Source organism: Phacochoerus africanus, chromosome 4 (genome assembly GCF_016906955.1).
Source record: "Phacochoerus africanus isolate WHEZ1 chromosome 4, ROS_Pafr_v1, whole genome shotgun sequence".
NCBI classification, from domain to species: domain Eukaryota; kingdom Metazoa; phylum Chordata; class Mammalia; order Artiodactyla; family Suidae; genus Phacochoerus; species Phacochoerus africanus.
Genome location: NC_062547.1, coordinates 82,448,531 through 82,592,709, shown reverse-complemented (window position 1 = coordinate 82,592,709; position 144,179 = coordinate 82,448,531). Strand labels below are relative to the sequence as shown.

The 144,179-nt window shown below is 45.1% G+C and overlaps 1 long non-coding RNA gene across 1 annotated transcript; it reads left to right on the top strand.

Moving 5' to 3' along the window:
• The first annotated feature begins 81,101 nt into the window (after positions 1-81,101).
• LOC125126082 (uncharacterized) lies at positions 81,102-143,544 on the top strand. Its single transcript, XR_007134503.1, has 3 exons — positions 81,102-81,302; positions 83,684-83,840; positions 142,923-143,544. It is a non-coding gene; the product is annotated as an uncharacterized LOC125126082 (long non-coding RNA).
• Positions 143,545-144,179: the final 635 nt, after the last annotated feature.

The following is a 144,179-nucleotide window of genomic DNA, read 5'->3' as shown; positions in this document are numbered from 1 at the left end:
AATTACACACAGAGGGAAGAGGTAATTCTCCCCAAAGATATCGTATTTAGGAAGTGGGAGCAGATGCTTGGTGGACCAAAACCAATCATTGCTTCTTTTATTTGAAGTATAGGACCTCACTTGAAACAAACAAAGATAGCCTCTCTCTGAAGGAGGGTGTCCATTTAGCTGTAGGGAAGTGTTTACCATGAGACCCTCACTTTATGGGAATTCTGGTGAAGGTGATATATGAGTATGAGCCAAAGGAATATCTGAAACTCTTTCTAACTCTCCTGCTCAACTGGTTGTGCAGACTTGACTGATTCAGTGGAGAAAGTGAGGTAATATTTATACATAGACAGGTAGAGCATTTATACAGTGAGTCTGAATTAAATTAGGTAAAGGTGAGCTGAATAAACCTCCTTTGTGAGGGTCTTCAGATGTTTTTTCCTATCAAAACTTTAATAGGTGATTAGCTCTTTAGCCACCAAGAGGTATGGCATAAAGAGACTCACGATGCACATAGAACCATCAACATCCACAGCATGTGGAGATATATATATATCCACATGTGCTTTTAGCCAGTGACAGCAGCATGGCACCCAAGGAATGGCAGCCTCCCATCCTGCACGGGCAGTCAGCCCAGAAGGGCCCTGCTGGATAATCCTGGGTAGAGCGTGTTAGGCAGTGCTGTTAAGTGGGCTATTTACTTTGCTGTGGTCTCTCCTGCCATTTACATTTTGTTCAGGCAAACGTGTTAAACATTGGTGGCTGAAAAAGGTCTACTGTGCTGGTGCTGGACCCGTTCCAAAGAAACAGGCGAGGTTCATGCTGGACCACATTGTAAGTTTTACAGCAACTCATGCCCCCTGAAGGATACGGTTGAGCAAACACCGGGTAAAGTTCAGCAGGCGATTAGGAACTGGTGGAAGTCCTTTGACATTGTGGAAGAGCACACATGTATCATAGCAAGCTGGGGAGATTTAGCGAAAGTTATATGAACGAGAGTGGAAGAGCTGTGTCCAGAGACATGTCATGACTTCGGGGAACTGGAGAGAATGGTCGTGTGCTCCCCAAGGCACAGTCTTCACCATGTCCAGAGGGAGTGGCCAGGCAGTGCCCCCTCTCCTGGAAATGCCTCCTCCTCACTCCAGGCAGCCTGTTTGTCTCAAGGATTTGCTCTTTCCCCACTGGTTTCCCAGGGAATTGACTCAGCTTTTCACGCTTGCAGAGCAAGTCAGTATTCAGCATGGTTTTGTGGTTGCAATAGGTATTCCTTTAGGATTCATGATGGCTAAACCACAGATAACATTCTCCTTGCCTCTTTGTGTAATCTTAGTAATAAAGTGCTTGGCCAATATTTTATTGATTATTGAGAATTATGAATAATAATGGTTGTGTTTGCTGGAGAGCTTCTGGGGAAAGATAATTAGAAGCACATTTTTGTCAAGCAATGAAACAATTGTCATATATTAGTTTTTAAGGAATTCTTCTAAGAGAATTAGGATTGCTTCTTTATTAAGAAAAGCTTCTAAAATAAAGACCATGATGCAATGCTAAAGATTAATGTTTTGCTTGAGCAACTTAGACATAAGTTTGTTAGAAGTATTATTAGTAATGAAGAACTAAAACATAAGATTAGTTGCTATGGTTATACAGCCTCCCCCTCTAGAAAATTTTTTTGGCTTCAAAGACTGGGCACATTGAATAGAATCCAGTGATGTAGGTTTCTCTCATATTCTTGGGCTTCTTAATATAAGAATCATGCACTTTAATATGTTTATAAAACATTCTAAAAATACTTAAGTGTGTGTCAATATGAAGACTGAAATGGCAGTGGCTAAATTATTTGTTTCACATATAGTACAGCTAAAGAAATGGAGAAATGTGTGAGGAGTATTTCACAGACTGAGACAAATCACTTTTTAAATTGTAGATCTCTAGATCCAGCCGAGGAAGAATTCTTTTTGAAATCAAACATTAAAATAGAATCAATATTATGTCTATGACCTCATATATTCCTCTTGGGTAGACCCATAGGAAAAACACTTTCAAGTCTCTGTTAATACATGATTCTTACCATTTCTCAAGCTTTTAAATGAGGACGTAAAAATGATAACATTTTAGCATGGTGGAAAGGATTGTTGACTGGGGTAGGGACACTAGTTAGGAGGCTATTGCCGGAATTTTTTTTTTTTAATTTAAAAATTTTTATGGGAATTCCCATCGTGGCACAGTGGTTAACGAATCCAACTGGGAACCACGAGGTTTCGGGTTTGATCCCTGGCCTTACTCAATGGGTTAAGGATCCAGTGTTGCCGTGAGTCCAGTGTTGCTGTGGTCTGCATCACAGACGCGGCTTGGATCCCGAGTTGCTGTGGCTGTGGTGTAGTCCAGCGGCTACAGCTCCGATTAGACCCCTAGCCTGGGAACCTCCATTTGCTGCCAGTGTGGCCATGGAAAAGACAAAAAAAAAAAAATTATGGTCGCACCTACAGCATATGGAAGTTCCTGGGCCAAGGACTGAATCTGAGCCACAGCTGCAACCTATGCCACAGTCATGGCAACCCTGGATCCTTTAACCCACTGTTCCAGGCTGGGGATTGAACCTGTGCCTCCATAGTGACCTGAACCACTGCAGTCTGATTCTTAACCCACTGTGCTACAGTGGGAACTCCTGTTGCAACAATTTGAGCAAAAAAAAAAAAAAATGCTGGCGGAGATAGTAAGAAGTTAATAGTTCTTGTTAATAGTTTTTGTAAGAAGACTCACCAGGATTTGCTGGTGGATTGCTTGCGAGTGTAGGACTCAAACACGACTGCAAGGTGTTTGCTCTGAGCAGACAGAAGAATGAAGTTGCCATTTCCTGGCATAAGAAAGCTGTAAGAAGAGCGGATTTTGGTTGGGGGGTGGATGGTTCCGGAGTTTGGCTTTGGACCGCTAAGTTTGAGATGACTTTACCCCTTCCAAGGGAAGACGCTGAGGAGTTAGCTGGACTAAGACTCTGGTATTCAGGTGAGAGGTCCAGGCTGGAGATGGAAATCAGTACGGCATCCATGCTTATGTGCTATTGAAAGACTTGAGAGGAGGGAAGCTGAGAACAGAGGACAAAGAACCCTGGCATATACCGAGATGCAGAGATCCGGCAGAAGCTATGAATCAGCACAAGAGACTGTGACGCGGCCAGAGAGGGAGGTGGAGAACGCAGAGTGGTGCCCCAGAGGACAAGAGAAGAACGTCGTTTAAGAAAAGAGTAATCACCCTGTCAATTGCTCCTGTAAAGTGGGAAAAGATAACTGAGAAATAGGATGACCAAATGTCCTAGTTTGCTCAGGATTCTTCCAGGTTTTTTTTTTTTTTTTTTAATTTTTTTTTTATGGGCCACACCCATGGCATGTGGACGTTCTCAAGCTAGGGGTCAAATCAGAGCTGCAGCTGCCAGCCTACGCCACAGCGACAGCAATGTGGGATCCGAGCTGCATCTGTGACCTACACCACAGGTCACAGCAAAGCTGGATCCTTAACCCGCTGAGCAAGGCCAGGGATCAAATCCAAGTCCTCATGTTTACCAGTCGGATTTGTTACCGCTGAGCCATGACAGAAAATGCAGGACTCTCCCAGTTTTGACATTAAACCAGATGGGGTGGCTGGTCACCCAACCAGTGAGAAAGGGCCATTCCTTAGCAGCCTATCGGTCAGGAGTGATGTAGGCAAGAAAAGCTTGTTTGGAATAGTGGAGACAAGTGTGGACAAAGCAGAATGGAGTGGGTTGCTTTTAAGAGAGAAAAGATGGAATTATTGTTACATAACACATATTATAATATTGTTATATCATTGTTCTTACATAATAAAGTTATGTAAGAATTATTTTATTTTTTACAGCTGCTTTCTGAAGTATTTAAGAGAAAGATGTCATGTTATCTGAGACTTGCTTTAAAATGCTTCAGCAAGGAAAAACAATAATTAATAATTCCATAATAATTAAATCTAGGTGATGTGATTATGGGGTTCATTAGAACATTCTCTATGTTTATATATGATTGAAATTTTTATGAGAAAAGGTTTTTAAAAATTGAAAGAAAGTGAACGGGAGGAAAGGAATTGGAGGCATCAGGAATACACAAATCTTTTGAGTTCTGCTGTAAAGGAGAGTAAAGCAATGGACAGTATCTAGATTGGTCTCTGGAGAGGTTTTGTTTTGTTGTAAGATGGGAGGGAGTTCCCATCGTGGCTCAGTGGTTAATGACTCCGACTAGGAACCATGAGGTTGCTCAGTGGGTTAACGATCTGGCGTTGCCATGAGCTGTGGTGTAGGTTGCAGACGCGGCTCAGATCCCAGGTTGCTGTGGCTGTGGTGTGGGCCGGTGGCTACAGCTCTGATTCAACCCCTAGCCTCGGAACCTCCATATGCCACGGGAGCAGCCCAAGAAATGGCAAACACACACACACACACACACACACACACACACACACACACACACACACACAAAGATGGGAGAAGTTACAGCATGTGTGCATGCTGATGTGGAAACACAGATGAGGCAGGTAAGGCAGGGCAAATGCAGGTGTGCTCTACTTGAGTCGGGACAAAGGAAGGGGTCAGTTCAGGGCAGGTGGAGGGCTCAGTCTTCGACATGATGGTGCTGAGCTTATCCACAGTCAATAGGAATTTGGCGCATTCCAGAGGGCATCTGGTGGGGGTGTCTAAGGTGGTAGGGTGGGGGATTGGTCAGATTGGGGGAATACACCAAGCTCAGTGGGGGCAAGTCCTAGTGAGAGATTGGGATTCTTGGGATTCTTATGGTGATGGCTAAATACCCAGAGAGTCAGCATAGATGTGGGCATCATGGGATCAGCCACATCTGGCAGATGTGGGGGTGAGACTGAGAATTATGGGGAGGGGTGATACTGCAGAGGGGTGGGTCATCAGGAAACCCAGGGAGCTCTGCAAGTATGTCCTCACCTCACCAAGTCCCAATTCTCCCTGTGAATCAACCTGTGGCATTTGGGACCCACGGATGTTCTTGTCAGAAAGAGGAGGAAAGTCAAAAAACTGAGGGCAAAAGCAAGAGTCATATACTAAGGAGAATTAGAAGGAGAAGTCTTTTAGCTCCCAGACCTGATGAGGCCAAGATGGGGACGTTGTGAAAACAAAAAATGCCAATAACTTTACTAATGGGTCACAAGCCCATGAAGTTCAAGATCAGTTTAAGCTCTTCTTTGGTGGTTCTGTAGACTTTGCAGGGGCAGAAAATTAGTCATGTGAAATGGAATCTTCTGCCTTATGAGTTTAAGGGCTTGCTAACCACAATTTATGAAGACACCGAGCTTTGTCTTTTATCTGTAATCGGAATGGAAAATATAAGGCTTAGTGGCTGTCCAGTAATTTCCCAAAACTTGTGAACATATCACACGGACCTCAAAAATAATCGTATTATATCGTTAAAGAGATTTCTGTACCCACTACTATATATAGAATAGATAATCAACAGGGACTTACTGTATAGCACAGGGAACTCTATTCAATATTCTGTAATAACCTATATGGAAAAAGAATCTGAAGAAGATTGGATATATGTATATGAGCACTGTATCACTTTGCTGTACACCTGAAACAAACACAAGATTGTAAATCAACTGTACTTCAATATAAACTGGAAATTAAATGAAAAATATATAGAGAGAGATGCTGTGCACCGGCATCTTCTGTGCTGTGTCCTGCTGGTACCTGCTGGTACCTGCTCAGGAGGACACAGGAAACCCAGCTCCAGGCCTAGACAAAGTTCTCCCTGATCCACTCATCCCAGACTCCCTGGCCTGGGAAGTTCTGCAGTGGCCCTCACACCACCCAACGTCACTCTTGAATGACCCCTGAAAGCAACCTTTAGTTGTTTGGCTCGGGCCTCACATCTCTGCCTCACATCTCGGGCCTCACATCTCTTTGGTTTCTCATGGTCTTTCAAGGAATCTATTATTTTGCAGCTCACACATTGCCTGGCAGAAAGCAGGTATTTCATGAATATTTGTTGCATGAAGATCAAATGAATAAGTGAGGTTACTTATTTATTGAGCACCTTCTAGTTTGCAAACACTAGGCACTGAGGGAATGGTTGTAAATGAAAGAAATAAAAATCTCTGCCTCATGGGTCTGACCTTGTAGAGGAGGAAATCAATGTGTGGAAGCCTGAGCCCACACAGGTGGGCCAGGTGGGTGGCACCACAGTTCCCAGGTGGGTGGCAAAAACTGAACTTCAAAATGAGGATGTCTTTTTTTTTTTTGTCTTTTGTCTTTTTAGGGCTGCACTCAAGGCATACAGAGGTTCCCAGGCTAGGGGTCCAATCGGAGCTGTAGCTGCTGGCCTATGCCACAGCCACAGCAACACAGGATCCCAGCCTCATCTGTGACCTACAGCTCACGGCAACGCTGTGATTCTTAACCCACTGAGCAAGACCAGGGATTGAACCTGGGTCCTCCTGGATACTGGTGGGGTTTGTCAACCACTGAGCCACGACGGGAACTCCAAAAGTGAGGAAGTCTTTAGTGACTATTCACTAAGAGCCTCTTGTGTGCCAGATGTTTTAAACATGCCATATAACTGTGCACAGCAGTATGCAATAGGTAGCATCGATCCCTATCTGAGAGAGATTCGAATTGGGGCTCAAAAGTGTGAGTCTCCCAAGACAATGGTGCTAAATTTTCAGAGCAGGAATTCGAGGGCAGGTCTCTCTGACTTTAGAGCTGGTATTTCTGACTACTACCCTGCCTTGCTTCTCAGTCTCTGTTGAGCACTAGCAGGTGCGTTTCTGCTGGGAGGGTAGGGGCACCAGTGAATTCTCGTCCTGTATCTTGGGCATTAACTTGAGAGAAGTCACCTCTCTTGAAACCGGCCTTGGACACCGAGGCTACTCGATAGCCTTTAGCTATCTAGCTCTGGGGTAATTTCCCTTTAACTACACATCACTATCTAAAAGCAAGACCCTAAGTATGGGAACTATTTCACAGTTTGATAAATGCCGGTTCCCACCATATGACTAAGGAAAAGAGTGATGCAGCTCAACCATCTGCCCACATCACCTAAAAATCAGCAGCAGTGCCCTCATAATCCCAGTTCCAAGTCATGCTCTGAATCCTAGACAACACTCCTGAATTATTGTTATTATTATTATTATTATTGTCTTTTTTAGGGCCGCACCCGCACCATATGGACTTTCCCAGGCTAGGAGTCGAATAGGAGCTGTAGCCCTAGGCCTATGTCACAACCACAGCAACCTGGGATCCGAGCCACATCTATGACCTACGCCGCAGCTCACAGCAACACAGGATCCTTAGCCCACTGAGCAGGGCTAGGGATCGAACCTGCATCCTCGTGGATACTAGTCAGGTTCATTCCCACTGAACCACAATGGGAACTCCCTATTGTTATTATTTTTTATTGCGGTATAGCTGACATAAAACATTATATTAGCTTCAAGTATACAATGTAATGATTTGATATTTGTGTGTATTGTAAAAGAGTTACCACAATAAGTCTAGTTAACATGCATCCCCATGCATAGTTATAGGATTTTCTTTTTCCTTTGATGACAACTTTTAAGATTTACTCTCTTTAGCAACTTTCAAGTATGCAATATAGTATTAACTATAGTCACCATGCTATGTTTACGTCCTCATGACTTATTCATTTTGTAAGTGGAAGTTTGTACGTTTTGGCTCACTTCACCCGTTTTGCTCACCACCTGCCCCAGTCCCTGCCCACCTCTGGCAACCATCAATCTGTTCTCTGTATCTCTGAACTTGGCTCTTATTTTATTGTTATTATTTTTCAGACTCCATATATTAGTGAGTTTATATGCTGTTTGTATTTCTCTGACTTATATCACTTAGTGTAGTGCACTCAAGGTCCATCTATGTTTGTCACAAATGGCAAGATTTCCTTCTTTTTTACAGCTGAGTAGTATTTCATTTTATATGTGTGTATGTTACATTTTCTTTATCCATTCATCCATCAATGAACACTTCAGTTCTTTCTATATCTTGGCTATTATAAATAATATGGGGGTTCGTATATCTTTTTGACATAGGAATGTGGGATACGTGAATATGGGGATTCATACACCTTTTTGTTTTCTTCAGCTAAATACCCAGGAGTGGAATTACTGAATTATATGGTAGTTCTATTTTCAACTTTTTGAGGAACTTCCATACAATTTTCCATCGTGGCTGGAAAAATAACTAGTTTGCATTCCGACAAATAGTACACCGGGGTTCTGTTTTCTCCACATTCTCGACAACACTTGTTATTTCTTGTCTTTTTGATAATAGACATTCTGATGGGTGTAAGGTGATATCTCACTGTGGCTGTGATTTTTTTTTTCCTGATGCCTGGTGTTGCTGAACACCTTTTCATGTGTCTATTGGACATCTGTGTGTCTTCTCTGGTAAATGCCTATTTAGGTCTGCTCATCCGTTGGATTATTTGATGGTGTTTTTTGTTTCTTCCTCATTTTTGTTTTGTTTTGTTTTCTTTTCTTTTCTTTTTAGGGCTGCTCCCGTGGCATATGGAGGTTCCCAGGCTAGGGGTCTAATTGGAGCCGTAGCCACCGGCCTATGCCAGAGCCACAGCAACCCAGGATCTGAGCTGCATCTGTAACCTACACCACAGCTCATGGCAATGCTGGATCCTTAACCCACTGAGCAAGGCCAGGGATCAAACCCAAAACTTCATGGTTCCTGGTTGGATTTGTTTCTGCTGCGCCATAATGGGAACTCCTGCTGTGTGAGTTCATTATTTATTTTGGATTTTAATCCCTTAGCAGATATGTGATTTGCAAATATTTTCTCCCATTTGGTAGGTTGTCTTTTCTTTCTGTTCCTTGGTGTGTAGAAGCCTTTTAATATGATGTAGTCTCACTCATTTATTTTTGCTTTTCTTGCTTTTGTGTTTGGTGTTGAATCAAAAAATCACCTCCAAGAGTGATGCCAAGGAGATTACCACCTATTTTTTCTACTAGGGATTTTATGGTTTCAGGTCCTGCGCTCAAGTCTTTACTCCATTTGAGTTAATTTTTGTGTATAGTGAAAAGAGTGATCCAGTTTTATTCTTTTGCACATGACTGTCCAGGTTTCATAACACCATTTATTGAAGAGTCTGTCCTTTCCACATTGTATGTATATCCTTGGTTCCTTTGTCATAAATTCATTGACCATTTATGTATGGGTTTTTTCTGGGCTTTCCTTTCTGTTTCATTGATATGTGTCTGTTTTAAGACCATTACCATATTAGTTTGATTACTCTAGCTTTGTAATATAATTCAAAATCAGAAAGCATGATGCTTCTAGCTGTGTTATTTTTTCTCAAGTTTGCTTTAGCTATCTGGGTCTTTTGTGATTCCATGCAATTTTAGAACTACTTGTTTTATTTGAATGAAAAAATGCCATTGTAATTTTGATAGGTATTGCATTGAATCTGTAGATGGCTTTGGGTAGTATGGACATTTTAACAATTTTAATTCTTTCAATTCATGAGCAAAGAATGTTTTTCATTTACTTGTGCCTCCAATTTCCTTTGTCACTGTCTTATGCTTTTTAGTATAAAGTCTTTCACTTCCTGGTTAAATTTATTCCTAAGTATTTTATTCTTTTGTTGCAGTTGTAAGCAGGATTATTTTCTTAATTTATTTTTCTGTTAGTTCATTATTAGTATATAGAAATGCAACAGGTTTCTGTATATTGATTTTGTGTCTTGTCACTGTTTTTGTTTATTATTTCTAATAGTTTTGTTGGCGGAGACTTTAGGGTTTTCTATATATAAAGCCATGTCTTCCACAAATAGTGACAGTTTTACTTCTTCCTTTCCAGTTTGGGTGCCTTTTATTTCTCTTCTGTAATTACTCTGGCTAGACTACATTTAATAGAAGTGTTAATAATGGGCATCCTTACCTTATTCCTTATTTTATTTTATTTTTTAAGTTTTCTTTTGGGCACCATATCCATGGCATATGGAAGTTCCCAGGCTAGGGGTCGAATCAGAGCTGCAGTTGCCAACCTATGCCACAGCAATGCTGGATCTGAGCCACATCTGTGACCTACTCTGCAGCTTGCAGCAATGCCAGATCCTTAACCCACTGAGTGAGGCCAGAGATTGAACAAGCATCCTCATGGATACTAGTCGGGTTCTTAACCCACTGAGCCACAGTGGGAATTCCTTATTCTCAATTTTAGAGGAATAGCTTTTAATTTTTCACCATTAAGTATAATGTTAGCTGTGGGTTGTCATACATAGCCTTTATTATGTTAGGGTATGTTCCTTCTCTACACATTTTATTGAGAGTTGTAAAATAAGTGAATGTTGAATTTTGTCAAATGCTTTTTTGTCAAATGCTTTTTTCAATATGACCATTGAGATGGTCATATTATTTTTTAGCCTTCATTTGGTTAGTGTGGTGTATCACATTGATTGATTTGTGGATGTGGAAGCATCCTGGCACCCTTGGAACAAATCCCACATGATTACTTGTATGATCCTTTTAATGTACTGTTGAATCAGGTCTGCTTATATTTTGTGGAGGATTTTTGCATCTATATTCATCAGGGATATCAGCCTGTAATTTTCTTTTTTGTGTGTGTGGTATCATTATCTGGTTTTGGTAACAGGGTAATCCTGACCTTGTAAAACAAGTTTGAAGTGTTCCTTCCTCTTCTACCTTTTGGAAGAGTTTAAGAAGGATTGGTATTTTACTCTTTAAATGTTTGATAGAATGCACTAGTGAAGGCCATCTGGTCCTAGACTTTTGTTCTGGGGGAATTTTAAAATTACTGATTCGGTGTCTTTACTAGCAATCCTCTGTTCAGATTTTATGTTTCTTCATGATTCAGTCTTGGAAGGTTATATGTTTTTAAGAATTTATCTATTTCTTCTAGGCTTTCAGATTTGTTGGTGTATAATTGTTTGTGTAATCTCTTATGATCCATTGTATTTCTGTGATATTGGGTATAATATCTCTTTCATTTCCGATTTTATTTATTTGAGTGCTTTCTCTTTTTTTCCTGATTAGTCCAGCTAAAGCATTGTCTATTTTGTTGATATTTTTCAAATAAGCTCTTGATTTCATTGACCTCTTCTATCATCTTGCTAGCCACTACTTTATTTATTTCTGCTTTGACCTTTGATATTTCTTTCCTTCTAACTTTGGGATTTGTTTTTTTCTAGATACTGAGGTAAATTTAATTTGTTTATTTGAGATTTTTCTGGTTTCTTGAGGTATATGTTTATCACTATGAACTTCTGTCTTAGAACTGCTTTTGTAGCATTCTATACATTTTAGTACATTGTATTTCCATTTCCATTTGTATCAAGATTTTTTTTTAATTTCACTTTTTGATTTCTTCATTGGCCCATTGGTTGTTCAGTAGCATGTTGTTTAGTCTTCATACATGTGTGCATTTTCTAGCTTTTTTTTCTTATAATTGATTTCTAGTTTCCTTGTGGTTGGAAAACATTTTTGATATTATTTCATTCTTAAATTCATTGTCTTGTTTTGTGGCCTAACATATGACTGATCCTAGAGAATGTTCCACATGCATCGAGAAGTGTGTGTATTCTACTGCTCTTGGATGGAATGTGCCAAGAACAGTCAGTGTCCCAAAAGGGAGGATCTCAGTTAACATCTAGATTCAGGATAATTGGAAGTCAGACCCTCAGGCAACAGCTTTTAAAGAATGCAAATATGTGTAGTTCTGTGGCACCACAAACTTAAGCCCTGTTGACTCTCAGAGTCAAGAGATCTGGAGGTGTCCCTTGGACAGCAGTCACAAAAATCAGGGCTCCAGATGATGATATAAGCTCTTTTCTGGGAGATACTGCTGCGTGTAGTGAGGCAGAGGGAGAGCACAAAGATGCCATTCCCCAGCCTATATTCCCTGATAGCACCTTCACAGCCTCTAGATGTGTGCCAAACCTGAAGTCTGCCCTTCAGCCTACTGCTCTGGGACCAACAAGTAGGCCCCTTTCATGGAAATGCTGGGGGTGTGTTTCAGTCTGCTGTCTGTGCATTGCCCTTGTCTGTGACAAGGATTGTCTCTCTGTTTGTTGCAGTCCCATGGGAACCAGTAATCCAAGCACTCTGGCCTCCAGAGCCAGGCAATCAAAGGGGTATCCCCTTGGGCAACAGCTGCAAAAACCAGGACACAAGACATAAAAACTGGGGTACAAAACACATATAAGAGCTCCCCTCTGAGAGATGCTGGCACTGTGGAGCATGGCAGAGGGAGGGGCTGAAGACAGCACTCACCCTTTGAGGCCTCAGGAAAGGATTAATGTCAGTTCTTAAATGTGTGTTTAATTAGAAGCCTGCACCTCAGGCTGCAACCATGATGGTAAGCTAATTGGCCTCTTTCCAGAAAGATTGAGCTTCTGGGTCTATTGCCTCTTGCTGTGTCCTGGTGAGGGAGCTGTTTAAGAACTCTTTCTTTGGTTACAGTCCTGTAGGACCTCAGAGCATAAGCCTCACTGGCCACCAGTGCCTAGAAGCAGCTGCAAAGATCAGGGCACCAGAGAAAGATACAAGTGCCTTTCTGTAAGATACCAGCAAGCTGGAGTGAGGCAGAGGGCGATTGCCGAGATTGCAGGTACCACCCTCTGTTCCCAGAGATTCCCTCTATAGGCCTCTAGGAGTGTGCCAGACCTGAAGTCTGCCCTCAGGCAAGAGCTCCTGAAGAAACAAATAGACCTCTTTCTCAGAAAAATGGGGGTGTGTTTCAGTTTTCTGTCTGTGCAGTGCCCCAGGAATAATTGTCTACCTAAAACTGTCTCTTCTAATTTTTAGCATCTCATGGGACCCAGGAACTCAAGCCTCTCTGGCCTCCAGAGCCAGGTGATCAAGAGGTATCTTCTGGGTGGCAGCCCTAAAACCAGGTCATTAGATGTAGAAATCAGGGCAGCAGACACGTGTAGACACTGCCTTCTGGGAGATAATGGCACTCCAGTGTGGCGGAGATAGCACAAAGATGGCACCCACGGTTGGGACAAGGCAGAAGGAGAATGCAAAGATGGCACTAGTTGGCAAAGGAGGGGAAGAGAAAATGAAAACGAGAGAAAAAGAAGAAGAAAAAGGAAAAAAAGAGAAATAACAAGGGGAAAAAAAAGATGGTGCCAGCTGACTTTAGCAAGGAGAGGGAGAACAGGAAGATGGCACCTCCTTGCCCCCTGCCACCAGCCTCCATGCCAGTATTCCAGCAAGTCCCTGCCCCTCAGACCAAGGATTTAAAATTAGGACATGAGTGTCTCATATAAAGTCTGGGTGCTTTTCAAAGGGTTGCTTCTGCACTGGGCCCTGGACTGGGGGAGTCTACGTGTAAGCCATCTAAGAGAGGTTCCTCTGTTCACCACAGCCCTGTGGGTCTTGAGGGCACAAGACACACTGGATTCAAAATTTGATGTTTTGGGGCCTCATATCTCAGGTGCCGTTCTTAAAAGCTGGGGTGCCTGATGTGGGTTACAAACCCTTCACTCCTCAGGAAGAAGCTCTGGGTTTTGAGTTCCCTCCCAGTTTGGGGGATGCCACGCTGGGTGTGGGGTTCAGGAGAGACTGTGTTTTTGCCTTTGTATCCACTGCAGTGTGGTCTCCTTGCATGTCCAATGTGAAGGGGTTGCTCTGCCAGCTTTTAGGGGTTTTTTTCAGATGAAACTGTTCCATATACATCTGCAGATTCAGTGTGTCTGTTGGGAGGAGGTGAGTTCAGAATCTTCCTACATCACCATCTTAAGTGGGACCCTTCTGTATTATTATTTTCTTTTTTAAGATTAATTTTAAAATTTATCGATTAGTGACTCCTTGATTTTTATTTTTTTCCATTATAGCTGGTTTACAGTGTTCTGTCAGTTTTCTACCTGCATTATTATTTTAAAAGTATATTCCTACATGACTCTGAGCACAGGGAAAAGTAGAAACAGAAAAGGAAATTATGCAGCCAAGGAGGGTTATGGGACCCAAACTGTGTAGGTGTGTGGTAATTGCTTCCACACCAATAGTGGGTCACACTGCCTAGTATGTCCTCTGGAGCCATGCCACAGTGAAGGGGGTGGGGGCTGCCTGCAAGTATCCAGGAGCTGCCCCCATGAGGTGGGTCCAGGAGAACAGCTCCCCCGCAAGACGTCCCCCAGAACTCCATGCACAATAAGGCCTGCAGTGCCTGCTGCTCTCCTAGGATCCAGCCTCTGCCTCCCCCCTTTCTTTCACCCGCAATAATATGTTTCCCACTGTGCCCAGGGGAAGCTGCAACTTGGGACTTAGGGGGAGGCTTGCCAGCCCCGGGGGTGCCAGCATGCTGTAGGATGGCCCCACGACCTCCAGTTTGGTCCACAGTGGGGTAGGGATGTGGTCAGTGAGCGCCGACACAGCTTCTCTCTTCACCCACCTCCAAGAAGGCTGGCTCTGGTCACCACATGCAGAGGACTTAAGGAAAAAGGAGCATTTTTAAAATGTCGAGTTTCCCTCTGGAAGTTAAAACAAGAAGTGAAGCTGCAGGGGTCTGCTCCATTCAGTTGCCTGAGAGCAGCTGCTGACCGGGTCTCGAGCCCCAGCGAGGGGAAAGCAGAGCTTGCCCCGGGAAGGTACTGCTTCCATCCAAACCAAACTTCCCCTAAATGACTTCATTGAAAGCTGGTTTACATCATGAAGAGAAACTCCATTTATTTATTTGTAATAACTTCGGGATTTTTATGGACCCACAAGAGGATGTAATTTAAGAAAACTTTAGCAGGCTATTCCAAATACCAAGGTTTTGAAACTTGCTAGGCCAAATAATCATCAATGGAAATATTTCAATATTAAGAATGAAAAGCTGCAGCAGAGACTTCTTTTGAGCAGGGCTTCGGAGGTGGAGAGGTTTTGAAATGTATATTTTTGGTCATGACATCCTGGGGCCCTAAGAAAAGACAACTGGATTTCCAGGAACCCATTACGAACAACATATGATCTAATAGAATTGGATGCATCTAATGCCTCCCTTGTGGGACTTGAGCCCCGTAAATAACTTAGAAACTTCATGGGCTGATCCACTCTCTGTTGCTTCACTTTGAACATGGTGTTGGAGGGAATTACATGATGTTTTTATTAGGGTTTTAAAGACAAAATAATTGAAAGGTTACCAGGAAAGAGGGTGAGCAAAGAATGGCCCCTCGCTGCAAAAATAGGATACTTTTCGAGTTACCATTTGATTAGCAATTGTATGTTAGTGGTGCATTTATTTCCTTAAAGAGCCCAAATCATAAATCTTTAGATATCTTTTTGAACTATGTTCAACCCTGTCTTCCATTAGAAGCATGCAAGATCCAACGCTGGGGGATACGAATTCCCCACCTATCAGATCTTCCTCTTTTTTTTTTTTGTCTTTTTGTCTTTTCTAGGGCCGCACCCGTGGCATATGGAGGTTGCCAGGCTAGGGGTCTAATTGGAGCTGTAGCCGCCAGCCTTCACCAGAGGCACAGCAACGCAGGATCTGAGCAGCGTCTGCGACCTACACCACAGCTCACGGCAACACCAGATCCTTAACCCACTGAGCGAGGCCAGGGATCAAACCCAAAACCTCATGGTTCCTAGTCGGATTTGTTAACCACTGAGCCTCGAAGGGAATTCCCATATGCACCTACTTTTGTTATTCCATAACAGCTTTATTGAGATATAATTCACATATCACAAAGTTCACCTTTTGAAAGATATAATTCAGTGGTTCTTCGTATACCACAAAGTTGAGGAATCATTATCTCCGTGAGATTCCAGAACATTTCATTATCCCTCAAAAGAAACCTCATACCCATTATTAGTCACTCCACAGTCCCCTTGCCCTTAGCCCCTTGCAATCACTGCTTTACTTTCTGTCTCTGTGGATTTGCCTATTGTGAATGTTTCATATAAATGGAGTCATGCAACACATGACCTTTTGTATCTGGCTTATTTCACTTTGCACAATTTTCTCAGGGTTCATCCATGTGATATATGTAGCATGCATCAGAACTTCGTTCCTTTTCATGGTAGAACAATATTCCATTATGTGGCTATACCACAGTTTGTTTATCCACTCATCAATTGTTGGATATTTGCATTATTCCATTTTTTTTAGATCTACCTACCATGAACATTTGTGTATAACTTTTTATGCGAAGCTATGTTTTCAGTTTTCTTGGGTATATACTTAGGAGTGAGAATTGAGTCATATGGTAACTCTATGCTTAACATTTGGAGGAACTTCCATACTATTTTCCAAAGTGACTGTACCCTTGTACATTCCTGCCAGGGATGTTTGAGGACTGCAATTTCTCTGTATCTTCACCAACACTTGTTATTTTCTTTTTTTTTTTTTTTATAGCCATCCTGGGAGATGGGAAGTGATATCTCATTATAGTTTTGACTTGCATTTCTCTGATGACTAACAATGTTGTTACATGTGCTAGCTGGTCATTTGGCTACCTTCTTTAAAGAAATGTTGGGAGTTTCCGCTGTGGTACAGTGGGTTAATGATCTGGCTTGTCTCTGTGGAGATGCTGGTTCTATTCCCAGGCTGGTGCAGTGGGTTAAGGATCTGGCATTACTGCAACTGTGGCATAGGTTGCAGCTCTGGCTTGGATTCAGTCCCTGGCCTGAGAACTTCCAGATGCTGTGGAGGTGGCCAAAAAAGAAAAAAAAAAAAAGGTTTATTCAAATCCTATGTCCACCTTTTAATTTTTTTTTATTGTGTTTTTTGACTACCACAGAGCGGTGTAGAAGGATATAGGATTAGAGCAAGTTAAAACACTGAGCTAAGGAGTTCTCATTGTGGCTCAGTGGGTTACAAACCTGACTAGTATCTATGAGGATGCAGGTTCAATCCCTGGCCTCGGTCAGTGGGTTAAGGATCCAATGTTTCCATGAGCTGTAGTGTAGGTCAAAGATGGGAAATGGACATATATCGAACATCCCAGAGAGAAAACGTTTTCACCTGTTCTGATTATATATTATGTGCACGGCACGTGTTTTCTCTGGGCGTGGGTTTTGATGGGGGCTACTTTGCAGTACGAAGCGCTGAGAAGATGTTGAGACCAGCCTGGCTTTCCCTCTCTGTGAAGGTAGGTAGAGTGAACCTAACACTTAGGCTTTACCCATATGTTACCATCTTGAACTTTCCCCTGAAGCCAGATTAGGATTTCTGATGACCCCCTGCTCATGGAGCAAGTTTAGGAAAAGAAATCCTTGGGAGACAGCAGCGGATGGAGAAGTGGTGGGATTCCTGAGCCTTCCAAAGCTGCTTCCCCCTGCTTGCTTGGTTTATTCTGTGAGGAGTGCAGGCCACCAGGGAAGGAAAATTGGCTTCTAGTTGTGAGGGATTTGGAACCTGCTCATACCTCCTACCCCAAGCACAGGGAAGCTACTTTGAGCCTGGGTATTCGGCAGCACTGCAGTTCTTAAACGCCCTCTGGGCTCTTGTCGGGTGTGTAGGAGCCTGTGGGTCCTGTGTAGTGAAAAATGTAACAGAAGCAGACAGCTGTGGGTATTTTTGGATGGCTAGCAGGAGCTTTGGTGGGAGACCTACTGGCAGTGTGCGCCATTTTGGAGGCTGCCAGGGGTGGGGGCCAGTCAGAGAGGAGACAAGACCTTTTAACATGGATCTTAAAAATGGATCTTAAATGGACGTTTTGAAATGGATCACAGTATGATTGTGCTGCCTGCTAACAGCAGCAATGTTTTGTGGAAAGTCAGCAAGTCCATGGTGTTGGGAGATTGGTGCCAAACTTTGACCTCAAGGAATTCTTCCTGTAATACTTGCTGGTGGAAGAGAAATTTTACAAAAGCATCATGAAATCTTTAAAAGGCCCCTAGATCCTACAAGCTTTTGTTTCGGATGGTTCTTAAAGTAGCTTTTCTACTTTCAAAGAATGAAAGTAGCCCCTTTCATTCTTTGGCTCATCCTACTTAGCCAAGTGAATGATACTGAAACAGATTAGCAGTGAGACTAGCAGGCTGGGGGTGGCTCCTGTTGAGGGTCTCCAGGATGCTGTGGAGGTAGGCTCCTTGGAGACCACCTAACTCTGAGGCCAGGGAGAAGAGCTCTGTGCAGGTCCCTGAAATTGCTTCCCAATTGACCTATCACCCACTGCAGTCTAGACCCCTCTCCCAGTGTGGCCCACTCCCCCTACCTCCCAAGCAGGGGCTTCTGGATACCTTTATCCTCTTTGTTTAATTTCAGTCCAGCTCGTAGGTTGCTAATGTTACATTAGCAATATACCTGCTGCATATTTTTTTTGCACATCGTTGTGCAACTATCACTACCATCCATCTCCAAAACCCTTTCCATCTTGCAAAACTGAACCTCTAAACTCATACCACAATAACTCCCAATTCCTCCCTTCCCCTAGCCTCTGGCAACCACCATTCTACTTTCTGTTCCTATTATTTTGACTGCCCTAGGTATTTCATGGAAGTGGAATCATACATTACATCCTTTTGTGACTGGCTTATTTCACTTAGCATAATGTCTTCAAAGTTCATTTATGCTATAGCATGTGTCAGAATTTCCTTCTTTTTGAGGCTGAATAACATTCCATGGTACGTCTATACCACATTTTGCTTATCCGTTCATCCACTGATGGACATTTGGTTGCTTTCATGTTTTGGTTATTATGAATAATGTTTCTGTGAACATGGGTATACAAATGTTGATTTGAGATCCTGTTGCAATTGTTTTGGGTATATACCCAGAAGTGAGATTGCTGGGTCATATGGTAATTTGATTTTTAATTTTTTGGGAATCACCATTTTACATTCATATGAAGAGCACACAAGGGTTCCATCTCTCTACATCCTTGCCAACATTTGCTTATTTTCTGTTGTTTTTATCATAGTCATCCTAATGGGTATGAGGTGGTGTCTCATTGTAGCTGTGATTTGCATTTACCTAATGATTATTGATGTTGAGCATCTTTACATGTGCTTATTGGTAATTCATATGTCTTCCTTGGAGAAATGTCTATTCAATCCTTTTGGCCATTTTTGAGTGATGCTGTTTTTTCTTGTTGAGTTTTTTTGAGTTCTCTGTATATTCTGGGAAACAATCCTTTCTCATATGTGTAATTGCAAGTTATTTACTTAGATAATTTTTTATGATAAACTATTTAAACCCTGCTAACCCAGGAATACTATTGATAACTACCATTGAGCCTTTACCACGTGCCTGGTCCTGCTAAGTGTTTTATATGCATATTCCTTTAAATAAGGCCAAGTGATTAGCCACAATTTGCAGATCAAGAGTCGGTGGTAAACTAAGTAAGTGCTGGGATTTGAACTCAGGTCTCCTGCCTGCAAAACCCTGCAATGACGTTCCATACTAGACTGCTTCATGGGGACATGTGTGATCCAGGGGCCTGATGTGGCAGCAGGCAAGTCCGAAGACCCAGTTCTAGTCCTGACTCTGCCACTGACTGAGGGACTATAGTAGGCTGAATGGCGACCCCCCAGAGGTGGTCCATGTCCTCATCCTTGTAACCTGTGACTATTATATGTGGGAAAAGAATGAATACTACCTTATATAGCCAAAGACATGATTAGCAATTTTGAGAAGAGGATCTTATCTTGGTCTCTCCAGATGGGACCTACTTGCCATTACAAATGTCCTGATAAGAAAGAGACAAAGGGAGATAACACAGACGGCAGATGAAGATACTGAGAGCCTCACAGAGGAGAAGGCAGTGCGAAGACAGAGCAGAGGTGCAGCTGCGAGCCAGGGAATGCTGAGCGAGGCAAGGAAGACTCTTTCTCCAGAGTCTCTGGAGAAAGTGCAGTTGGGCCCCCACCTTGATGTCAGAACTCTAGCCTCCAGAGCTGTGAGCGAATAAATTCTGTTGTTCAAGCCACTCGGTTTGTGGCACGCATTCCAGCCGCCACAGGAAACAAACACGGAAACCTCGGACACATGAGTTCTCCCCCATGAAATTGGCGTGTGGGGTGAGGACACAGTTTGGCTTGGCTGCTTGGTTGCGACACGGGAATCACCCACTGTGGGAGTCCCCCAAACTTCAAAACATTTTGAGGTTTGCACATCACCCGAAGGCACTGAAGCGGAACTACTGGGGTGGGGGCTCAGAGGACAGCAACTCTGAAAGCCCTCCAGGTGATTCTACTGAGGTCCGGGGTGCACCCCTCCCCCGGGGTTCCGTGTCTGCACCCTTAAGGCTCTGTGCCTACGTCTGTAATTCTCACCGAAGAGACTTCAGCGTTGCCTGTCATCACTTTCCTTCCGAATCTCAAGAAACAGCTTGAACTTCTGAGCAGGAGGGAACCAGGACTTGCCAGAATAGAAATGGATGTCAGAGGAAGTCTTTCCAGGACCGCAGAGGGGAATGGAGAGTTTGGGGAGAAAGGGAAGAAGCCAGCAGGCAGCGGGTGGAAACGAAAACGCCTGGGAGGTCTGGGGAACCTTCAATAACATTGGCTTGGACAGCGGAGGGGGCTGTGGGGCCAGGGGGAGGCACCTGTGAAAATAGCAAATACTTGAGCCGGAGTCGGTACACATCCTGCCCTGGCTCCTTCAGGCTCCCCGCAGAGGCAGGGAGCCTGGGGCCAGGGTGATGTGTCTCCCACGATGTCAGGGTCCCCGAGGGCCCCGTCAGGAATTTGACAGGGGAACTAACTCAGGGGCTGCAGAGACATCTGAGAAGCCATGTGAGAGAGATAGAGGGAGGACCGTCAGGTCACCCTTCCCAAAGATATGGCTTTAACCTCTGCCCCCGCCTGCCCGCCAGCTCTGGGAGATCCTGACAAGCCACGAAACTTCTCTACAAAGGGCTGGGTTGGGGCTGCGGGTTGGGGGAGGGCCTCTGCCAGGCGCCATCGTCTCCCCTCCAGCACACAGCTGACAGACACTTGAGAACTTTCCTTCCCAAGCCTGTATCCTGCTGGTTCGGGGCAAAGTGTGCAGCTTTCCCACCAGGATCAGTGAGGAAATGGCCTGGTTTGGACTCAAACAGACTGATTTGTTTTCCCAACCAGGCCTCAGCTCAGTTCAGGGAGCCCCAGCAATGCCCATTTTTTCCAGGGTGCCTCTCCCTCCCCGCCTCCTCTCCTTGCTCTGAGAACACATCACCTAGTGTCCGTAAGGCTTCTGCTTCTTGTTTGACATCCCTTATTTACAAAGCAAACAGAATGTTCCTTTTAACACACATCATGCTAAGTTTATTAATGCAGAAAACAATCCCAGGGGGCCGACCCGGGGGGACCCTTGAAACCTGCCAGCACAAACTCTTCAAACGCTCAGTGCGTCAGATCCTCCAGGACAATATTTCACACAATGGAGTAAAAATAATATTTTTCTTTGGGCCTTTCCAGCCGCTTTTGTGGCGAGCAGACAGAAATTATTTTCTTACTCTGCTCCCAGAGCAGAAATCTGGACGAAGCTGCGTTTATTTGTTTAACACAATGATTTCATCCTAAATGTCTCGACAGCAAATAGTTGGTGGTTTAATAAAGGGCCTTTGAGAGGAGTCTGGAGTGGGGGAGATGGGAGGCCTGTGGCTGTCAGGGGCTACTGCGGCTGGGGCAGAGGAGGGTTGGGTGCCCCCCTCAGGCCATCTGGGCGCTCTGGGACCATGTGTGCTGCTTTCATCCTGGACGAGGAAGGAGACTGACCCTTTGGTCACAAAGGCCAGGTCTTCCCCAAGACCAGCTCTGCCAAATACAGACAGACCCAAACCCAAAAGCAGATCCTCAAACTCGCTGGAAGAAAAGAAGCCTTTTGTATTCATTTCTGTTTTCCCCTGCTGAAAATTATGTCCATGTCAACCAAATGTTGGTTGCTGTTCTGATGCCAGTCCAGAGGTCAGAAGCCGGGGCTCTGATTAGGGGGAGAGGAAGGGTATAGCGCCGGCTCAGGCCCATGGACTCCACCAACAAGCAGAACCTTCACTCCAGCCAACCGGATCTTCGGACTTGCAATTAGAAGTGTCAGCAAAAACTCAGAAAGGCTCATTTGCACTTCACGTCTTCTCCTTGGGAAGAATTGGCAGAGGGAGTACAATGGAACAAATATACACAGAGTAAAGAGCCAACGGAAGGTGTGAATGGTATAAAAATTGCCCAGGTGGTCCCGGATCTTCAGAGTCCAGAGGAGAAGAGAAGCCCAGAGAGGGACAGTGACCTGTCTGAGGGCACACAGCTATTGGAGAGAGCTGTGACTGGAATCCAGGCATCCAACTTCCAGGATAAAAGGGGAAAGAGCCCAAGCTAGCCTCACGGCTGACAAAATCAAAAAGCTGAATTACAGGTCTCATTTTTGCCAGTTGGGACTTGGATGGAACATCTGATCCAGTTCCTGGTGACTGGGTTTTTGGAATAACTGATTTGGATCTGAATCAGTTCCCAGAAGGGATGTAAGAACCAGTGAAGAAGAGAATATGTGTTTACACACAGGGATCCCTTTCCAGCTCTGAAAGTAATACTTATTCATTGAAGAGTATATAGAATGTATACAAGTACACACAAGACAACAGAGATTACTGGTAATTATCACAACCACTTCTAATAATGTATTACTGTTAACTTATTGGTAGATCTCTTCTCTGTCTTTTGTCCTTGCTTCTATATGCTTTTGTTTATTTACAAATTAAGATCCTAATTGCTTTAAAAAAAAAAAAAGATTCAGTTTGTTCTTAATCATATCCTGTGTCACTAACAGTGTCTCTGAAGAATGACCTTAGAAAGGCCTCATGGTATCCATCATATTATATGACTGTCATAATTCCTTTCCCCAGGACCCTGAGTCTGGTTGTAGGATGCAGTATCTTAGAATAGGTCTTAAAAACCAATCACTGAAAGACTGTCAGGCTGCGAAGTTCTTGCAGCAATTGAAATCTATTTCCTCTACCTGAGAGTAGAGTAGGTTTAGCTTGCTCTCAAGTCTAACAGCCTGCCCTGCCCTCAGCTCTCTTTCGTCATTCCCATTTCTCTCTTTTTCCTACTTCCTTTCCAGACCTGGGACAGGCATATATTAATTCCATACATCTGCATAGTATTTTACAACCTCAAAGAGTTTTTATAGCAATGGTCTCATTTGCTCTTCATGTTAAAAAAAAAAAACCTACGACATGGGCAAGGCAGTATGATCTCAATTTTATATTCAATAAATGCTGCTTGAGTGCCCACTATTTGCCTTTTGGTAGTCATCAAAGGAATAAGTGTTTGTTTCAAGGGATTTTTAGTCCAGTGGGCACTTTTAAGAACTTCAGTAGGGGATGGTGGCTGTTCTTATTGGCTTAGATGACTTACCTTCTGTCACTGTGGCTAGTTAATGGCTCCAGGAAGTGACCCAGCACATCTTACACTTTCTGCACACCTAATCCTCTACACCATGTCACTTAGTTAGGAGTCGGATCAGGATTGGAGGGAATGGTCAGGTCACGTCGTTCATAGAAAGCCTCTAACGTTTCCTCTATTCTTTCATCTGAAGCCCTAGTGCAAGGTCCTAACATTTAAGATGCCAAATTTCCCTCAGAGGAGTCCATGAATGGAAGCTTTCTTTGTGTTGGAGGCAGACATGATATAATTTAACCTTTTAATGAACAAGTGGTTGTTTGGGATTAAACTGCTTCTGTAGCCCTCATAGGATAAAGAGGAGAAGGGAATTAATCGCTTCTAAGCATCTCCCATGTGCTAGTCTCTGTATGCTATGCTTTACATGTATTACTTTCTTTAAATCAGAACACACGAGGAGTTTCCTGCATTGCTGTGTTGCTTAGGACCTGGTGTGACATTTGCCACCTCATAAGCCTTGACTACATGCGAATGAATAGACCCATTTTATAGGTCAGAATTGGAGATTCCGAAAGGCTAGGCAATCCGTACTAGGTTACATAACTAGTAAGTAATGGAATTGGGATTCAAACCCAGTCTTCCTGGATCTAGAGACGTACTCTTCCTGCTCCTCCACCGTGCGTCCCTTGGTAAGCTGTGTACGTGCTTTAGGCCATGGAGGAACTGTTCCGTCATCATGGGTGTGGTGGCTTCAAGAATCTGGTTCGCTGTGCACGGACTGCCATTTGGTTCAGTTTTGCCTCTTCCTGCAGTTCCTAGCACTTCACTATGAAAACGGTGCATGCCATTGTGTCTGCTGATGAGCCGTTCTCTTCTCCTAAGTCTCTCTGGATTCTCTTTCCTTACACTCCTTCCTCATCCCTTGCATTGGCAAATTGTCCCCTGAAGGGTGGAAAGTGTGTCGCTGTAAATACTACAGCGTTTTGACATTTTCTTCAGAGATGTGAATAACGTGGGCATCCTTCTGAAGAAGCTAAAGCAAATTAAAAAAAGTCAAGTCTTGCACTTGTGACAACTATATGCAGACCTCTGCCGATCCTAGGGACCCATCGGCAGGGATGGGAGAGCTGCTGGCGGAGCCGCCCTTTTTCTCTGAGGATGTTGGTGTTCTTGTTTGCTTAGAGTGCTGGCCAGGGAGCTAACTGTTAGATCTGGAAGGAAATATTTGCTAGCAAGACTACCTGCCCACGTGCATATCTTTAAATCCATCATGTGTGTCATTGTTTGGATGTCCGAGAGAATTTAGAATTCATTTCAAAGATGTAACATTACATAAGATTTGGAAAATAGAGCCTTATGAACTAAAATCAGTCACCTACTAAGGTTGAACAGCATTTACCTTTTTCTTCTTTCTGAAGAGGGAGAGCTTTGCTGACCACATAGATACTGACATAAGAAAACAATCATCTCTAAAGGGTGACAAGCACTCTCTGGGGACATCTAGTCGATATTAAAAAGCTCTGTTGGGGCTGTTGGGACAGAAAAATGATGTGTGTCAAGGAGAGTTGCTTTCAGCTCTGGCCGAGGACACGAGTTGCCTTTTCCATTGTCCTTGCCCCTCCCCCATCAAGATTCACCCCTTGCTCAAGTATGCAGTGCTCTTGGCCTGAACCCCAGCTGAATAGTTCAACATCTGCAGAATAACTGACTGCCCAACCTCATTTTTTGTCTTCATCACCCAAGTCTGTGTCTCAGCCCAACAGTCTCTGAGAGTTTTTTTTTTTTTTTTTAAGGTGGGGAGGGGGCTTTCCAAAAGGGATGGTTTTATTCTGCAACCAGCAAAAGGTAAATAGGATCCTTTCTGAAATATATTTTTTTTGAATCCCTAAATATGGCCTGACGCTCCAGATCATCACTGTCCCTTTACGGAATTTAGATCAGATCTTGGGGGCCCGGTAAGTTATCTAGTCAGCGCATTTGTTTCCAACGTGAGCCAGACGTAAGTGGTCCCATGTAGAAGTGACCCCAGGCAACTTTTTTCCCACTTTTGAGACTTTCTGTGTGTATTGCTGACATGCACACAAATAAGTGATGTAAGTGATTGGAGATATTAAGCAGACTATTCAGCAGCCTCTGACTTAGAATAATTTACCTTCTGACTCAAAGCAATGGGGCATAGAATATTCCTAAAACCTCGGTGTTCTACTGAATATAATAAAATCTCCTTTATTTATCATCAAATCACTTAAAGCGCAGTGACAGCTTGGTGCTTTTAATATTCTTTTTATGACATGTCATGTCTATCACAGGTCAAAAGCAGTCCTCTCAACAAAGTAATAACATTGAGTGAAAACTTATATAAAGTCTCTCTATTAGCAAAGTTAGTTTTGGCCCCCAAACACCAGCTTTTATGGATTCCTTTAAAGTCATGACTATTTCTTCGCAGTGGGATTTTCCAAGCCTTGCAATGAAATTCTTAGTTATATTAGTTACTTTAACATGAGGAATGAGAGACTTTGACCTCAGGAAAGATGGGTTGGCATAATTTTCCCTATTCATGCCGCTAAATGCAATGAAAACCCTGACCCTATATATGAAACAAGCGTAGGAAGACTCTGAAAGATGGAAAAGAAGAAGGCAGACCAGACAGGGACAGGAGGCCTTAAGGAACAACGTGGAGGTGAGTTCCCTGGGTTCTCTTGTTGCCTCATCTGTCCTAGACTTGGAGCTGAATAAGCTGCCTCAAGAAATGCCAGTGGATGCAGATGTAAAAAGCCCCAACAGAAGCTTGCTCTTTCCGGCCAAAGCATTAGGAAATGTGCAGCCCAGCAAAGCAGAAAACATAAAGAATAATCACTCTACTCCAGCTACCTACCCTAGAAGAGCTATGGCCTTCTCCCACCCATGCCCACAAAGGCCTAGACCCACACCCTTCCAAGCTGGATCGAGGCCCCTACTCCTCCACCATGATGGAGTCAGTGAAGACCAAATGGGGAGCCAGGACTTTTATCCACAGCACTTGGTGGTGAGGCCCACCCCACCCCTGTAATGTCAGTGGAGACCACATGGGGAGCCGTCTCCTCTCGCCCAGAAGTGATAAGGCATCTCTCCTCTGCCCAATGGGGTGCTGTCAGAGGAGGCCTGGAAGAGTCAGAACTTTCACAATTGCCAACGGTAACGAGGCCACCCCCTCCTCGTGTGTCAGTGGAGATTGCACAGGGACGCAGAATTACCACTCCCACGTAGCAGCAAAGAGGAGCTGCCCGCCACCCCCCCGCTCCGCCCCCAACCCCCGGATACCAGCAGAAGCCATGCAACCCCTGGACATCTACCTCCCCCCTGTAACTAGCAAGGAGATGTCCTCCCCACCTCTCCCCACCTGGCTTCTTTACCTGCTGGAGTGGTGTTTTAAAAAGGTGAGGGGATGAAGTTACTGTCATGGCTCAGTGGTTAATGAACCCGACTAGTATCCATGAGGACACAGGTCTGATCCCTGGCCTTGCCGTGAGCTGTGGTGCAGGTTGCAAATGCACCTCGGATTCTGAGTTGCTGTGGCTGTGGTGTAGGCCAGCAGCTACAGCTCCAATTCGACCCCTAGCCTGGGGACCTCTATATGCCACAAGGTGCGGCCCTAAAAAGACAAAAAAAAAAAAGAAAAAGAGTGAGGGGAGCTGGACCTGGAGGTTTAAATAAGACTCAGCTTCAAAATGTAATTGGAAAATATCTAGGTTTCTCTTGAAATCACTTGTCATAGAAAAGCCAGGAAGATCTCAAACTGAATGAAGAAGGACAAGCAATGGGTTCTAACACTGAAATGACAGAAATGTTAGAATAATCTGATAACAATTTTAAAACAGCCATGATAAACATGTTTCAGTGATAGATATTGGAGATTAATTTACCAAAATCTCACAGCTAATGACACACCAAGTTCCAAACCCAGGTCTAAGCTCCTTCTACCACAGTATAGTGATGTCCAAGTCTCCTTAGATTCATGGTTCATGGGTCACCCTGCATTTGAGCATACAGGTCCTGTGCTTGCTTTGTTAGATTTATACCTAAGTTTTGTTTTTTTGTTTGTTTGTTTTGTTTTTTTGTCTTTTCTACGCTGCTCCCACAGCCTATGGAGGTTCCCAGGCTAGGGGTCGAATTAGAGCTGTAGCTGCCGGCCTACACCAGAGCCACAGCAACGCGGGATCCGAGCCATGTCTGTGACCTACACCACAGCTCACGGCAATGCCGGATCCTTAAACCACTGAACAAGGCCAGGGATGGAACCTGCAACCTCATGTTTCCTAGTTGGATTCGTTAACCACTTCACCATGACGGGAACTCCTGTTTTTTTTTTTTTTTTTAATTATTTATTTACTTATTTGTTTGTTTGTTTGTTTATTTATTTATACCTAAATATTTTTTAATATCCAAGAACTCTTGTTGCTGTTCTGTTTGCTTCCTTTTCACAGCAGCCTGTTCTTGTTTTGTGGTCACAATAAATTCTCAAGTTTCTCAAAACACATAAGTATGCAATTATGAAGCTTCTCTTTTATTTCCTGTCTGATATATGTTCCCTCTGTTGTAGACTATTTGTTCTTTTGGGTTCTCTTTTGTGGTGTCAGTTTTCCCCAAATGTCTATTGATTCTTGGTGAGTCTTCCATATTTAAGGGTGAAGGACTAGATTAATAATATGGGAGGATGGTATGAATCTTCTTTGCTGTTGCGTACGTTTGCTGAGAGCTCTTAGTGACCTTTTTTTTAAAAATTTGACATCTTCATTGGTTTATATCCATAGAATTGAAACGTGAGACTTGGCTGTCTCTGTGACTTTGGCAATTCTTTTTTTATTTTATTTTATTTTTTATTATTTTTATTTTATTTTATTTATTTTATTTTATCACTCAAATGAATTTATCACATCTGTATTTGTAGAGGAGACAGTTTGGGGGGTGGGGGGGGCGTGCTTGGGTTGTGGGATGGAAATCCTGCGAAACTGGATTGTGATGATCGTTATACAACTACAGATGGCAATTCTTAAATTTGCTGCTATCCACGAATTTTCAAAGACCCTCACCTTCAAATGGCAAACTGAAGTAGGGAAGATACAAAGAAGATAAAGTAGGGAAGATACAAAAGAAAGAATATTTTTAAAGGATAAAAGGCAAAAGAACATGCTTAGGAAGTGGTGGTGAGAGCAGACCCTGTCCCTGATATCTGAGTTCTTTATTTCTGCTGATTATAATGGAAGCACAATGCCTCACAGCAATAGGTGAGCTGCTCAGAAATATTTTTTGAGTTGAATTACTTCTCCCTAGTTCCTCCTTTCCTTTAAATGAGAAATTTCAGAACATTTGCAAGTACTTTGAAACATTTTTAAGCAAAAGCTTGCTCGGACCTGTTTGGTGTGCATACCATCTGGGAGAGTGATCACTCCATGCCAGGCACCGTTTTCATCATGTTACATATTTACGTTATTCAGTGGTGACAAGAGCCCTGTGAGGTGGTGTAGAAGGAGCTGCTGGTGCTCTCTCCACATCCACGCTCACTCTTCTCTGTGCCACAGGCTGTTTAGCATCTGAATTTCTCTGCTTAAGGAACCCCTTTTTCTCCTGGCTCCTGAAGCACACTCACCCCACATGCAGGGCACTGAGCATTAAGACCCTCAGAGACAGCCCTCGGCCAATGACAGAGGGGGACTTGGTGGTAATGCCCCAGCTTCCTTAGCCCTTGGCAGGGGGTACCTGGGGTGTGTGGGACACACTCCCCTGGAGTCCTTCGTGCAAAGAAGCTCTGGTTGCTCACTGCCGCCTCCCCTCCTCTGTTTCACTTCTCTACTCCCCCAGTGTGTCTTGGAAGCCCCTTCCAGATAAACTCGTTGCTCTCAAATCCCTGTCTCAGAGCCTCTAGGGAACCCAGCTCAGGGTAAGAGTAATCATACCATCCCCATTTGGCAAAGGAAGAAACTGAGGTATTGAGAGTCTGGTTTACATGACTTTTGATAGAAAGTAAGTGGCAGAGCCAGGCTCCTGAGTCCAAGTTTTAACCACCACCTTATAAAGCCGTAGTGCCTCTGAGTGCTCCCTGGATTCTAGGCTTCACCAAATGAAGTGCTTCATACAACATATTTTGCAGGTAATAAAATAAGCTCAGGTAGGTTATGTGAAAAATCCGAGGTTATGAGCAGTAAGTGGCAGAATAAGGATTTAAGTGCAGGTCAATGCTTTAAAGCATCCTGCCATGCTGCCCTCCCTAGGAGCTGCAATATTTAGCTGCTTTTTCAACTAGATGGCTCTCGGGTGGAGGTAAGCAGGGTCTAGGGTTCTCACTGGCAAGTCCAAGGAGACACAAATTATAGTCCTCAAATGAGCTGTAACCCTTGTCCTAAGTCTCAGTGCCATTTTTTGTTTTTTGTTTTGAGGGTTTTTGTGTGTGTGATTCTGATTCATGATTCTGCCAGCCACCCTGGATCAGAGTCTCCAGGCTATTTTTCCTCCAGTAATGCCTTCTAGGGCTCACTTTCCTCTGCCTGGGAGTGTTTCCGGATGCTGGTCTTTTCCCTGAGGAATGGATGGGCAGAGGCCGGGGGTGGGGGTGGGTAAGGTAAGGTGGCCAGCTGTAACTGAGCTTTTTCTCTATGCTAGGGGCTTTGCATAAGTTATATCATTTAATCCTCTTAGAACTTCCTTAGTGTAGTTGCTTAATGTACTTCTTCCTATTTTAAAGACCAGGAAATGAGGTTAAGAGAAACTAAGTAATTTGCCCAAAGAATTCATCCAAGGTTAAATGGTTCAAAACCCAAGTCTCTTGGACTCCGAAGCAGTCCTCTCTCCACTAAGCCTGGCAAATCAAGGACAGGTAGAAAGCTGCCAGCAACTCGCAGGGCCCTCCTTGTCCAGCACCTGCTGAGAGGGGCCAGACCATTTCTGATGATGACCTAGCATAAAATCCCTGCTCAAATCCCAAGTGGCTGGTGTTAATGCCCATTGTGGGGGAAGATCTGTCATGCAAATCTTTTTGTGTGTGTGTCTTTTTAGAGCTGCTCCCATGGCATGTGGAGTTTCCCAGACTAGGGGTCTAATCTGAGCTGTAGCCGCCGGCCTTCACCACAGCCACAGCAACATCAGATCTGAGCCACATCTGCGATCTACACCACAGTTCAAGGCAATGCTGGATGCTCGACCCACTGAGCGAGGCCAGGGATTGAACCCGCAACCTCATGGTTCCTAGTCGGACTTGTTTCTGCTGCGCCATGATGGGAACTCCTGTCATATTTTAAGCAGGTTTCTCTTCCATCCATGAGTGTTCTCTAAGCATTGGGCTCTATGCTGATCATTACAAGATGAGGATGAGGAAACAAGGAAAGATCTGGACCCTAATGCCTGGTTTGGGAAAATGGACCATGTGCAGATGAGGCAGCTAAATACACACATGACACTTGTATCTAAGTCAGGGGGTGGGGAAATAGTTGGGTTGGTCAGTGTGAATTCAAAGCCCCTTTCTGTACACTCTTGACCAATCTGTTCTACCCCATTTGGGATCCGATAGCTTAAATAAGACAGGAAAAATTGGCAAGGAGCCAGAATAAATGTACAATGTGAATTGCTCTGTGACAGTCAAATGGTAAAAAATGTCACATTTAATTTTTTTTTAAGTCAAAATAAACCTGGTACACATACCCGCTCTTCCAATTGCTGAGAATCTGTATCTCCTGCTTAGGTGAGACCTCTTGGGCTTGTGGGGCAGCAGGGTCAGTCCTCATCTGTCAGTCACCACTGTCCATTTGAAGGATGCTGTCTCCCCTAGCATCCTCTCCCTCCATGCCTCAGGGACTATTGGGCAGAGTTTGAGTCACAGGGCCTGGTGCCCATCTCCACAGGCCCTGGGCATCCTTGATGCTGCCACCTCACTGTCCCTGTGTGTGGTGGGCTCAGGCCTCTGTCATTCCTGGAATACCATCTATACAGACTCCTTCCAAATCTTGGAGACCATCCTGAGTTGGTGGGGGTTGCGGGTGGGGGTCTCTTCTCTTAAACCTCAAGCTCACAGCCCCTATTCCGCCCGTACTATTAGGCCACCATCCAAATTCCCTCCCTGGGCCTTCATCTTTGAACTGTAAGGCTTAACTATGGGTGATCTCCCAGGCAAGTTCTCAGAACCACCCTACACAAAACTAAACAGAACAAAACAAAAACAAATAAAACACAAAGCAAGAACTTGTTTATCAACTCCCTCCATTTCTCTGTCTCTGTCTCTGTCTCTGTCTCTGTCTCTCTCTCTCTCACACACACACACACACACACAAAGAGTAAACAAATCAAGTCCTTTGGAAATGAAAAGCTATCCCCTCACCACATGTATAAAGGGCTTTTACACACCAGCATGTTGTAGTGACTAAGAGTATAACTGCTTCAATTTATGTCTCAGCCCTGCCACTTATTGGCTGACTAATCTTGGGCAAACCACTTAACCTCTCTGTTTTTCGATGTACAGACGGGGGGTAATGACCACATCACAGGATGTTGAGTTACGGCTGATAAAGCGTTTATTTAGCACAGCACTGCAAGCACCCATAGAGCGAAAGCAACCCACCTTTTTTTCCAGCTCTGCCAAGTGCAGCCGAGCCCCCTCCTGAGGTCTAAGCAAAGACGGAGCGAGTACTTCTGAGCATTATCAGGTTGTTTTACAATAAAACCCATCTATTATGGGCTGAATGGTACCTCGCCTCCACATTCCTTTGTGGAGGTCCTAACTCCCAGAACCTCAGAATGTGATTGTATTTAGAGAGAAGGCTATTAAAGAGGTGACTCTGTTGAAGCTAAGGAGCGTTCGGGTGGGCCCTCTGCCAGTGTGATTTCCTTATAAGAAGAGGCGCTTAGGACCAGCAGGGAGACATCAGGGACATGCAGGAACATAGGTCAGCCTTATAAGAGGCAGCAAGAGGGTGGCCATCTGCAAGCCAAAGAAAGAAGCCCGGAACAGATCATTCCCTTATGGCCTGCAGAGGACACCAAACCTGCCAGCACTTGATCTTGAACTTCCAGCCTCTAGAACTGTGGGAAAATACATTTCAGTTGTTTAAGCCACAGAGTCTGGTATTTTGCTGTGGCAGCCCTAGCTGACTAATACACCATCTCAGAAATTCATGACTGCCAATGTCTCAAGTGCATCATTGCCAACCTTGACCCTCATTTGGGGGCCAGTGGGGGGCAGGGGAGGCACAGGGCAATGGCTGCAGGAATTGAGAATTTGTCATGCACAGCATAAACCATTCTTCTGTTTTCATCACTAACCTCCCATGGCAACAAGTTGGAAATGTTAAAAGGACACCAAAACAGCAGACCTGGGATCAAAAGTTCCCAGAAGGCACTGAGGTAAAGGATTTAGTGCTCCTTGCCTCAGGAGATAAAATAGTCCTTCTGGAAATTGAATCAAAGATTTATATATTGGTGAGGATGTGGAAATATAGGGAGAGGCTCTCTTCCTCATCCCATGATTAAAAAAAAAAAAAAAAAAGTCACCAAAACCCAGTCCCTAGGGCTTTTTAAGGGCCTACAAAATGTTTCAGAAAGAAAAATTAAATTGATTGCAAGATAATTTCTTATAAAATGGCCAGTTGAAAATAAAAAGGAAAATCGAAATAAAATTACAAATGCTGGAGTTCCGCTTGTGGCACAGCAGAAACGAGTGTGACTAGTAACCATGAGGTTGCAAGTTCTATCCCTGGCCTCACTCAATGGGTTAAGGATCTGGCATTTCCATGAGCTGGTGGTGTAGGTCACAGACCCGGCCAGGATCCTGTGCTGCTGTGGCTGCGGTGTAGGCTGGCAGCTCTAGCTCCAATTGAACCCCTAGCCTGGAACCTCCATATGTTGCAGATTGGGCCCTAAAAAGCAAAAAAAAATATATATATATATATGTGTGTGTGTGTGTGTAATATATATGTGTGTAATATATATGTGTGTGTAATATATATATGTGTGTGTGATATATATGTGTGTGATATATTTGTGTATGATATATGTGTGTGATATATATGTGTGTAATATATGTGTGTGATATATATGTTATATGTGTGTGATATATATGTGATATATATGTGTGTGATATATATGTTATACGTGTGATATATATGTTATATGTTATATATGTGATATGTGTGTAATATATGTTATATATGTTACATAGATGTTATATATGTAATATGCATGTGTTATATGTGTTATACATATTATATGTAATACATATGTTATGTGTGTAATATATATGTTATATATGTGTTATATGTTATATGCGTAATATATATGTTATACATGTGTTATATATGTTATATATGTATAATATATATGTGTTATATATGTGTTATATATATGTTATATATATATAGCCTTTCAAAGAGTTTTCAACCACTTTTACATTAAAAAATTTTTTTATTGTTATTTCCCCAATACCATTTTTTTTCTACTGTATAGCATGGTGACCCAGTTACACATACATGTATACATTCTTTTTTCTCCCATTATCATGCTTCATCATAAGTGACTAGACATAGTTCTCAGTGCTACACAGCAGGATCTCATTGCACTTTTATATTTCAAATAGGCTGCTGAAGCATTTTAATATAGTTGATATCATGGAGGAGGTACCAGTAAAAGTTAGCATGCCTTTGGATCTATGGGAGACTTAAATTGGTTCTGCTCTCTCCACTGCGGCCAAATTCATACCAGACATGCCTGTATTTAGGGGATGATGATGACATGGGGACAAGGTCTGTGATGTAGGATGGGGGTGGGGGAGAAGCCAAGGCTCCCAGTGAAAAACAAGCCGTATAGGAAGGTGGTCAGGACTCCACCTTAAACCTGGGCTCAAGCCTGAATTCTGCTGCTGTGTGACTCTGGGCAACTTAGTAAACCCTCTAAACCTTAGTGTTATCAGTGGCACAAAGGGGATGAGAATGCCTGCCTCATAAAAGCTGCCAGAGAATTGAGAGGAGGCGTATAAGGTGCTTCGTTGCGCTAATGCTTAAATGTTATTGTAGCTATTGTAATTGTCATGGAATTCAGCAGTCTCACCCAGGAGGGAGAGGAAGGGAAAATATTCAGTAAGTGGAAATTGACTGGATGTTGTTCCCACAGTTGAGAAAAACAGCAGTGCAGAGAAATTATGTGACTTGCTGGATCCCAGGTCCCCAGTGAGGCCTGGGAGGAGGTAGGGCCAGGCCTGGGGTGCAGAGCCCAGCAGACCCAGGCCCACAGGCAGCAGGCAGGGCTTGGAAGAATGCTTCACACCACACCGGAGCCCCTGAAGCTATGCGAGGCCCCTGGGGGCTCAGAGCCGGTTCCCAGGCCCCTGTGGGCTCAGGCACCTCTTCTGCAGCTCCAGTGCAGGGGGAGCAGAAACTGCCAGCTAGTATCCTAGGAATGTGGACCACTCTGCCAGGAGCAACAGGCCCACAGCCAGACCCCTGAGAGCTGCAGTCTTCTCACATGGGGCAGTGCCCCGGGGCAGAACTAAGTCCAGGCTGTGAATTCACAGACTGGCCGCCAGGGTCTGTGAATTCTGCGAGGGTTGAAAGGCGTTAGAAAGGTTGAAAGTAGCTTAAGAGAGTAAAAAGGGGAAATGCTGAGGCCATTGCTGATGGGCAAACATTCCACCAAAGTGGGGGTTTGGGAGTGGGAAGACTTTCCAATTGCTCTTTGGGTGCATGTGGCAGTCCTTCAGCAGCTGCAAGGGGGCAAGTGAAACAGTTTGAGGACATTTCCAAAGAAGGTTGTTTCGTGTTAGGGATGGAAGATATCTTGAGGCTGACCATTTCCTGGAACGAGTGGGGGGTGGGAGGGTTGATGGGGTGTTTTTGCTTTCAAGCTGTCATCATGGCCCCTATGGGGGCGGGGGGAGGCCTGCCATCAAGGCAGTTTCTCAGCAGAGATCCAGACCAGAAGGCCCCTGGCCAGGGAGCCAGAAGACCTGGATTCTAGGCCTAGCTGGTCACTCACTGAAAAGGTCTTTTCCGTGGTCCTGTTTATTATCTGTACATTGAAGGGTGGGACCACCCAAGAATGTCCAGTTGCTGACCCTTGAGCCAAATCCAACATGCGATTGTGTTTTCTTTGGCCTCCAAATGACTATTAAGGCTTTTAGTTTGCATGCCATTAGGAAGAGTGTGCCTTCTTCCATCACGGCCCCTCCACTCCCTGCTGTGTTATACCTGCCAAGTTCCTGCCTTCAGGTACCCCTGCGGTCCCTGTAGGCCCTGGGCCTGCTGCCCCTGAACTGGATGACGCCTACCGCCTTCCCGCGCCATCTGCGGTTCCTCAATTCTCAATAGCACCTTCTCACTTTCAGTGCCTCCTGCAGTCACCTTATACCGCCCTCCACAAATATTTGACACTCCAGCTTCTTGAGTCAATTATTCCTTTCAGAAAACTGGAGAGAGAAGTGATATAATTAACTACTTGAGAGAAAGTGAACTGAGCAACAAGCTGTAACTACTGAGACTCACAATGGAGGCTGAAGCCTGGGGCCTCATTTGACCTCTCCCAGCGGATGGTGGTCGGATGCCTCCTTGGGTAGAAGGGGTCGGTCAGGCCAAGCCTACTTCCTGCTCAGAGCCACCGCCTTCCCGCATCAGGGCAAGCAGCGGCCTCGGCCAGCCCCCAGGCTCCAGGCCAGGGCAGTAAGCTACGGGTTCTGTCCTTCTCCACTTAGTAGCAAGGGTCACCATCAACACCCCAGAAAGGCAAATCCTTTCCTCATGCACTGTGCCCGGGAAACAGTTGCTCTGTCCCTAATTTGGGGTCTGGACACTGTTGTGTCGTTGGATCCTTCCATCCCATCCTCAAACCACGGACCAGATAAATCCAGTTGAACTGACTTCAAAGCAAACACTGAGCAGGGCCATCTGTGATTCATTCCTGAGCGGGCCCTTTGCTAGTTATGTAACCAGAGAGATCCAGACATAAAGACACAGATTGGAAGAACTTTTTTTTTTTAACCCCAAATCTTTACAGTATTGGGATAATTATGGCTTTCATAGCGTTGATTACTTTAAGCTGTCAGTAATTCGAGTCTTTCTCAGAGTCAGTGACCAACTTTTTGTAATTGGATTCTCTCTTCCCACTTCCATCCCTAAGTGAGGGGGACAGAATCCTGAGTTCGCAGGGCTTTCTTCGGAGCACCTCACCCTGGGCACCTTGTCCTCAGGATGCTACAAGGCACACATCTCCCTCCAGGCATCCTCCTGGGCTCATCACACACCTGCTTTCCAGTCCAGTCTTTTTAGAGAATCTTCGTTAATCTCCTACCTGAAAGAAAAAGTGTGAAGCTAAATTGACCAAGGTTTTTGATGTGAATCCTTCACAAATCACCCAAAATACATATTGTGGTTTATGGATAAAGGGCAATAGCAAATACTAGAGACTTTAGGAAACAATATTTTCCACACATTTGCATTTTTAAAACATTTTTATGATTATAAAACTAATATCTATCAATAACAAATCAGTGGATATAACAAAACAGAAACAGACTCATAGGTATAGAGAAGAGAACCAGCAGTTACCAGTGTGAATTGTGGGGAGTGGGGGGCAATGGGCAAGACAGAGGAAGAGCATTAAAAGGTACAGACTACTACATATGAAATAAAAAAGATACAAGGAGGTAATGGACAGCACAGGACATATAGCCAGTATTTTATAATAACTTTAAATGGAGCATAATCAATAAAAATTATCGAATGACTCTGTTGTAGCCCTGAAACTAATGTAACACTGCAAATCGACTATACTTCAGTTAAAAAATAGACATATTAAAAATACCTGTTAATGTGAAAATTCTAAAAAGTATAAAGAAAAAAATTAATATTCTTGCCTGGGAGGATTATTCACATGATAAATAATGCTAATATTCCAGCACATTTCTCTCCAGTCTTCGTTTCATCTATGCTTATATTTCTAGAGTTGAAATTATATTGCACTTATCATTTTGTATCCTGAACTTCTACTTAAATATTTGCCCACATAATAAAAAACTTTATAATCTTAGTTTTCAATAGCAACACAACTTCAAATGCAATGGATGTACCATAATTTAAAAAAAAAAATCCTCTATTGGGAGTATCCTTCATGGCTGGCTCAGTGGTTAACGAACCTGACTAGCATCCATGAGGATGCGGGTTCCATCCCTGGCCTTGCTCAATGGACTAAAGATCTGGCATTGCCGTGAGCTGTGGTGTAGGTTGCAGACATGGCTCGGATCCTGAGTTGCTGTGGCTGTGGTGTGGGCCGGCAGCTACAGTTCCAATTCAACCCCTAGCCTGGGAACCTCCATGTGCCATGGGTGCAGCCCTAAAAAGACAAAAAGACCAAAAAAAAAAAAAATCCTCTATTGTAGAACAAAGGTCATGTCCAGTGTTTTGCTGCTATAAATGCTGCAGTGAACATCTTTAGCCATAAATTCCCATCTGCATTTCTGTTTACCATCTCTTCCTAGAAGGGTAACCAACTCTGCATCAGAGAGTATGTAAATTTTTGAACATTCTTAATACATTTCACAAAGATTGAACTACCTTTTCACCATTCTGCATGAGTATTTTTTTAAACCTCACTATTTTGTACAAAGTAAAAACGGAGAGTCTCATGCTTGCATTAACTTATCCTTCTTTGGTTATCCGTTAAAATAGTTATTTTTTTCAAATCTTTCTTAGTAATTTGCATCTTACCCCTCCTTCAAGGAGACAGTGTGCAAGTCCATGGACTGAAGCTAAGGGTAATTGTGAGATTTCTGGTACAAAGATGCTCCCACCTCAATGCAGACCATCCTAAGGCAAGAGCAGCGAGGTCTGAGAAGAAGGTTAGTTGAGCCAGCCTAGCCAGAGGAGGACTAGGTCAGGGGTGGTTTCCATTCCCGGTTATATTGGTTATCTATTGCTGTGTGACAAATTGCCCTCCAGACTTAATGGCTTACAACAACAAAAGGTTATTGTCTCTGCGTCTGTAGGTCAGAAACTTGAGGACAGTTTAGCTGGTACTTCTGTCTTGGGGTCCCTCCTGAAGTTGCAGTCAAGGCCGTGACTAGGGCTGGAGGAGCCCAAAGTGGCCCATTCACATGGCTGTTGGCTGGAGGCCTCAGTCCCTCCCATGTGGGTTTCTCCACAGAGTGTCCTCACAGCATGACAACGGCTTCCCCCCAGAATGAATGATCAGAGAGAGAGAGATGAAAAGGGAAGCTGCTGTAACTTTTATAACCTGGTGGTAAAACTGATATACTGTCACTTATGCCATGTTCTATCGGCTGTATAGAGCAATGGTCTGTTGGTCCCACCGTTACAGTGTGGAAGGGAACAACACAAGACCAGGCAGGAAGGCTCATTGGAGGCCATCCTGAAAGCTGGCGCACCCAGGCTATGAGTTTTCACCAGTTCCTTTTTTGAGTAGAGGCTTAGTAGCAGATAGTAGAAAACTTCTCTGTGATTTTCACAATATGCTTAACCATAATACAAATGTAGTTAACCATATATCGTTAACCATGTATAAATTAACCATATACAATTCTGTTCTTATCATAAGGCTGGTATCAGCCAGTTTGTTTTGTCCCCATAAATCTGTAATTAAAAGGCCCTTTGGAAGTTTCTGCTGTGGTGCAAACAGGATCAGTGGCATCTCTGGAGCCTGGGATGCACGTCTGATCCATGGCCCAGCACAGTGGGTTAAGGGTTGCCACAGCTGCAGCACAGGTCTCAACTGTGGCTCGGATCTGATCCCTGGCCTGGGAATTCCATGTGCCATGGGGTGGTCAAAAAAAAAAAAAGGCCCCTTTGCTTATAGTTATAGATAGAAGGAACCCAGTCCAGGGGCTCAGCTCCCATTACCTCAAGCAGTAAAGAAGGCACTCCCCCTCTGCTAGGGAGTGAGTGGACAGTACGGTAGTGACGCTATGGTCCCCTTGACTGGTGTAATTGTCCATGTGTCTAGCTGTAGCTGGAGAAATGGCTCAAGGTCAAAGGACTGTCCACCTTGCAGTTTGGCACACTCAGCAAAGACGTGCAGGGGCACACGGGGCCCAGGCTGGACCGCCTCTTCCCAACACGGAGCCCCTTCCCCCTCCCCACAGGCGGCCCTCCCAACCTCAGCCCAGCGCCACCAGTGCTGAGAAATGGCCGTGGTTCGCCTAGGAGATGTGCCTTTTCAGGCCCCAGCAAATGCCTCTTTGTTCTCCAGGCGGTGCATTCCAGCTGCCAGGGCGCAAAACGTTCTTGCCCAAGGTTGCGAATTGGGCAGAGGTGTTCCCACTCGGGACTGCACAAATGCCCTCACAGTCTGCAGTGGGCCAAGCAAGGTCAGCGGGCAGCTATAAACGCCTCCCAGAGCCAAGCCTCAATCGGACCTCTGTGCACAGCAGTTTGGTGCCCACGAGAGACCCGGAGGCCAGATTGGCTGGGCCGGCAGCCTCTGGGGAGGGACGGGGGCTCACCCTCTTTTCAGAACACCCCCATGTGTTTCCATGGTGGAGGTGAGGTGTGCAGAAGGGAGATGGCCTTGAGCAATGGCCTCCCAGACAGCTTCCTCATGCCAGTGTTTGCCTTCACTCCACAGAGGAAGCTACCGGGGCCCTTGGCAGTGATCAACTAATGCTGACTTCGGGGTTCTGGGAGTTTAGACTCTAGACCATCCAGGATTTAAGTGCGTGCACACACATGCGCACGTGTGCCCCCCCCCCCCAACCCCTACCATGGACACACGTGAAGCGAGAAAATCGAAGGCATTGATCCTTTTTCTCTAAGACATTATGCCTGAGTGTTCCCATTCCAGAATATTATCTAAGCCAGGCAGCAGTTTCCCTACAGTGTGTGAGAACAGGCTTGCTTCCTGCTGAGGAATGTTTTTTTCTTGTGGTTGGTGGTCTGACTTAGGCATAACTTGGTGGTACGAGGGGGATTCCTAACCCCTCGCTAAACATTAAGGAACTCCAGCTACACTCAGTTACATGTCACTGGTCCTCAAAGGAAACAATGAGAAGACAAAGTATATTCTAGTCTAAACTCAAAGATGGAAATATCTCTTGGTTTCAATGAAGTCGGTAAAAAATGTATGTATGTAATAAATGTAGGTAATAAAGTGCTATTGGGGAATATATTTGGTTGAATTAAATTTTAGAATTCAGTGTAGCCTGTGCCCAAGGACATTTGGCAGTCAGATGCTTCAGCCAGTAACTAAAATGTGTGTTTGCAAAGGTTCCAGGGGTAGGTGACAAGCATTTACAGGGAGATGCTGAGTACCGCTTCCCATGCCCACGGGCTCTATTCCCCATGCCCAGCACAGTGCCAGGCACAGTGAAGCCTCAGTAAATGTTTGTTGCATTGGATGGATTAATGAAAGAGATCTATTTCTTTTTTCTTTTTCTTTTTTTTTCTTTTTGCCTTTTTCTGGGGCCATTCCTGTGGTATATGGAGGTTCCCAGGCTAGGGGTCGAATTGGAGTTGCAGCTGCTGGCCTACGCCACAGCCACAGCAATGTGGGATCCAAGCCGCATCTGTGACCTACACCACAGGTCACAGCAACACAGGATCCTTAACCCACTGAGAAAGGCCAGGGATCGAACCCGCAACCTCATGGTTCCTAGTCGGATTTGTTAACTACTGAGATCTATTTCTTTGAAGGCTGGCCTAGACCCTGTTCTATCACATGAACTTAAAGAAACCTCACTAAGGACAAAGCAAACTGAAAAGCCATATGTATAGTATAATACCTTTTTTTGAGGCTTAAATGAAAAAAAATATATATTTAGAAGAGCATAGAACAAAGCCACTGAAATATTAAAGTCTGCAATGTTTATACTGGTTACCTCTGAGGCCCAAGACTAACTTTATGTAAGATCACCACATTTTTGCACATTACCTGCCTTTTTGGCATTGTTTGACCTGGTAAAGCAAGTTTGTATCTCTTTTCTTGGTTAAAAAATAAGGATGTTTTAAAAAGACCTCATTTAAAATGTTCACAGCACTCTGCTATGTCATTCTATGGGAAAGAATGTTAATCTTTTATCAAAAGAGAAAGCAGGAGTTCCTGTCGTGGCTCAGTGGTTAATGAACCCGACTAGGAACCATGGGGTTTCGGGTTTGATCCCTGGCCTCACTCAGTGGGTTAAGGATCCGACGTTGCCATGAGCTGTGGTGTAGGTCACAGAGGTGGATCAGATCTCCAGTTGCTGTGGCTGTGGTGTAGGCTGGCGGATGTAGCTTCAATTCGACCCCTAGCCTGGGAACCTCCATATGCCGTCGGGGGCAGACCTAAAAAAAGAGAGAGAGAGAGAGAGAGAGAGCAAAAGTTGAGGAAGGTTTATCCGTTCTGAAGGTCATGGCAATTTCCTGACTTTTCATCAGTTGATCTTGAACCACCAGGCCAGTGATAAGAAAGAAAAAAAGAATGCTATAAAACGTTAGGTGAATGTTGAGAACTACATTAGATGCCATGTTTATTTATTCCACAAGTATTTACTGAGTTCTGTGCTTACTTGACAGGTTTGTAAACACAACAGGAACTACAGCACAAAGGGTAAAATCATGGAAAGAAGTCAGAATTCTAGATGGATTTTTTTTTAAAGTCACCTAAAGTTCTAAAGAATGGGAACCTCAGACTGTGACCTTTCCTTCATCAAATTCATTATTGCAGCCTATTCCTCCTCTCGGTGCTTTATTTCTCTTCCTTATCAGGTGGAATGCCCGTTTAACATGATGTGGTCATGTGATGTTTTTCCTGTAAATTTATCATAATTGCAATTGTAGATACATAACAATCCGTATGGTCAAAGAAAATAAACCTTCTAATGAGGACTCAAGCTAACCACCTTAGGGAATTGCTCCCTTTGATTGTATTTTAAGGCCATTAAAATATTTGTTTAGTGATTTATTCGTCTTGGAGACAGATGTAAGGATTGGTCTATTTTTCACGTTACAGTGGAGTTTTCTTTTTAAATATTCTCCTTGGCCTTGTGGTGAAATGTACATTATGATACTTCCTCACCGTGACACATGCAAAAGCGTTATTCATCAAGCGGTATTTTCAAGCATACCTCTCATTATTCTTTCAAGTGTATAAACATAAGGAAGCCCTGTACTCTTCCCGCAGCATAAAAAGAATCAAAGATGTCGTGCAATTCCTGACCCACGTGGACTGGAGTTTAAGCACAGGGTCACCATATTTCACATAAAGTTCTCTCTTGTTCTTTTCGCTTCTCCTTTCTCCCCCTCACCAAATACAGCACGGTACTTGGTCTGATGCTAAATCAAGGTAAATGAGACGTGACCTATTAAAAAGGAAATGAATAATTCGAAAGAGGGGAAAATTGCATTCCTGGCTAGAATCGTGGTGGTCATGGCTTGAATGTGTAGGTTTATTCCGCCACTTCGCTAGATGACTTTGCTTTTGGGGTGGCATGTCTTCCATCATCCAAATTACCTCATGAAATCAGCAAAGTCAGTCAAGCCATGCTTTGGTACTATCTCCGTTCAATTTTTCTCATGGTTATTTTTCATGGGGCCCTTTAAATTAATGGATATATGTAGAGCAGACCTGTCTTTGAGGGGTCTGTGGGAGTAGTTCTTAGGAAATTCCCTTAAACTTGATCCAAATCCGGAATTAAATAACCGGTGTGAGCAGGCACACAGGTCAATGTTTCATGGGCCAAACTGGTTAAGAGAATCCCTCAGGGTCTTCCAAGTACCAGTGGAACCAGCCTTAGCCCTCTTGGCAGAACTTGGAGGAGGTGGTGGGGTTGGGAAGTTTCTCAAGTCATCCCAGGCAGTTCTTACATGTGCCAGAGGCCAGCCTAAGCAGCACATGACTCATCCAAGGAGGCCAGGTCTACACAAGCAGAGTAGAGTCAGAGGACCGAGATTTTCTTGGCTGCAGGATGAATATCATGTTGTCTGGGTACCTCTATTAAGTGCCGTGGCCAATGTGGCTTTGATCAGGCAACTCGAGTAAAAACCACCAAAGGAGGGAGTTCCCTTCGTGGCTCAGTGGTTAATGAACCCAACTAGAATTCATGAGGATGCAAGTTCGATCCCTGGCCTCGTTTCAGTGGGTTAAGATTCTAGCATTGCCGTGAGCTGTGGTGTAGGTCACAGATGCAGCTCGGATCCTGCATTGCTGTGGCTGTGGTGTAGGCCAGCAGCTACAGCTTCAATTTGACCCCTAGCCTGGGAATGTCCATATGTGGCCCAAAAAATCAAAAAGCAAAGAAAAAACAAAACAAAACAAAAAACCACCAAGGCAACCCGTTCCTTAGGCTCTGTGTCCCTTGTCACTGTCTTGAAAATTTGCTGCATCCTGGTCTTTGCACAGCTTTTTGCTTTCTTTTTCTCTCTGTTCACTTATAACAAGGAGGGAGGGGAGAAATAGTGTCTTGATACATTATAATCATCAGTGTGGTCTTCTTATGGAGTGAACAGGTCCTCTTATTTCTAGCCAGTGTTGAGAATAATAAGAGGAGTTCCCGCTGTGGTGCAGTGGGTTAAGGATCCTCCTGCAGTGGCTTGGGTCATGCTGTGGCTCGGGTTCCATTCCTGGCCTGGGAACTCCCATATGCCAAGGATGTGGCCAAAAAAGAAAAAAGAGAGAGAGAACTAAGAAGTAAATTTTCCTTACTATGACTGAGGCAACCGTTAGAAAAGACTTTGCAAAAAAGAAAGAGAGAGAGAAAGGAAGGAAGGAAGAGAACAGACTTTGTTGATGGGATTTTTTTGTATCAGCTTTTTTTTTTTTTTTTTAAGTGATGGGGTGTGAGGGGAAGAGCGCCCCCTCCAGCTGTAGGAGGCACGCAGCAGGGGGCCCAGGAGAGCTGCCATCAAGCCTGTGCTCCTTTCAATAAGGGAATCCTTTGGGCACTTACTTCTAAGTTACTTAAAGAGTCACACTCACACAAAGTCAAGAACGGAGATATGTTTGCGGGTATCTTTACAAAACCTAATGATGAAAAGCTTGAGTTGCCTGTGACGGGCAAAAGCAAGGTGCTGCTGACCATAGTATGACTTCAGATCATAGCAAAAATGTTGTGAAAGCCAGTTCTCTTAGAAAAAGGATTCAGTTGTGCTGAAATACCATGAAACAGTGACACTTTAGGCTTGATATATAAATGTCCCTAAAGTTTTCAGAAATTGAGGAGGAACTTATTAAGAGGCTGGCATTTGTAGAATTAGCAAACAGTGTCAAGTCACTGCCAGAGAGCACTTCTCAAACAGAGCCTGCAAACGGGAAGTGTTATGCAAGCCTTTCGCTGGAACAATAATCATCACTGCGATCATGATTGAAACGGCTTACCTGGACTTTCTGTGCTCACAGAAATATTTGCTGTGGAAATGTGTCAGTTACTAAGTTCTGAAGTATATAGGCCTGAGCTCAGTTTGGATTTGCTCTCTCTCTCCCTCACCCTCACTCTTCGGGGATAAAAACAACTTAGCAGCTTTGGGGGCTATTTATAACAGCCCTAAACTGGAAACAACTCAAATGTCCAGCACTAGATGAGTGGACCAGTCAACAGGTGGTACCTCCGCATGATGGAATCCTACCCAGCAACAGAAAAGAACAAATCACGGAACGCAGCAACACAGATCTCCAAAACACCATACTGAGAAGACACAAAAAACAGATCCAAAAAAGTACATGTTTCATGATTCAACTTATATGAAATTCTAGAAAAAGCAAAACTAATCTGTTAATGACAGAGGGCAGATCAGTGGTGGCCTGGGGCTGAGGTGGGAAATGGCCAGCAAAGGAGCACAAAGGCACTTGTGGGGTGATGGAAATGCTCTGTCTCATGACTGCGGTGATGGTTATGAGGGTGTAAACATTCATTGAAACTCATCAAAAGGAACCCTTAAGATGGGAGCATGTACGTAATTTTTTTTTTTTTTCTTTTTAGGGCCGACCCCTCAACACATGGAGGGTCCCAGGCTAGGGGTCTAATTGGAGCTACATCTGCCAGCCTACACCACAGCTACAGCAACGCTAGATCTGAGCCGCATCTGCAACCTACACCACAGCTCACAGCAATGCCGGATCCTTAACCCACTGAGCGAGGCCAGGGATCGAACCTGCAACCTCATGGTTCCTAGTCTGATTCATTCCTGCTGTGGAACTCCTGTTGTGCGTAAATTTACGTCAGCAAAGTTGATTTTAAAGCAAGGGCTGAAAACAGCATCAACAACAAAAACTTGGCCCTGGAGTGAGTATTTATTTGGATCATTGAAAGTGTCTGTGATCTGAGAGGAAACACACCAAGCTGTTAGTTTTGGTTACTCCCAGGGAGTAGGATTTGCGAAGAGGGATGAGAGGAATGTATCTTGTTTTTGTTTTCATATCGTGCCCTGCTTATAAGTATGTATTACCTTTGTACTAAGGAGAAGGGAAAAAAAAGACAAAGTCCCAGATAAGATAATGGTACGCTGAGAGAGACCATCCTTGCTCTTTACGTGCTTACTCTTCTGGTAGGGGTGTAGCTATGTGTGTGGTTATTGTGTGGTTAAATTAACATCAGGCTGTGGGCTTGCAAGGGGGCAAGTCTCTATAAGACCCCCTGCGTGGAGGCTGAGGGCCCATAATCTGGGTTGGGATGTGTTCATGGCACATAGCTTCCGCAGCAGAAAATAATAGGGAATCAGCTACATAGCTGTGGGGAGGGCTGGGGAAGGTTACAGCTTCCCCACAGGGACAAGGGTGCAAATTTCTTAGGCTAAGAGGCCTTGGGGCTTCCTAAAGTGCTTCTGATTTTACAGAGATCTTGTGTTCCTGCCTCCCATCCCCAGTGAGTTTTTTGTTTGTTTGTTTTGGTAATTTTTTTTTTTTTTTTTGGTCTTTTTGCCTTTTCTAAGGCTGCTCCCACAGCATATGGAGGTTCCCAGGCTAGGGGTCTAATTGGAGCTGTTGCTGCCAGCCTACACCAGAGCCACAGCAATGTGGGATCCCAGCCATATCTTCAACCTACACCACAGCTCACGCCGGATCCTTAACCCACTGAGCAAGGCCAGGGATTGAACCCGCAACCTCATGGTTCCTAGTTGGATTCGTTAACCACCAAGCCACGACGGGAACTCCCTGTTTTTGTATTTCTTTAAAAAAAAAATGTTGGCTTATCTCAGCTGGGTTAAGGGGACTAAGAAACTTTTTGCATTGTTCCATTTGTTTTGTCACTGAGTTTGAGAGAAAAGGAGATCTGGGTGCCCTTGATGTCCAGTCTTGGTGGTGGTGGTGATGACCCAAGACATAAGAGTGAAGAAAGAGCCAAGACTGCTTCAACAGACAGCCCTCCCCCCCCACGCCCCCGCAGCAGTTCTTTCAGGATTTTCTGTGAAAATTTGGGGCTGGGGGTGAGGAGAGGGGTGCGTGGTTGTAATAATTTATATACCCAATAGAAACCAACGGTGTAAATAATAGCTGTATTGCAACGCGCCTTTCCATCGGGCAAGAAGCAAGTTGGGCTGGCCCGGGTTTGCCAGGCCGATTTACAGAAGCCTTTGAACACCGACGCTTGTGGCCCCGCGAAGGCGGGTGACTAACTGACCTGTCTGTGTACGGTCCACTTCGGAAACAGAAACTTCCCCGGTGGCATGAGAAAGAAAACACCAACCTAATCCTGAAAGGGTAACTTTAAACCAAAGCCCAACCGAGAAAGAGAGCGGGAGAGAGACTGCCAGCTGAGCCAGGCCAGAAATAAAAGTCCCATTGTCCCCTCGGAGGCCGCTCCAGGCGCGCGCTCCCGCCCCGCCCCACCCCTCTTGGCTGCTCCGCGCACTGACATTTCGTGTCCCAGAGAGAGCGCATTCCAGAGGTGGGCAGCCTTTGCCCGAAACTGCAGCTGGAGGAGAAATCACGCAGGAGGCACAGGGGGGTCGGGTACCGGGAAGTTAGGACACGGAAAATCATTAAACACTGATGGAGCCAAATGCAGTTCGGCCACAAAACAGGGATGCTGCATCTGGGAAGGTTGGGTCCATGAGAGGAGAGCCAGGGGTGGGTTGAGGAGGAGAGGTGAGAAAGGGGAACTGTCCCAGCTCAGTGGAGGAGTGGAGGATGGACAGCTTTCTCCAGGGGGGAGTCCAGGTCTTAGAAAGTTTCAGTGGTTGCTGGGGCCCCTGCAGCCGCTGGGAGGGGTCTCCAGGAGACAGGGTGGAGGCGGCAGCTCCCCATCCGAGGCAGGGAGGTTTGGGGCCCATCTACTTAGTAAAGATGCATTGAAAGGATGAAAAGCCCCAAGATAAAAGTTTCATAGTAAAAGAGTGAATAGAGCATTGGCAGAATACAAAGTGGAAAGAGATGGGGTGGCAGTCGGGAGCCATGGATTTTAGTCTGTGACCCCAGCAGTCATCTGCCAGCTCCGACTTGGACATCTATTAGAGCAAAGGGGTTGGGCTCTGCCTCCACCATCCCTTCTCCATCGAGTGTTCTGAGATCCTCTGAGCTTGTGCCTCCTGGATCCAAAGAAAGGGATGGTGTCACCTGCCTTCCCTCCTCTTGTCATCCCATTCTCAGGACTGCCCTCTAGAGCTCTCCGAGGTCTCCCCTAGCTGAGAAATCTCTCCTTTCTGTGACTGAAACCTGCTCACACCGGAAGTCCCAACCCCTTAAACTGGAGGAAGGTGGAGGGGGAGTAGCTTGGAGGGCCTGAGGGTCCTGATTGTTGGGGAGGGAAGATGCTCCCACCATAGTGACAAAGGCCCAAGAAGAGGAGCATGAAGGCATGCTTAGAAGACTTTGTAGCTTCACAGCCTGGGTCCTTCTACCTCAACTTCAACTTGAGGAGGACAAAACGGAAGCTATTCCCAGAATTTACGAAGGGTCTAAACGTGTCCTTCGTTATAAATGGGCTGCGTTCCCAGAGGACTTCTTCATCTAGGTGTGATTCTGTGCGTGTTAGCAAGCAGCGCCTGGGCTCACATTCAAGCCTGGGTTTTGGCTCTAGCTAGTTCTGTAGCCTTGGCACCTCTCTGGTTCTCAGTTTCCTTATCCGAAAAGCCAGGGGCTGTCAACAGCTCTGAGCTGAGCCCTGAGGTGATGCAAACAGACTACAAGCACTTATTCAAGGTGAGTGATAAATCCATGGGTGGCCCTTTCTACCTGAGCTCAAAGCTGGTTTAAGTGAAAAAGGGTCCTAGAGAAACGCAGAATCTAGGCCCAGGAGGATAGAGAGAAGGGCAGATGCCCAAAATATGATTGCTCACGTCCCCCCACCCCACCCTGCAGCCTCTAATTATTAAACAATAAAAAAGCAAGAGGCTGGGTGACATGAACAGTCTTTGCAGACACCCGCTGATGCTGTGAGCACAAGCCATCTTTGTTTGGTGTGCCTTCTCTCCATCGTCTCCTGTTTTTAGATCCTTGTCAGCCTGTAGAGGTGGAACTGGTGGGAACGTGAGCTCACGGCAGCAATATTTAGCCCGTGTCCTTGGTGGAGCCACTCAGAAGCACATTAGGGCAGTCCTTTGCCCTGATGCAAATCCTTTCTCAGCAGCATGGACAGACAGGGCTGGCTTCACACATGCATGATCTTGGAGGGGCCCCTCACTTGGTTGAATGCTCCACTGTCATCATCTTGAAATTTTTTTTTTTTTTTTTTTTGTTAGGGCCGCACTTAAAGCATATGGAAGTTCCTAGGCTAGGGGTCCAATCAGAGCTACAGCTGCCAGTCTATACCACAGCCACAGCAATACCAGATCTGAGCTGTGTTTGTGACCTACACCACAGGTCACAGCAATGCCAGGTCCTTAATCCACTGAGCGAGGCCAGGGATTGAACCCACAACCTCATGGTTCCTAGTTGGATTTGTTTCCGCTGCACCGCAACAGGAACTCCACCTGTGTTTACATTTTGCACTGTCTCACAAATTACGGAGCCTGCCAGGGGCAGGAAGCCTTGCCAGTGGGCGATTTCCTGGACTAGGAGTTACTGGGGACAGGTCTGGGCAGGGTACCCTTGACACAGGTGTCAGTTCCATAGACCAAGGGGCAAGAGATCCACGGGGTGTGTGGATATGGCTAAATATATGGGTGTAAAAGCACACAACAGTGAAAATACACATGTAACCCTTAGGTAAGGGAGGGATATTTTTAAATGAAAAACACAAACAAATTCATATATCCAATATGAGTAGCTACACATGTGTGTGTATAAATATATATGTATATACATATTTTTATCTACACACATACACAAATGCACACACAGAAAAACCTTAAAATAGCTAAAGGGATTTTGAGCAATTTAATATCAATAATGAATCAAATGTGGAGTTCCCGTCGTGCCTCAGTGGTTAACAAATCCGACTAGGAACCATGAGGTTGCAGGTTTGATCCCTGGCCTTGCTCAGTGGGTTAAGGATCCAGCGTTGCCATGAGTTGTGGTGTAGGTTGCAGACGCAGCTCGGATCCCATGTTGCTGTGGCTGTGGCTGTGGTGTAGGCCAGCAGCTACAGCTCTGATTTGACCCCTAGCCTGGGGACCTCCATATGCTGCGGGAGCGGCCCAAGAAATGGCAAAAAGACCAAAAAAAAAAAAAAAAAGAAAGAAAGAAAGAAAAAGAAAAAGAAAAAAGAATATAATGGATTGTAGAACATTAGACAACAAAAGACCACTGACTATTATCTAGTCCAACCCTTTCATTTTATAGATTGGAAAATTGAGGCTCAAAGAGCCAAGATAAGTGATGTGAGATCACCTATCTAATCTGTGCCAGAACCTGGCTCTTCTGCCATCAAACCCAAGTGAATTTTTCCACTAACCCACCCTGCCTTAGGAATCAGGAAGCATAAATAGTCTTAGGTGTTTACTCACCACTTATATATAGTTTTCCTAACCCTTCATTACGGAAAAGAAAAACTTTACTGTTTTAATTGCCACCTGCAAAAGAACTTCACAATCTGCTAGAGTTGCTCTTTGGCCAGCCCCTGGGAAAGACAGTTTGAGATCTGAGGCAAAATGAGGAAAGATGGACTAATAAACGCTTTTTATTTGTAGATTGGAATTAAGCGTTCTGTGCCCAGGCTGTTGGCTGGCTCCTGACTTCAGTCTTGCTGTTTTAACGCTTCAGTGAGCAGAAAATTGGAGAGTAAGAGCATCAATCACTCAGTCCTGCCAAGCAACACCCCCTCAAACCTAAGCGAAATGCAGTATTTTGCTTGCTCAGAACAACTCCCAAACCACCTCAGCTCCATCCATACGACGAGTTTGGAGGAAGTGGCAATACAGTTATTTTGTGTTCTCAGGGCATCTATTCCTTTGTCTGATTCTTTAAAACTGAATTTCTAAAAAGGATCATCCCGGTCATAGGTGGCCAATCAGACGCAGCCCCTCATCCCCAAACTGCTGGGCAGGACCAACACCAGAGCGCTGCTTTTGGGGAGGGTGGAGCAGTGACCAGACAGCATTTAGGCTTAGCCAGGAAATTAGTGAGGTGCAAATTGCACGGTGGTGGCTGCAGGGCAAGAGGAAAATTGCAGGCCACTGCCTGGAGAAAGAGAGAAATAGCAGGGTGGTATTTTAGGGCCTGGTGACACTGGGCCCCCGGGCCTGCTCATCATTGCCTTAACACACACACACACACACACACACACACGCACCACCATTCCAACAACATTTGCTTGAAATACAATATATAAACAGAAAAGTACACAATCATAAAGTTCAATGAACCTAACGGGTCACCTGCACACAGATCAAGAAAGAAAGCATCCGTTCCACTGCTCTTCCAGTCACCCCCACTCCAAGGGAAACTGCTATTCTGATTCAATCCTGTCTTTTCAATGGAAGCTAAGTGGCAACCGAGGAGGAGACAGCCTGGTGGACTTAGTCCAGATTCTTCCCACAGCTCCATCGCTGCAGGCCCAGCCTGGCAGCCTGCTGGGTCTCGGCCAGCCCAGCAGGGCCTATGGATCTCGACAGGGTCTGGTTGGGAGAGGAGGAGTGAGCGGCCCCTGGAGGTGACAAGGCCTGACGACAAGAGGGGGCAGCAGAGGAGGAGAGCCAAAGCCGCAGGCTGGCTATGCCCTGCCCCAGGCGGGAGAAGGTAGGGCGCCAGTCTCCTCCCAGAGTCCAGGCTCTTGGTGTACTTGACAGCATCGGGCTGTGCAGAGAGGGCTTTCTCTGTTTCTTTTTTGGTGTTTTTGTGGGTTTTCTCTCTTTGTAGGCTCTCTGACTTGCCTTATAGTGGTCAACCATTCTGAGGGAGGAGTAGGGCTGTTTTGCTCCACCAGCTTCCGGTCAGGCAGCAGGGTCAGGCCTCCATGGCTTGGCAGCTCGCGCCCTGTTTCTTGTGGCCTAGAGTCACGGCTGGTTTTGCTTAGTTTGCCACCTGGCTGCAATGGACTATTTTACCCCGAGTTAGATGCTGTTTCTGAGACGAATCGTGTTTTAAACTGTTTTCGTGTTCTGCCCAGAGTTTCAGTTTGGCTGGAGTATCCTCGGTGCTGGAGTATGTGTTTGCACCTGTGAGGGGAAACCCATTTCCATTTGGGCATCAGGAATAACAGCCACATTGTTTTTACCTTTTCAGTGGCGTGGGCAAGAGATCTGTCCCAGTGATAGCTGCATCCTCGGCTTGGGGAAAGGACTTCCCTTGTCTCCCTGGGCTCACCCCCATATTCTTCTCAGGGCCCCAGCCTCACCAGGTGTCTCTTCTCACTAAGGCCACTCAAGACTTCTCGGCGTCAAGCCCAATGAAGACTTTGTGGTCCTGAGGTTAAGTCATCCCCGGGGCAGCACTGACACTGTGGACCTCTCAGTCCACCAAGACGTCCTCTCCTCCTTCAGCTGCCAGGAGATCATGCCTTCCGAGTTTTCCCCTGCCTCTCAAGGTCCTCCACTTCCATCTTTTGTCGTCTCTTCTTCCATTTCTCTTATTGGTGTTGTGCTTGCCTAAGATTCTGTGCTTCGCTCTCTGAGACTCTGTACCCTTTTCCTAAGCGATCTCGTGCACCCGCCTGGCTTCCACCTTACCTCTAGATCTCCAACCTGACTTGTTTCCTTAAAGCTCTGGACTGACCCCCGGCCTCCTTGTGGATCTTCTGCAGGCATCTATAGCAATCACTTTCAACTCTGAATGCACATTAGAATCATGGCAGCCTGAAAACAGAACAAACAAAAAAGCCCCCAAACCTGGTGTGCACTTTACCTCCTGAGCTCTTGATTCAGTTGATCTGAATGAGATCTAGGCATGATTATTTTTAAATCTCCCCCAGGGGATTCAAATGAGCAGTCAGAAACCAGGACACTGAGGCACCCAGCACATACAGTAGACAGCTGGAGTGCTTTGGACAGAACTCCTTTGCATTCCTACACTAGGCCCTCCTCCAGGAAAATAAATCACAACTCTGGTCCTAGACTTTTCAAACCTCTGTATAGGCATTAACTGATGACTCCATGGCCCTGCTGGGAACCAAAAGTGATCCTTGGGGTAGATATGAAAAAACTGAAAAGACTAGTTCTCCACCCTTTTCCCAGTGCAAAGCATCCTCTGACCCTGCTTGAATTCTGGGGCTGGTTTAGGTGTTTTTAAGGCCTCAAGCTCAGTTTTCCATTCTGTTAAGTGCATCCCACTTCTCCCAATGCCCTGAGGTCCTCTGACTGTAGAATGAACAGCAAAACATGAACAGAGGAGCTGACAGGAGATGGGTTTCTGGGAGCAGAAGACGACACTGGAGGAATCAGAATAACCCTGGGCCTCATTCAGTCTCCCCAACTATCACAACGGAGGCAGCAATTCCTACTTTTAGAGAAGGTGTGAAAAGCAAGCAGGAGATAAATGAAGATGCTAAAATGATATCATGTGCAGTCCAATTTAATCCAGAATCGAGTTTATTCATACAGAGCCTTAACTAAAAGGTGTGTGCTCAGGAAACAACTTTAGAGCTAATCCTGTCTGATCATTTCATTTCAAGGACAGGAAACTGAGGCCTAGCAGTTAAGAGACTTACCCAAGGTAACACGGCTAGCCAGGTATCAGTTTTCCTAGCTCAATACTCATTTCACTCCAGACTTCGCTAGGGATCCAGGCCATACCCATGTGGCTGAGCCTGACCCTTCACCCATTACCTATCCAAACAAAGCAGCCTGCCTGGGGCCCAGGGCCATTTGGTGACCTACCTTTTCCAAAGAGAACCAAAGCTGTTCTGGTCCCCTTCTCCCCATCCTGCTTCCCTTCTACTCAAGACCTTGAATGTAGGTGGTCTGAGGTTCCCAGCCTGAAGTTTCAAAATGCCAATGGCCTCTCTGCCTCTGCCTGTTGGGACCTTAGGGTATCTCCCTAGTAGGGTAAAATTTGGTTCTTATATATGACTGTACACTGGAACTACCTCGGGAGCTTAAACTTACACACACACACACACACACACACACACACACACACACACACACTAATGACTGGGTAATAACCGTAGAAATTGTGATGTAGTTGCTCCAGACATCTGAATTTTTAAATTCCCTCAAGAGGTTTTAACGCTGCAGCCAAGATGGAAAGCACGGCTGTGGAGGGCTCAGCATGGCATTTGGGCAGGTGACCAGCACTCATATGTTGAAGATTCAAAGCTCCCTTCCCTACTGCAACCTCAAAGCCTCTTTAAGGACCTTCTTCCTTTTGGGTTTTCTGAGAAGGATCTCCTTTCCTCTCCCCAACCCCAGTTCTGCGTAGAGCTCCCATCCTGAGTTTTTGGAAACACTGGACTGCTGACTTCTGGTTCTGAGATCAGTGGAAGTGAAAGGATTCCTGACCTCAGGGGCCTGCCCCCAGTCGCCCTTCCAGGCACCTCCTGGCTGTGTCTACTACCAGCAAGATAGTTTAACCTCTTGGGATAGATCCTTATATACAATGGGAGGAAATGGTCATGTACTATGCCTTCAGAAGGGCTGGGCTTTGTGCTAAACGACTAGGACAGAGTGTTTTCTGTAATCGGGATGATAACCTCTGCCTTGACAATTATTAGCCGCCAGGAGAAAATTCTTACAAAGAGCTTGGAGATAGGCTGGGCCTGCAGGCCGCTCCAGTAGGTGCTGTGATTTCTGCAAGTCACTGCTGCTCACCTTGCAGAGAGAGGGGAAGCTCGGGAAGGTGGAGGCCCCTCTCCCCCGGTTTTCCCAACATGTGGCAGATGCAATCTCTAAGCCGCCCTCTCCTGGCCAAGGTCTAGGACCTTTCCCCGCCCTAGTCCACCTCTCAACTGCGCTCTGACTTAAGTTACAATTTGCGGCACGGGCTAAGTGTCCACCAGTGAGTTGTGCCCAGGCACCGACCCGCGTGGGAGGTCGTGCACCTCCCTGGGGTGCACGCTGCGGCCGGCGGGAGCCCACTCCGAGGGCAGCCTGAAGCCCGCCTCCTGGGCAGGGCGGAGGGTCTGGGCCGTCGGCTGAGGCCTGTCCCCACCTCTCTCAGTCTGGATCCCCGATTTCCCAAACGTCTCGTCCGTCCCCTGGAGGGTCGCGCCGGAGCTCGGGGCTCCGGCAGACAGACCCTCCGTGAGGTTCTCGCCACGTTTCTGAAAAAACAAACTGCTGCCAGGACGCGGAGAGTCGGGCAGCGGAGGAAAGCTTTCGATGCCTGGCGGGCCACACCACCCTTGGCGCTGGCTCAGTACAGAGCACAAGGTCCGCGGTTCCGGTTCTCAGCCATGGCCGCGCTGTGGACGACGCTGTGGACCCCCCGACGGCAGTGATTCACTGCCCTCCGCGCAGCCTCCGGTGGCCCCGTGGGAGGGGCGTTGCACCGCAGCCTCAGTTCACTGCCACCTGGGTTTCCATCTCGGCTCTTCAGGAACCTCCTCTTCTTCGCTGGAACTTCAGATAAGCCTCCGTTTCTCCCAGCCCGTTCCCTCTTTTTAAGTAGCCTAACTAACATAGAGGCCAAGATTTCAAAGTCTGGGTTCCCATCCTTGCCTTGCTATTTATGGTCATGTGACCCAGGACCGATTACGTGATCACGGCTGCAATTCCTTGACTATAAAATGGGTATGATAATATTCCTACCATGTTGGGTTTTGTGAGGAATAAATGAATGTAAAACCCCTCAGTGTGAGGCATATACTAAGCATTGTATAAGTATTTGATATTGTTAAAAGTAGGAATTATAATATCCACCTTGCAGCGTTGCTGTAATAAATAATAGGTAAAATTGCCTTTATTAAGTGGGTAGTGGGTAAATAATATTTATTAGAATTACTATTATTCCCAGGGAATCGGATTTCTTTCTTCTTCTATTCTTCCTTCTCCTTCTTCCCCTTCTCCTCCTCCTCCTTCTTCTTTTAAATCTTGGCCTCCTCACATGTTCATTTGGGAAAGAACTGTGCGAATTGGGGCTTCAAGCTCAATATAAAATGGCCCCTACCTTCGTGCCCAGCTGTAATTTCCTTGGAGGTTTGGAAAGGTGCTCTTTACTGTTGCCAGGCTAGTGCTGTGCTTTTGTGTGCAATAGGGCAGTGAGTAAATTACATCCTGGGCTTAGCAAAGCAACAAATAAACACATCCACAGTAGGATTCTTTGGATGGACTGTTTTCTCCTTTGTATTTGTTCTTGGTCGTTGATGGTCTGCTGCAGACTAATGCGATGCTGATGTGTTTTAATATTAATGGTGCGGAGCTGAAGACAGCCTTTAGCCTTGCGCCCTGGGGGCCAAGGGGCAGGACTGGGAACCACCATGAGGCCCAAGGGAGGGCAAGTCAAGATTCTTACTGTCACCATCTCCCTCTCTCCTCCAATACCTCATATCTCAGTTCCTGGGGTAACATCTTCTGGATGGGTAGTGAATTTCAGCATCATTGTTTCTGCAATTGTAATTTTCTGCTTGAGCCAAAAGCACTTCCTGTGCCCAGTACCCCTCTTTGCTGCTATTGGGAGCATTTAACCTTTTATATATACAACTTGGGCAGTTCCCCTCATGGCGCAGCGGAAACGAATCCAACTAGGAACCATGAGGTTGACGGTTCCATCCCTGGCCCCGCTTAGTGGGTTAAGGATCTGAGCTGTGGTGTACGTGGCAGAGGGGGCTCGGATCCTGCGTTGCAGTGGGTGTGGTGTAGGCTGGCAGCTGTAGCTCCGATTGGACCCCTAGCCTGGGAACCTCCATATGCCGTGGGTGCAGCCCTAAAAAGCAAAAAGCAAAAAACAAACAAACAAACAAAAACTTGGCTGGGCCCAGCAAACACATTCCAAATTGCCTCACCCAGAGCACCTGCTGTGAAATATTAAAAAAAAAAGACGACCAGAGGCTGTCCTTGGCCAGAATATTGGTGATGCAGTATCCTAAAAACTGGCCTTGGTGGCTGCTGAGGCCCAAATCAGGTATTGTACTCGTCCTCCTTCCCCCCGGGGTGCTGCTGGCCTGGCAAAGCACAGGCAGTCAAGTAGGTGCCACTGAAAAAGAGAGAACTACCAGCTCCTACCTGTGCAGCTCAGTTAAGGATTTCTGTCCCTAGGGTGCTTCCGTATACATTTGGACTTCGTGCCCAGACCCAGAGCTCTCCTCCAAGGTCTCCCTTGCGTCGTCCCCCAACAGAATTGAAGGAGGAGAAGCGTCAGCGTCTAGGGTGGAGTCTCGGCGCCTCTGGCCGTGTAGAAACCGGAGGAAGCAGGGTAGCAGAGTAGCGGAGGAGAGGGAGCGGTGCATGGAGAGATAGAGAGAGGCGTGCACATGTGGGTTCAGGGTGAAGCCAGGTTTCTACATTTTAAAGGAAGCCCCCCAAGCGCCTGTCCTCGGCCTCACCAGAATGACAAATGCGAAAGCAAAATTTTGCGGCGGGGCAGATTTCAGGAAAGGGGGCTCCGGGGCGAGGAAGCGGGTGCAGCGCCGCATGTGCACTGGGGACCAGACACACCCGGGGATGTTTGCCCGCGCGCTGCGTTGCCCGCACCACAGACGCGCTGTTGTTTATAAACTCGTTTCGGGCATCAGGGCAGCGGCGACGCCATTCGTGTTGGATGCCTTTCCTCCTGGAAGGGAAGAGCAAACAGACCAATCTTTGGCAACTCTGAGCCTCCCCGTGGCATGCCAGTTCACGACGGTTTTCAATGTGAATGCATTTTGTAAACTCCAAGACGACGACTGTATTTATTTGTTTTGGTGCAGGAAAGTTAGCTAAAGCACCGGAACCATCCTTCGTGCCTCCCTTTGATTCTGTCTCAGATTTACGGGTTTTCACTTGGCGACACAGCCCGGGCCATCCGCCTGCCCTCCCCTGGACCTGGCAAAGTGAACCCCAGGCCCCGGTCCCCGCGAAGCTCAGAGGAAGGCGGATTGTAGAATTTATCAACCCCCTCCCCAGGACCTCGAATTTCATCTCTTTCTTTTCCCCCCGCATGTTCAGTTTGTTTTCTCAGGACCTAAGCAATTTTTAATGTACTCTATACTTCCCGCTTAATCCTCATCGTTTATTGTATAATTATAGTTTCAAAGTGATTATGTAATTAAAATCATGTTTCGTGGCAGCAGAACTTCAAAAGGGCGGCAGACCCCCGCTCTGGCATTATTTTCTGGTGATGTAATAATTTCCCTGTGATATTTAAAATAAACACATTAGTTCAAGAATTCTAAACATGTCTCAAAGTATATAGTAGGCTTGATTGGCACGAGGCTGGGTTGTAAAGAAATGGTAAAACCTATCACTAGTTTAATATATTTCTATGCTCCCATGCAGGGTAAATTATAGGATAATGGGGCGCAGGCGATGGTAAGCTCTGTTTATATAATCCATTTCTTCACACGAGTTCCCATTGCTTTCCCTTCCCTTTGCTGTATGTGGTGGTTCTCTGATCCCCTGACCTCAGCCATGTGTTTTCACTTTTTCTTCTGATCTCAATTCCATGACCAGCGGGGAATAAAATACAAATTGAATAGTAACCATTCACAGGCCGCTCTTTTCAAACTGTTGTTAAAACCTCTTTGTCTTGTCTAGCAGTTGATAGATAAATGTGTTGTATTTCTCCCGACTTTTCCCCCCCCTTCCTTTTTTTTTTCCTTGCAAAGGAAAAAAATAACCCTCCTTAGCCCAATTATGCTCTTTAAAAATTAAAACCCACACCTCTTTTCAAACCCGCTCCTGCGCGTCCTGCTCTCTCCAGTCGGCCCATTGGTGCTGCGGCGGTGGGAGAGGCGGTGGATTCACCACGTGGAATAAAGAAGCGGCGGGAGCCGAGAGGGCTGGGGGGAGGCGCGGTGCCCCTGTGTGAGGTCCGCGCCATTGTCCTACGGTCTGAAGGTTCATTTGGCGTCGAACCTGTACCTTCTCTGATGTCTGAACGAAGCGCCCAGCATTGGCTCCGAAGTTGGGGGCCGCCCCTCCTAGAAATCGGAGGGGGACAGTGGGTGAAGGAGCCTGGGAGAGGGAAATTATAGTGAAAAATAAGCCTCCTCCTCCATCGCCCGCCTTTTTCTTTGCATGGCTAGACCTGCTTTGAGGGCGACGTGGACAAGCAGCCCAGGTTTTTTCAGCTTTTCTCCCAAAGGAGAAGACACAATGGCTCCTGATTTCCGGGCCTTGGTTCTTCCAGATCGTTCTTCCTTCTACCTCCTCAACCTCTTTTCGGGGAACGTAAAGGCAAAAGAAGATAATTGTAGAAACTTCCATCCCGCAGCCTGTCCTCCTTTTCATCAGAGCTTCTTCGGGGTCAGCGGGGCGGCAGTGTCTTTGTCACTCAACTGCCAGCGCCCAGGGGAGAGAGGGGCGGGAAGGAGAACTTCTGTGGGCGCGGGACCCACTATCTCAGCATCTCCAAACTGCAGAGTGCTCCTCACTGTTTAAAAGCGAGTGGACGCTCCCGGTCCCGGGAGGGGAGGGCGCCGCCGCAGGGGGTCTCGCCGCGCCCTGCCCCGGGCGCGCACCAGCTCTGCGGCGGGCGGGGGCGCCCAGTGGCGGAGCGGGAAGCTCGCCGCTAGCCGCGCCCGAGACGCTGGGCTGCTCGCGGCGCCCGCCGGGGTAGGGTTTCCCGGCGGCGCAAACCAACCCGCAGTCTGCAAGGCCGCTTGACAGCGCTCTTCGCCGTCGGCCCGCGTACCTGTAAGCTGAGCCCCGCTCACATGCTTCACATTAAACCTCCGTGCCCGGTGCCTTTTCTCTTTTTTTTCCTCCGAAAGGGTTCTTATAAACTTCCCTTCGTTTATTTAGCCTGGTTTTCATTGCTCCAGTTTTGCATGGGTTGCCTTTGTTTAGTTTATTAACCCACGGGGTTACTTTAACTAAACATTTGGGCTGAATACTTTGGGGTTGGATTTCAACGTTTTCTAACGAAATTACCGAGTTTTTTGAAGCCGCACAGAGAACGCTGTGTTGAGTTTATTAGTCAATTTAACAGACTATAAGGGAGGGCAAAAAATGAATTTAGGACAGTCCTGGGCGGAAGCAGCGCGCGAACCCTCGGGGTTGGGACTTCACCGGCGGTGCAAACAGAGCGAGGGGACAGGGCGCGGTCCCGCTTTCTCCGCGCGCCGGCCTCAATTCCCTGAGGCGCTCGCTGAGCCGGCCTCGCCTGGCCAAATTCGGGCCCTGCTTCGGAACCCCAAGGAACCCCGCTGCTGCCACGGAACTGCGGGCTGGAGAGGCGGCGACGCCGCGCGACCGCTCTGGGGCTTCTGTGGTTTCTCGGTGTTGTCACCCGCCAAGTGTTTGTTGGGTGCCCGCGGCGGGAGAGATCTGCGCCCCCCCACCCCCACCCCCGGTGAGATGGTCTAGGGAAAAGGGTTTGTGATGGAATCTACCAGAAAGATTGGGCACAGCGGGCGACCGTCCCGGGTGGGCGGAGAGGAGGCTGGAGGGTCCATCCCCTGGCCTGGGTGAACCCCCAGCCCATCTGAAGACTGGAGGGGCTTTGTCCCAAGCCTGAGGAAGACCTGGGGGCCCCAGACACAGACCCACTCTTTGAAAAGCGGCTATTCCAGGACGGAACTGCGCTTTCTCACTTCCTGCTTGGCCTAAGGGAGCAGGAACGGTGTAGAGAGAGATACTGACTCTGCTTCCCCATTGATCCAGCAGGAATGGTGACCAGGACTTCTCCCCACAGTTCCCTTTCCGAGCCAGCCGCCTCCCCCACTTCTCACGCACTCTCTCATCCTCCACTAGATTTTGGCACAGTGATGCCCAGTAAGAGGCAGCCTAGCAAGAAAGTCCATGTCTTCCAAGCTTCTCTGAGGACGCTGAGAACTTTGCTGTTTCTTCTGTGGATAAACGGAAGTGGAAGCTAGAACACAGAAAAAACCCTTCATCTAGCTGAGGCAGGATGAGCAGTGGGAGGCAATGAAACAAATTCCTTAACAGATGCACCAGGTTGGTGAGCTTCACGTGGATGAAAGGCAGGGTATCTTACTACAGCACACAGCCACCAGGGCCCTGGACCCCAGCATTTTCCAATTTAATTATGAGGTAATACATACAAGAAGTTCCAAATGCATAGATACAAAAGGGTGTGACAGGAAAAGTCTCCTCTCAGCCTCCCCATTCTCTTCCCTAGAGGGAACCACCAGTGATAGATTCTGTGACTCACTCTGCAGAAAATCACAAGCTTTTGTAAAAGGCCTGTCCACTTCTTTCCTTGCTCTCTTCCATCTTCTGGCACTTGCTGTGGACCTGCTGACTGTTCAATGGCCTTGAAAGGGCAAGTTGCTTTCCCTAGTCCTGCCCACGCATCCACCTAGAGTTCTACTAGCCTGTCAAACTCCAGCAGAGTTGGAAGGGATTTACCTGTGACTTTTCCTTCACGCAGAGGAGAAGCCGTCATCTCTCTCTGTAGTTCTCCAAGTCCATGTGTTGCCTCTTCTATAGCATGACTTTAGCCGTTTCTTTCCCTTTCCTCTGCCACTGCTCCTGGTCCTCTTTGGACCATTGGAACAGCCTGCCAGCCAGCCTACTGTTCTATTCTCTTTCCTCTGAGCCACCTTGCACTTGCCATCATATCGATCATTTAAGGCCAATTTTGATGTCCCTTATCTGACTACAAGCCTCTGTGGCTTTCCACTGCCACTATGTTGCCAGGCTGCACACTGCAGCTAGATCAAGAACCCATCAGACCCGCTGCAGATTCTTTGTTTAAAAAATGTTCTGTGAGCATTTGTCTCACCCTCTCCTCCAGGATCCCTCTAGTTCTCCTGCCCCTAGACCTTTTCTCAAACGTTCTAATACCTGGCAGACTCTTGTCCCATCTTCACTGATCAAAATCCTTCAAGGCCTTGTTCAAAAAGGTCTCACTTCCCAGTCATTGTATTACCATTTCCTCCCCTTACTCTCAGAGTGACTTGTTTTGACACCACCTCTCTAGGTGCATTGGCTAATCATTTGGTTATTTGTCCTCTTTCCTCTCCTAAATTATGAACTCGTACATACAAAGCAAGTTGTCTTTTTTTTAGTTAAGAATGCTTCCCTCACTATTCCTCCTCCCCCTCAAGAGGGAAACGCCAATAGACATTAGAATACCTTTCTCTTTAGAGACTAGAGATGTCAGATTATCTTATTAAAGTAAATTTCACTAATGTCTGACCAGTGTATGGGATTAACCCTTTAGAATGCAAATGCATTTTAAGATATCTGGTTATTCCCTGGCATCTCCACGTCTGTCAGGGAGGTGGAGCGGGGACACCCTGGGTCACTGTTTGCAGCAGCAGAACAGTAAGCCATCACTTAGGGCTCCATTCCTGCAAGGCTGTAAATGTGAGGTGAAGATGCTCTCACTTAAGACTGCGTAAATATTATAACTGAAGTTCTGGGTTAAGATGACTAGCTAGATTAAGTTTCTATTATAACTGAAGTTCTGGGTTAAGATGACTAGCTAGATTAAGTTTCACAGATGTTCCTTCTCGTGCTCTCTGCTCTTTAGGGGTATGGAACCTGACTGCTGAGAGCAGAAGGAAATTCTCTCCCAAGTCCCCTGCATCTTTTTGGCCACTTGACTCCAGGTTCCCATTAGCACAGCTTCACTTGTCCAGTTGGTCTGAACCAGTGGGGTGCCAGGGAGTGGAGGAAGAAGTTTGAGCCCCCCTCTCCCCCTGACGCCATGAGGAACCCTAAAAGAAAACGCAGTGGAGGTAAAACTGTGTTGGCTAGACCCATGCATCCGGAAGCCCCAGCACCTTCTCCTGAAACCAGATTGTGGTCCCTAAGCTTCTTGTACAGCTGTCACTGGTCTGACCAGTTTTTTGTTTGTTTGTTTGTTTTTTGTCTTTTTTAGGGACGCACTATGGTATATAGAGGTTCCCAGGCTAGGCATCCAATTGCAGCTGCAGCTGTTGGCCATAGCCACAGCCACATGAGATCTGAGCCATGTCTGTGACCTACACCACAGCTCATGGTGTTGCCGGATCCTTAACCCACTGAACAAGGCCAGGGATTGAACATACATCCTCATGGATGCTAGTCAGATTCATTTCCTCTCTGGTCCAGCCAGTTTCCTGGTCTGACCAGTTTTAATGCTTTGTGTAGAGATTCTATGAATATGCCCTTTCTCCACTCCCACCGCCACCACTGCAGGGGGCCTGGCACAGGGTAATTCATTTCTCGACAAGTATTTGCTGCCCACCTGTTTTTATGCCAGCCAAGCAGGTGGTGGGGCTACCATGGTGAACAAGGCAAACAAAGGTCTTGTTATTGTGGGGCTTACTTCCTACTGGAGGAACTGCAGCAAAAGCATTTAGGGCTTTACTCATGGCACCCTGTCTCAGCTGATGGGGAGAACACTGAGCCGGGAGCCAACGTTGGGCGCCTTGAGTCCAGATGTGATCTCTGTGTCCCTAGAATGATTTGCTCAACCTTGTGGACCAGTTTCTCACCTCCAGACTTGGAAAGTTTTGTGCGACTGACCAAATCAATGAGCATTCCTATCCTCTAAACATGAAGGATTCACATGATCGGATCTGGAAGTTTAATTGTGATTATAAAAGGAAATCTGATCGGTTCTGCGTAATAGCAAAAACAGACATGCACTCCTCTCTCCCGCTCCCCACCCCGAGGAAAAAAAAAAAAACAACAAACACCCTGGAAAGAATCTGAAGTTAAAATAAAAAGCAGCTGGCAATAGGCCCATCGTGTGTGATGATAATTAGACAAATGTTTTCCAAGTATGGGATGATCCTGTGAAGACAATGGTTGGGAGTGGGGGAAAAAAACGCTTAGGAAATGGAATTTAGTAAAGCAGTGATTTCTGCCTGCCTGCAAAGGGTTTAAGTGGCACAGGATGTCACACAACCTCCAATTTGGTACCTATTATTCCTTTCTTTCCCCCCTCCATCCTGGGTAACATGTCTTCAGCTAAGAGAGTGAAGAAAAACTTGAGGCTTTGATTTACAGAAATTAAAGCCATGACTAGGCTTTGGATCAAGGTTGTGTCCCGGGCCTGGAAAGCCTCATCCTTCATTGTCTCAAACCTTTCCTGCCCTGAGGAAAAAGAGTTAAGAGTCTTAAGCTAAAGCAGCTCTTCTGCCATCTGGGGCTCTGACTTGGTTGACCCTCTCCCAAATTATTGTAATCCTGAGTCTGGAATGGATATAGATCTGGTCAGGGTGATGGGAGCTGCCTCTGCTTCTGGGTGGCTTGGGATCTTCTGGACAGGCCTGTGTGGGGGTGGGGGCTGCGGTGGAGGGGACGGAGGTGCCATCACAACCCGGCCAGCTCTGGGCGGAAACAGGGGCCTTTCTTCCCCTGTGCCCATCCCCCCATCGGAGCTTCCACTTTCGAACTTATATTAGACATTTACACCTTAGTGTGAATATTAAGGCCATGTGTTAACACACCCGGGGTTATTTACATTTTTAGCTTGGGCTTTGTACAAGAAAGTACTGTATCCCCCAGTCAAAGAATTTGGAGTATGTGAGCTTGTGGAGGAGGCTCTGGGTGGGAAAGGGAGCTGAGGGAGAAATAGGAAAGTCTCGCACACTGGGGAAGGCAGGGCTGGGACGAAACTGGTAGAATCCCCTCAACCCGAGCCAAAGAGAGGTAGCGCCGTGCGGATTAGAGGCTGAAGAATGATAAATGGAGGTTACTTTCCTTTAATAAACGGACCCATCTGCTCTCTGCTTCAAAGGGAGGGAGAACAGGTCACCTGCAACTTCTATAGCATTTACCCTGAACTCCTGCAGACTCTGACCTCTCCCTTCGTCCACCCTCACATTTTTACCCCGGTGTGTATTGTCCGTTGGCATGAAAGACAGTGGCTGCTCTGTCCAGGACCAGCCTTGGAAATGCTTACAAACTGGCAAAGTTGCAAATCGAGTTAGAGGCCCACTGTGTATGTGTCCTGTCCCTCGTCACTTTCTTCAGTAGACTTTGGTCAGTAGACTTTGGTTTGCTTCTGGGGGAAATAAAAGGCAGGTTTTCCTTTTTGTTTTCATCAAGGAGGCGTTTTTAAAAAATAAAAACCATTCTCTGAGGATAAAGCGATGCATATGCTAGACACAAATGCAAACAAATAGAGAAGTATAAAACAGTCAAAACTAAACAAAATTCACACTCCGACTCCAAGGTAAGCACCGTTAACCTCTACGAGAACTGTTTCCTGGAGTGACCTTCTTTTCATATAGGTCCTTAGAGCTCTGCTTCTGCAACTTAGCATAACTGGAATGACTCTACCACAGGGGCGTACCTGTCCTCTCTGTGCTGATGCCGGCACGTCTTCCCATGTGGTACGTCAATAAATGTAGATCTGCCTCCTTTTTCCTTTCTTTCTTCTTTTGATGTATCACATACACACAGGAAAGAGTGCAAGTCATACGTCTGAAACACCACACATTTTCAAAAAGTGAACACAGCTCTGCACCCAGGAAGCAGATCAAGAAACAGGACATTTCCCACATTTTGGAAGTTTCTCCTGCCCCCTCCCCCTCAGCACTCCTTTCCCAGATAACCTGTGTCCTGCCTTCCACCAGCCTGGGATTAGCTGTGCCTGCTTTTGAACTTCCTGTAAATGGAACTGAACTGCACAGAACATCTCTTTCTTTCCTCTTTTACTCCACGTTCTGTTTGTGAGATTCATCCACGTCGTTGTATGGGTTGTTGACCTGCCCTCACGGCTAGACAGCATTCTCGGCAATCGCAGTTACACGTGATCCAGTCTGCTGTTAATGGACATTTTGGTCCAGTTTGGGGCTATTGTGAGTTGGGCTGCTGTGCGCATTCTTTTGCATGTAGTTTGGTGGCTGTGCACACGCGTTCCTGGTGGGGATAGATGCAGGAATGGGATCGTTGGGTCGGAGAAAAGGTACGTGTGTTTCCATCTGCAGCAGATACTCTTATTACCATTTTTAATGGCCAGGTCACACGGGATTCTGTCGTATTCATGCACCACATTTGCTTATTTATTTAACTAGACTCCCATTGATGGACACCTACGTTGTGTTTTGTTTTGTTTTGTGTTTTTGCCTTTTAGGACCACACCCTCGGCATATGGAGTTTCCCAGGCTAGGGGTCTAATTGGAGCTGTAGCTGCCGGGCTACACCACGGCCACAGCAACGCCAGATCCAAGTCGCATCTGCGACCTACACCACAGCTCACGGCAACACCAGATCCTTAACCCACTGAGCGAGGTCAGGGATCGAACCTGCAACCTCATGGTTCCTAGTCGGATTCGTTTCTGCTGCACCACGACTGGAACTCCATGATGGATGCTTACTTTGTTTCCTGTTTTTCTACGAGAAGCAATACCGGGACTGAGTCTGTGGGAGACTGGAAGATAAATTGCTCTCTCCTGCTTAGATTAGGGCTCTGAGCCTGCTGAAGCTTGTATAGTTTAGGTGACTTTCCCCTTTCGTGTCACCTGAGAGCCTGCTCTGCCCTCGACACTGAATCTGCGCAAATCCAATGTGGTCGAGTGGACGAAGGAGGCTTCTGCTCTCCTAGAAGCCACACTGTAGCTGAGGAGACATGGACCAGAAATGGATAAACAAGGAAACCTCAGGTGGTGCTGAGGGCCCTGAAGAAAACAAAACACGGACAGAGACAAGAGGCTGGACGGCTACTTCAGTTGGTCAGGAGGGCCTTTCTGAAGAGGTGATGTTGACACTAAGCCAGCCATGGAGAGATCTGGCAGAAGAAACTTCAGGAAGGAATAGTCTTTTCACATGAACTGATGAGATGATGGTGCTGTGGTTGGTGCAGCTGGAGCATAACAAGGAAACACAGGAGAGGGAAATTCCGCATCTTTCCTTCCTACTCAGCTTGACCATCCTGTTTCTCGGACCCGCTCAGTGATGATATGAGTCTCTTGGGAGCTCCAGCAGGACCCCTCCCCACCCCTTTGTCTTCTCCTTTTCTTCCAGCCTTGCATCCAGCTAATCCCGAAGTCTCTACCATCTGTCTTTTTCCATGTTTACTGCCACCATCACAGGCCAGTCCTTACTGCTTCTCACTCCTGTAGGGGTGTGCTGAATTTTAAAAAGAAATAAGCCATCAAAGTGATTGGAGAGGATGACAGTTGGTCAGTAATTAGGCCCCAAAGTCTTGTGTGGTTTTTTGTTTGTTTATTTGTTCTTGTTTTTTGGGGTTTTTTTTTTTTTTTTTTTTTTTTTTGCTTTAAGGGCCACACCTGTGACATGTGCAAGTTTCCAGACCAGGGGCTGAATCAGAGCTGCAGCTGCAGGCCTGCGCCACAGCCATAACAACACGGATCCATATCACATTTGCGACCTACACCACAGCTCATAGCAATGCCAGATCCTTAACCCAGTGAGTGAGGCCAGGGATTGAACCTGTGTCTTCATAGATACTAGTCAGGTTCTTTACCGCTGTGCCATGATGGGAACTCCCTTGATTTTGTTTTTATTGCTTTTACATGGTTATAACCTAGGGAGGATAAAAACTAAATAATTTCAAATAATCATTTTGGAACTTTGTGTTTTGTTTGGTAGCCCTTTGTTTTAATGGAGGAAGGACTGAAGGGGAGGAATAGACAGGGAATAGGAAATCCCCAGCCTTTCCAAACAGAAAAGGACAAATGTGGCATTGAGTTGGGGACCTGGCCTCACATCACATTTCTCTTTCTAGATGGTCTTGTGCAATTATTCCTTAATGAGTGAAGTCAAGTCAAGCAAATGAGTGTTTTTACATTATTTTTCTCACAGTATTAGCCATTCTTTTTTTTTTTTTTTTTTTTAAGCCACACCTGCAGCGTACAGAAGTTCCCAGGCCAGGGATTGTACCCATGTCACAGCTCCAACCTGAACCACTGTAGTGACAATACTGGATTCTTATCCTGCTGTGTCACAAGGGAGTACCCCATTCTTTTTTTTTTTTTTTAAATTGAATTGAAGTATAGTTGATTTACAATGTTGTGTTAGTTTCTGGTGTACGGCAAAGTAATTCAGATATACATATTATTTTTCAGATTCTCGTCTATTATAGGTTATTACAAGGTAGTGAATATAGTTTCCTGTGCTATACAGTAAGTCCTTGTTATTTGTCTATTTCATGTATAAGAGTTTGTATCTGCTCATTCCAAACTCCTACTCTATCCCTCCTCCACCACTTTGGTAGCCATAAGTTTTTCTATGTGTGTGAGTCTGTTTCTGTTTTGTAAATAGGTTCATTTGTATCCTTTTTTAAGATTCCACATATAAATGATATCATATGGCATTTTTCTTTCTCTTTCTGACTTGCTTCACTTAGTATGATAATCTCTAGGTCCATCCATGTTGTTGCAAATGGCATTATTTCATTCTTTTTATGACTGAGTAATATTCCACATATATATATATTTTCCATATTATATATATTCCGTATATACACACACACACACACACCCCACATTTTCTGTATCCATTCGTCTGTCAATGGACACTTATTTCGTGTCTTGGCTATTGTAAGTAGTGCTGTTGTAAACACTGGGGTGAGCCATTCTTTAGACTTGGTGGGCATTTGGCTGAGCTTACTGATTAGAGTTCATTTGTTCTTTCAGTGTATATTTTATTGAGCACCTATGGTGAGCCAGGCACTCTTTAGGGTTGGAGCTACACCAGCAAACAAAAAAGACGAAAGTCCCTGCTCTTAGGAGCTTCCTTTACAGCAGAGCGTACATATTTTAGAAACACTGAGAGTAGTTCCAGTTCACTTCCTTCATGAAAAGATCCTGGGAAAGTGTTTTCTTCACTTCGATGTTCTTACAGCTGTCAGAAAGTTTGATTGAAGCCTTTGGAGACTGCTTATCTGACTCCAGGCTCAGTGCTTGTCCTCTGAGCATTGATTTCTCTTCTGAAAAAATTAACACAATAAAGCCTCATTAGAGGAATGGTGAATACTATGTAGATTGCATATATAAAGTACTGTGTCTGGTATACACTGAGCGCTTAATAAATGGCCACCATTACTGTGATTATGTGCTCTAGGTACCTAATAAAAATGTAAACGTATGGTTTTCTGCCCCACCAGGGTTCAATATCTATTCAGGGGGCCAGACGAAAATGCAAGAAATAATCACTGAGCAGTACCAAGAGGATGTAATTAAGTGGTTCAGTAAATTGCAGGGTGTTAACTATAAATGCCAGAGGAATTCAGAGAGGAAAAGATGGATTTGGGCTGGTGGAGGTTGGACTGATGCCTGGCTTTGCAGGAGAGGGATGAGACGGGATTCAGGAGGTCCTTCCAGGTTCCAGAGACGAGGTAGGAGTGAGCAATAAGCTGGCTGGATGGAAAGGTAGCGTCCAGTCATGATGGGCGTGGAAAGGAAGGTCACGGAATTTAGACTTGGTATGTAAAGAAAGAATAGGCATCAGCCTTAAAAATCCCACTCAGGTCAATCTAGGTCAAGGGAGGAGAGGCAAATCCTCCTCTCTTTCATCCTGAGTCCTTGCCCTGCAGAAGGATGGCTGGTGGGTAGGTGATGGAGGCGGGCTCCTAAATAGGGCTCGTGTGGGGAGACGGAAGACCCTCCTGACAACTTGCCACGCTAGTCAGGGATTAAGTTATCTGGCTTGTGAAAAGCACTGAAATAAGCAGTTTGGTTTTTAATACTAATTTCAGGGTATAATGTAACCTACAAGTTCTAGCCCACGAGGATGGCATGTACTGTTTGGTCTGCCAGTTGGGGGCAGGATGTCATAAGAGTATTTGGCAGGGGCATCGAGAGAACAAACCCAGCCTTCTGTGCCTCTTTTCCGCCTCTCTGCCACCTTCTTTAGGAGCCGATGGGGCTCGGATGTTGACACTGCTTCTGCAGCTTCACCATCTGCCCCGAGGAGTCTGTGATCTCTGCTTCCTGCTTCCCCCTGGGTTCAGAAATAGTGCTCAGAAGACGTACACTCAGGCATGCTCAGTAGTCACAGGGACTCTTCATCCTCAGCCTTATTTAAATCTAGGAGACTTGAAACATTGCACAAATACTCTAAATTGCTCCAAAGCTTTCATCAAAGCCTTGGGTAGGAGGAAGGTCACAGAATGAGGTTCGACAATCTCGGAGGGCTGGTTTTATCATACTGGCTGGGAACTTGAGTGCAAAAGCATCAATATGTAATAATCCAATTAAGGTATCAGGATTGGGAAATCGTGTTCCTACTTTTCAGATTAAAAAATGAAAGCAGAGAGCGATCAGATCATCTGGATTTGCAATCAGATAATCAGAAAATCTGGCCAAGGGAAAGGCCAGACAGAGAAGTAGATCCCTGAAATCCTCCAATACATTACGCTACCTGGCTGCAACCCAAGCCCGTCATAGGTGGGATGATGAAATCCATTTAATCAAGAGGTGGTCAAATACATATAAAGTTACATTGACCATCTTTCCATTTTTAGATGTGCAATTCAGCACGTGGACACATTCACGTTCTGCCTACAGTCTTCACAATCCTTTTGATCGTGCAAACCTAAAACTCTGTACCTATGAAACAGCAACTTCCTAGTCCCCTCTCCTTCCAGCCACTGGCCACCACCCTTCTACCTTCTGTCTCTAGGATTTTTTTTCCTGTCTTTTTAGGGCCACACCCGCAACATATGGAGGTTCCCAGGCTAGGGGTCAAATTGGAGCTGTAGGTGCCAGCCTACACCACAGCCACAGCAACGCGGGATCCCAGCCATGTCTGCGACCTACACCACAGCTCACGGCAACACCAGAACACCAGATCCTTAACCCGCTGAGCGAGGCCAGGGATCGAACCCGAAACCTCATGGTTCCCAGTTGGATTCCTTAACCACTGAGCCACGACGGGAACTCCATTTCTGTTGTTTTTAATGTAAATAGCTCAGACTTTAGATATGTTACAAACCATGCTTTAAGCCCAGCAAAAATTGCATTCCTCTTCTTTCTTTTTCCTCCTCTTTCCCTCGGGCCATTTTCAGGCTCAACTTCTGCATCTCTGGCTAGGCGGATTCAGGTGGCAGTAACAGGGAATGTGGATGGCCAAGAACTGGTACTGGGGTAGGGGGCATTCCCCTCGGGTCATCGAAGAGGACAGGTTGGTGGTGCATGAAGGCTCCTGTCCAATGGCTGTCCCCTGACGTCTGTGTACTGACCCTGCTGTCTGCACATAGCGTCCCCCGAGCAGATGGATGTCCACATCACAGCATCGTCTCCGCAATTAGCCCTAATTGGCCACCTCCTTAATCTAAGCAGGAAATACAACTCCCAGGCTCCAGGCCTCTCCTCCAGGCCAGAGGCCTGCTTCCCGTGGCAGTGGGACCCACCAGGAAAGTCTATACAGCTACAGCCCAATTGGACTCTTGCTGGGGTATAAAGACCAACACCATCATGCCCAATCTTTGGCCAACACTGCCTTCTTTTTTTCAAAAGCTATTTCAAAGAGAGGTGTTTTGTGTTCCCTGATTTCTTTGACAGCAAATGATCCAGGTGCCCTTGGGTGTTATAAAAACAGACAGCAGAAGGAGAAAAGCTGGGCTTGGACCTCGACGATCTCTTCTGGCTGAGCACACAGTAGGGGCTTATTAGGTATTCCTCAGGTATATATCCCTCACTCAATCCTCATAAATACTCTCCTGGGTATTATTCTGCCCATTTTGTCATCAAAACTCAAGAGAAGCTAAGCAGCCTTCCCCAGATGACAGAGCTAATGGATAGAAGGGGTCCGGCTTTACAGCTAGAGCTGTGCGCACAGCTCCACTGGCCTTCCTGCTGCAGCCTTTGCTTTTGCTGTGCCTTCTGCCCAGAGCGCCCCATCCCATCCACCCCATCTCGAGCAGGCCTGCGATGCACACAGCAGAGCAGCTGGTCGGCTCAGGCCAACTCCACACATACTTCCTCAGGCCCCTGGCAGATCCTGGGGGATTTCAGAGCAGCTGGAGGACAAGGGAGACAAAAAGAAAGTCACCACTGGTATTTGCAGAGAGTGTGGGGGGTCCAAGCCAAGCTTCGAGTGCTGTCTTGGGTCTGGACTGCCATGGCCCCTGCACCCTGCCTCTGCACCCTGGCCCTGTCCAAGTCACCCTTGGAGAGGTGCTCACTCTGTCCCTGATCCGAGCCCTCCTCTTCTCCCTCCCAGAACAACCTCTCCGAACACATCGACTTAGGAAACTGCTGCCTCGTCTGTCACCAGACTGGGGAGCTTCTGGAGGACAATATGGATATTGTTCAATGCATGTTTTTGTTGCCACAGCTCCTCCCATGGAAATAGACCTCTGCTGACTTGAACTGAAATCACCTGCCTGATTCAACAGCAGGTGGCCCAGCAGAGGAAGCAAAGACGAAGCCAAAGAACCAGGTTGGAAGGTGAGCAGCTGAGTGTGGGTGTCCACAGCTTTCATCAAGGGCTTGGGAAGTGCTGCCAGAGGCCCTTCTGCAGAGTGGTGGCCCCTTAGTCATGGGTGGTGAGCTTCAGTTAGAGGAAAAGTGTTAGACGATGCCCCAAGGTCCTAAGTCAGGCCCTCCCCTCCCTAGAAGCCCATCCTGCCTACCTAAGGCTCTGACTTCTGATGCAGGTCTTCTGTGTTCAGGTAATAACAGCTAACACTCACCCTCATAAAGCATGTGTCCAGTACTGTCCTAAGCCTGGATATGGATTCACTCATTATCTCCTCACAGTGATTCTTCGGAAGGGACTTTTTTTTTTTTTTTTTTGTCTTTTGTCTTCTTAGTGCTGCACTCACGGCATATGGAGGTTCCCAGGCTAGGAGTCTAGTTGGAGCTACAGCTGCCGGCCTACACAACAGCCACAGCCCATCTGATCCAAGCCACATCTCTGACCTATACCACGGCTCACAGCAACGCTGGATCCTTAACCCACTGAGGGATCGAACCTGCAACCTCGTGGTTCCTAGTCGGATTCGTTTCCACTGCACCACAACGGGAACTCTGGAAGGGAATGGTTTTAATGTCCTTCTACAGAAGAGGAATTGAGTCACAAAATAATAATAATAATAAGTTGCCCAAAACCACACAACTGTCTGTGTACATAGCAGGGCCCAGATTCAAATCCAAGCATTTTGGCTTCAGAATTCACTCTCTCATAACCTTTCTAAGTGGAAGCTCCTCAAGGGCCACAGTCCCATCTGCTGCCCATGCAGCCACGGGACCCCGCACAATGGTAAGACTCATAGAACATCAGTGGGCAACTGGGTTGCTGCCTCCAGCCTGCGATGGACCTGATTGTGGTTTTGTGTAGGTTACAGGGCCCTGGGGCTTCCAAAAGGCTCTTATTATGCCCTTTTACGGGTTTCACTTTTGGTTGTAGACGGTCACTTTCTATCCTCACAGTGCCCCCCTTTCTGCAGCTCTAGGCTGATGGGTCCCCTGTAGCATGGGAAGAACCCAGCAGCCTTGTCCCCTGAGGGATGGCAGCATGTGTGCCTGCTTTCCGGTCATGACACATCAAAGCCATGCCAGCCAGAGTCTTAGTACCCTGAAAGCCCAGAAGTCACCTTGAGTCTAGAAAGTGAACGCTAGAAAAACAGAGCAACAGAGCTGATGGGCTTCATGGGCTGGGAGTGTCCTGGGCTTGCTGAGAGTTCTCTCTGCTGCCTTAGGTGGAGGGGACTGCGGGTTGGAGGAAGCAGATCTTGAGCTTCATGCACAGATGGGGGTGTACCCAATCAATTTCTGTCCTTGCATTCGTTCAGTGTTCTTAGGAAGGAGAGGAAGAGGGAGAAGAAAAAGGAGACTTTCTGGGGCAACATGAAGTAAGTCCCCCGTAACAGGAATTTCTGCCCAACTCACCCACAAGGTGGAGCCCAGCGGAGGTGCTCCTCGCCCCCCTAACCAGGCCTAGGGGGGTTGATTTGTAATAAGCACAGAGTTAGTGCCGGGAGTGTTTGGACTCTCACCTGGAAGCGGGGCATGCGTTCTGCTCTCCTGAAGGCAAAACCCAGCCTGAAACACCACACGAAGGGCACCAAGGTTCTCCTGAAAGCGGGCGCTGGCCCTTCATTCCAACTCACCCACCCCATCCCCTTGAAATCGAATCAGGGTGATTTATGCCAGATTAGAAGTAAAGAGGCTGCTTTTAGTTATTTCACTCCATGCACCTCCTGCAGGGTGGCCAGCTGCTGAAACACCCCGTGTGGGCTGCTCAGGTTTTCATATGGATTTGCAAAGGCTCCCACTGATCCAAATGTCATAGTGGGTCTGGTATTCAAGGTTTAAATTCCTCGATGCGGGTCAACTCTTTGGTGCAAACCAAACCTGATGACAGTCTGCACAGGATGAGTCGAGATGAACTCTGATTCTAAAATGACATGACAGATCTTCAAACAAAGAAATCAGAATTTGTTGCGTATTTGCAGCAGTCACCCGTGAGGTCAGCAATGATGTTTTTCTTGCTCAGAATAACTTCAGAATCTCTCTCTGGAAATCCGGGACTTACAGAGCCGTCTTTTGCGTGCTTGAGGAGCAGCAAAGATTTATTTTTTTGAAGGTGGATTTAATTTTTGGAAACCTCAAAAAGAATGCAGGCCAAGTGTGGCGAATCAGGCCAGTAAGCACGTTGGGTGATGCCATTTGGGACTTGAAACCAGAAAGCATCATTATCCAGTGCTGGATCCGATGGTCCTTCTGGACTAGCTCTGAAAGCCTCCACAGATAGGAATAGAACTGTTTCAGGCAGCTGTAGCTTCCTACAGTATTGATATCAACTCTGAAGGGCTGGCATCTACTTGGTTAAATAGGTTGTGAATTGCTTATTTGAAAAAACGAATCAGCCTTATTAAAATCACATACATTTATATAAAAACTCCTCCTCTTAAATAACCATGCGATTGTGTTGGCACATAAGCTTATTAACCAGGACTGTTTTTTCCTGTATTTATCATAGGCTATGAATTTATTTCAATAGTCCTACCACTGCTCCTGAGTTTTCCTTGGCAGCAGTCCAGTTCCTGAATGTACTGCCGAGCAAGGAGCAAGTAGTTTATCATAACAAGGGGCTGGGATTATTGTTGAGAAAAGCCGAGGGAGGTCGCATCTGCACTGCCGGCCAGGGCCAGACCGGCTGAGTTGCAGACGCGAGAGGCCAGCATTTGCTTTGGGCTTCTTTTCTGTCCTGTGCAGTCTTCCAGGACCAGGCATCCTGTGCTGCAGTTCACTTCACTGTGAGCCACTGAGTCCTAAACCTTCTTCTGGCCTTGAGCTTGGCACCTCCCTGAAATGGTTTAAAGAGAAGGCAAGTATTGTGATGGAGGTGCAAATAAAAAAATGGCTCCAGGTAATCTGGAGGGAAAAATCCGATGGTGGAGGCAGAAGGGATCCCCGCAAGAGGTGACATCTGAGACCTGAGCAGCCTGCTGGTGGCTGGAACCCAGGCTGGTGCAGAAAACCTGTAGCCACCCGCCCTTCCTCTGAGTTCCCAGCCCAGCACTGACAGCTGGGCCAGGGCTTTGGGATGGGATTACAGCATTAGGTGAGAAGTTAATCACAAACATGAATCAGCCTTGTTTTTTCCTACTCGGCTCGGCTCCCGAGCCCTGCAGGGGAGTGGGCAGGGCCCCTCGCTGGATGTACAGGAAATCATACTGGGGGGAAACATGAAGCCAGCTATTTCTCACCAGGGCCAAGCTGTTACCTGTGTTTTGAGATTGGAGGGGAATTTACTACGTTACATAGGAAGAGAGTCCCCTCAGCGTGGCAAGCAGGAAGAGAAACTGTTTCATGGGCCAAGTGGCTTCTTGGATTCCACCCAGGCTGTGACCACTGGGTGGTTTTTCATTTCAGGGAGCCCCTCCCCCTCCCCGGCTCTGCAGCTCCCCCTGGACTGAGCTGCCCCTGGGTCAGCAACCTCCCCCCCTTTTCTTTTTTTTGCTAAGGGTTCTGTTCTTTCTCTTGTGTCCCACCCCTGGAAATTCAGTTTAAATAGAAAACTCACTTCTCATTCAAACCAGCAGGACTGGGTTAGGACCTGTGGTTCAGCCAAAACCCCTCCCCGCCCCAGCCCATTTCTGGAATGTCCAGCATTCTCAGCTACCCTTCTGTTCCCTCACATTCTTTCTCCTTCAGCTCTGATGCATCCCACTTACCACCTAATGTTTGCAGAGTGGCTGTCACTTGCATAGTTGGCCTCCTCTGCTCTGGAACTCCCTCGCCCTTGGCTTTCAGATTTGATAAATGCTGCCCCTGTCTCTGGGCTGACCTGCGGTGGGGCAGCCATTCAGTGAATGCTAGGCTCAGAGTCGCACCATCACGACATAGTTCCCTCCTGAATTCTGTTTACAAAATGCCTCAGTTGCCAGCAGTTCTTTACAAAGAGAAGACCTCCATGTCATCAGAGGAAGAGGACCTTCACCAGAATCTTAGTAAATTTCCCTAGGTAGCCAGGACGGCAAAGGATTTCATTTCTTTGCCTCTTTCATGTTTTTAAAGTGTTAGTTACTGCACGCAAATGATTAATCAGAAAATGTTAGCCAGTTTGACCTCATAGGTCATTGCACAAAGCCTGCCAAAGTTTAAGAATTCCATTTAGCTCTAGATTTGAATGTCACATCTCTTTATGCAGCCAAGGGAGACTGATTCTCTTCTTCTGCCCCAGGAAGTCTCATCTGGGAAGCAGGCAGTAGGGGGCGCTATAACCAACAGGGTTTCTTACTATTAAAACAGAGCTGAGTTCCCTTTGTGGCTCAGGGGTTAAAGAACTAGGATCCATGAGGATGTGGGTTTGATCCCTGGCCTCTCTCAGTGGGTTAAGGATCCGGTATTGCCGTGAGCTGTGGTGTAGGTCGCAGATGCAGCTTGGATCCTGCGTTGCTGTGGCTGTGGTGTAGGCCGGCAGTTGTAGCTCTGGTTCGACCCCTAGCCTGGGAACTTCCATATGCCCAGGCACAGCCCTAAAAAGCAAAAAAAAAAAAAAGAAAAAAATTTGAATTAAAAAAAAACCCAAAAAGCAGAGCAAGTCAGTCCCCTTGTTGGAATCAAAATAAAAATGGACTTTGGCAGTTTGATGCAGAAGGGAAAATTGGAAAAGGGAGTGGGATGGTGCAGATGACAGATGGGACTGTGCACAGCAAAAGAGATGACAACCTCCAGGAGCTGCTTTCCCTTCCCAAGGAACAGAGCTGTTCCAGGAAAGGCTCAAAATGAGGTGCGTGACCAGACACCAATATGTGTCCTTTCAACCTGGACAAACAGACACCAGAGGTTATGCACACATGATAACCCTCACAGTCAAAATCTCTTGTTATCAACAAAGCCCACTTTCACCTCTGGGCACAGGCAAAAAGATCTCACACAGACACACACGCACAGGCTGACCTGAGAGGTGGATAAACAAGCATGCTGTCCGGAGCTGTCACCTCTGTGTAACAGACTGCAGGGGTCTTCTCTTGGGCCTCTCCTGGTGTCTTTCAAAGCTAACTGTTTTCTCAAACCTCTGTCTTGACATTCAACACAACTGAACACGTCAGCAGACTGGCTCAGGCAGGATTTGCCAGGACTGTGGGGTTGGCATCCTTCAGTGTGTGTGTGTGGGGGGGGGGCGGTGGCAGGGGTGCCCAGGAGATCTGGTGCTGGGGGGGTTGGGGGAGGGGATGCTGGGCCCACGGGGATTGGGGGTTGAGCACTCCCACTTTTAAAAATCGCTGCGCCAACCTCAGGAACCAAATCCACGAAAGTCCCATGGATGCTGGCTGCCGCATGCTGTGGCTACCTGGCCTGGGGTGCTGGGCGAGCTGGCTGGAGAACACCCCATAGCACTGGTGGATGGGGATGCTCCATAGTTCTGAGAGTTTCCAGCTTTCCCTTGGTACTTGAAAACAGGCCCCTGGGAAACCGAAGTCACTCTAGATTCTTTAAAAACCCTGCAGCTTGTGTGACATCTAACCCAGAGTCTTACTCTTGTCCACCTGAAAGCCCCAAGAGTCACCTGAGTGGAGCCCCCCCCACCCCCTCGCTGTTCAATGGCTGATGAACTCCAGCCCCAGCTGCAGTTCTCCTTCCAGGTAAGAATTGGCAATGTATCCAATTTCCCTCCCACTCATCAAGTGAAAAAATTCATCTTTCTTTCCAAAGGTTGGGCAGCAAAAATGCTACTGGACATTTCTAATCAGAAACTGGAAATAACTTCTATGAATTTTGCCGCCAATTTTCCAAATACTTCCCACTGATGCACCAAGAATGTGTTCTGGTTCTTTAGACATAAACACATTTAAGTGACCACATTTAAGGGAACAAGATAGACACACACAATCCCCCATCCCTCCCCCCCGCCCCCCCATTGAAAGATTGGTGGTGTCTGGAGCCAATGTGTCCTGAAGATGTAGGTTCAAGGAAATATCCCGGTGGCAGCCACAGTGTGCTGCACACAGCGCCTGCTGGCAGCTTCTGTGCCATCCATTCTGTCCATTGGCAACTGCTCAGCAGCGGGAGGGGAGTCGAATTGCACACGTGAGGAACCAGAGGCCTTTCCAGAGAAGCCAAGGGCTTATCCACAAGGGAGTGGCCTGGTGCCAGCCCCTGAAGGGGGAATCTCAGAATTGAAAACATGTTGCAGAATGTTCAGTAAAAAAGCAATCTGCTAATGGCCTACAACCCCCAGAAGGCCCAGCACTTTTTTTTAGAGGCACAGCCTGAACAGCACAGAGCTCCTTCCTCATCCAAAATTTATAACACAATCAATCCATTCAGTGTGCTTCCCCAATGGGAAGAGACTTTTAGAGTGTGTCAGTGCTGATGAGAAAGATCCAGTGTAGAGAAAGAGAGATGGAAGGCAGGAGAGAAAGTAGATGATCCAGGGAGAGACATTCGTAAAGGGGTAAGAAGCCGAAATCCAGAGAAGAGCAGGGATTGGCCAGAAATGGGGGTGGGGTGGGGGGGGAGAGAGGACTTCTTTCACTGTTGAGGGAGGGGTGGTGGAAAGCCTGGGCTCAGATGCAATCGGGTTTGTATGTCTGGTGATGGGAGTGAAGGAGTTGGAGGCTGTCACCATCACTTCCAGTTCTGTATGTCAGCAAGCCATCTTATGTCACCCGAGCATTTTTGCAAGTGCAAAATTAGAGCTAGACCAGCCCTAATTAAAGCGTACTAATTTTTCTAAACTTTTCCCTTTGGAGGGCTTAGAGTTAATTAGAGGAGCTGGAAAACATCCTGGGGCTGTCACCCTCGTAGAGTGCTGGGAGAAGACAGGTCCAGCAGATTCTGGGGGCAGAGCCCCAGTCCAGGGAAGTCTCTAGGGACCATGGAGCAGCAATCAGCCCAGGCTTGGATGTAGTGCCTTGTGCTTAGGAAGGAGGCCAGGGGAGCTGCTGCGAGCACATACTGTCTTCTACCCAGAAAATCCCTTAAATGGGATGCCCTTTCTCTATTAAAAATGAACTAGTATATATATTCTGTTTTTTTAAAACATGAGAGACCCTCTCAAGGTTTGTTTTTACAAGGCTCCTCACACACCTGGCACTCACTGAATAAATGGATGACTGTTTAAAGAATGAGAAAGTACCTGTGGAATAAAAAGGAAAAGTAATTTGTCAAGATTGAAAATTCACTGAAACAATCTCTCCTTCCTCTCAGTATTTAGCAAGTTAAGGGTTAGTTTTGTACTTGAATTAAGGAGCTTAAATCCTGAACTCCACCACTGATCCACTGTTAATATCTTGTTTAGATAACCTTTCAGGTATTTTTTCTGTGCATATATCCTTTTTCTTCTTCTCACTTTACAAAAACCAAACAGCACATCTTATCTTAGGACCTGCTGTTTTTCTCTTATGTCATAGATACATTTTTAGTTTCCAATAGCAGGTGGGTAGAGTGGGTGCTGTGGGCAGACATAAGATTACCACCCCTGTGCATGAGATGCCAAGAGAAGGGAAACCTGGGAGATACCTGCATTTAAAGGGCAGGTGGACGAAGAGGGACCCATGAGCGGCCAGAAAGTGGAACACAAAGATGGGGGGAAAGCATGGCAAGGTGGTCTGAAAGAAGTTGGAAGGAGAAAATTTCAGGGAGCCTTCCTTCGCCTAAAGTGACGGTGTGAAATTTGTGTTTTGAAAGGGTCTGGATTAGAGTTGCATTTAGTTGCCTTTAAGTGAAACCCAAAGTCTTAACCAAAGAGGTTTTATTTTGCTCAGCTGAGAAAGTTTCAGAGCGGGCAATCAAGGGCTGGCACCACTGTTCAAGTTCATCATCAAGGACCCCATGCCCTTTGTCATTGCTTCCTCCACCATTCTTAGCATGAGGCATCATCCTCACAGCTGCGTGGCCACTACTTTGCTTCCAGCCATCATTCCAACCAAGAAGCAGACAGAAAAGGCGCAAACGTCCCATATTACCGGAGTCTGTCCATTTTCATCAAAAGCCCCATCCCATAAACTTTGCTTTCAGAACGGGGTGGCGTGGCTGCTCCCATGGAACAAGAGTCTGGGGATAAGGAGTATGTTCAGCTAAGCACACGGCTAATCATTTCTTCTGGCAAAGAGGAAGGGAAGGGATGCTGGGGAAGCAACCCGCAGTATCTCCTGTGTGGTGATTATATTAGGCCCAAGCTCACAGCATGCAGCCTTCTTAGATTTATTGCTTTTTTGTGAGAGGCAAAACTATTACAGCATTTCATTTAATTCTCATTCTAACAGGAAGTAAAGAATAAATCACAATCCGTCCTGGGCTGGTTTTCCTCATAAAGTCAGGTACTTAGAGGGATCCGTGTCAGCTAAACCTCTGGGTTCTTGTTCTTTTGGTTTTATAGACAGGGCCCTCATACATACATATATATATTTTAATTAAATTCCACCTTGCAAAAGTAGGTGGAAAATCTAAGCACAGCAAGTTGCTAGGAGACCAGAGGGGCTTGATTGGGTTGAGCTGTTTGGGGCTTGCATGACTCAATTTTTCTCACCTGAGGACAGACATGCCTGACACCTGTTTAATTTCCAAAGCTGGGGGCGGCGGGGGGGGCAGAGTTGCAGCTCTGAGCCGAGGGAGAGGCCACGCTAAGTTCTGCAGGACGAGCTGTTGCAGGGTCTCTGAGGTGAAAGGAGCAGGCCACCTGCTGAGGTGGTGAAGAGATTTCTCAACCTTTCTTCGTGAAGCAGGAAGTGTCCTGGAGAAGTTCCATTTTTCCCCAAGAACCTTGCCCTCACCCTTTTAGGGCTTTCGTCTCTGGGTGGCTGGTCTTGAAACAGTGAGCTGCTAGGAGAAAAAGTCTGGGAGCTGTAGCCTGCCATAGCTGAGGCCTTCCCTAGAGGTCAGGACGGATTTGCTTTTCCCCCAGCTCCCGGCCATTTCTCGGCCCTGTCTCCCTGCGCCCCCGTGTTGCTAGAAAACTACCTTTGTTAGCTACATTGAGCACATGCCAGATGCAATTCATCTAAATGAGCAAGTGCTTTCTGGGACCAGGCCCAGTGGGAGAGAAGCTGAGTGGAGATCAGCAACCCCTGGCTGCTGAAAGGAAAAGCGTATTATTTCCAGAGGACTGTGTGTGCCAGCCCATGGGCAGACACCAGGAAGAGGCAGGGTCCCTCGGCTGGATCTTTAGTCCTGCCCAGCACCCTCCAGCCAAAGAGGAGAGCTGGCGCTGGGGAATTTCCATGCTGTAATTCATTTCAGCAGGATAAACAGAGCTCCTCCTCTGGAAGGTTTGGCCCTGAGCGAAAGGCACTTGGAATCAACCTGGGGGGCTCCGAGGTCCCATGTGAAACTGAGAAGGAAAACAGAAGTCAGGTGACACGAGATGCAGCAGGCTCTGACACCGAAAGGCCACCGGACCTGAGTAAGTGATTTCACTCTCTCATCTGCGAAATGGCCACTGTGCTTTGTAGAGCCCTGAGGGCTGCAAAGGTTTTGAAGAGTTTCCACAGACATTTGATTTAAATTGCATTAATTTTTTTTCCAACTATATTAAAAAAGACAATTAGATGTGACAAGTGCCAGTTTTTAACTGAAGCCCGCCAACGTGTTCATTATCACGTCATCCAAACACCTCTCTGTGGGTAAACCTTGGAATAAAGCTGTTCTGCCATCTCTCTGTTGGAAGAGTATCTCGAGGTGACAAGGAAAGTTATCTTTAAAAAACAATTGTTACCATGTGCAACTACTTATCTGAGTGAGGATCCCCCCCCCCAACATTGTGCAACCAATTATTCCAGAAATAAACTGGACCCAGAGGCAGACCTGACTGCTCTCATCCGTCTAACTTCGATGTTGGGGGGGGGGGGGTGTCCAAATAGCCTGATTATACTCATTTGCTTAACCTACCATTTAACTTCACTTTAACTTAAAGGCATTCATACTAATAAAATACTGCCCTGTCTCATTTTCTGGGTAGATGTTCTAGTCTGGCTGTTTTACTAAATGGTTGGAAAATCATGAGAGTGGAGACTGTTAAGGAGCCTCAGCTCTCGGCGTCTGTAAGTTTTGCTGACTGAGCGCCCTGCTGTGGGTCAGGCGGTCAGCAGGCGGGGGTTCCACGGGGAATGGGCAGCAGGGCAGCGGGCAAAAGAGGTTTGGGAGGGGAGACGGGCAGCTAGTGAAACCTTGCCTATATCCTATCAAGTGTTCAATTAATATCTGTTGGCTGGCAGAGCCAAGCCCTGGAATGGGATGTGGCCAGTTCTAGATGGCTGGAGATTCGGGAACTCATGAATGGGCAAAGGCAAGGATGAGAAAGTAGCATAGCCAGACAATGCGCAGGTCAGACTGGCTGCTGCAGATAGTTAGGGGGCAGGGGGTCCCATGGGAGAAAAAGGCAGCCACTTTAGGACTTTCAAGATAGGCCTCCCAGTTGCTAAAGCTTGTCCTTAATCCTTGCTGCTGATTTCAGAAAATTGTGTGTTTAGTCCTATAAAATTGGACCGTGATGATCATTGTACAATTACAAATGTAATAAATTCATTGAGTAATAAAAAAACTGGGGGACAGCATGACAGCCCCCCATAATCAAACACATTAGTATTTCTGCAATTGAACCTTTGAATATTCACAGTAATGGAAATAAATAAGGACCATAAATTTTCAAAAAAAAAAAAAAAAAAGAAAGAAAAGAAAATTGTGTGTTTAGGACCTGAGGAGAGAAGAAAAGAAAATTTGTAATCTGCTGATTCTCTTTCCTTGGAAGGAGTGTGAAAAATCTCCCATCCCTGCCCCCTCATTCATACAGCTGTCAGCTAAGTAGTTCTCGTTCTGCTTAGGAATCACCTGGACGGCTTGTTAACACAGGTTCCCAGGGCCCCACGCAGAGCTCCTGCTTCCGTAGCCTAAGCACAAGGCCTGGGAATTTTCATTTCTCACAAGCTCTCAGGGAAGATCGATGCTGCTGGTCCCCAAACAAGACTGAGTGGCACTGATTTAGATATTGATGGGATGGGAACCACATCCTCAGCAGCATGCAGGGCGCCCAGGAAGACCAGAAGCGCCACTCATCCCTAAAGTAAAGGGGACAGGATGCTGTCCTTCCTGATGAGGGGATGGTGGGGGTTAAAGAGCAACCTCCAGTGGAGAGTCACAGGATGAAAGAGGGCCATCCCGGGGACACGCAGAAATAGGGCAGGGTCCCAGGCTGCGACCTATGGTCCCTACAGTTGTCTATCCCTGAGAACAAAATGAAGATGGAAAGCCAGGTCAGGTCAAGAGCAAGCCCTTGGGAAATAAGTACAGAAAGAGAAGGAGAAACAGTGCTCAGAAAGCCTTGCCCAACTTGAGGCTGACAGGCTGTGCTCATCTGAGCGGTGTGATGAGGCACTTTCTTGAAAGTTCTGTTGGGAGGAAGAGCATTCATGTGATGCTAAGAACAATCTTCCTCAGATTTTCCCCTTGTGGCTCAGTGGAAATGAATCCAACTAGGGACCATGAGGTTGCAGGTTCGATCCCTGGCCTCGCTCAGTGGGTTAAGGATCCGGCATTGCTGTGAGCTGTGGTGTAGGTTGCAGATGTGGCTCAGATCCTGTGTTGCTATGGCTGTGGTGTAGGCTGGCAGCTGTAACTCCAGTTGGACCCCTAGCCTGGGAACCTCCATATGCCACAGGTGCGGCCCTAAAAAAAGGGAAAAAAAGAACAATCTTCCGCCATGGTGGCTGGCGGAGCCAGAAGAGTTTATCCACCTACAGCCCAGTCTCTCCCTCCACTCACTTTACACTTCTCTTATTATTCCCACAGTGAATACCTTTGTTTGCTGGGAAGATGCCATGGGGTCCCCGTTCCCATCGTTGGTTTAAAAACATTCACAACAGCTTAGCAGGATCTTGTAAACAGCTGCTGTCCTTTGATGCAGCGACCCAGGAAGAAAGAGCCCAGCCCTTTTGCCAGCACGGTGGTGAGTATAGCTCTGTTATTTCAAATTTCCTCTAAAATCCCTTTCTAAACTCTTGGAAAGAGACGAACAGATGTCCTACAGTGCGGGGTGTTGTGCGTTGTGGCTTCGGTTGGGGAAATCATATGACTCATTTGTATAAACGTATTCAAGTATTTATTCTCATAATTTGGCCACATGCATTAATTAAAGGATCAAAGAGTATGTATTTGGACCTATAAAATCTTTGTAACTGGCCAAAGCAAAAGGAAAAACTATCAAGCATTTGGGAACTTGAATTTCTGAAGCAACCATATTGGAATTGAACATTTTTCTTAAGCAAAGTTAGACTCCAGAAAGGAAAACAAAAAATAAGACATGAACCAAATGCTTTTAAGAATTATCCTGTGGCAGGGTTATTTATTTGACTTGAAAGAACCAACCTAGAAGGTATTTGTGCTGAGTGATCCATAGTTACATATGGCAGAGAGAGTCTTCAGCTTAAAAAAAAAAAAATTGCAAAAGCTCATTTTAAAGTCAGTGTTAAGGAGGAAATAATAAATTTTCTCATAGGAAAAAAATTATTATCCATGGTGAGAAGGGTCTAGGATGGGTGCACACACAGCTGCATGGCTGATGTTTAAGTTGAAGAACAGACAAAGGGCGCTGCCTGGGTAGCAGAGCCTGGATCTTGTGAACAGACACTATGTGGGTGGCGGGGGGACTAAGGAAGACCCTCCTCCCCAACTTTTCTGGCTTCCTGAACCCTGGAAATAGGCTGTTTTATTTTTTTCAAATAAATGCATTTTTATTGAACAACCTATATGCCAGACATCATGCTGGGCCAACAGAGATAATGAGCAAGACTGAAAGATCCCAGGCATCAGGGAGCGAATATTTTAGTGGGAAAGATAGATAATTCCATAAAGAAGTGCACGTGGAAGCTTCTGAAATCATAGAAGCACCTGACTCAGACTTGGGGTATCAAGGAAGGCTTCCCAGAAGTGACATCCATCCTGAGACCTGAAGGAGGCAGAGCAGTTAGCCAGGTGAGGGGTCGGAGGGTCACCAGGAAGAGGCACGTTCTATACAGAGGACTCTCCTGGATAAATCCCTGGGACATGAAGCATCAGGCTGGTGGAGGGGGGAGAGAAGATGATGGATTCCATCCTGGAAGTGCTGGTTGACATGTCTGCGAGAGGTGGGTTGTCCTGAAGACAGGTGGGTGTGGGGCGGGCAGCTCAGAAGGGCAGTCTGGGCTGAGGGGTGGTGTCACCCAGGGAGAGAGGGACCAAGGAAGCCGTGGAAAAGAGTTAACAAGCAGAGAGGTCACCAGGTCAAAGGCTTTGGGGAGGTCATAAGCCAAGAACTGCAGCTTCCACTGCTTTCATCACAATGTCACCAAGCGACTTGGGCAAGAGCAGTTGCAAAGTGGGGAAGGGAGCAGAAGAGAAACGGCAGATGAGGAGAGAGAGAAGGTGAGAACGTGGAAAGGGTGCAAGCAGCCCCTCCAGATGCCTAGCTGAGAGGGGGCATAGCAGGAGTGTTCAGTGGGTTTAGGGAGAGCATTTTGTGTTTGTTGGTAAGGTGGGAAAACAGGTTAAAGGCGCCGGTGAAGAGAGGACTGAGGATGCTGGGGACCGAGGGGAGAGTGCTAAGGGAGGCGGATGGGAAGGAAGAAGGTGGGATTTAGCAAGTGGAGGAGGATGGAGCCAAGATGGGAGAAGGACGGGAGTGCTGGGTGCAGTGCAGGGGTGAGAGCTGACGGGGTTGGTGGCAGGAGGCTGAGGAATGACGAAGGAGCAGGTGTCCTCTGGGAGTGAGGGGGGAGGGAGATTGGAGGAGGGTCTCTGCTGCTCCCCACTTACCTGTGTGCCTCTTCCCTCATGTCACCCCCAAGGTCGAAGTGCCCATCTGCTCTAGAATCTTCAGGCTGCATCCTTCCATCCCTACCTACCACTTACTCCCTTTATATTGCATCAAAAGTCCCCTTTCTCCATCCAGCTGTCCAGGCATTCAAAGGGAAGCAACCTGATCAAATACATTTATGATCAGGTCTCAATGACCCCATGGCTCAGAACCCTTTTAGAGGCATTTGCATTTCTTTGGAAAGACTCTTGTTCCAAGTAAACCTCTAATTCAGGGGTTTTCAAGTCGAGGAACAAATGGAGTGAATAATTTTAGGCAGCGAACCAGGATAACTATCTGGAGTCTGTCTCTGAGGGTATCTTTTATGCACAAAGTGATCCAAAGGACACGTGCCAAGGAAGCAGAAAGATCTGTAGGGGAGCCCAGGCCAGCTTCATGATGTGGACGGAACAGATGCCCAGAGCAAATTTCTGCTTGCTCTCCCGGCTCTGGCTGTTCCAGGCACTGAAATGGTCCAGGATCTAGAGATCAGGGCTCCTGACACAACCAGTGCAGTTAAAGCCAGCACCAGGGCCCTGGGTTCCACACGGTATGTCAGCTCCTGCTGTGTTAAGCTCATGTTACGTGGCCCACGTAAGGTATAAAGCAGTGCGTCGTGGACAGTTGGAACTGATCTCGCAGATGGTGTCCCCTGATGGGGATGGTAAGCACTTGCAAGGGGTCAGCACTAAAGAACCCTTTATTTTGTCATCTGTTACTGCAGCCTGGGGCATTGGAACTGTTAAAATATGTTTAGGCTGGAAAAGTCTTTATATCTGTCTGTGAGCTGTCTGCACAGTGCGTGGGAGTGTGTGTGTGTGCTCCCTGTTCCCTCAGGCCCGGAGGGCACACTAGTACAGAAACTCCAACAACCCTCAAGTCTATCCACACATGTGCTCACAGTTTAAAAATCATTGCATTTTTGAATCAGAAACATTTGCAAAATGTTTTATCAATTTTTATTTTTAAAAAACGCACTTGGAGTTCCCTTCGTGGCTCGGTGGTTAACGAACCCAACTAGGATCCATGGGATTGTGGATTCGATCCCTGGCCTCACTCAGTGGGTTAAGGATCCGGCGGGCGGGGTTGCCATGGGCTGTGGTATAGATGAACTTCCATATGCCGCGAGTGCAGCCCTAAAAAAGCAAAACAAACAAACAAAAAAAAAAACAAAAAGAAAAAACAAAAAAACACGCTAATTGTAGCGCGTTTGGAAAACACAGAAGACCCAAAGACAAAATGGAAGTTACCTGTAATCCCTTTTCCCAGGAATAATCCCTTCGGTCTCTTTTGATCCATTTCATTTTAGTCTTTTACCTCTGTCTGTCTCTGTCTCTCTGCCTCACAGCCTCCTCTCCGTCTGCCTCTCTCTCCCATTAAGGATCATATCTCTGCATGATTGCGTGTCCTGCCTTTTCTACTTAACTAAATTAGGAAATGTAAAAGCAGTAACAGAACCGTTTTATTTCCACATTTTCTCCTTTATTTCTGTCTGCATCTTTCCCTCTTTTTTTTTTGCCAGTATTTCTTTATTTTGGAGTATTTCCATTTTTATCAAAGTTCAATTCAAAATGTTAAACAGTTTATGCTTTTTGAGTTTTATTTCCTCCCTACACTTGTTAAAATAGACCAGTAAAAGAGAAGTTTTCCAGATTATGATAGATCCACCTCCAACTATATAACTGGTTCAATTTAGAGTCTTAGGATAATGATCTGCCACCATATGTGGGTTATAACTTGAGGTTTGCATAAAAATGTGCCTGTGCCACAGCGCCGGGTAACTGGCTTGTTTCTAGGGAGTTAAATGCCTGACTTTTGCTCGATGTAGTCAGTAGAACTTTCTGATGAAGGCAAATAAAAGAACCAACGAGCGATGTGCCTTCAGGTGTGGTCTCCTCCTGGTAGAGGTGCGCTTGGTGTTCAAGATGATTTTCTACCAGGGAGGCAAAATGCTTTGGAAAGCAATTATCTTCTTTAAGCCTACACTTGTCTGGGGAGCTGAGGTCAGCCACAAAGCCGTTGGAAGCAAGGCACTGTCTGCCGGAGAAAGCAGTTTCTTTGCCAAGGGGTGGAGGTGGGGGTGGTGGGTCAGTTTGAACAACTTTGCTTTTGAATTGCATGACCTCCTGAGACCAGGAGCCTTCAATTAAATGCAGAGCAGACCTCAGGACGAGGCCGTCCCCTCACCCTTCAAATCACTCCCATTTCAAAACAAAAACAAAAACAGAAATACTTTAAACTTTGCTTTCCAAAGCCAGTGCCCTCCCCCAAACCTGTCTGTTACTGCTTCTGCTTGGATTAGTTTCATTTGGGTTGTGTTTTTCTGACCGAGGGCCAGGCCCTTGTCTTTGTGTATTTGTAAAGTGCCTTGTCTACTTACTAGTCTTTAGAAATTACAGACAAAACCAGGAATGCAAGAGAAACTGGCAGCTAAAACCTTGCAGCTTTTCTGAACCGATGCTCTGCCCGAGAACCAGAATGGAATATATTTACAAGGCAATATTGAAACATTCTAATCCCCAGAAACTAAATCAAGTCTACATTAGCTGAATATAAAACAGTGCCCCAAGCTGGCACGGTGTCTGCCACTCGCATGGCTCGTTGCGATGCCACGTTAATGAGCTATTGCTCTGCGGTCAGTATAAAAGGGAGCAGATCCTTTCCAGTGGGAGAGCCGCACGACAATTTCATGACAATGACGGCTGAGTTTAGACTTCACGCCGCCCTCTGTCCTTTTCTGTGCCAACCTCCTGGAGATCCAGAAGGTCCTTGGGCATGATGGTTTTCATCTTATGACTTGCATCTGGCTGCGCTCAACTTGCAAAATCTAGAAGCCACAGGAAAGTGAGCCCCTCATTGGAGGGATTGGAGGGATTCTGCTCAGAGGCAGCATCAGTGCAGTGGAAGCAAAATGGAAGCAAAGTGGACAAAGCAGAAATTCCCTCGATTTCTCCTTTCCTTCTCTCCTTTCTCCTTCCTTCCTTCTTTCCTTCCTTCTTTCCATCCTTTCTTACTCCCCTTCTCTCCCCCTTCCCTCCCCTTCCCTTTTCCAGGGTTGAATATAAAAGATGGGAGTCTGCACAGTCTTTCTCACTTGGAAATTCATTTTCTAGTTCTGTAAAAATGGTTGTATCAGATGTTCTTTATCATTTAATAATTGCTTATTAATAATTGCTTATATAATGAACCTTTCCACAGAAAAGAAACGCATGGACTTGGTGAACAGATTTGTGGTTGCCAAGAGGGAGGGGGAGGGAATGGGATGGACTGGGAGTCTGGGGTTAATAGATGCAAATTATTGCATTTGGAGTTGATAAGCAGTGAGATCCTACTGTCTGGCACAGGGAGCTACATCTAGTCATTTGTGGTGGAACACGATGGAGGATAATGTGAGAAAAAGAATGTATATATGTATGTGCAGCTGGGTCCCCTTGCTGTACAGTAGAAAATTGACAGAACACTATAAATCAACTAGAATGGAAAAAAATTAAAATCATTAAAATAACAAAATAATAATATGGTTATAGACTAAAAGATCTAGGCACTATAAAATAATCAGCCAATTACATTAAACTAGCATCTTTGCCTTTGTGTTTGTCATTAACTTGAGTAGAAAGACCTAAAAAATTGATTTTTTTTTTTTTAGAAATCAGATTTATTTATTTATTTGGAAAATGCATTTGAATGCATTTTGCCTGGTATTGTATTTTTTCAACAGAGAAATTAGGTTTTTTGGTTTTTTGTTTGTTTTTGTCTTTTTGCCTTTTCTAGGGCAGCCTCCGTAGCATATGGAGGTTCCCAGGCTAGGGGTCTATTCGGAGCTGTAGCCACGGGCCTACACCAGAGCCACAGCCATGCGGGATCCGAGCTGCATCTGTGACTTACACCACCGCTCATGGCAACACCAGATCCTTAACCCACTGAGCAAGGCCAGGGATCGAACCTGCAACCTCATGGTTCCTAGTCGGATTCGTTAACCACTGAGCCACGACGGGAACTTAGTTTTTTAAGAAGTCTTCCCTCTTTCTTCTCTCTTCCTTCCCTCTTTCCCTTCCTTCCTCTCAGCTGAATTTTATAGCACATTGTCTCTTCCCTCACTTTGGCTGTAGACATGACTTCAAAAAGGAAGAAATAACTGCAGAATGACATTTGAGATCTGGATGTGGTGAACTCTGTTGCTAGCCATGTTTGGAAAGGAATTCACATGTGAGATGTGGGTTGGACAACAGAATAGACCTTGGAGGAGTTTGTACCTAAATATCCTCTCCTCTGGGACACAGCGATGGCCTCAAAATCCTGGGAAGCTGGGGACGCAGCAATGGCCTTAAAGTCCTGGGGAAGCAGAGCACCCTAATAAACCCCCTGCAGGCTGAACTGCCCTAAAATGAGCTGGCAGCCAGGGCAGCTTATGTCACCAGGGTGCCAGACCAGCCCAGTTAGGGCAGAGTGAGGCCAGGAAACTTTTAGTTGGCAGCACAAGGGTATTGGATTTAATGACCCAGGCAACAGCCGAGGTCACCGCAACAGAGCTCTCAAACCAAATCTTCCCACATGGAACACTGCTGTCTTTCTCTTTAAAGCAGCCCTGGAAAAGCATAGGCAGGATATAAATTTCTAAATTTCATTTTATTTTAGAGATCAGTAACTGAACTGTTTCAAAATGTGCAGCCCTCACAAAAAAAATCGGGTTTGGAAACTCACAGTTAAGCTTTCATCACAGATTTGGTTCCAAAGGTACATTGTTGAGGAGAAGCAGTTAAAATATAAGAGTTAGAACAATTGTTCTTATTATAAGTGGGTTTTTTTATGAGAACATTGTTCAGCGTAGTCACATTTCATTTCTAAAAATAGACAAGTAACAAAAATGATTCACAGATGCTGATTTATGAGAAAAACTGTGAACTGTATAAACCCAAATGTATTCGAAGGAAGAGTAGAGCCCCTCATTAAAAACCGTTCCATAAAAAGTACCTCCTTCTCCCTGACTCCCCAGGAAATTCCAAGTCCTGGCTAAGCACACAGCACACAGGTACAGGTGTATACACTGGCCCCTGTGCACCAGGACAGAGACCCAGGGTGGGACCTTCCAGTAATGCTCCCTGACAGGAGCCTGGTAAGGGTGGGTTCTCCAAGGTGGCAAGTCTCACTGGTTGGTCTACATCAGGGGCAGCGACAGTGCTCGTTGCAATGCAGATTCCCAGGCCCCACTCCTAGAAAGGCACATTCTGTGTATCTAGCATGGAACCCAGGTATCTGCATATAAAACCAGACTGGGAGCTCGGGCCACCCTTTGAGAAACACACCTCTGAGGGATCCCATCTACGTCCTTTTTCCACTGTCAGGGTTCTGCAGTTGCCAAATAGGGTTCGTCTCGTCGTGCCAGTGGGTTTTGTTAGTACCTGCGGGAGTCTTTTAATACCTAGGTTGGGGGAGCCATAAAAGGAGTAATTAGAAATGACCAAGCCCTCAGTATGGATGGAGTCTGTAAAGTGTTCCCTATACAGTTAACCGAAGCATAGTTGTAGAGATCAGACTACCATTAACAGAACGTACGGTTCTAGAAATAGACTGAAATCCTGCTGCTATATTGCATTATTGTCAAAATAGTCACTGCCCATCCTGACTCTGCTGCATATCAGCAGTTGTCCCTGGGAGATGGAATGTCCTTTTTGCAGGCAAGCTTGGCCATGTGACTTGTTTGGGCCAATGAAATGGGGGTGGGAAGTTGAGGGCTAGGGCGGGGACACTTGGAGCAGAAGCTTTAAAAACCATGCCACAACCAGGCAGGTGGGGTTCAACCTCCCACTTCCTCTGTCATGCGAGCAGCATGTCCCAGATAGAAACTGCTCCTTCAGTCTGAACCCACTGGGGGAAGACCAGAGATCAGCTACAACAGAACCTGAAGCAGGCAGGTTCCAGGAGTGAGAGAGAGAAACCTCTGCTGCTCTACCTCTTGCAAAAACAGCCACTACTATGGCTAGTCATTAGCATTAGTTAAATATTAAGCCAGGCGTGGCTAAGGGAAATGTCTTGGTCTTGATTCCATCTGGAATTTTCTTTTGTCATCCAAATGGTTTGTGTTCCGCACCAATCCGTGTTCCCTTTTCATAGCATACTTGACATTAACTGCAGAACAGCATGCACTATTTGTTTTTTTGTTTTTGTCTTTTTAGGGCTGCACCCATGGCATATGGGGGTTCCCAGGCTAGAGCCACAGAAACGCCAGATCTGAGCCAAGTCTGCGACCTACACCACAGCTCAGAGCAATGCCGGATCCTTAACCCACTGAGCAAGGCCAGGGATCGAACCCACAACCTCATGGTTCCTAGTCGGATTCGTTTCCGCTGTGCCACAACGGGAACTCCAGCATTCATTATCTTGTAAATGCTCAAAGTTCAGAGTTGAAGTACCAAAACTTCATCAGCTGTCTTTCCATAAAATTATAGTTGATTTACTATATATCTTTGTTAGGTTCTTTTCCCTTATATGTTACTACAAAATATTGATAACTGTTCCCTTTACTATACAGTAGGTCCTTGTTGGTTATCTATTTTATATATAGCAGTGTGTATATGTTAATTTTTTTTTTTGTCTTTTTGTCTTTTCTAGGGCTGCGGCCCTTGGCATATGGGGTTTCCAGGCTAGGGGTCTAATCGGAGCTGTAGCTGCTGGCCTACACCACAGCCACAGCAACTGGGGATCCTTAACCCACTGAGCAAGGCCAGGGATCAAACCCGCAACCTCATGGTTCCTAGTCATATTCATTAACCACTGAGCCATGACGGGAACTCCATCATAAATTATTCGTAATTGCACAGAACCTAGGAAGCTCCCTTCACTTCCAATATACCTGGCAGAGTGACCTTCCACCACTTACTGATAAGCAGGACCATGAGCTCTATATGTGATATTGCAACTTTTTCTTGTCCAACTTTCTGCTCCAGACACATGTGTCTGACTTAGTGTCTCCATAGCTATAGTGGTAGAAGATAGTGTTTATTTGCCTCTACTTTGTGATGAGAGGAAAAATATTTTTTCCTCTTGAGACCATGCTTCTAGAGCTCCAGTATGGGCTCCATAATACTTCCTATATAACATCAAATATTGGAGTTCCCATCATGGCTCAGCAATAACAAACCTGACTAGTATCCATGAGGTCGTGGGTTCGATCCGTGGTCTTGCTCAGTGGGTTAAGGATCTGGAGCTGTGGTATAGGTCGCAGATGCAGCTTGGATCTGGTGTTGCTGTGACTGTGGTGTAGACCAGCAGCTGCAGCTCCAATTTGACCCTAGCCTGGGAATTCCATGTGCTGTGGGTGTGGCCCTAAAAAGACCAAAAAAAAAAAAAAATTATCAAATATCTCTGTGGAAACTAGGCTTTTATTGTTTGACTCTGTCATGTCCCCACAGTGGTAAGCCAGTATCCTGTCACTGTCAGCACACACTTGAGAATCCAGAGGGCTGGGAGAGAGGGGGCTGAGTGGCAGCTAGCTCACTGAGAATTTCCCAGAGGTCACAACACCCCTTCACCCCAGGCCTGCTGGTGATGAGTGGGCCACTTTTCTGGTAATCACACCTAGACGTTTGCCATGTCAACTTCCAAATTTTCTACCTTGCCTTGGCCTGGCCACTCTGTGAGCTAGCATAAGCACAGACAAAGGAACATATTCCAAGGTAGTGGTTTATAGCTTGGCCTTGGAAAGGCCTGGGAGCAGGACGGGAGAATCAGTGGAGCCTGTGCAAATTCTCACTTTCCAGACCTCTCTCCAAGTGCCCTAGGTCTCCGCCTTCCCCTCCTCCTCAGTCCCTGTGATGGGGTAAAGCCAGCCCGCAGCTCCGGAGTCCCAGCCTCAAGGATGGGAGGAAGCTCTCCGTCATTCCCAGCCCCCAGGGTCATCCATTCAACAAATATTCAACAACTCTATCTTCACTCTGTTGCAGGCACTGTTGTCAGTGCTTGGAATACATGAAGGAAGGAAGAAGATCCCTGTCGGGTGGGTAATGGCAGCCAGAATTATGTTCTATAAATATGGTTGCCTGGAGGCCAATCCTATAAATCTCATCAGGGGCCTCAGGAAGAAGCATCATTGTCCGCTGGGCAGATGCCCCAAAAGGTGACACGTGCACAGCCAAGAAGGAAGTACCAAATGGGAAGACTGTACCTTTTTAGCCCACTCACATGGGCATGACCTCATAGAGCCTTTTTCATTCAAGTTTTATCAGTGCTTTATAAGTATTATCACTCCTCGCTAGTTTTCTACTCCAAGCCTGGCTGGTGACTCAAGCTATTAACTTCATTTCTCAGAAAAGCGGAAAAAAAAAAAAAGAAAGAAAGAAAAAAAGCAACAAACCAACCAACAAAATGGGGACAATTAAAGGACTTAAATGAAACCAGTGTTGCTAAGCATTCTTTCGAAACTGATGATTCTCAAAATAGGATCCAGTGACCACCAGGGTTCCCTTCAGAAGTGAACTAAGTTTTTTTCACAGTGTTTCTCAAAGCCATCTCATCCAAAGCTACACTATTTTTTGGTGACACAGTCTCTCCAGCTCTGTCTGCGAGAAGTGGAAAGAGATGGTCTCCTGCAAGCAGCCCTGGGCCACCATTCTAAACCTGACCTCCGCCCCATCCCGGCTCACCATGGGGCTCCAGGTGGGAGATTTATAAAGCTGTACTGTAAATGGCTCTTTTATAAGGGAGAATATGCATTCGACTTTGTCTTTGGGAGAATGAAAACAACCAGAAACTACCTGCATGAGCTGCTTCAGGCCTGCTGGGAAGACAGCACAGCTGAGAGGTAAACTAGAGCCCAGGAATAAGAATAAACTAGGTTTTTTTGTTTGTTTGTTTGTTTGTTTATCTTTTTAGGGCCGCACCCGCAGCATATGGAGGTTCCCAAACTAAGGGTCGAATCAGAGCTGTAGCCACTGGCCTACGCCACAGCCACAGCCCCGCGGGATCCGAGCCACATCTGCGAGCTACACCACAGCTCATGGCAACCCCAGATCCTTAACCCCCTGAGTGAGACCAGGGATCAAACCTGTGTCCTCATGGATACTAGTCAGATTCGTTTCCACTGAACCATGATGGGACCTTCCCAAATTAGGTATTTAACTGACCCCGCCACAGAAGTTGGTAAGAAAATTGCAGAAACTCATTTTACTGGAATAGGCTGTGCCTTCCTCATAACGGGCAGTTTGGTTTAGGGGAAGAAGAAAACAGTTGCAAGTGGTAAATATGAATCCATGAAAGAGCGTAAGAAGGGTTGGCCCCCTGTCTCCATAGACAAGCATTAACCCAGCAACAGCCAGAATGCATGTGAGTGTCTGAAGCTACTTCACAGAACACAAGAGGAACAATTTCTAGGGAAAGGAGGGGGAAATTCAGGCCAAGAAGATGACCCAAGCAAAGACCTAGAGGCAAGAATTAACCCAGATTGTTGAGGGGATGCAAATTATTTCTGACCCATGTTATGAGACAGGGAGTAGGGAGCACGTAAGGGGCAGAGGTGGACAGTGTCATTTACGAAACTGACTTTCTTCTGTAGGTACAGGGAGCCAGGGAACGGCCTGATTTAGATTTTGGCTGTTAGGAGACACTTCCCCATGGGTTCATTGCTTCTCTGCATGTCTTGTGAATAAGCTACTAACTACCCTTTTGTTCTGAATCTTTTTTTTTTTTTTTTGTCTTTGTGTTTTTGTAGGGCCACACCGGAGTATATGGAGATTCCCAGGCTAAGAGTCCAATCGGAGCTGTAGGTGCCAGCCTACGCCACAGCCACAGCAACGTGGGATCCAAGCTGCATCTGTGACCTACATCACAGCTCACGGCAATGCCGGATTCTTAACCCACTGAGCAAGACCAGGGATCGAACCTGCAACCTCATGGTTCCTAGTCAGATTCGTTAACCACTGAGCCACAACGAGAACTCCTGTTCTGGATTATTTTGTAAAGGAGGTCTGTATGGCAAGCATCTTTGGAAGATGGAGATAGAGACTCAAAGGGCAGCAGCTTTGCTTGCAGCCCGTTATAAAAGATTCAGGGAGTTTCTGTTGTGACTCAGTGGGTTAAGAACCCAACTAGTATCCATGTGGGTTTGATCCCTGGCCTTGCTCAGTGGGTTAAGGATCCAGCGTCGCAGCAAGCTGCAGCGTAGTTCAAGGATGCAGTCCTGGCATTGCTGTGGCTGTGGCATAGGCCAGCAGCTGCAGCTCCAATTTGATCCCTAGCCTGGGAACCTCCATATGCCACAAGTGCAGCCCTAAAAAGAAAAGAAAAAAAAAAGATTCAGGACCCCTAAGCTTAGGCTTTTTCACTGAGACAGAACCCCCACTGCATGTGTAGCATCTGCCTGGGTCACACCACGTTGCCTCCCATGGTTCTTAGGAAGCAAACGAGTACTGAGATGAATGTGGGGTTTGGACTGCTTGCTGTGCTGGGGGTTATAAAGTCCTTTGTATCCAACCCGGAAGTCTTGCGTGTTCTGTCAGCATCCAAGAAACTGCTGGCATCCAGGCTAAGCAAGGTAAATCCTAGACCTTTCATAGTTCCTGACAACTGTATGTGGGTCCAATAGTATGGAGGCTGTTGCAGTGATGAAGGTGAGAGAGAACTTCCTTAACTAGGGCTGTAAAAGCAAGCAGAGAGAGGAGGCAGAAATATTTAGGAAGTAAAGTTGCTATGACCTGTAATGGTTGGAATTGGGGAGTTGGTAAAATGATGGTAGATGATCCCAGCTTTGAGCTTGGGTGTTTGGGTCATGAGTTGAGCTTCTAAGACAGAATTAGAGAAGGAATCTGGGTTGAGAGGAGAATGAAGAGTTCAGGTTTATACATGTTGCCTTGGAGGTGCTCATGGGACATCCAAGAGGGGGTGACCAGAAGACACCTTAGTCTAAGCATCTGAAACTCAGGCGGAGATAACAGGACTGGTATCAGGACCTGGGAGGCCTCAGCATTTGGGTGGTGTGGTCACCAGCCTCCAAGATGGCTCCTAATTATCCCTGCCTCCCTAGTATTTGTTCTCTTGTGTAGCCTTTTGGTCAGAGTTGGTCTGTATAATCAATAGATATATATGTAGACCACCACGAGCACAAGTGATAGTATATGACTGCCAAGCTTAGGTCATAAATTGTGGTTTACGCCTTGGTCTTCGCCTTGGATGACTTGTTATAGGGGAAACTGGCTCTTGTGTAGTGAGGACACTCAAGCAACCTTATAGAGAGATGGATGTGAGTGAGCCATCGTGGAAGCAGATCCAATGAAAACCTCAGAGGTCTACAGCCCTAGCTGACATCTTGGTTACAACCTGACCACCGATCCTGAGCCAGAACCGCTCAGTTTAGCCATCCCCAGAGTCCTCACTCTTAGAAAGAAACTCTGTGAAATAATAAATGTTTGCTGTTTTAGGCTGCTCAGTTTGGGGGGTAATTTGTTACACAGCAAGAGAACTAATACAGGTGGTAATAGAAGTTGTAACCTCTTGCTGCCCCATCCTTCACTCTCAGCAGATGATCCCCAACCCTGGTTTTGTAGAGGAAAAAATGTCAAAGGCTGTAACTCTTTCTATACCCCACTCCTGTCCTCCTCATGCCTACAGGTATTAGTTCTGCACCTGCACTTACCTTTCCTCCAGTCTTAAGGGAAGACTTACCTGATGACTCTTTAGCTTTATTAATTTCCTGGGCCTCCTGCAACAAAGTACCACACACTGGGGCGGCCGAAAACAATGGAAATGTATTCTCTAGCAGTTCTGGGGGCTAGAAGTCTTAGATCAAAGTGTCAGCAGGGTCATCCTCTCTTGGAAAGATCTAGGGAAGGATCTTGCTCATATATTTTCCCTTAGCTTCTGTGTTTGCCAGCAAGCCTGGTGTTCCTTGGTTTGTACTGCATGACTCCAATTTCTGCCTCCATTCATCTGTCCATATCCATCTTTTCTCTTATAAGGGCAGCAGTCATATTGGATTAGGAGCCCACTTTACTCCAGTTTGACCTCATCTTCATTTATGTCTTAATTAATTAATAGGCCACAGCCCTCTTTTCAAAGAAGGTCACATTCTGAGGTTCCAGGGCTCAGGGCTCCAAAATTCTTCTTGGGAGCAGAGTTCCACCTCCGACTCTGTACAGAGGAGAGATGAGGATCCTTCCTAGTTCTCACTTCACTGGCTCCCCTGCAGCAGCGTTTGACACTGTTGTTCACACTTCACTCACAGTTCCCCCGCCCTGACTTTCAGAGAACCATTCTTTCCTTTCTACCCACCTCCACCATTCCTCAGTTCCCTCTGTGGGCTCCTCATGTTCCACCCATCTCTGTGGGCGAGTTCTCTGGAGTTCAGTATTTGGCCGCCTGCTCTCCTAAAGCTACACCCTAATCTATGTCAAGCTAACCAAGGGAAGGAGACTATGAACAACTCCATGCCCATGAATTTGATGACATAAATGAAATGGACCAATTCCTTGAAAGGTACAAAATACCAAAACTTACATAAGGAGAAACAATCTAAAAAAGTCTTTATATGTTAAAGAAATTGAATCAAAAATTAATAACATTCCAAAAAAGAAAACACTGGGCCCAGACGGTTTCACTGGTGAATTCTACCAAATATTTAAGGAAGAAATTATACCAATTCACTACAACCTCTTTCAGAAGATAGAAACAAAGAAAAAAACTTCCTAACACATTCTCTGAAGCCAGCATTATCCTAATATCTAAACCAGACAGAGATATCACAAGAAAGGAAAACTACAAACCAATGACTCTCATGAATATAGATGTAAAAATGCTTAACAAAACATTAGCAAATCAAATTCAACAATGTATGAAAAGAATTATGATACCCTGAATAAGTGGGATTTATTCCAGGTATGCAAGATTTGCTCAGTATATGAAAATCAATCAATATATTCCACCACATTAAGAAGCTAAAGACACATATCACAAGATCATATCAATAGTTGCAGAAAAAGCATTTGACAAAATCCAATCCTCATTCCTGATAAAAACTCAATGAAATAGGGATAGAGAGAAACTTCCTAACTTGATTTTTTTTAAATCTGCTAAAAAAACCTATACCTAACATCATGTGAAGAAACTTGAAGCTTTACCATTAAGATTAGGAATTAACAGGAGTTCCTGGTGTGGCACAGTGGTTAACGAATCCGACTAGGAGCCATGAGGTTGCAGGTTCGATTCCCTGGCCTTGCCCAGTAGGTTAAGGATCCGGCGTTGCCGTGAACTGTGGTGTAGGTTGCAAACTCAGCTTGGATCCTGAGTTGCTGTGGCTCTGGAGTAGGCCAGTGGCTGCAGCTCCGATTAGACCCCTAGCCTGGGAATCTCCATATGCCGTGGGAGTGGCCCAAGAAATGGCAAAAAGACAAAAAAAAAAAAAAAAGTTTAGGAATAACAGGGTTCCCATCATAGCACAGTGGAAATGAATCCGACTAGGAACCATGAGGTCGAGGGTTCGATCCCTGGCCTCACTCAGCGGGTTAAGGATCCAGCATTGCTGTGTGCTGTGGTGTAGGTTGCAGATGCGGCTCGGATCCTGAGTTGCTGTGGCTCTGGCGTAGGCCAGCGGCTACAGCTCCAATTAGACCCCTAGCCTGGGAACCTCCGTATGACATGGGTTTGGCCCCAAGAAAAGACCAAAAATATATATATATATGTATATATTAGGAATAAGGCAAGGATGTACCCTTTCACCACCCCATTTTAATATCATACTCAAAATCCTAGCCAATGAAATACAACAAGAAAAAGAAAAGGTATACAACTTGGGAAGAAAGAAATAAAGCTGTACTTGTTTTCAGATGCCAGAGAAGCTTCCAAAGAGTCAATAAAAACCTCCTGAAAGAAATAAGCAAGTATAGCTGGGTGGAAGGACACAGATTAATATACAAAAGTGTCATCTTCGATGTGTCCTGTTTCCTCTCAGGCAGTCTTACCAACTCCTCCTCAGCCCTTACATTATTTTACAGACCCCCTGTTCCAGAACTTTCCACACTATGAGGTCATGACTTGCTGACTTGTTAGTCACCCCCAGGTCCTTGCATGTAGGAGCAAGTGTGGCTCGGGTATCCATCCAGATACTCAGCACCTTCCCTGGTGCACACAATCCCCAAATCTTTTGTTCAGTGTTGTGTGCTCATGTACAGAGAATGAGTTACTCCTCCAAAAACTCCTTCCTGGCGAAAATCTCATTTCATTCGCTGTTTTCCAATAAAACTTCTTTTTGCTAAAGAAAAGCATATAATAGTCTCATTTGGGTCAATTTCCTCTTGAGAAACATTATTTGACTTCAATATTCAGAGATGTCAAAATCTTTGCTGGGACCTACTGTACCAGGACAATACTTCTTCATTTGATATATCTAATTATCTTGGACCCCGTAAGCAAATGATAATAATTCAGTCCCCAAATGTCCATATGACAAAGAGATGACATAATATCATGTCTGGATTTTAGCATTGTCTCAGTCCTTATGTCAACACAATGGTTTTGATACGATTTCAGGCTGTACGGTAAATCTCTGCCAAATGGCCTCAAAAAGAACAATGTTCTGATACAAATAACAGAAATGATGAGCCAGTGATGACGTGGAGGGAGCCTTGCAAGGCGAGAGGGGAAGGTACAGCAGAAAGTCGGTGGGAACAAGCAGAACAAGGAGAATCAAAGTCTGAGAAGACTGTGTAACAACCCCGTGCCCTGACCCTGGTCTTGGCAGGCCTCTGAGGAGGCAAACGTGTCTGTTACACTCTCTCAGAGGTTTACGTTTACATTTCAAGGTCACACTGGTGGAGGGAGAAGAGAGTGCCTGCAAGGGCATGATTCTGGTTAGAGGAAGCTGCTTCCCAACCGCTCCATGACTTTCTGTCTGCGCTAATTCCGGTTAAAAGTCGAACGGGTTTGTCTCCTTTCCGCCTTCCCAAACCAATCTCACTTTTGTCCTTTTTGCCCAGAACCACTTTTTAGAAATTCTTTTCTTTTTTTTTTTGAAATTGAAGTAGCGTTCATTTTCAAGGTTTCAGATACACAGCAAAATGACTCAGCTGTACCTTTTCAGGTTCTTTTCCATTATAGGTTGTTACACACTATTGAGTATAGTTCCCTGGGCTATACAGTAGGTCTTTGTTGGTTATCTGTTTCATATATTGTAGTGTGTATGTGTTACTCCCAAATTCCCAATTTGCCCCTTCCCCTTTCCCCTTTGGTAATTGTTAAAGTTCTTTTCTATGTCTGTGAGTCTATTACTGTTTTGTAAATGAGCTCATCTGTATTATTTTTTTAGACTCCACATGTAAGTGACATCATATGATATTTACCTTTGTCTAAGTATGGTAAACTCTACCTTTCTTCAAGAATCACTTTTTTTTGGAGTTCCTATTGTGGCTTCGCAAAAATGAATCTGACTAGCATCCGTGAGGACAAGGGTCCCATCCCTGGCCTCGCTCCGTGGGTTAAGGATCTGGTGTTGCTGTGAGCTGTGGTGCAGGTCACAGATGTTGTTCGGATCTGGTGCTGCTGTGGCTGTGGCATAGGCCAGTGGCTAGAGCTTTGATTCAACCCCTATCCTGGGAAACTCCATATACCACAGGTGTGATCCCAAAAAGACAAAAAAAGAAAAAGAAAAAAAAAGGATCACTTTTTTTCAGTACCTCTATGTAGCACTTATAAGGCATAGAAGAAAATGAGTTTATCATCAAACAAGTGGTTAATTTTTTAGAGCAATAGCCTGAAGCACATTACTGTAAGACATGATACATAGCCCCATATCATTTCCACCTGAGTTGAGCTCAGTGTACTGGGTAGTGTCCTTGGGAGGCAGATGGGGGTCTTATTCTCTCTAGGAACTGTGTTACCTGGCACAGAGCAAGCTTTTCATAGAAACTTTTGAATGAATGAATTGTACCCACTTTTGTCTTCTCTGCAACAAACTTAAAAATTAAGATTCCCTTTTCATCTGCCAGCTAGGCTACATCTGAGATACTTCCTCAAACTAGCAGGGTAAGAACGCCCAGAGAATGGAAATTAATTTTCTGAACACTTTTCAAAAGACAAAAATATGAATACGCTCCCTTTCCAAATATAAATTTTTTAGATGAATGCAAATCAAAACTACTATGAGGTACCACCTCACACCAGTCAGCATGGCTATCATTAACAAGTCAACAAATAACAAATGATGGAAAGGGTGTGGAGAAAAGGGTACCCTCCTTCACTATTGGTGGGAATGTAAATTGGTACAACCACTATGGAACACTGTATGGACGTACCTCAGAAAATTAAATGTAGAACTAGCATATGACCCAGCAATCCCACTCTCGGGCATATATCCGGACAAAACTTTCCTTAAAAAAGACACATGCACCCACATGTTCATTGCAGCACTCTTCACAATAGTGAAGACATGGAAACAACCTAAATGTCCATCAACAGATGAATGGATTAAGAAGATGTGGTATATCAAAGTAGCAAAGGAATACTACTCAACCATAAAAAAGAACAAAATAATGCCATTTGCAGCAACAAGGATGGAATTAGAGACTGTCATACTAAGCAAAGTCAGAAAGAGAAAGACAAATACCATGTGATTATCACTTATATCTGGAGTCTGATATATGGCACAAATGAGCTTTTCCACAGAAAAGAAAATCCTGGATGTGGAGAATAGACTTCTGGTTGCCAAGGGGGAGGGGGAGGGAGTGGGATGGACTGGGAGCTTGGATAGGCAAACTATTGCATTTGGAGTAGATAAGCAATGAGATCCTGCTGCGTAGCTCTAGTCACTTGTGATGGAACATGATGGGGGATAATGTAAGAAAAAGAATGTATATATAGGTGTGACTGGGTCACTTTGCTATATAGTCAAAAATTGGCAGAACACTGTAAGCCGACTATAATGGAAAAAATAGTCATTAAAATTTTTTTAAAATTAAGAATATATAAATTTTACCTTAATCCCTCTTATCTAACAGGGGTGAATTTTCCATTTCCATTGGATGAATCATCTGTAGCACACCCCTTGTCCCCTTGGCCTGTATCCTTCAGAGTTAACTAAACACTTTGTCTGTAGGTTTAGACACATGTCTGATTCTAGATTTTGGGAGAAGAGTTGGTCCAGTTATCAGCTAATTGTAATGAAATAAATGAGTTTTTGGACAGCTGACTATATTAAAACCCTGGTCTACCACTTACAAATGTGAAAAGACCTCACATCAAGAAGTCATGGAGGCTTCTTAGAGCCCTATAAACTTTCTATTAGCATCAATTAGGAGGCGTTGTTAATGGGTCTATACAGCACTGATTTATTTCGAGTGTAATGTGCCTGAGAGTGGCCTTGGCCAGGAAATGTGCTAAACATAGAGATACACACTCCATGCCCACTGGGCTCACATAAAAGGGAAAAAATACGCAATAGGGGTTTACCTCAGTGGGGTGAGGCTTGATATTTTCCAGATGGTGACACCACAAGTGAGTTCAATAGAAATATCTTTAGAAAAAAATGCTTGAATATTAAATAAGCAATGAATATACATCAAGCCCTGATCTGCTGCTACATCTCTTTACATCTGGCCTGGGAGTGTCTCTCGTCCCTAGCTGCAGATGGGGTGGTCTCCTCTGTCAGTGGGAGGCCCCATTAGATGTCCCATTAGGAAGATTATTCTGGCAGGGTGAATTCTAGAACTGGAACGTTGTCTGCAAATAAATTCAGGGCTTTTCTTGGGGTGAGGAAGGGGGAAGGAAAAGAAAGCAGCAAAAGAGAGATCTGACTTGGTTGCAGCCGTCAAATTATATGCATTGAGTGTGAAAGAGCAGGCGTTGCTCTCAGAGTCTGGGGGAAGGTCAGTAAACACAACAATTCGGAAGCAGAAGATGGAGGTGGTCAAAATAATGATTGTACCACTAGGCCCTGAGCTGACCAAGACTCCACAGAGTCATTGATAAGATTATTGAAAGGGAGCATGTGTGAGCTATCCAGGGGGCAGGGAGAGGCAAAATCAGGCATGTTATAAGTTTTTGATTTTGGGGGGTTTTTTTGTTTGTTTGTTTTTTTGTCTTTTTGCCATTTCTTGGGCTGCTCCCGGGGCATATGGAGGTTCCCAGGCTAGGGGTTGAATCAGAGCTGTAGCCACCGGCCTACACCATAGCCACAGCCACACCAGATCCGAGCCGGATCTGCAACCTACACCACAGCTCACAGCAATGCCAGATCCTTAACCCACTGAGCAAGGCCAGGGATCAAACCCACAACCTCATGGTTCCCAGTCGGATTCATTAACCACTGAGCCATTCCAGGAACTCCAAGGCATGTTATAAGTTTATATCTAAGGAAGTCAAGGCAGTGATGAGAGTCTCACTGCATTATCTGCTTTGCCATGTGTGTGTGAGTGCAGATGGAGTTCAGTGGGCCCAAGGAGAGGACATGGAGGTACCTGCCTGATCCCCTTCTATGCTCGCTGAGGAAGCATGAGGTCTCTATTCCAGTTTCTGGCTAAAATACATAGTATATAGCATGCTCAAATGCATGCTGCCCAAATCCTAGGTTTTCATGTCAGGGATTATTGGTGGGCCGTTTTACAGATGTGTAGTTAGTTGTGTGCTGCTATCAGCTATTCCAGCCCTGAAGGTTTAAGCCTCATCCACGTGAAAATAGAGTCAAAAGCCTTCCGCATAGTCTTTATTACCATCGGTGAAAGATTATTGAAAGACCTATTGAAATGTCTCTGAAATCCTAACCTCTAGCCGTTATTTCCCAAACTTCTTTAAGATGAGAATTACCTGGGTTACTTCTTAAACCACAAATTGCTGGATTCCAACCCTCATCTACAGAAACAGAATTTTCTGGAAAAGAGACATGGTAATCTATGTACTCAACAAATGTTCTGGGTTCTGGGTGATATTTGTCATCAATTCTCAACCCTGAGCAGCTTCTGAAAAGTGCCTACATCCAAATTCAATTCTAACATGACAGCTCATAGTTCCAAAGGACCTCCAGGAGGAAACCACCTGTTCTCTTCAAGGGTCAGCCCAGAGCTTGCATTGCATCGCTTGCGCATTCTATTGGTCAAAGTAGTCCCAGGCCAGCCCAGATGCACAAGGAGAGGAAATAGGAAAATTAGCAAAAATTCATAGCCATCTTTAATCCAACACATCAAGTAAAACTTTAATTTTCTTTGCCTTTAAAAGCTGGGAGTATAACACCCTGAGCTGTATCCCAAGTTAAATAGGCATAAGATGTAATTAGCTGTACCGATTAATTAGAATGGACGAAAATGTGTCAAAACATGAGGTCCTTGTAAAAATCTAATAAAATGTAATAAAAAGGTAATTAGCACTCTTATGACAAAAAGATTGACAAGCATTCATTCTATAATCCTGATTCCCCACCATAGCCCACCAGCCCTCTGAGGTCTGGCCCCTCCCCACCTCATCACAGGTTGTGCTCCGTCCCTGTCATTGTGCTCCAACCACCTTATCTTCTTCTAGATCTTTCTCTCCAAGTTCTGTCCCATGGTAGGGTCTTTGTGCATGACTTTTCCTCTATATTTCATTTTTTTCATTGTTGACTCTTTCTGAGAAAGAGAGGCCTTCATGTTCCAGCCCATCTAGGTAGGTTCCTCATCCAGCCTTCCCATCAGCAGTCATTCTCTAAGACTGCCCTACTTAGGCTTCTCGCGGTGTTCCTCATAAGCGCCCCTGCCCCTCCCCGCACGTTATTCCATGCAGGTAAGAGATTTACTGTTGAGCTCCTTGCTCTAGCCATAGCGGGCAATCAATATGTGCCTGTTTATTTATTTCCTTTTTACGGCCGCACCCATGGCATATGGAGGTTCCCAGGCCAGGGGTCGAATAGGAGCTACAGCTGCCGGCCTACACCACAGCCACAGCAGTTTGGGATCTGAGCCGCGTCTGTGACCTACACACAACTCATGGCAACGCCGGATCCCCAGCCCACTGAGCAAGGCCAGGAACCGAACCTGTCTTCTCCTGCATCCTAGTGGGATTCATTTCTGCTGTACCACAGTGGGAACTCCAATAAATGCTTATTGAAGGAATGAACCTTCATCTCCGGCATCCCTGGAAAGCTCTGTCACCACCCGTCAGGAGCAGAGGAGGGGACTGTCTTGTTGGAATGATGCCACTCATGACTGGGCATAGACTATGCTGAGAGGGCTAAGCCCTGATCTTGGCAGAATCATTGGCCCACAGAAGTTGCAGGTGAAAAAGCTTGATGGAAAATGTTGTCGAACTATGCGAAGCTGGAAGCTGGGCATTTACAAGCTATGTCACATGGCCAAGCTCCTAGTTCTACCCATCGCCTCTATCCTGTCTGTGCCCTGTATTCATCCCTGTGTTGCTCCATAGACCTTTGAAATCTGGGTGACTTGGTGTGATGCTGAAGAAATAGGAAACTATTCTGCAGCCTGGACTTCGCATTTGGTTTATGGAGTGATCTTCCTCTGGAATCACTTGGGTTGTAAATGAGAGAAACCTACCTAGAGAATGAAATGGAATGAATAATGAGCAACCTCCCAGGCTTTCAGACCTAGAAATCCGGTCACCTGGCCATAGAGTCTGAACAAGGAAAAAGAGACCTGGGATTCCTTCCTTCTTTCTGTGCCTTGTCTCTGCTCTCCCACCTCTCTCTCCAGAGCAGCTGCTTCTGCTTGGGGTGGTTGACCACCTCATAACTTCAACTGACATGTGGAAAAAGGGAAAACTATCAAGAAGGAAGACTTCAGCTCTGACTCCATATGACCTTTGGGCCAACATCATCCATCAGCAGACTGACTCAGTCTCTCTGTCTCCAACTCAAAATGCCCTTGGGAGGGGGATTGGCTCAGCTGGTCTATAAATTGACTCCCCACTGGGTCCCGTGCCTGTTCTTGGTCCAGTCATCTCGGGCCAGATCTCCAAGTAAAAGGGGCAGCTGGGGCTGGAGGCAGGGGTAGGGCTGAGGGAGGGAGGAAAGGGAAATGGACCAAAGAAAACAAAGTTCTCTTGAATGTAACTCTTGTACCACCCCACCTCCAGTGGTACTGTTAAACAGTCTCAGGGATGTGAGAAGAAAGTAAAAATAGCATTGCCATCATTTAAAACAGTTCCTAAATATTGGCCAGATTTACTAAGTCCAGTGAAGTCTTCATTTAAAATAGTAACTGAAATTTTCTAAAGCAGTATAATATTCTTTATGATTCAAGCAGGTTCCATTCTAACCATCTAAAGCTTATTTAGATTTATTCTTTAAAAAAAAATCTTTAAATTCCCTGAATGACTTCAATAGAAACAGGTCAAGTAACATATCATTTGACTTAAATATTTCATAAACTCTGTATGATTTTTATGTTTCAATGTGGTAAGGCAATATATATAGGTATACTTATATATATATATTTGTTCAGTATGCATATAGATCATTCCTTTCTGTGGAGTTAACCAAAGCCTAAGGATTACTTCTAGTGCCGAGTTTTTATAAGTCTTTTTCTTAAGAAACACCTTTGAAAAGAATGAAGTCATGCCTCAGATTGAACCAGAAAGCCACTACGGACACAGAGGTTGGTGGAGATACAGAGCTGAAGGTGTCATAATTTCTTCTGCATCCTTGGTAATACATTCACAGGGGAAAAAAGGAAAACTATTAAGAAGGAAGACTTCAGTCTGGAAGATGAGGTAGTAAAATATCAGTGTATTTCACCCGACTCAAAATGGAAACTCCAGAGTCTAAAGAGAGGTCCCTGTCCCAGCTCTCATGCACTTCCATGAGCATGAACCATGCTGGGTTGTCCTGGACAGAGAATGGGAGGGCTAATTAATCATCATCAGAGGTTTTTTTAGGAAGACTAAGTGAGCGAAGCCTTGTCAAGTACTTGGAATGCTACTCAGGGCATGGCACAGCCTCTGGGAACGTTGGCTCTTGCTAGTTCATTGCTGCCATCCACCCCTTACCTGAGCTGAAAAGGTGGTGCCCACTTGAATCACGTGCTTTGAGCTCTCAGCTCAGCTCGCCTTCCCTCCAGCCAACTCCGTGGTTATGGACCCTGGTACCCTAACTCCTCCCTGTGGAATCAGCACAGGCTCTGGGCATTCTCTGTTCCACAACTTTGAACCTGCAAGCTGCCAGCTTCCCTATGTTTGAAATCACTAGGAGGCATGAGTGGTGAGAACTGTCACACAAATGTGTCTCCACTTCCTCATGAAGTCAAATATTTAGATTCTAAAGGAAGTGTAACTTCTTCTCAGCTGCCTCTCCTCTTAACCACCTTGGAGTGGCAGGAGGGTAAAGAACCTCACAGAAGAATGGAATCCCAAAGAAACGGCTATAGGAGCTGAGAGAAGCCAGAAATTCCATATATTTAGGGCTCCCTTGTGAAAACACAACAACAAAAATAAAAATGCCTCCCGCTGCGTCAACATCTCTATTCCACTGATGTCCCCTCCGCCCCCCTCACCCCACCATTCACTTTAAAAACAAATGGAAAAGCTGAGTGTTGATGACAGTCCCTGGGGGTTAGAGTAGGTCCCTCCTGGTACAGGAGAGGCGTGGTGCTCTTTCACAAAAGACAGCTCTGTCTTGACTGACAAGCCCTTAAAAACCACAAGTCACTGCTGGTGTGTGTGTGTGTGTGTGTGTGTGTGTACATTCAAGCTCATGGGGCGGTAGGAGGGGGACTCGACAAGAGTCTGCATTTGATTTGCAGGATTATGAACTGTCTTGAATGTTTTGAGAAAAGTTTGAAGATTCGGTGGATATTTAAAAATTAGATGTTTTATTTGAGGGACATTTAAGAATCAAGAATTGGTTATCTGGGAAACATTTAGGCCCGACTCTGTCCTTAGCTATTTTCAAGAATCATCTTTATTTCCAGGAAGTTTGAAGTTTTTTAAAAGAGGAATTTGCTCCTGAAACTCAGGGATAACAGTGCGTGTGGTCTTGACTGTAAAGACAAGAATAAGACAAGTGAAAAATCTCAAATACTGCTTGAAGTTCTTGAACTAGATGGCCATATCTTCCACTGAAAATGTGAGATTCTACATGTTGTATAAGTATTTTGAAACATCGTACTAACTCTTGGAGTATGTGGGACAATGTTTTCTCCTTTTAAGTGTTTTTTTTTATTTTTTTTAACAATTTAATAAATGTGATTACTATCTCATTTTAGTCTTCTTTGATTACTAAGGAGGCCATACATCTTTCTGTGTGTGTATTTCCCTTCCTGTGAATTGTTTGTACATGTTGTTTTATATTGGAATTTGGGGGTTTTGTTGTTGTTGTTGTTTTTGTTTTGTTTTGTTTTTAGCCATGCCCACAGCATGTGGAAGTTCCCAGGCCAGGGATGGAACCCGAGCTACAGCAGTAACAACGCTGGGCCCTTGACTGCTAGGCCACCAGGGAACTCTTATTTTGGAGTTTTAAGGGTTTTTTCCCTTAGTATTTCATAGGTCCTCTTTTATTAATTGTGGAATATTTCAGACATATAGAAACTAGCAGATACATTTACAGCCCTTTTTATAAACTTCTTGGATCCCACTTTCCACCCCGTCTTCCAGAGGTAACCACTTTCATTTGCTGTATATCTTTCCATTTCACATTTTAGTAGTTTTAGTCTTTTAGTCATCATACACAGACACGCAGAATATTGATTCGTAAGTTTTAAAATTTTATGAGTGATAATATACCAAACTTAGCATTCTGCAGCTTGCTTTTTTAAAATTCGATATTATGTTGCTGAGATTTATCCATTTTGACAAACTGTAAGAACCAGTTCATTCTTTTTAATGGCTAAATTGAATTCCACTGTATGAACTACCATAAGTCATTTACTGTATAGTAAAGGACATCTTTATATGATTTATTTAAGTAGTATAAAGTAGCTGTTTATATGATTATATGTATTAAACCTACTTCTGGTTGAGGTGTGTGTGTTAGTTACACAGGTATTTCCCCCATGTATTCTTATTTTAATTACTTTTATTTTTAGAGAAGTATAAACTTTTTTATAGAGTTAAAATTGGGATTTCTTTTTTCTGTGCTTTCTTCTATTGCTTCAAAGTGTACAGTATATTCACCCCTCCAGAGAGGAAGAAGTATTCTTCATATTTTATATTTTTCAGTGATTTTTCTTTCTTTTTAGTTTATTTATTTTATTTTTTTTTAATTTTTTATTTTTTTAATTTTTTTTTTTATTTTTTGGGCCGCACCCATGGCATATGGAAGTTCCTGGGCTATGGATCGAATGGGAGCTGTACCCGCTGACCTGCACCACAGCCACAGCAATGTGGGATCTGAGCCACGTCTGTGACCTACACCACAACTCATGGCAATGCCGAATCCTTAACCCACTAAGCAGGGCCAGGGATCAAACCCGCATCCTCATAGTTATTAGTTGGGTTCATTTTCGCTGTACCACAATAGGAACTCCTCTTTTTTAGTTTCATTCTTTAGGTACTGTTAAAACTGGGAGGAGGGGGAATGATAGGAACACACATAAATTGCGCCCCCATATACTAATCAGCTGTCCTAGCAGGGTTTATTAAATTCTACCTTTCTTTGGTTATAACTTCTTTATCACATAGCCTTATGTATGGTAAGATTTATTTCTGGTCTTTATATGGATAGCTTTTGTGTTATTTCAGTATTTAAATCCTATTTTGTTGTTATTGTTTTAAAATATATTTTCCGGGAGTTCCCTTCGTGGCGCAGTGGTTAACGAATCCGACTAGGAACCATGAGGTTGCGGGTTCGATCCCTGCCCTTGCTCAGTGGGTTAACGATCCGGCGTTGCCGTGAGCTGTGGTGTAGGTTGCAGACGCGGCTCGGATCCTGCGTTGCTGTGGCTCTGGCGTAGGCCGGTGGCTACAGCTCCGATTGGACCCCTAGCCTGGGAACCTCCATATGCCACGGGAGCGGCCCAAGAAATAGCAAAAAAGACAAAAAATAAAATAAAATAAAATAAAATATATTTTCCGAGGAGTTCCTGTCATGGGTCAGTGGTTAACAAATCTGACTAGGAGCCATGAGGTTGCAGGTTCGATCCCTGGCCTCGCTCAGTGGGTTAAGGATCCGGTGTTGTCATGAGCTGTGTGGTGTAGGTTGCAGACATGGCTCAGATCCCGAGTTGCTGTGGCTCTGGTGTAGGCCGGCAACAACAGCTAGGATTAGACCCCTAGCCTGGTAACCTCCATATGCCATGGGTGTGGCTCTAGAAAAGACAAAAAGACAAAAAAAAAATAATAATAAAATAAAAATAAAAAGATAAAATATATTTTCTGAGCTGACAGCCCCCATTGCTCCTCTTTCTCAAATTATATTTTGATATTCCTACTCATTTATATTTCTTGGTAATTTTATTAAAATTTCATGGAAAATGGTACTGGCTTTTTTTTTTTTTTTTTTTTTTTGAGGTTGGGTTAAAACTAAGCATTAATTGGAGTTCCCGTCGTGGCTCAGTGGTTAATGAATCCGACTAGGAACCATGAGGTTGCAGGTTCAATCCCTGGCTTTGTTCAGTAGGTTAAGGATCTGGCGTTGCTGTGAGTTTGGTGTAGGTTGCAGATGTGGCTAGGATTCTGCATTGCTGTGGCTGTGGCTTAGGCTGGTGGCTACAGCTCTGATTCGACCCCTAGCCTGGGAACTTCCATATGCCATGGGAGCAGCCCAAGAAATGGCAAAAAGACAAAAACAAACAAACAAATAAAAACTATGCATTAATTTGGGAGAATTGATATTTCCTCTGTTTTACTCTTCACTCCAGGGAAGTTTCCAGGTAGTTCTTTTATACAGTCACCTACAAAAGTGCTATTTCGACTGATTACTTAAAATATTTCTTCATCTCATTTTTATTTAACTTGTAACATGCAAAATTTCCAAAATAATATCGATGTTATTAAAGCCAACTCTATTCTGGATTTTCAAAAGAGCATATGAAATTTATCTTTGCAAAATTTGGATACTGGCTTAAGGAAGTATCCTCTTTTCTGTTATCCTTTAATGTTTTTATGTAAACCTCCACTAAGTGACCACATTCCTTCTTAATGACTCATACAATTATTTTATATATATATATTTATTATAGTTGATTTATCATGTTCTGTCAATTTCTGCTATACAACAAAGTGACCCAGTTATATATAGGTGTACATATATATAACATTCTTCTCACATTATCCTCCATCATGTTCCATCACAAGTGACTAGATATAGTTCCTTGCACTATACTGCAGGAACTCATTGCTTATCCACTCCACATGCAATAGTTTGCATCTACTAACCCCAAACTCCCAGTCCATCCCACTCCCTCCCCCTCCCCGTTGGCAATCACAAGTTTGTTCTCCATGTCCATGAGTTTGTTTCTTTTCTGTAGATAGGTTCATTTGTGCCTTATATTAGATTCCAGATGTAAGTGATATCATATGGTATTTGTCTTTCTCTTTCTGACTTATTTTACTTATTGTGAGAATCTCTAGTTCCATCCCTGTTCCTACAAATGGCATTATTTTGTTCTTTTTTACGGCTGAGTAGTATTCAATTGTGTATTTGTACCACAACTTCTTAATCCATCTGTCAATGAATATTTAGGTTGTTTCCATATCTTGACTATTGTGAATAGAGCTGTAATGAACATAGGGGTGCGTGTATCATTTCGAATGAAAGTGTTGTCCAGATATATGCCCAGGAGTGGGATTGCTAGATCACGTGGTAGTTCTATATTTACTTTTCTGAGGTACCTCCATACTGTTTTCCACAGTGGCTGTATCACTTTGCATTCCCACCAACAGTGAAGGAGGGTACCCTTTTCTCCAAAACCTCTCCACCATCTGTTATGTGTAGATTTACTAATCATGGCCATTCTGACTGGTGTGGAGTGTGAAAACAACCTCATTGTAGTTTTGATTTGCATTTCTCTAGTAATTAGTGATGTTGAGCTTTTTTTGTTGACTATCCATATGTGTTCTTTGGAGAAATGGCTATTCCAGTCTTCTGCTCATTTTTCAATTGGGTTATTTGTTTTTTTGCTGTTGAGTTGTATGAGTGGTTTGTATATTTTGGAGATTAAGCTCTTGTTGGTTCCATAGTTTGCAGCTATTTTCTCCCATTCTGTAGGTTGTCTTTTTGTTTTTCTTATGGTTCTCTTTGTTGTGCAAAAGCTTGTAAGTTTGATTAGGTCCCATTGGTTTAATTTGTTTTTATTTCTATTGCTTTGGGAGACTGACCTAAGAAAACATTTGTAAGTTTGATGTCAGAGAATATTTTGCCTATGTTCTCTTCCAGGAGTTTGATGGTGTCTTGTCTTATGTTTAAGTTTTTAAGCCATTTTGAGTTTATTTTGGTGCATGGTGTGAAGGTGTGTTCTAGTTTCATTGATTTGCGTATAGCTGTCCAGGTTTCCCAGCAATACTTGCTGAAAAGACTGTCTTTTTCCCATTTTATATTCTTGCCTCCTTTGTCAAAGATTAATTGAACAAAGGTGTCTGGGTTTACTTCTGGGTTCTCTATTCTGTTCCATTGGTCTGTATGTCTGTTTTTGTACCAGTACCACTGTCTTGATTACTGTAGCTTTGTAATATTTTCTGAAGCCTGGGAGAGCTATGCCTCCTGCTTGGTTTTTGTTCATCAGAGTTGTTTTGGCCATTCTGTGTCTTTTATGGTTCCATGTAAATTTGTAGATTGTTTGTTCTAGTCATGTGAAAAATGTCATGGGTAATTTGATAGGGATTGCACTGAATCTGTAGATTGCTTTGGGTACTATGACCATTTTAACAATATTAATTCTTCCAATCAGGAGCATGGAATATCTTTTCATTTCTTTGAATACTCTTTAATTTCTTTGATTAATATTTTATAGTTCTCAGCATATAAGTCTTTTACCTCCTTGGTCAGCTTTTTTTCCTAGGTATTTCATTTTTGAGGGTGTTGTGATTTTAAATGGTGTTGTATTTTTGTATTCCTTTTCTAATATTTCATTGTCAGTATACAGAAATGCAACCAATTTCTGAATGTTAATCTTGTATCCTGCTATTTTGCTCATTTTGTTGATCAGCTCAAATAGTTTTTGTGTGGAGTCCCTAGGATTTTCTATATATAGTATCATGTCATCTGCATTGAGTGACAGTTCTACCTCTTCTCTTCCAATTTGGATACGTTTTATTTCTTTTGTTTGTCTGATTCCTGTGGCTAGGACTTCCAATACTGTGTTGAATAAAAGTGGTGAGAGTGGGCATCTGTGTCTTGTTCCAGGTTTTAGCAAGAAGGCTTTCAGCTTTTCTCTGTTGAGTGTTATATTGGCTGTGGGTTTGTCATAAGTGGCTTTTATTGTGTTAAGTTATGTTCCCTCTATACCCACTTTGATAAGAGTTTTTATCATGAATGGATGCTTTTTCTGCATCTATTGAGATGATCATGTGGATTTTGACTTTTCTTTTGTTAATGTGGTATATGATGTTGATTAATTTGTGTATGTTGAATCATCCTTGTGAACTTGGGATGAGTCCACTTGGTTGTGGTGTTATGATCTTTTTTATGTGTTGGTTGGAATTTGTTGGCTAAAATTTTGTTGAGAATTTTGCATCTATATTCATCAAATATATTGGCCTATAATTTTCTTTTTTGGTAGTATTATTGTCTGTTTTTGGTATTAGGGTGATGATGAGTTCTTAGAATGTCTTTGGGAGTGTTCCTTCCTCTTCAGTGTTTTGGAAAAGTTTAAGAAAGATGGGTATAAGTTCTTTGTATGTTTGGTAGGATTTGCCTGTGAAGCCATCTGGCCCTGGACTTTTGTTTGTAGGAAAAGGTGTTTTTTATTACATATTCAATTTCATTTCTAGTAATTGGTCTGCTCAATTGATCTACTGCTTCTTGATTCAGTTTTGGTGGGCTGTATGTCTCTAGAAATTTGTCCATTTCTTCTAGGTTGTCAAATTTGTTGGCATATAATTATTCATAGTATTCTCTTCCTTTTTTTTTTTTTTTTGTATTTTTGCAGTATCCATTGAGATTTCTTATTTCATTTATTGGAGTTCTTTCTTTGAATCTGGCCAGAGGTTTGTCAATTTTGTTGCTACTTTCAAGGAACCAGCTCTTGGTTTTATTGATTTTCTCAATTGTTTTTTGAATCTCTGTTTTGCTGATTTCCTCTCTGATCTTTATGATTTCCTTCCTTCTGCTGACTTTAGGTTTTGTTTATTCTTCTTTTCTAATTCTTTCAGGTGGAAGGTTAAGTTGTCGATTTGAGATTTTTCTTCTTTTTTGAGGAAGACCTGTATTGCTATGAAATTCTCTCTAAGCACTGCTTTTGTGGCATCCCATAGATTTTGAATGGTTGTGTTTTCATTATCATTTGTCTCGAGGTATTTTTAATTTTAATTTCATTTTTTGCTTTTTAGAGCCTCACCCATGGCTTATGGAAGTTCCCAGTCTAATGGTCAAATGGGAGCTAAAGCTGCTGGCCTACACCACAGCCACAGCAATGTGAGATCCAAGCCATGTCTGAGACCTATACCATAGCTCAGGCCAACACCAGATCCCTGACCACTGAGTGAGGCCAGGGATCAAACTTACATCCTCATGAATACTAGTTGGTTTGTTTCTGTTTCACCACAATGGGAACTCCTCAGGGTATTTTGTGATTTCCCTTTTGATTCCCTCACTGACCCAGTTTAATTTTTTTTTTTTTTGTCTTTTTAGGGCTGCACTCATGGCATATGGAGGTTCCCAGGCTAGGGGTTGAATCAGAGCTGTAGCCACCGGCCTACGCCAGAGCCACAGCAACGTGGGATCCGAGCCACGTCTGCAACCTACACCACAGCTCACGGCAACGCCGGATCGTTAACCCACTGAGCAAGGGCAGGGACCGAACCCGCAACCTCATGGTTCCTAGTCGGATTCATTAACCACTGCGCCACGACGGGAACTCCCAACCCACTGTTTTTTTAGCAGCATGTTTAGTCTCCATGTAGTCAGTTTTTTCTCATTTCTTTTCCTTTGGTTGATTTCTAGTTTCACGCCATTGTGGTCAAAGATATTTGAAATAATTTCTATACACTTAAATTTGTCAAGGTTTTTGTGCCCCAGTATGTGGTCAATCCTTGAGAATGTTCCATGTGTGCTTGAAAAGAATGTATATTCTGATTTTTTTGGAAGTAATTGTCCTGAAAATATCAATTAAGTCTAACTTTTCTATTGTGTCATTTAGGATCTGTATTGCCTTATTGACTTTCTATCTAGAGATCTCTCCATTGATGTCAGTAGGGTGTTAAAAGTCTCCTACTCTTGTTGCATTCCCATCAATTTCTCCTTTAATGTCTTAGTATTTGTTGTACATATATGGGTGTTCCTATGTTAGGGGCATATATATTGATGAGTGTAATATTCTTCTCTTGAATGGATCCTTTTATTATTAAACAGTGTCCTTCTTTGTTTTCTTTATGGTCTTCGTTTTAAAGTCTATTTTGTCTGATATGAGTATTGCAACTTCTGTTTTCCTGTCTTTTCCATTCACATGAAATGTGTTTTTCCATCTCCTCACTTTCAATTTATATGTGTCCTTTGCCCTAAGGTGAGTCTCTTGTAGGCAGAATATTGCAGGCTCTTGTTTTTTGTTTTGTTTTGTTTTTATCCAGTCTGCCACTTTCTTTTGATTGGAGCATTCAGTCCATTGACATTTAAGGTAATTATTGATAAATATGTATTCATTGCCATTTTTAACCCTGTTTTACAGTTGATTCTGTTTCTCCTTTGTTCCTTTCTTTTTTGGTTGGATGATTTCCTTTTATTCTATGCTTGTGTCCTCTTCTTTTTAGTTTTTGTGAATGTATTATTTGGCTTTTATTTGTGGTTGTCCTGTTTTTCAAGTATGTTAACCCCTTCCTATATCTGCTTGTTTTAGCCTGATAGTCATTTAGGCTCAAAAACATTTTTAAAAAATTAGTCTAGATTTTCTTCCTTCCTTCCTCATATTTTATGATTTTGATGTCCTTTTTTAACATCTTCGTGTTTATCCTTTTGCTGTTCCTTGTGATTATCATCACTTTTACAATAGGTTTTTTTTTTTTCCTTTCAGATCTGTATACTGGCTTATTTAAGTGATTACTTTCCAGTTGTGATTTCCTCTATCCTGTTTCTTCTTGCTTCTTTTTTATTTAGAGGAGCCTTTTCAGTATTTCTTTTAGAATGGGTTTAGTGTTGTTATCTTTCAGTTTTTGTTTGTTGGAGAAATTCTTTATTTCTCCTTCTATTGTAAATGATATTCTTGCTGGGTAGATTATTATAGGCTGCACAATTTCCCCTTTTAGAACTTTGAATATATCTTGCCACTCTCTTCTGGCCTGTAGTGTTTCTGTAGAGAAATCAGCTGATAGCCTTATGGAAGTTCCCTTATAAATAAGTCTTTGTTTTTCTCCTGCCGCCTTTAGAATCCTATCTTTAACTTTTGCCATTTTTATTATAATATGTCTTAATGTGGGCCTGTTTGGGTTCAATGTGTTCAGGCCCCCCTCTGCTTCCTCCTGATAATTTGTTTCCTTTAGATTCGTAAAGTTTTCAGCCATAATTTCTTCAAATATATTTTCAATCCCCTTTCCTTCTTCTTCTCCTTTTGGAATCCCATTATGTGTAGATTGGCCCACTTTATAATATCCCATAGACCTCTTATATTGGTTTCATGTTTTTTCATTTGGTTTTTCTGTCATCCTGGGTAATTTCCATTATTCTATCTTCCAAGTCATTTATTTGTTCCTCTGCATTATTCATTCTGCTCTTCAGTGCCTTTAACTCAGCTTGTGTCTCTGCAAATGAATTTTCTAACTTTTCTTGGCTCTTCCTTATATTTTCTAGTTCCTTTCTAAAGTAATCTGCATTACATTCATATTCATTCTTAATTCCTTCATATTCACTCTTAATTCTTTCAGTATTATCACTATCTCCTTTTTGAACCTGTTAGACTGCAGAGGTCTGTTTCATTATTTGCTCAACTTTAGGGGAATTCTCCTGTTCTTTTAACTAGGAATGGTTCCTGAGCTTCTTCATTTTGCTGATATATGTTTTTTATTCTGTGAGTTCAGGGAAAACAACTACTGTAGTCTTGGGTGGCTATTTATATATGAGAGTGTCCCTGGGTATCTTGTGAGGGCTTACTATTTATTTTTGGCATGAAGGCTGCTTTGCTGTCTCTTTCATCAGTGTGAGCAGGCTGTTATGCCCTTGATAAGGTGCTGTGAATGCTTCCAGGGAGATGGAGGCAATGGGCAGGGTTAGTACCCAGTCCTTGATTGCTGGGCCCTTGACAGTAACAAGGACCTGTGGGAAGGTGGCTCAAGCTACTCCTAGTTCCAGGGCCCCAGAATGTGGCAGTGACCTTAGGCAGGTATAGGCAGAGCCCAGAGCATTTGGCAATGGCAGCGACAGGGTGTGTGTGTTCCTAGAGGAGTGGGAACAACAATGGGTGGTGCTTGGTTGCAGTGCCCTTCTCTGTGTTGATCTCTGAGGGGACTGAGGCTGTAGGTAGTGCCTGTTCATGGACTCTTAGTGGTGACGGGTCATGCCTACCCCTGAAGTTTGAGATGACCAAATTTGCCCCTGCCGTCTGTAGACCACATAAGAGGCACCCCATCATGCTTAGCCTGGGCAGGAGGCACTGCTGCCTGTATCCTGCACAAGAGGGGCCTATTGTCAGCAGCCCATGCAAGAAGCACCTTGTCACCCATAGCCTCCCCTCAAGAGTCCATGCAGGTGCAGGAAAGCTATTCCTATGGTGATATGCCCCTCGTCCTCTTACCCTCCCAACAATGGTGCCTTGCTTCTTCTGTGGGCCCAGACTTCCTCCTGAGTTCCCTCATCTGTGACACTCTGCTCCCCAGGCCTTGCTGTACCCATCCCTAGACCCTCAGGCTGCCTCCACACCACCAACCCTAGTCCTCTCCCCAGAGCTGACCTCCAGAGCCTAAGTCTCGGCACCCAGCCCCACTCCGAGTGTCTCAGCCTGTGGTGTCCTGGGAGGTGGTACTGGTGGTCTGTGCGGCTCTCTCTCAGCTTTGCCCTCCCCAGTCCAGCTACTACCTTTTTTTCTGAGGCTTCAAAGTCCCTCCATCTCAGCTGATCTCCTTGTCAGTAAGCCAGGATGTGGATTCCTTTTCTCTTTCACAGCTCCCTCTCAGGAGTACTAGTCCCATACTGATTCCTTTCTCTCTCTCTTTTTTTTTTCCTTTTGATCTGCCCAGTTGTGTGGAGGGTTTCTTACCTTTTTTGGAGGTTTAAGGTCTGCTGCCAGCATTCAGTAGATGTTCTGTGCAAATCGTTCTGCAGGTAGGCTTTTTTTTTTTTTGGATGTGTTTGTGGGAGAAGCTCTAACTCATCTGCCATCTCGATCTCACCTCTCTGTGACTCATACATTTAACTCACTATATTTTATAAATTTTTCTAAACTACAATATTCTTGAAAATTTGGAGATAAATATATTTTATATATTATTCTTTGTATTCAACATATAATGTTCAATACTCTTGACCCAAATTTTGCATTTTCAGAATATCTATCATTTTGTTTGCTTGCATTTTTTGGGTTTGGTTATCAGAATTGTGTTGGCTTATCAGATAATTTGGGTACCTTTGCAGGCATGTGCGTGTAGAGGAACATCAGTCAATGTGACAATGTGGCTTCCGTCTGCTGGAGTGACATCTTATTGTTGAATTTGGGGTGCAGCAGGCCCCTACCGCCTTCCCTCCTCTTGGGCATCAGTCTGCCCACAGAGAACATGTTTTCTGATCTACAACTCTTGACTCCACATTTTACAAGACAAGCTCCATGTGGGGAGCATATGGTAATTCATTGCTGCCTGTGACAGAGGGATCGTTCTAATTCTTAGGTTTAGTTCTGAAAGATCTATGGTTGTCACACATCTAAGCCACATCCTCTGACATAGCATTTATTAGCAATAGAGCTACTATGTTGATTTCCGTCTGTCTAATTTCCTTGCCTATCTCTCAATTAATTAACTATGACTTTTAATGAGGGGCAGGGGCCCCCTCAAATTCCAACAGTGCAATATCTGTTTAAAAGTAATTCCAGAAAGAGAGAATAAGATGAATGGAAGTAAAACAGTAATCGATGGTAATGGCTACACAATTCTGTGAATATACTAAAACCATTGATGTGTACATTTTATTTTATCATTATTACTATTATTATTATTTGCTTTTTAGGGCCATATGGAAATTACCAGGCTAGAGGTTGAATCAGAGCTACAGCTGCTGGCTACACCACAGCCACAGCAATGTAGGATCTGAGCCACATCTGTGACTTATACCATAGCTCATGGCAATCCCAGGTACTTAATGCACTGAGAGAGGCCAGGGATCAAACCCACATGCTCATGGATACGAGTTGGGTTCATTTTCACTGAGCCACAATGGGAACCCCTAAAGTGTACACTTTGAATTTTATAGTATGTAAATTATATGTCAGTAAAGATGCTATTAATAAAAGGTAATGGATGCATTCCCTATGGTTCAGCAGGTTAAACATCCAGCATTGTCACTGTAGTGGCTCAGGTAGCAGCTGTGGCAAGGGTTCATTCTCTGGCCCAGGAACTTCCATGTTCCACAGAAATGGCCACAAAAAAAAAAAAAAAAAATCAGAGGTAACAGAAGTCACAAATTGATTCAGAAATTACACTAAGTCAAAATGAAGCCATCCCCAGGCAGATCACCATGAAAGAGAAACTCTTAAGACATAGAAAAGACCTTAAAAGCTACCAGAAAGAAAGGTAGGTAATCTATATGAGAATGGCAATTAGGTTAGCAGACTTCTCAACAGAAGCCTGAAGGCCTGGAATAACAATTGCAAAGCACTGACAACTAGAATTCTACACCAGCTAAAACACTAGGTCAAAAGTCAAAGTGAAATAAAGACCTTCTCAAAGTGAGGTAATTAGCCATTGATGCATCTCTCCTGAATAAACCCAAAGTAGAAAGAAGGACATAAGACAAGAGCAGAAATAGATCAAAGACAAGTCAACTTAAAGAGAATCATCAAAGCCAGTAATAGATTGGGAGTTCACATCGTGGCTCAGTGGTTAACAAATCTGACTAGGAACCATGAGGTTGCAGGTTCGATCCCTGGCCTCACTCAGTGGATTAAGGATCCAGCATTGCTGTGATCTGTGGTGTAGGTTGCAGACGCAGCTCGGATCCCGCATTGCTGTGGCTCTGGCATAGGCCGGTGGCTACAGCTCCTATTCAACCCCTAGCCTGGGAACCTTCATATGCTGCAGGAGCTGCCCAAGAAATGGCAAAAGGACAAAAAAAAAAAAAAAGAGTCAGTAATAGATTATTTGAAAAATAAAATAAAATAAAACGGACAAACTTCAAGATTGATCTAAAAAGAGAAAAAAACACACAGATACAAAAATTGAGACTCAAAAGCAGGCCTACCTGAAAATTAAGATTTTTTTTTTTTAAATTGAAGGATAATTTTTTTTTTTTTTTTTTGCTTTTGCTTTTTAGGGCCTTACCTGAGGCATATGGAGGTTCCCAGCCTAGGGATCAAATCAGAGAGGTAGGGGCCAACCTACATACACCACATCCACAGCAACACGGGAGCTGAACCAAGTCTGTGAACTATACAACAGCTCACAGCAATACCAGATCCTTAACCCACTGAGCAAGGCCAGGGGTTGAACCTGCATCCTCATGGATACTAGTTGGATTCATTTCTGCTGCACCACAACGGGAACTCCTAAAGGATAACTTTTAACAAGCCATTAAATTTGAAACCTTAAAAAAAGCCCTCTGCCAAATTTAAACCTTTAACAAAATAATCATTAATCCTAGAAAAATGTAAGTTATCCAAGCTACAGATAAAATTTAAAACACCTGAATAGATTATTAGCCATTAAAAATTGAATCGTTAGTTTAAAAACTTATAATCATTTAAGGAACTCTCATCCAGGTATTATTCAAACTATTCCAAAGAAAGGTGGGAATGTCATTTTATTTATGACTTCTGGGTCCTCATCCTCACTTCTCAACTATTTTGGCTCCTGCCTCTCTGTCCACCTTTCTCCTATCTTCATTCTTAGGGACTCCCATATACACTTGGGTGGCCCTTCCAATGGTCTAAACACTCCGTTCCTCGTGCTCCCCTCCTCCAGGGCTCTTGTCCTCCACCTGTTCACCCTTGTAACTGGAACCCGCCACAAATTCAATGTCATGCAGCCCCTCTCTAACCACCACCTCCACGCACCTCCTGGTATCTTTCCAGCTCCTTTCCAGTACCCTGAACTCAAAAACCCTTGGACCTATCAGTACCCTCATCCATTTTTTTTTACTGCTTTTCATGCCCTGATGCTCTCCTCCCTTCCCACCTCACCCGTCTTGAAATCCTTCCATGCCACTCCCCCTTACTCCTTAGTCCCACTCACTTGGCAAAACCACAATCTAGTTAAATCCAACTTTCCACCTCCTCTGAGCCAGCCAAAGAAAAATGCACACCCAGTCTGAAGGATCATAAACTTCACGTGAGCCCTAATTGCTCCTGGCAGACATAGGATATTTCCTAGGCCGTTTACCTCTTACTCTCATACTTGACTATTTCACACCTTTTCCTTTGTTCTCAAATTTCCAACACCTCATCCCACCTCCTTACCCACTAAACACCTTGCTTTCCACCTCCCCGAGAAAACGGAAGCAATCAGAACTTCTGATACTACCTTAGCCCTCTTCCTGGTCTAAGGGCCACATATTCTGTCTTCTAATCTGCTACTATAAAGGAACTAGCCACATTTGCATCTGGAGTCAATCCCTCCACTTCAGAATCAGATATTATTTCCTCTGATCTAAGGGCTAGTAATGGACATCTCTCCAGCAATTGCTCACTGTCTCTCCCTACTGGATCATTTCTACTAGCATGTGGCTATTTCGTCCATCTTTTTTTTTTTTGGTCTTTTTAGAGCTGCATCTGTGTCACATGGAAGTTCCCAGGCTAGCAGTCAGAACTGCAGCTGCCAGCCACAGCCACAGCCACAGCCACATGGGATCCAAGCAGTGTCTGCAACCTACATGACAACTCATGGGAACACCAGATTCTTAACCCACTGAGCAAGGCCAGGGATCAAGCCTGCATCCTCATGGATACAAGTTGGGTTCATTACCACTGAGCCACAACAGGAATTCCTATTTCTTCCATCTTGGAAGAAACTTTCTCTAGACCTTACCAGCTCCCCTCAGTTTCTCTGCTCATCGTTGCGGCAGAATTCCTTCCAAGTGTTGGCTACACTCCCTCCCATTCCTTTACCCCTATTCTCTTTGAGGTGGAGATTTCCATCAGGTTTTCCCCTGCATCACTCTACTGAAAACACACTTTTCCAGTCTCAGCAGTTTTTAAAAACAGTGGATCACTCCCTTTTCCTTGTTAGCCTTTCTTTACTCAGTTTCTAAGATATTTCACTCTGTCTTTCCTCCTGCATCACTGTTGACACCTCAGTCTGCTTAGTTGGTTCTTTCTCTTGTCCCTGACTTCTCAACATTGGAGCGTCACAGCGCTCAGCCCTTATCCTCTCCTCTATGTGTATACTTGTTCCTCCACCGTTCTCATTTAGTCACATGGCTTTACATGCTGTCAACATGCCACAGTTGCCAACCTCCCCTTTCCAGATCTCACCTCTCCCCTGTGCCCCAAGCTCATCCAGCCAACTGGAGCCAATGCCACTAGGGCATCTAATAGAAACCTCAGCTTAACATGGGAAGCATGGAAATTCTGGTCTTCTCCTGGGAACCTGTTCTACCCCAGTCTGCCCTATCTCAGTTGTTAGTGATGTCATCTATCTAGTAGCTCAACCCTCAACCCTCATAGTCTAACACCCCTTTTCTCCTAAGATTCCACATCCAATCCATCAGGAAATCCCATTGGTAATACCTCAAAATATATCTAAAATCTGACCATTTATCACCAATTCCACTGCTATTGCCCTGCCCTGAACTCGTCTCTCTCACCTAGACTCTAACAGCCTCCTGATTGGTCCCCTGCCTCATCCTCACCCTTCCAGAAATCCCTTAAAAAGTAAGCAGTAAGTCATGGGTTTTCTCTACTCAAGCCCACAAGGCAGAAGGCTTACACGCCACACACACCCCCATACATTATCTTGGTTTCATCTCTGACCTCCTCTTCAACCCACCTCTGCTCCATCACTCCACTCCTGCCACACCAGCCTACCCGCTATTCCTCCAGTAGCCAGGTTCCTGCCTTAGAGCTTTTGCTGTCGCTGTTTCCTCTGCCTGTAATGCTCTCCTCCAGCTACCTGCCTGGGTAACGCCCTCACTTCAGCTTTTGGGCCAAATGTCATCTCAAACACGTCTTTTCTAAAAATGGCAAGCAAGGGAGTTCTTCCTGTTGTGGCTCAGCTGGTTAAGAATCCGACTTGTATCCATGAGGATGCGGGTTTGATCCCTGGCCTCACTCAGTGGGTTAAGGATCTGGTGTTGCCTCAAGCTTCAGTGTGGGTCACAGACGCAGCTCGGATCTGGTGTTGCCCTGGCCGTGGTGTCAGCTGCTGCTCTGATTTGACCCCCAGCCCAGGAACTTCCATATGCCGCAGGTGTGCTTCTAAAAAGAAAAAAATAAATAAAAAATAGGAAAATAGAAATTGCAAGCAAACTTACCACCACCATTACACTCCTAATCACTGTGCCCTGATTTATTTATACGGGCTTTCTTGAGATATAATTCACATACCATGAAATTTACTCATTAACAGTATACAAGTCAATGGTATTTATTATATTCACAGAATCACTGCAATCAATTTTAGAACATTTTCATCACCCTCCCCCCAAAACCCCTGTACCCCTTACAGTCATTCCCCATCTCCCCCCACCCCCTTCCTTTAGCCCCTGGCAACCACTAATCTACTTTTATGTCTATGGATTTGCCTCTTCCACATATTTTATATAAATGGAGTCATAGTCATATGCTTTGTAACTGGCTTCTGTCACTTAGCATTAAGTATTTAAGTTTCCTCCATGTTGTCGCGTGTATTAGAACTTCATTTCTTTTTTTTTTTTGGTCTATTTGTTATTTCTTGGGCTGCTTCCGCAGCATATGGAGGTTCCCAGGCTAGGGGTCTAATCGGAGCTGTAGCCACCGGCCTACACCAGAGCCACAGCAACGCGGGATCCGAGCCGCATCTGCAACCTACACCACAGCTCACGGCAACGCCGGATCGTTAACCCACTGAGCAAGGGCAGGAATCGAACCCGCAACCTCATGGTTCCTAGTCGGATTCGTTAACCACTGCGCCACGACGGGAACTCCAGAACTTCATTTCTTTTTATGGCCAAACAAAATAGACCATATTTCATTTATCCATTTGTCCGTTGATAGACACTTGGACTTTTCCATGTTAGGGCTATTATGAAAAATGCTGCTACCAACATTTGTGTACAAGCTTTTGTGTGGACATAAGTTTTCATTTCTCTTGGGTACACACTTAGGAGTAGAATTGCTGGGCCTTAACATAACTCTGTATTTAATCTTTTGAGTAATTGACAGAGTGTTTTCCAAGGTGGCTATACCATTTTCATTTCTGTCCACAGTGTATGAAGGTTCCAATTCTTCTATATCCTCTCTAACATATTTCATTATCTCTTTTTCATACTTGCTTTAGTTTGACAACAGCACATGTCATTTTCCAAAATGCTATGTCATTTACTTATCTCTTGTTGTTTCTTATCTGTCCTCCATAATGCAAACTCCATGAAGACAAGTATTTTTGCCTTTTTCCCTGTCTTGTTCACTGTTGAGAGTGCCCAGAACATAGAGGCACTCGATAAATACGTGTGGGTTAGAATGGAATGGGTTTAGTATAACAGATGCCAAAGCCAGGCAACAGCATAAGAAAGGGAAGACTGAGTGAGTCTCAGTTATCAATGCAGAGTCAAAAAGTTAAATAAATAAAATGTTACCAATAAAATAGATTAAGATTACAAAAACCATGTGTACCTCAGACAATATAAACTAAAAAAAAAAAAAACTAAAAAAAAAAGACAAAGCCAACTACTGGGAGACACAGGGCCAAAGATTCCATGGCAACATAAAATATAAAGTCATAACTGAATTTTACTTCCTGAAGGGCCCATAGCTCATTAACCATGAAAGAAGCAGAAAAACAAATCAAGGAACCAGTCATCCTCAGGGAGCCAGCAGACCAAAAGGGGGCCAACTTGGCACTAAGTTTTCTTATAATTCGGCCAGGCTCACCACCAGCCTTCTGCACAGGCACACTGGGTCTTAGCAGAGCTAAAGTGGGCAGGAAAAAGTAAACAGGAAGGCGGTGGATGGACTAATTGCCTAGAAGCTTGATGCAGTGCAGAATTCTAGGAAGCATAGGCATCAGCTGGTATGCCATGGAGTCCAATCTAGTGTGAAGTGTGGATAATGAGTCAGGCAGTCAGGTCTCCCAATTTCCAGCCCATTCCCAGCAGGGCCCCAAGGTATAAAGAACCGGATCCTGTTCCATCTACCCCAGGAGTTCCTAGCCGAGACCAGGCAGGGTGTCAGACCAGCCAAATGGGTGGAGGGCAGGGTTCCAGTCCACGGGGTAGGGATGGGGAAGGAGAAAGGGACAAAGATCTGGATGGAAGAAGTCTAGATGTGGGAATTGACCAATATAGTGATATATTTGGGGGGGGGGGATAGTGTAGGGAAAGATGACTGGCACAGTTTTACATATTTGGTACTTTTTTTTAATACCTTGTTTTTGCAAGGGGAGATGTCTATCCGTCTCTGTAGGACCTTTCCAACCCCCATTTAAAAGTTGCATTTCCCTACTTCCACCCTAGCAGGCCAGCAGAGTATGCAAGAAGCCTTTGCAATTTATAAATTGGCTGAATAAAGAGACTTTCCGCAGCACAGAACCTGCACCCACACAGTCTTCCCAACACTTGTTTTCTTCCTTTGGGCGGCCCTCTGATCGCCCCCCCGCCCCAGGGCAGGACCGTGAGATTCGCGGAACATCTGAACTCTACCCACAACCCTCTTTAACCTTCCAGCTCCCCCTCTGACTGCGCTGACCTTTGATGAGGAGGGGGTGGGGGTGGGGAGGCTTCTTCTACTCCTCTTCATCCCACCCTGTCACCTCCGTTTTCTACAAAACACATGTACGTTTGAAAGAAAAAAAAAAAAAGTCTTTCATCTGGGATGTGTTTTCTTTACCAGAGCAAGTGTGGTGGGAGGGGATGAGTGAGGAGAGAGGGCGGGGAAGGGGGGTACCGCAGTGCCCGGCAGCAGGAGCACCTACAAAAACAACCCTCCCCTGGTGGGGCAGCGAGGGAAAATCTTACTAAGGAAAGTGACTTGCAACTCCGGGAAGCCTGGGCGGCTCACGGCAGGCAGTCCTGGGCGGCGTTGGGGGGCGAGGAGGGGGGAGGGGATGAAGGGAAAAGAGACGGGAAGGGGGGTAAGGGCAGGAGGAGGGGGGAGGGGGGCGGTCCCGAGCAATTGAATGGCGCTTTGATTTAACAACTCCAAGCCCTTTGAAAACATTTTGCCAAGAAAAGCTTGCCATCAACACGTATAATCTCTTATCAGAGGCCCCTGAAAGCCCGGGCCCCGGGGTTAATTCCCCCATCGCAATGAGTTTGAATCAGCTCTAAACCCGCAGTGACATGAAAGCGCCCGAGCCTCGGGCCGCACAGAACCCACTGCGATCCGCCGACCGGGGAGGATTACGGGGCCTGTTCCGCGGCGAGCTCGCCGGTGGGACGGGCAGGCTCAAAAGAAAAAGAATAATTAGGGATAATTGCTTGTGTCCAAACACAAGCATTAGGCCCCCTGTTCCCCTTTGGGACTTTGTGAGCCAGAATGAAAGAGACACCCCCTGTTTTGACAGCTGGACCAGCGGCCTGGATCCGTGACCGAGGGAGGAAGCGCTCCCGGCTGCTGGGAACGCGGCCGAGGCGGGCGGGGGGCCGCGGGGCCCGGAGCCGGCCGAGTCCACGCGCGGGGCCCGCTTTCGCGCTCAGCCCTCCCGGAGCTCGGAAAACAGCGGGTTATTTCCCCACCCGAAGCCTGCAGCCTCGGGAGCTTGCTTCAACCCAGGGGCCTGCGGTGGGGCTGGGCAGCCGAGGCCCGCGCCCAGCGCAGGGCGGGTTAGCTGAAGATGGCCAGGGACGCGGCGCCAGAGCCGCCCAAGGAAGCGGGTGCAGTGGAGCTCCGCTGGTTCCACTGCACAAGTTTGCACCCCGAGCCCCAAGTGGTCTCTTCAGACTCGCTAAAGTTCACAAAGTGGGAATGAATATCCTATCCCATCTCGCTTGGCAGGAAGCGGCCTGCGCCACATTTGGAGACACCGGAATCCCAGGGTGGTCCCAGCCACATCCGGCTGCGCCCTTGAAGCCGAGGCCCGCGTGGGAGGCTTCCTTCATGGCTTGGAAGTGACAAGAGAATTAAACACAAGGGAAACGAGTTTAATGGACACCCGCTGCAAGCCCTGGTTCGCCAACATGGCCCACAATCCTGAGACTAGCTTGACGTTGAGGTTTGGGGCCAGGTATCTCTGGAGGAGACTGAACAACAATTTCAGGGGGCCGAACTTTCCAGGAGGTGGGCTGGTTTGCACCTTGGTTGTCCAGGAAGCCACTCTGCCGGAGAAGGCCAAACCAGGCCTGGAGGGATCCTTGAAGTTGTGGGGTGGCAGCCAGAGGCAAAAAAGTGGTTCATGCCAGCTGGATGCCAGCTCCTAGGGTGAGGGGAGGGGAGAGGAGGGAGGAAGGTGGAGAAAGGAGAGAACCTGACAGAAATACGGTCTTTAAGACCACACGCAACACCTGGACCACCCAGGCCGAGGCCTGGAACTGTGAAGCCTCTGAGGGCTGTGAGGCCAACCGGCTAGAAAGGTGGGGTGGGGGGTGGGAGTGGATCTTCCAGAAGACCAGTCTCAGAGTGTCACCAACTGGGGTGTCTCCATGGCAGCCAACAGAATATACATACTGGCCACTCCCAGATGCTCGGCCTGCACTCAAATTCAGATCATATGAGGGGCTGAAGGAAGAGTGGGGAAGTGGCAAGGCGGACACGCAGGCATGAGTGATTAATTAAAGGGAAACCACATCCGACAAGAAAAGAGTTTTCTGAAAGGAGCCCAGTCTGAGAGGAGCTCCCGGCCCTGCAGCTGTGGCCCAGAAGGATCTGCTTGCTTCTGAGCCCTCCCCATGCAGCAGAGGACACAAGCTGAGGCCTCCCGGCCCAGCAGAAGGGACTGGCTTGCAAAAACTGTGCGCTTTAAATAAAGCACAAGATTGGAAGTTTCTGGGTTGGCCTGGGACTTGGGGAGGTGGCGGGGTGATCTCTGGGCCTCCCCTGCCTGGCTGTGGCCACCTGGGTCCTCCACAGTGTCCTTAGATGGAGCACCCGCCGGCTAGATATAGGGGCAGGGGTCCCCTGATTTCACCCAGCCAAGCAAAGCCAGCTTGGGTTCCCCAGATGTGATTATGCTAGAGACAAAGATTTAAGATCGAAAACTTCAGATCCAGGCAAAATGCACCCTGGCTCACATTTTTTTTTTTCTCTTTGTTTTATTACCCCCTTCCTTTTGGGAAAACTCCATGACAGCAACATTACCAAGAAATAAGAGAAAATGCCATTTGCCAAATATCTATTTTCATTTTACGTCTAATTGCCAGTGTTTATTAAAATACCCTCACCTCGTTAAGGATTACACACAAAATAAAGCTTACAACTGTAGGCAGACTTTTAAACCTTGTAAAGTGTAGGCTTTGGATGGTTCTCAGCCAGAGAACGGTTGAGAAGATTCTAAATGAGGGAAGGTGTTGTGTTTCTCTGACATAAAGGAATGAGCGATCTCATCTGCCTCTCGTGCTTATAAAAGTCAGGACAATTTTTAAAAGCCTTGATTTGCAAAGTTTCCTTCCGTAGAAAAGAGTGATGCAATCTGAGGTTTTGGACTACATCACACTTTTCAGGTTAGGCCTCAAGTTTAGAGGCAATCAACGCTTTATTTATTTGTTCTAGGGGAAGAGGGGATATTCTGATGACAGCAAGGGAGACCTTCCTGCTCCTTTCTCCTGATTCCAAAATCCTCCCTCTTCTCTCTCCAGCTGCTTAATCAGGCTCCCCTAAAGAGAAGGCTTTGGTTTGGGGTTTTGTTTTGTTTTGTTTTTGAGATTTAATACTGCATATATTTCATCACACCACACTGGTTTCAACAATATATAAAAGCCATGAAATTTAATATTCAACTTCAGAACCTTGGCCAAGAGATGAAATTAGTATACCAAGAAGAAGGGGGAAAAAAAGAAAAGGAAAAGGAAAAGATTCTTAGGAAAATGACAACTTCCACGGAATCTATACTTCCTCAAAACAGCGACACTTTTGCTTCAGCTGCCTTGTGCGTCTGTTGCCTTGGTGGGCTCAAAACAGGCGAGACAAACCAAAAAGGAGGTGTGAAAAATGACGTCATAGCCTGAATCTGCGCCTCGCAGACGTCAGTGTGGTGTTCTGGAGTTACTCCTGCCGGCTGCACCCCAAACGACCCGGGAACCAAAGAGCGCGCTGCAGGAGGAGGGCGGGTCCCTGCAGGCAGCGGCGGCGGCGGCCGGGAGGCTGGAGGGCCACCCTGGGGAGTTGCGGAGTCCGAACTTAGAAAGGGTGACGCGGGAGGAAGGGGCGGGGGGCGTCAAATAACGACCACAATTCGGAATCCAGAGTTTTTCTAGCGCCCCTCCCAGGGATGTGGAAGGGGTAGTGCAAGTGAAGGACCGGGAAGTTGAAGCTTCGTGAGTTTGATAAATTCGCTTTGGAGTGTTACAATTTTTAAAGCTGTTTGCCCCGCAAGTCCCCACCGGAGAGGCCCCCATACCGCTCCAGCCTGTGTGGAAGCCGGCTGGTCCCCCGAGGCGTGGGGTCCGCGTGGACGCTGCCTGTGAGCTGTGGGGAACCTGGGCATCAATTACGAATCTCCCGCCCGCGCCGCCCCCCAGGAGTTTGGGACTTTTTTAAGGAGTTTCTGATAGGGGAGCCCCGGGCGTGAGCCACTGCAGCCAGGATCCCCCGTGACTTTGTCGCGGATGGGGCCCCTTTCTGATCCCGCGGCCGGGGCTGTGCGGGCGGCGCTGGAGGTCTTCCAGCGCGGGTCGGGACCCGCTGTAGTTGCGCTTGTGCGCCGCGAGAAGGGCGCAACGTCCAGGTCGCAGGTCCAGCGACCCTTCGTGTGGGCCTGCCGGGGGCAGCGGGCTCATGGCCCCAGCCAAGCGCGCGCAGCTCTGGATCCGTGTCTCAGGGTGGGCCTAGAGGGCAGCAAACCAGATCTTTCCCGGAGTGGGAAGGCCCACTTTCCGCTGAACCAGGCCACGCAAACCCTCCGAGGAACCCGAGGCCCAGGGAGACTGCTGGTAGTCGCCGGGGCCGGCCAATGGCAGGCGTTCCAGTTTCAAAGCAAATCTCAAGCTTCGAGGTTTAGCTGATGGACTCAGCTGCTCTTTTTAAGACGCAAACCCACGTTGGAATGGAAAGGGCTGAAAGATGTGGTCTACTTTCTCGTTTCTCCAAGGAGCGGCATATCCCCCATCTTTCACAGCCGCCAGCGCTATTACAGCAATGAAATATTTGTTTTGTGGGATATGTTAGAATTTAAAAATAAGATCTATATCTTTTTTTTTTTTTTGGTCTTTTTGCCATTTCTTGGGCCGCTCTCGCGGCATATGGAGGTTCCCAGGCTAGGGGTCGAATCGGAGCTGTAGCCACCGGCCTACGCCAGAGCCACAGCAACGCGGGATCCGAGCCGCGTCTGTGATCTACACCACAGCTCACGGCAACGCCGGATCCTTAACCCACTGAGCAAGGGCAGGGATCGAACCTGCAACCTCATGGTTCCTAGTCGGATTCGTTAACCACTGCGCCACGACGGGAACTCCTAGATCTATATTTTTAAAAATAAATATATTTTTACGATTGCCACTATACACATTATGTGCTTGCATTTATGTACCTATCCAGGCAAAAGAGATACATGTATATTAGCTAGAATATATACTGACTTACATTTGCATTCTAAAACTGCAAAAATAGTCACGTGTTCCATCGAATATGCCATATTTGAGGATGCTGATCTTCTCAAAGCCAATTAAAAGTGCATTTTCTTTGATTTCTTATTTAATTTTGTCTTTTTAGGACCACACCCAGGGCATACGGAGGTTCCCAAACTAGGGGTCCAGTCGGAGCTGTAGCTGCCGGCCTACACCACAGCCACAGCAACACAGGATCCCAGCAGCATCTGCGACCTACACCACAGCTCGTGGCAACGCTAGGTCTTAATCCACTAATCGAGGCCAGGGATGGAACCCACGTCCTCATGGATGCTAGTTGGTTTCATTAACTGATGAGCCACAACAGAAACGCCCAAAATGCTACTTCTTTTAGTTTTTATTCAGAACCTCCAAACCAGAAGCAAACTGTACTTGCAGAATGTAGCCATTCTATGTGAAAAGATATTTATAAATTGCATTTACAATGGAATTTTTAAAATTCATTTCTTTCTCTAATATTACCTGACTTCAGGGTATGGGAGCTTCTATTCTTGGAGGGACCCTTAGACACAGTCAGTTTTTGGCTCCCAGAGCAGTGTAAAACACTAAATCTGGGCAGATTTACACAGAACAGAAGCTTTAATTTCACCATCCAAATTCCAGCCAAACAGCTTTGGGGATTTTTCTATGTTCCAGACCCCCTGAATGTTTTTCCAGGTTGTATGGTTGAGCCCCAGCCTATGGCAGCTCAACCAAAATCATGATATTATTAAACACAGAAACAAAATGAATCATCTTGTTTTTTAAAAGCTGTGTCCACTCTGTGGAAAGAAGGCATTTCATTTTAAAGATGCAACTACTATAACATTGATGAGTTTATGCGTATGTGATAAAAATTGGGGGATGGGCTGTATATGTAAAAAATGTATTATTTTATTTGTAGTCTTGAAACTGTCTTCAAATAGTTTTGTTTTGGTTTTTTTTTTCTAAATGTTTTTTATGAATGCAAGAAATAAAGGTATTCAGGATCGTTTTTCCAGATACCATCTGAGTAAAACTGATTCCTTCCCATTGAGACAGGCGTGAATTTTCCTCTGACTACTAAGCCTCATGCACTATTGGTGGGACTATAAATTGGTGCAGCCAATGTGCAAAACAGTATGGAGATTCCTCAAAAAACTAAAATAGAGCTACCATTCAAGCTAGCAATTCCACTCCTGGATATTTACCTGAGCAAAATGAAAATACTAATTAGAAAAGATGTATATACTCATATGTTCATTGCAGCACTATTTACAAAAGCCAAGTTGTTGGAACCAACTTATGCCCATCAATGAGTGAACAGATAAAGAAGATGTGAGATCTATCAGTCTATCTATTTGTCTGTCTATCCCTCCCACCCCCATATACACACAAAGGAATATTACTCAGCCATTAAAAAAGAATGGGATCTTGCCATGTGTGATTACATGAGTAGACCTAGAGGATATTACACTAAGTGAAACATGTCAGAGAAAGACAAATACTGTATGATTTCACTTACAAGTGGAAACTAAAAAACAAAACAAATGAACACACATAACAAAACAGAAACAGAGTCATAAATTCAGAGAGCAAACAGGTAATTGCCACAGGGGGCAGGTATGAGGGAAGGAGAAAAATAGGCTAGGACATTTAAGAGGTACAGACTTCCAGTTGCAAAACTAATGAGTCATAGCTATGAAATGTATGGTGTGGGGAATATAGTAATTATGTAATATGTTTGTATGGTGACAGATGGTAATTAGACTTATCCTAGTGATCATTTTGAAATATATAGAAATATGGAATTTACCATATCGTATGCCAGGCACTAACATAGTTTTGTACATCAATTATACTTCAAACTCATAGAAAAAGAGATCTGATTTGTGGCTACCAGAGCTGGGGTTTGGGTGGAGAGGGAATTGGATGAAGTCAGTCAAAAGTTACGAACTTGTAGTTATAAATACATAAGTACTAGAGATGTAATGTACAACATGATAAAGATAATTAACCCTGTTGTATGTTATGGATGAAAGCCGTTAAAAGAATAAATCCTAAGAATTCTCATCACAAGGAAAAAAATGTTTTTCTATTTAATTTTGTACCTAGATGAGATAATGGATGTTCACTAAACTTATCATGGTATATCATTTCATGACGCTTGTTAGAACATTATGTTCTACACCTTAAACTTATACAGTGCTTTATGTCAATTATATTACAATAAAACTGGAAGAAAAAATTTTAAGTAAAATAAATGACTACTGTTTGCATTGGGAAGACCACTCAGAAAGCTGTTTTTCTCTACTGCGAATGAAATGTATATTGCATTTCCCCTGAGTGAAACCTGGAATTTTTAAGCTGGACTGGCAAGTGTATCACCATTAATAAGTAGAATTTAAGTGCTAGTTTGGAAGATGAAAGTTCTTCTAGTAGGCCCTGACTACATAATTATACTCTCAAGGTGCTTATAACTTATCACAAATATACTTCAGGACGTACATTGTGGAAAAAGATGTAAGTCAAATACATATGGACATTCTGCAAAAGCAAAGAAATTTACGTTATCAGAGGTAAGACAGAGAAGAGAGTAAAAATAATTCTCCCTGATGCTGAATCCATTCATAGCTGGTAAAATAATTATGGACATTTTTTTCCCTCACATCAGTTTAGTCACAGATATGTGAAGCTTGGTGCCGCCACGAGATGTGCCAGCATTTCTTCAGAGCCCCCTCCACAGCACCCGAGAAGTCTGAAGTCATTCAGGTACCCCCTCCATCTTCCTTCCCCCACAGGCCCTGCTTGTGGAGAAGAGTGGAAAGTACAATGTACCGAGTTAAACAAATATTTAACTTGCTCCATGTCCAAGGCAAATTGGATTTCAGGCCAACATATGGGCTCCAGCTCAGGGCTGGAGACATGGCCTCAGGCTGGGCGTGGGGGTGAATGATGCATGCGGTCATTGCTGGGGGCTCTGGCTAGGCCAAACAGACTCTAGGTCACCCACCTTTCCCAGGACTGTGGAGAGGCTGAGCTCTGCTTTCTTCCAGAACCCATCACAGGCTAGAGCTCTCTGAAGGAGGAACAGAATCATTGATGTAGATTCAGAATTTAACTTTGTACTTCTCTGGCCAAGTTCCTTTAAGGGCAGGCACCATGATTTCTTGCTTTGGGGATCTCCACATTTCGCACTGTGGTTAGCACTTGATACAGGTCTGCTGGATGACTAAAATCACTTAAGTTCCTGGTAGGGAAGGCCCCTTGGTTCTGGCCTTTGGGTCTTCAGGTGGCTACTGCCAAACTCCTTGGAATGGAGTGGCCACTCCTTGGAATGGAGCTTGTCCAAACTGATAGATGCCGTGAGCATAAAACACACACTGCATTTCCCCAGCTTAGAGTGAAAAAAAAAAAAAATGTAGCTATCTCAAACATTTATATTCCTTACATGTTAACTAATACTTTAAGTGTATTGGGGTCAATGTATATTTGTGGTGGCCACTTCTAAAATGACCCCCAGTGACCCCAGCCTCCTGGTATTCATGCCTGTGTGTAATTCCCTCCTCTAGAAGGTGGGCTGCACTTGATGGCTTGATTCTAATGATTCTAACTTGTGGAATTTGGCAGAAGGGATGGGATAGAACTCCCAAGATTAGGTCAGGAAAAGACAGCAGTATGACTCTTGGGTGCTCCTGCCCTCTCTTATTAGCTTGCCCCCTCCCCTACTCCCTTACTATCTCAGAGCCCAGTCCTCAGAGAAAAACAGACTCCTAAGCTGAAGATGCCTGATTGAGAAGAGAGGCCCTGGAGGATGAGAGGTCATGCAGAGGAGAATGGAGGCACCCCAGCCCCCAGCCGGAACCAACTGCCGGCTTTTTGGAAGCACCTGTCCCAGTCAATTCAGATGAGGTAGCCAGGCTGAGAGCTTGAAGGCAAACTCAGAAGAAGCCCAGAGCCAGAACTATCCAGCTAAGCTGCTGTGTGTGCTGATCCATAGCAACTGGGAAATGATAGATGTATGTTTTAAGTTAAGTTTGGGGGTAATCTGGTTCACAGCAATAAATAACCAGTATACTCTTATTTACATTAATTTCACTGGTTTCTTTGTCCTTTTTTAAATGTGGCTATTAGAACATTTAAAATTACTTGCGTGGAGTTCCTGTCGTGGCGTAGTGGTTAACAAATCCGACTAGGAACCATGACGATGCGGGTTCGATTCCTGACCTTGCTCAGTGGGTTAAGGATCTGGCGTTGCCGTGAGCTGTGATGTAGGTTGCAGACGTGGCTTGGATCCTGCGTTGCTGTGGCTCTGGCATAGGCCGGTGGCTACGGCTCCAATTAAACCCCTAGCCTGCGAACCTCCATATGCACGGGAGCAGCCCTGGAAAAGGCAAAAAGACAAATAAACAAACAAACAAACAAAATACAATTACTTGCGTGGTTCACATTGTCTTTCTGCTGGACGACATGGGTCTCTGTGTCTCAGTCGGGGTAAAAGTGCTCCAGGCTTCATTCAGGGCTCTAGGGACCTGGACTTAAACTGATGTTATAGACAACCATGAACTATTTAGGTTTAAATCTTACAAAAGAGAATCTCTAATCCCTTGCTAAACCAATTGACATGTTCAAGAGCTTTGGATTGAGCGTCCAGAGTTACTCCATTCCCAGTTGAGCCCCTTGTGAGCCGGACCCTGTAACCAGAGAGACAACTTTAATGTTCCTTCTGGCTCTACCGTTGTACGGTTCAATGACACCTCATTTCAGCATTTTCTTGCCACCCAGGAGTAAGAGCAGCATTGGTGGATGGCTAGCTCAGTGTTTTGTGTGATAATGAACCCATATTAGCAGCTCCGCTCGTCCCAGATGGTCTCTTAGCCAAGCAGTGAGGGGGTCAGGATGAGGGGTGGACAGCCAGAGGCAAAAGCACTCTGTCCAGCACACCCCTACTGCTCCCACCTTGCTCTGCGACCATCCCCAGCCTTTCCTGGAATTCTTAGCTCCCTGTTCCTCACCAGCCCTGACACCTAAAACACTGGGAACCTATCTATGTTTTCATTCTGCGGTATTGGAGCTACGTGTGACATTGGGAAGAAATGAAGGACTCGGTTTCCCTTTATTTGTATTTGCAGAACCACAGAGAGACAAGGTGCTAATTAGAAAAATATTTTAGAAAACATTTTGATTGGATTTTTTTTTCTTTTCTGTCTTTCTTTCCTTCCTTCCTTCTTTCTTGTCTTTTTTTTAGGGCCGCTCCTGTGGCATATGGAGGTTCCCAGGCTAGGGGTCAAATCTGAGCTACAGCTGCTGGCCTACACCACAGCCCTACACCACAGCTACAGCCACGAGGGATCTGAGCCGCCTCTGTAACCAACACCACAGCTCATGGCAACGCCAGATCCTTAACCCACTCAGTGAGGCCAGGACTCTAATCTGAGTCCTCATGGATACTATTCAGATTTGTTTCCGCTGAGCCACAATGGGAACTCCTGGCTTTTATTTTCCTAGTACAGTGACAAGTTCTCATGAGTTTTCATCTTTTGACCAGAAGGCCACTGACTGGAGTCTCCTCTACTCAGGCTCTTTATAGATAATTATAGAATAGGACTCTGTTGCAAGAATGAACATGATCTTCTGTGTATTTTTTCCTATACTTAATTAATAAACTCTCTTCCTTATGTCTTAAATACGTTTTCTTTTGACAGTGTGATTGCAGATGTAAACATGGCCCTTCAAAGGGGGAGGACTTCTCTAGCAATATTTTGAACAAAAGCAGATAGTCTACTAAAAGGTGGTCACTGATCGTTCCAATCACTTAAAAGTGACCCTTGATACATGTTGCTGAAAATATTCCAGCTTTGGACTTATTGGTGATTAAGTGGATGGCAGAGACTGTTATGCAAGCCATTATTCCCTAAATGCTAGTGGATGGTGGCTGTTCTGAAATTTTGAATTAAAAAACGAAGTAGCAAGGAGATCCTGCTGAATAGCATTGAGAACTTTGTCTAGATACTCATGTTGCAACAGAAGAAAGGCTGGGGGAAAAATGTAATTGTAATGTATACATGTAAGGATAACCTGACCCCCTTGCTGTACAGTGGGAAAAAAATAATAATAAATAATTTAAAAAAAAAACGAAGTAGGTTAGCAATACAAATAAGCACTATTTTGGCAGATGACATTTATTGTTTCGATATATTATTTCTCTAAGGTCTTTACTTTGCAAATTTGTGTACCAATACTTTAATGGATTTTCGATTTTCCTTTAGGGATGAGTTTTCGAAAGCTCTTGCTAAAGGTAGCGGTAACTCTGTGAGGGACTGTAAAGTGATATCACGTATATGGAGACAAGTACAAAGCAGAGTTTTGTATTAAGTGACCGTTTTAATTTTAGATTTTGATTTTCTGTTTTCTAAATGTGCATCATTTTTTTCTAAATAAAATCATTAGTGTTTTGTCTAAATACACAAAATAAGAAAGCCATTTCAGATGATACCCAAGCTTTCCCAAGTTTCCAAAATAATGGGATTAAAGTTGTGTGTGTTTTCTTCTGTTTTCCATAGGCACTAACTCTAGACATCGCTTCACAGAGCTAAGCAAGTTGGCTTTGAAAACATGCTCACCATATGCTTCTGATAACTTTCTAAAACAAGTAATGAACAGCACAGTATGTTAGAGTAGGCTGATGTAAATTAATGTCCAAGAAGTCATAGTTCTTAGTTTCTCATTTTTATTCTCATTTTAAAACCAATTTTTCTTTGCTTTAGCATTTTTTTTTTTTTTGCTCTTTTTAGGGCTACACTTGCTGCATATGGAGGTTCCCAGGCTAGGGGTGAAATCGAAGCTGTAGCTGCCAGCCCACACCACAGCTCACAGCAATGCCAGATCTTTAACCCACTGAGCAAGGCCAGGGATCAAACCTGCGTCCTCATGGATGCTAGTCAGATTGGTTTCTGCTGAGCCACAATGGAAACTCCGGGGATCTTTTTTTTTTTTTTAACATTTGCAGGCACCACATTTTTTTTTGTTTTAAATAAAGAAAGCCATTATTTTACCAGTGACATTCTATTACTGCCTTCAGGGAATGACGATTTATTGTATTAAGGTTTAGAACGTGGAATTTTATATCTTCAGCTCTTGGAATCCAATCAAACCACTTTCCTGCCTTTGCCCCCTCTTTCATCCTCCTTCCCCCCCCCCTCCTCCTCCTCCACCTCCTAGACTAGCTCACATCCCTCCCCAGCCACACAGCATCTCATTCTTCACTCTCCATAAATCTCTCTCTCCGAGGTGGACCCTCTGCCTTGGGTGAGCCTGTGACATCAGCCGCTTCTGGTTCCTGAGCCTCAGGCTAATCCAGCCTCAGGTGACTCATTCTGTTCCTTCCACCCCTGGCTCCCTCCACCTCCCCCACCCACATCTGGGGTGCTCTCCCTTCCCCTCTCCCCTAGGGGCTTGCTATGCAGACCCAGCTTCAGCCAAGGAAAGTGCTCAGAGGGCAAGGAGAGGATGAGGGAGAACTTAGCAGGGCTTAGTTAATGTCAAAAACAAGTAAAAGTGGTGACAGGCAGTTTTAAGTATGTGCTGGGTGCGTGCACTTCTTTCTGAAGTCCTGCCTGCTCCTCCCTCACTGCCCCCAAGGCTCTCCTGCATAATTTGCTGTTACCAGCCATGCAAATATTTTTCTAAGTCCCAAATCTAACCCTGCACCACAAACAGGTGCCTTTTTGATAAAATACACGCATGGCTATTATCCTTTAGCTTTGAGAAGGTGATGAAGGGCATAGGGCCTATCACGCTAGGCCATCCCTGGATAATTTGCCATGAGCCTCTGCGTGGATCCAGACCCTCCCTTTGTTTGAGAGCAAGCACGTGATTCCTGCAGATGACTGACAAGGGTGGACTTGCAACAACACTATTTCAGGAGGATAATAACCAGCCACCATGCTTTCCTTTTTTTAAATAGTTTATTGCAGGTCGTAGGCTATTGACAATGACTTTAAGCACAAAAGAAAATGGTTCCGTGTGCCTGCTAGTCTCTGAAACCATGTTAAGACTATTCAGTACCCTCAGAGAAAACCCAGGCTTTCATCAAATGAATCATAAATAGTTAAGAAAACCACTGCTAAGTAGAGAGAGGAAGGGGAGAGGAAAAGAAGCATCTGAGAGGAGTTCCCGTCGTGGCTCAGTGGTTAACGAATCTGACTAGCATCCATGAGGATGCAAGTTCGATCCCTGGCCTCGCTCAGCGGGTTAAGGATCCGGCATTGTCCTGAGCTGTGGTGTAGGTCCCAGACGTGGCTTGGATCTGGCATTGCTGTGGCTGTGGCACAGACCGGCAGCCACAGCTCCGATTCAACTCTTAGCCTGGGAACCTCCATATGCCCCGGGTGTAGCACTAAAGAGCAAAAGAAAAGAAAAGAAAACAAATATCTGAGATACAAATAAAATGTCAATCCAACTTTCATAGCCACTCTTCCACATCTTACTTTCCTGGGTGATAAATGAAATCAAAGAAAATTCTAGAAGCCTTTACTGTAACTATGTGGAAGAATGAGAACAACTGAGGCACTACCTCATTTTCAGATTAGAAGAAACTTGACATTTTGTTTTATTTCTTGTTCTGTTGGACAATATCACTTCATTACTGATTCTTTGCAGTGGGAAAGATGCTACAATCTTCATGGAAAATCTCATGTTTTGTTAGGATTTCTATGGCTTGATTTCAAGTGTTGCTGCAAGAAATCTTTACCACCGTCAGTTCTTATAGTTTCAGACCACACACACCTATGCTGTAAATGGCCATATGAAATAGAAAAGAATTTTTTGGACCTTTAATTAGAGGAGCGAGTTTATAGGAGCGTGTGCATCTCTTTTCCTTTTTCTTTCAAAATGTGCTGTCTTTTATTGGAAAAATATATAATCCCTAAAATGTCTTTTTTAAAAATTCTTTTAAGACATGCGTAGAGTTAAAACCATGCAAGTCAGGTACATATGTGACGAATCATATTTTTGATATATCTCTCGGCCTAATCATTAACTTTAAATGCCATATAAGAATTTGTAATCCACAGTAAATTATTTCGTAGAATAATTTAAGAGGGCCGCTGACTAATGTGAAACATTCTAGTTTCCACCAGCAGTTGGCTGCCAAACGTTGCAGAAAAAAAAAGGGGGGGGAGTCCCAGATAAAAGTTGACATAAATGATCGTGACTATAAATCTCTAATGATCAAGTGGCGGTTAGAGATGATTGCGTTTAGAAGAAGGGGAAAAACACATCACACCACATGAAGTCTTTCCTGGTTCCATTTTACATGTTAGGCAACTAGATCTCTAAAAATCCCCTCAAAGCCTTTTCACTTCTCTCATGCCTTCGATCCAGTGTCCTGTGTTTCCAAATATGTTGTTAATTGGTTGAGTTTATTGAGCAGAGGAGAAAAAAAGGGGAAAATCCTAATGACCAGAAAAACCGTCTAAGCTCTGCTTTTAAAATGTGAGCGAGAACAGTTTTAAACTAAAACTTTGAACTTTTTTCACATTTTTTTTTCCTCAGAGTATCTTTTCGCAGCAAAAATCAGAATAACTCAAAGTGATAATTATCCAAATAATTGCGATGAGGGATTCCCTCCCCCCCCCCTTCAAATGCTTAGGTTCTCGGCAAAGCTGGAAACATTTGAGTGGAAATAATGTTCAGATTATAAAAAGCAGCAGCACATGAGTGAAATCAGGCAGAATCGGCCTGACAGGGGGTCAGAAACCAGAAACAGTGACATGCCGCCCCTCACATGGCAGCGGGATGCAGGTAGAAATCCATAATTAGCTGAATTTTTTTAGTTTAAAGGATTACTACGAAGCGCAGGGGGAAGAGAGCAAGTCTGGTCACGAAAATGACTTCGCTTTCCCAATCTTCATCCTTTGCTTCAAGATGTGACTGTGAAGGAAGACAATTACGTCAAAGAAGGTTAGGGGCCTAACTCTGCACACTGCCTTTTAAGCACATTCTGGAGGCCTATTAGACATCATGTAAACTGTAGACAGCAGCTTCTACCACCCCAGTACTAAACATCTGGGCACCAGGTCCTTGGGAGCCGAAATGGAGACATACGCATTTTAACACAATCCAAGAATACAGTCACAGGGGAAACTCTACCTTTCACCATATATGGCCAACGTGCAACTCTATCCAAGACCTTGATGTAGATATTTATGTAATATCTCCACTCTCTCTCCCCTGAGATTGGCAGAGGTTTAAGGAAATACTTTGGGGAGGCCCCTGCAAAGTCAGTCTTCTAAACTATGAATGGTGCTGACGGGGAAAAAAGGCTGAAATGCTTTTTTGAGTGTGAATTGGACTCTCTCCTTGTGGGGTATGTCAGAGAAAGTTTTATCCATCTTTCTAAACATAGCTATAGATCTAAAATGTTGTCGGGATCATGTACACTTGTGACACACATTTTATTTGTGCCAGAGGTGGTTTGGTAAACTGTGATCCCGACCCATTTCTTCAAGGAAGATCTCTGGAGACACAAAAGATGAAACAGAAGATCCTTGGGATAAAGTGACTCCTGGGTGATATTTTACAACTAACTTTAAGCGACTTTGGAAAACGGCAGCACAGCTAGATTAACCCCGTGCTGATGATTAGGGAAGAGAAATGCAACTCGTGGGCAAAATTATAATAATGGTTTTCCAAAGGACACTTTAAATGTCATTTTAAAATGACACTTAGGGGGTTCCTACTGTGGCCCAGTGGGTTAATGTCTCTGTGGATACGCTGGTTTGATCCCCAGCCCGGAGAAGCAAGTTAAAGATCCGGCATCTCGGCAGCTTTGGTGTAGGCTGCAGTTTTGGTGTAGGCTGCAGCTCTGGCTCGGGTTCCATCCCCGGCCCAGGAACTTCCATACCCCACCAGGGCAGCCCAAACAGAAAAAAAACATATTAAAATGACTCAATTTTTTCATGTGTGTAATTTGCATAAATAAACCAGTGTGAAATGAGCATGCTTGAGTGAACTCAACATTGAAAGAATATATAGCAGGCATGACAATGTTATCAAATGAGATCCTATGATGTTTTATTACAAAATTTCAAGTCTGTAGAGGGGGGTGTCAGAAGGTCTGGATTTTAATTCTTTTTTTTTTTTTTAAATAGCTTTCTGACTGTGGCTAGGTCTCCTCATCAGAAAGAAATGAAGCTATTTGTCCTTACCTCAGAGTTATCAGGAAGATAAAATCAGAGAACACATGTCACATTGCCTTGAAAACTGTCAAATTCTGCAGAACCACAAGATACGATTCTCATCATATTCTCAACCATCCTGCAGTGACAGGATGCCATTTTCACGTTCCTGCTAATGTAGGGCTCCCACTGGGAAGAGAATAATCAAAAGAATGCCGCTGCCTCCACTCAGGCTCTCTGGAAGGAGCCCTCTGAGCACTGAGGAAGGGCTGAGCTCTTCTCCAAGCATCCCTCACTGCTCCCAAGAGGCTCTCTGGCCAGCGTGTTTACTAGAAGGAGGGTTGGCGAGCTCATGCTCACAGAGGAGGCACCCTTCCATGAGCCGCCCACCACCTGCCCGCCTCCCACACATGTTAATAATAAAAGCTCTTTTCACACCTCCGCCATCAGCATGTACCTTTGGAGAACAGAGACGCTGCAACCCCCCAGTGCTGCCTGGCGGTCCCTCTGAACACAGCTGCACTGCCCTTCCTGCTTCTCTACTCACCCTTCCTGCCAAACGTGTTATAATTAAAATATGTTCAGTACATTGTTACTTTGGAGAGATTTTAGCTTCGGGGAAGAGTGGTGGGGGGTGGGAGGAGGCCTTAAAAATGTTAATTATCTGGAGCATTGAGCTTAACATTCTGGACTCCAAGATGGTTTTTAAGCCTATTTAGATTTTCTCCAAATTCTTTAAGGCTCATGCAACTCCTGAATGTATCTAGTAATCTCTAATTATCTGTGGAAATGGTGGATGTGAGAAGACCAGATTAAATCCACAGATAATCCCAAAATCTCATTTTAGCCAACAGCACGGTTCTTTTCCCACCAAGCCCAGCACTAGAAGGGACCATTAAGAAGAGTTCCAAGCTCCCTGCACTCCAGCCTACCTTCTGGTGGAAATGTTAATGCCTCAGCCAAACTGCCAGGACAAAAGAGCCAGTATACCGAGATGGGAAAATTGGGGGCCAGACCACTGCCGAGCTAGAAAAGCGAATGCTGAGGAAATAGAAGGCATCAGAGTCCTTGCCTTGGGAGTCCTGGGCTGGTTTCCAGAAGAAGCGAGGACATTCTACTTTGCAAAGCTGCCGCTCTCAGATCACGGCTCTCTGCCCGAGTTGGATCATCTGCATGTTCACCGAGACTGTGATCAGGAAGTTCCTTTCCCAATTCATAGACCAAGGCAGT